This window comes from Schistocerca piceifrons, chromosome 1 (assembly GCF_021461385.2).
Source record: "Schistocerca piceifrons isolate TAMUIC-IGC-003096 chromosome 1, iqSchPice1.1, whole genome shotgun sequence".
Lineage (NCBI taxonomy): Eukaryota > Metazoa > Arthropoda > Insecta > Orthoptera > Acrididae > Schistocerca > Schistocerca piceifrons.
This window is the reverse complement of record NC_060138.1, coordinates 317,114,112-317,258,290: the sequence shown is the minus strand read 5'-3', so window position 1 is coordinate 317,258,290 and position 144,179 is coordinate 317,114,112. Positions and strand designations below refer to the sequence as shown.

At 42.0% G+C, this 144,179-nt stretch overlaps 1 protein-coding gene across 1 annotated transcript; it reads right to left on the bottom strand.

Moving 5' to 3' along the window:
- Positions 1-44,368: 44,368 nt before the first annotated feature.
- On the bottom strand, positions 44,369-141,621 carry LOC124715283 (acetylcholinesterase-like). Its single transcript, XM_047243091.1, has 12 exons — positions 141,568-141,621; positions 138,012-138,149; positions 126,250-126,384; positions 124,777-124,927; positions 101,099-101,284; positions 94,911-95,110; positions 92,357-92,407; positions 82,933-83,098; positions 78,521-78,705; positions 72,489-72,621; positions 50,170-50,302; positions 44,369-44,513 (listed from the first exon to the last, which is right to left on the bottom strand). The coding sequence occupies exons 1-12, from the start codon at positions 141,619-141,621 to the stop codon at positions 44,369-44,371; spliced, it is 1,677 nt and encodes a 558-aa protein (XP_047099047.1).
- Positions 141,622-144,179: the final 2,558 nt, after the last annotated feature.

Genomic DNA, 144,179 nt, shown 5'->3' with positions numbered 1-144,179 from the left:
ATCTATCTTTCTGTGTATTCGCAGCACATTACACTTGTCTACATTGAGATTCAATTGCCATTCCCTGCACCATGCGTCAATTCGCTGCAGATCCTCCTGCATTTCAGTACAATTTTCCATTGTTACAACCTCTCGATACACCACAGCATAATCTGCAAAAAGCCTCAGTGAACTTCCGATGTCATCCACAAGGTCATTTATGTATATTGTGAATAGCAACGGTCCTATGACACTCCCCTGCGGCACACCTGAAATCACTCTTACTTCGGAAGACTTCTCTCCATTGAGAATGACATGCTGCGTCCTGTTATCTAGGAACTCCTCAATCCAATCACACAGTTGGTCTGATAGTCCATATGCTCTTACTTTGTTCATTAAACGACTGTGGGGAACTGTATCGAACGCCTTGCGGAAGTCAAGAAACACGGCATTTACCTGTGATCCCGTGTCTATGGCCCTCTGAGTCTCGTGGACGAATAGCGCGAGCTGGGTTTCACATGACCGTCTTTTTCGAAACCCATGCTGATTCCTACAGAGTAGATTTCTAGTCTCCAGAAAAGTCATTATACTCGAACACAATACGTGTTCCAAAATTCTGCAACTGATCGACGTTAGAGATATAGGTCTATAGTTCTGCACATCTGCTCGACGTCCCTTCTTGAAAACGGGGATGACCTGTGCCCTTTTCCAATCCTTTGGAACGCTACGCTCTTCTAGAGACCTACGGTACACCGCTGCAAGAAGGGGGGCAAGTTCCTTCGCGTACTCTGTGTAACATTGAACTGGTATCCCATCAGGTCCAGAGGCCTTTACTCTTTTGAGCGATTTTAATTGTTTCTCTATCCCTCTGTCGTCTATTTCGATATGTACCATTTTGTCATCTGTGCGACAATCTAGAGGAGGAACTACAGTGCAATCTTCCTCTGTGAAACAACTTTGGAAAAAGACATTTAGTATTTCGGCCTTTAGTCTGTCATCCTCTGTTTCAGTACCATTTTGGTCACAGAGTGTCTGGACATTTTGTTTTGATTCACCTACCGCTTTGACATAAGACTAAAATGTCTTAGGATTTTCAGCCAAGTCAGTACATAGAACTTTACTTTCGAATTCATTGAACGCCTCTCGCATAGCCCTCCTCACACTACATTTCGCTTCGCGTAATTTTTGTTTGTCTGCAAGGCTTTGGCTATGTTTATGTTTGCTGTGAAGTTCCCTTTGCTTCCGCAGCAGTTTTCTAACTCGGTTGTTGTACCACGGTGGCTCTTTTCCATCTCCTACGATCTTGCTTGGCACATACTCATCTAACGCATTACGTACGACGGTTTTGAACTTTGTCCACTGATCCTCAACACTATCTGTACTTGAGACAAAACTTTTGTGTTGAGCCAATAGGTACTCTGAAATCTGCTTTTTGTCACTTTTTCTAAACAGAAAAATCTTCCTACCCTTTTTTATTTTCCTATTTACGGCTGAAATCATCGATGCCGTAACCGCTTTATGATCGCTGATTCCCTGTTCTGCGTTAACTTTTTCAAATAGTTCGGGTCTGTTTGTCACCAGAAGGTCTAATATGTTATCGCCACGAGTCGGTTCTCTGTTTAACTGCTCAAGGTAGTTTTCAGATAAAGCACTTAAAAAATTTCACTGGATTCTTTGTCCCTGCCACCCGTTATGAACGTCTGAGTCTCCCAGTCTATATCCGGCAAATTAAAATTTCCACCCAGAACTGTAACATGGTGGGGAAATCTACTCGAAATATTTTCCAAATGATCCTTCAGGTGCTCAGCCACAACAGCTGCTGAGCCAGGAGGCCTATAGAGACATCCAATTACCATGTCTGAGCCTGCTTTAACCGTGACCTTCACCCAAATCATTTCACATTTCAGATCTCCATCAATTTCCATCGGTACTATTGCACTTCTTATCGCTATAAACACGCCTCCCCCTTCACTGTCCAGCCTGTCTCTGCGGTACACATTCCAATCTGAGTTTAGGATTTCATTACTATTTACGTCTGGTTTCTGCCAACTTTCTGTCCCTATGAGCGTTGTGACCGTATATTAATGAGAGCAGTTCTGGGATCTTTCTGTAGACGCTCCTGCAGTTTACTATTAGCACATTAATATTGTTATTCCCTGTTGCATTTTGCCTACTCCTACCTTGCTGCGTCTCAGGAGGCGTCTTGTCGGGCCTAGGGAGGGGATTCTCTAACCTAAAAAACCCCCATGTGCACTCCACACGTACTCCGCTACCCTTGTAGCCGCTTCCGGCGTGTAGTGCACGCCTGACCTATTCAGGGGGACCCTACATTTCTCCACCCTATAGCGGAGGTCGAGAAATTCGCAGCCCAGATCTCCGCAGAATCCTCTGAGCCTCTGGTTTAAGCCTTCCACTCGGCTCCAAACCAGAGGACCGCGATCGGTTCTGGGAACGATACTACAAATAGTTAGCTCTGATTTCACCCCGCGAGCGAGGCTTTCCGCCTTCACCAATTCCGCCAACCGCCTGTACGAACTGAGGATGACCTCTGAACCCAGATGGCAGGAGTCATTGGTGCCGACATGAGCAACAATTTGCAGTCGGATGCACCCAGTGCTCTCTATCGCCGCCGGTAGGGCCTCCTCCACATCTCGGATGAGACCCCAGGGCAAGCGGACAGAGAGAACACTGGCCTTCTTCCCCGACCTTCCCGCTATTTCCCTAAGGGGCTCCATCACCCGCCTAACGTTGAAGCTCCCAATAACTAATAAACCCCTCACCCCGTGTGCCTGCTCGGACCTAGCTGAAGGAGCAGCCACATGTCCACTCACAGGCAGAGCGGGCAATGCCATACGGCCAGCCTCCACATTGACTTTCCGCCTCGTGCGCCGCGAACGCCGCTGAACCCGCCACTCCCCTTGGGGAGAGGGTGGCCCAACCGCGCCCAGTACACGCGAAGATGTCTCGACAGCAGGGACAGTGGGTGAAGCATGTAACACCTGGGGTGTACCTTGCGACGCACCAGACTCCCCACTGCCGCTACACTCCGAGGCAGCAGCCTGAAGACGGCTGACCGCGGCCATCAACACGCTCAGCTGTTCGCGAACGGTGGCCAGCTCCTCCTGCGTCCGTACACAGCAGTCACACATCCTATCCATCCTAAGGAATCAATTTACTGAAGAGAGTTAATCAACCTTTAACTAGACTGCTAATTCACTAAAGGCGGCTGTTTATTCACTAAACTGTGGTTGCTAGGCACTTCTTGTAGAAAACAATGAAAATAGCACTACCTGTCTCTGGACTGTATTGCAAACAAACACTAGCACTACTGGCACTATGGTTGACTAAAGGGACTCTCTCTGACTGTATTCAAAACAAACACGAAATCTATGGAACTATTAATAGCACTTGACAATTAAAGCTTCCTAAAAGCAAATACACACGGAAGAAGAAGTGACAAGTAAGAAAAATACAGTTAATACTTAAATTAAGGTAGCTCGCTGCACAGCAGACGTGAAGCAGACGGCAGTTACGACGACACTCTGCTGCTATGGCCCATTGATGCCAAATTTCGTGCGCTGTCCTAACGGACATATTCGTTGTACGCCCCGGTAGATTTCTGCGGTTATTTCACGCAGTGTTGCTAGTATGTTAGCGCTGACAATTCTATGTAAACGCCACTGCTCTTGGTCTCTAAGTAACGGCCGTCGACGACTGCATTGTCCTTGGTGAGTGGTAATGCCTGAAATTTGGTATTCTCGACACACTCTTCACACTGTCAAGAATGTTGAAGTCCCTAACGATTTTCGAAATGCAGTGTCGTATGCGTTTAGCTTCAACTACCGTTCCGCCTTCAAAGTCTGTTACTTCCCGTTTGTCAGGAACCTTTTCACATGTATCACCGGTGTACAAATGACAGTACTGCCATAACAATGCGCTTTTATATGTTATATAGGCTGTACTACCGGTACAACTGTTAATGTGCTTTTCTGTGGCTTTTGTCACTTTAGTGCATATTGTCAGTATTCTTTAAACCATAGAACTCCCATATATAAAACAACTTCAATCACCTAATTACTTTACATATGAGGCAATTTGAGTATTCGCATTTAAGCAAGTAAGTGAGAAAAAGTTTAGGAAAAGTATCAAACTATGTTTAAAGCTTGCTGGAAATCGCTAAGTAAGCGGATTAAGCAACGCTGATGAATATAGCCTGGGTAATTTGAGCTCCATTTTAAATAAAACTTAGAATCTCAATGTTCATATCGTCATACCTCCTAAACTATCTGTCGTACAATGATACAGTTTTTCAGGTACGTTCAGTGGTGTACCTGGATATTGTCTGCACAGTGTGTTGCGAAAGGGCTAATAGAAAGAAAGTAATAAATTAAAGTATTGTGTCAGGTGTTGAAGTTTTGCTGCCCACCATTTCAAGCAAAAACTAATTTCCACGATGTGAATGTTAATGACATCATGTCTTTTGAACTATAAGTCGTACAGTGATATAATGTTGCAGGTACATTCAATGATATATGTGGATACTCTCTACGAACTGTGGTTGCCAGTAGAGTCGGCAGTCAAGAAGTTTCTAACTGAAATATTTGCCTTACTGTGTTAATCCTTTAACATAAGGTTATACCCCCTAACGACTAGGCTGTGGCAGAAATTTAAATTTTTAAACGTGAAACACTGAAAATAAAGTCTTTGTTCTCAGAAAGCCGTTAGTAAGACAATCGGCAAACTGATATTGATTCCAGGGTAGCGGTTTAGTAATATACAGGTCTGGAAAGCTTGTAAGGGTATTGAGAGTGCGGTTGTACTAAGAAACAATTGTTAAGGAAAAACATCTTCACGTTGCGTCGTTTCCCAGTTAGCTAGCGTTGTAGGTAGCCAATTACGTCGTTGCGCTCGCAAATTAAAGTACTTGCACGCCCTAAAATGCTGTAATTCACAGACGTCTGTGGGGCTACGAGTTACCACTTGTTCAAAAGTTCGTTAGCAGCTAAAATGTGGCTTTTCCGGAAGTGATGAATTTAAGCTAGGTGAGCAGAATCTACGATTGTTTGGTTTGACGAAACCAAGCGTAGAACAAGTTTGGCAATACTGTTTCTGGTAGGCTCCTTGAATTTCATCGCGCGACAACCTGACTGGCTGACTTCAATGCTACATAACAATCTTTTTTCCTCAACAATTACTTCTCAACACACCCTCCCCCGCAACAGTCCTACAAGCTTTCCAGACCGTTTCTGGCCAGCATGCTGATGGTATTCCTTTGTAGTTATACTCTGATATCCTTATTTTGACTCCATTAAAATTGTAACTGCTGCTTCTACCTTATCTTCATTCAGGAATCAGTTAGGCTGAGCACTTGTCATGAATCTTAAATGTAACACTGTTTCTATGTGTGTCTGACACAACACGACTTAAGAGCAGCAGGTTCTCAATTCAAGATGCATACTGAGCGCCCGTTTCCTCCTCCTTGAAAATTAGAAATTTACATTTACCAAGCCAAAACCACCTCATAAAATCCTTGACGAACAAATGGAATCAATGCAGAACTTTTTCTTCCAGTATTTCCTGGACATCCTGCCACCAAAACACCAAAAAAACCAATAATGAGATATATTTATCCTCCTGCATGAATTATATTCTCTCAGTCTTGTAACAACTATGACATTTTCTAACTCATTCATTCTTTAGTTACATAGTAAATATCTCACTTTCTTAGTCTCCATTGCTAGCAGTTATAGGTAACTATTTGTTTAGCTTTGCGTAACTTTCTAATCTATACTTGCGTATTTTAAATATAAGAAAACACCTTTACCTAGCAAGATTCACTTAAATATATTATTTATTTTGTAATAAAATGCATCTCAGGCCAAAGATCATGATGGATCGACGTGTTATATCTATTGTATATATATTCTTTCTATTTACATCCCGTGTTCACATTCTGTACGTAAGTGTGAAACCAAGTGCAACTATATACTGTGTATATTTGTGCATAAACCCCTTGGCAGTTCCATCTCAGAGGGAGGAACTGATGCAAAGTCAGATCAATAGCTTATGGAAACGCCCATTTTCAGTATAAAAATAAACTGTAATTTCTTCACATGTGTTGTTCCAAACACACAAGAATTCTCGTTTAAATATTACATCATTTCACTGAAAATTCTGTAGTCTCTTAAACATTGCAGTAGATATGGAAGTTTCACACATAATCGCATGGCGAAATGGTTTCCTTTCTGAGTACTATCATTTGCCACAATCTTCTTTCGGTATCTGGAAGAATTTACGAGATACGAGGAATTTTGTAAATTTTTCATTCTGGCTCCGCTGGCGCACGAGTTTAGGACGAAGCACTTTACATACGATTCATTTTCTCAAGATTGGTGATAGATCGCAGTATCGTTCAAAGTTTAAAGAAAAATTCAGTATTTTAGCTAGATTTCATATGCAACGACATGTGACCCAACATACACCAGATACAAAATCATAACGACCTTTTTTTTCACTGTAAAATTTCCGAAATTCTTGCAGTAGTTAACTTAATCCTGAAGTGTCACAGTAAATGCGAAGATTGACGAAATGATAGCCAGTTCATGATGAAGCTGTCGCTTGAAGCTATAAAATATGCGAGAATCAAATTTTTTACCGAATCGATCTTTTACAATAGTTTGAGGAAGATCACAGGTTGGCCAGCGTTGTCAAAGACTTCCAGCCCAGTACTGTCACGTCAGTCGCCAAACAGGGCTTCTGTGTGGCTAATGCAGGTAGCATTCAGATAACCCCACTAGGCCTCACTAGAAAAATTGCAGTGGACTCATCCCGGAAAACATGCTCACCTCTCTGCACATCAGCCGGCTAGCAGATAGTAGAGCCCTCAAGGCGTCGTTGTGTACCAGCTAATAAGCTTGCAGCGAATCTTACATTTTGTGAGACAAGCTGAAGGCTGATAACCCAATTCAGTCTGTCTGAGGTGTCTCCAGACCCAGGCAGGATGATAATGATAACGTCAAAGCAGGGTGAGAGACGTCGAACAGATATGAACGGACCTTGGGTTGAGGATGCATCGTTGATGAAATGGGGAAGAGGGTTCTGGTCGGATGATTATATGGTGAAAACAGCAGCTCTAATGAATGGTGTACTATGAGAAAAAAATGGTTAAAATGGCTCTGAGCACTATGGGACTTAACAGCCGTGGTCATCAGTCCTCTAGAACATAGAACTACTTAAACCTAACTAACCTAAGGACATCACACACATCCATTCCTGATACTATGAACAAGCCAGTGACCAATCTGTAGTATTGAGAAACCAAAACAAGCCAACACCATCCACCACTGTGCGCGTTTACTTGCGCATAACACATATCGAAGGTGAGAAATTGTGTAGAATGTGTTAGGAAACAGAGCTATTAAAAACCTGTTAGAGGAGGTGGAAATTTTACAGTCCCAGGTGATTGAAACGCTATTATGGGAAATGAAAGGAAGATAACGCTACTGGAGAATATAGGGTGGGGTATAGGAATGAGAGGGGAGAGGCTTCTAGAGTTCTGTCAAGGTTTGCTACTGGCGGTTCTGAATACTGAGATCGAGAATAGTGAGGGCAGAAGGTATACTTCTAAGAAACCAGGAGAGACATACAGGTTCAAATGGTTCAAATGGCTCTGAGCACTATGGGACTCAACTGCTGAGGTCATTAGTCCCCTAGAACTTAGAACTAGTTAAACCTAACTAACCTAAGGACATCACAAACATCCATGCCCTAGGCAGGATTCGAACCTGCGACCGTAGCGGTCTTGCGGTTCCAGACTGCAGCGCCTTTAACCGCACGGCCACTTCGGCCGGTTAGACATACAGGGATCAGCTCGATTGCATCATGGTTGAACAAATATTTAATAATGAAATTCGGTACTACGAAGCATATCCAGGTGCTGACCTTAATATACACTCCTGGAAATTGAAATAAGAACACCGTGAATTCATTGTCCCAGGAAGGGGAAACTTTATTGACACATTCCTGGGGTCAGATACATCACATGATCACACTGACAGAATCACAGGCACATAGACACAGGAAACAGAGCATGCACAATGTCGGCACTAGTACAGTCTATATCCACCTTTCGCAGCAATGCAGGCTGCTATTCTCCCATGGAGACGATCGTAGAGATGCTGGATGTAGTCCTGTGGAACGGCTTGCCATGCCATTTCCACCTGGCGCCTCAGTTGGACCAGCGTTCGTGCTGGACGTGCAGACCGCGCGAGACGACGCTTCATCCAGTCCCAAACATGCTCAATGGGGGACAGATCCGGAGATCTTGCTGGCCAGGGTAGTTGACTTACACCTTCTAGAGCATGTTGGGTGGCACGGGATACATGCGGACGTGCATGTCCTGTTGGAACAGCAAGTTCCCTTGCCGGTCTAGGAATTGTAGAACGATGGGTTCGATGACGGTTTGGATGTACCGTGCACTATTCAGTGTCCCCTCGACGATCACCAGTGGTGTACGGGCAGTGTAGGAGATCGCTCCCCACACCATGATGCCGGGTGTTGGCCCTGTGTGCCTCGGTCGTATGCAGTCCTGATTGTGGCGCTCACCTGCACGGCGCCAAACACGCATACGACCATCATTGGCACCAAGGCAGAAGCGACTCTCATCGCTGAAGACGACACGTCTCCATTCGTCCCTCCATTCACGCCTGTCGCGACACCACTGGAGGCGGGCTGCACGATGTTGGGGCGTGAGCGGAAGACGGCCTAACGGTGTGCGGGACCGTAGCCCAGCTTCATGGAGACGGTTGCGAATGGTCCTCGCCGATACCCCAGGAGCAACAGTGTCCCTAATTTGCTGGGAAGTGGCGGTGCGGTCCCCTACGACACTGCGTAGGATCCTACGGTCTTGGCGTGCATCCGTGTGTCGCTGCGGTCCGGTCCCAGGTCGACGGGCACGTGCACCTTCCGCCGACCACTGGCGACAACATCGATGTACTGTGGAGACCTCACCTCCCACGTGTTGACCAATTCGGCGGTACGTCCACCCGGCCTCCCGCATGCCCACTATACGCCCTCGCTCAAAGTCCGTCAACTGCACATACGGTTCACGTCCACGCTGTCGCGGCATGCTACCAGTGTTAAAGACTGCGATGGAGCTCCGTATGCCACGGCAAACTGGCTGACACTGACGGCGGCGGTGCACAAATGCTGCGCAGCTAGCGCCATTCGACGGCCAACACCGCGGTTCCTGGTGTGTCCGCTGTGCCGTGCGTGTGATCATTGCTTGTACAGCCCTCTCGCAGTGTCCGGAGCAAGTATGGTGGGTCTGACACACCGGTGTCAATGTGTTCTTTTTTCCATTTCCAGGAGTGTAGTAGTGAGGAGGAGCAGCTTTAAATTCGAGAGGATAAAGAAAAAAAGAGTATACATTTAAACTGAATACTGACAATTTAGGACAGCGAGAAAAAGTGAAGTGGCCTCTGGCCTAAGAAGGGCTCTCAACAAGGGAAGTGTTCAGGAGTCCCGGAGTGAACCAAAGCGATGTTGTTCGGACATGAAGGAGATACAGAGAGACAGGAACTGTCAGAGACATGCCTCGCTCAGGCCGCCCAAGGGTTACTACTGTAGTGGATGACCGCTTCCTAGGGCTTGTGGCTCAGAGGAACCCTGACAGCAACGCCATCATGTTCAATATCGCTTTCCGTGCAGCCACAGGACATAGTGTTACGATTCAAACTGTGCGGAATAGGCTGCACAATGCGTAACTTCACTCCCGACGTCCATGCCGAGGTCCTTCTTTGCAACCATGACACCATGGAGCGCGGTGCAGACGAGCCCAACAACATGCCGAATGGATCGCTCGGGATTAGCATAACGTACTCTTCACCGATGAGTGTCGCATATGCCTTCAACTATACACTCTTCGGAGGCGTGTTTGGAGGCGACCCACTCAGGATAAACGCCTTAGACACACTGTCCAACGAGTGCAGCAAGGTGGAGGTTCCCTGCTGTTTTAGGGTGGCATTATGTCGGACCGACGTACGCCGCTGGTGGTCATGGAATGCGCTGTAACGGCTGTACGATACGTGAATGCCATCCTCCAACCGATAGTGCGCACCATATCGGCAGCATATTAGCGAGGAAATCGTCTTCATCGATGACGATGCGCGCCCCCATCGTACACATGTTGTGAATGACTTCCTTCAGGATAATGATATCGTTCGCGTAGAGTGGACATTATATTCTCCAGACATGAACCCTATCGAACATGCCTGGGATAGATTGAAAAGGGCTGTTTATGGACGACGCGACCCACCAACCACTCTGAGGGATCTACGGCGAATCGCCGTTGAGGAGTGGGAGAATCCGGACCAACAGTGTCTTGATAAACTTTTGGATAGTATACCACGACGAATACGGGTATGCATCAATGCAAGAGGACGTGATACTGGGTATTAGAGGTACCGGTGTGTACTGTAATCTGGACCACCAACTCTGAAGGTCTCTCTGTTTGGTGGTACAACAGGCAATGCGTGGTTTTCATGAGCAATATAGAGGGCGGAAATGATGTTTATGTTGCTCTCTATTCCAATTTTGTGTACAGGTTCCGGAACTCTCGGAACGGAGGTGATGCAAAACTTTTTTGATGTGTTTATAAGAGCGCATGGTCCTGGAATAGTCAAGCAATATATTGCTTCCTGCAATGTATAACTCGCGGAAAGGCATGAAGGTAAAAACAGAGACATTCGAGCCCACACAGAGGTTAATCAGCAATCGTTCTGCCCCCGAACAGTACGCTACTAGAACAGAAAAAGTAGAAGGCGAGGGAGAGAGGCTCAGAAAGTACCCTCTGCCACACACCGTAAGGTGGAATGTGGAGTGTAGATGCAGACATAGATCCTACTGCACTGCATATGCGCAATAAAAAAAACTGGATTATTTATTTTAATGTCCAGAAGTGTCCGCCTTCTGGCCACGAGTGGCCTACCGGGACCATCCGACCGCCGTGTCATCCTCCGAGGAGGATGCGAATAGGAGGGTCGTGGGGTCATTAAGCCACTCTCCCGGTCGTTATGGTGGAATTCTTGACCGAAGCCGCTACTATTCGGTCGAGTATCTCCTCAGTTGACATCACGAGGCTGAGTGCACCCCGAAAAACGGCAACAGCGCATGGCGGCTGGATGGTCACCCATCCAAGTGCCGGCCACGCCCAACAGCGCTTACTTTCGTTGACCTCACGGGAACTGGTGTATCCACTGCGGAAAGGCCGTTGCCACAAGAGCAAAGGAAATAACATAATTGTTTGTGAGGATATGAGCAGTGGCCTGATTGACAGAGGGTTCCCCCGTCACTTGAGGTGTGTGTCAGTGGCGGCGCGATGGCAGGGCGCCTGCAGATGGACGGCAGCCCTGTACTGCGGTGGCCGCCCGGACCCGGTCCCGGTCTGGGTTTTACGGCGGCCATAAAGTGCGGCCAGGTGGCGCGACGCGACGCCCCGGGGAGCGACCGGCCGGCCTGATTATGTGGGATTGCGGCCGCCGATTTATTTGTTTACCTGTCGGCGCCGCACGGCCCCCCGGGGACTGCATTAGCCGCGATTACTGGCCGGTCGGCGCCTCCTCACGCCGATGATGGCTCGGCGCGCCTAACTACCTGCCGCCACGGGGGCCGTCACACCCTAACGAGCAGCCGGAATTTTGGTCGTATGACATTCTGAAGTGCACTCTCTCACACGTTAATTACTGCTCTATGGAATATCTAGCCGTTAGGTAGGAAAATATACGAGGACGATGTGATGGAACTAGAAGTGACCCGTGCGGCTTGTCAGCCAACAGCTCCCATAGAACTACTGAACAGTTCGAGTAAGCGTGGAATAACATATCCCATGACGGTATTCGCCATCAGTGCAATAGAATGAATGCCAAAGTTAGTGCATGCATTGTCGCCTATGGAGGCTGCACCAAATGCCAATATAGGTTTTTCAGCATGGGTCACCAGGCGCTGTGTCCGAGCGGTTCTAGGCGCTTCAGTCTGGAACCGCGCGATCGCTACGGTCGCAGGTTCGAATCCTGCCTCGGGCATGGATGTGTGTGATGTCCTTAGATTAGTTAGGTTTAAGTAGTTCTAAGTTCTAGGGGGCTGATGACCTCAGAAGTTACGTCCCCTAGTGCTCAGAGTCATTTGAACCATTTTTTTTGAAATGACGCATGTGAATAGCAGGCTAGAAAAAGTAATAACTTTCTCTGCTGTAGTAGTAACTGAACTGTTAGATTCCACCTCATGTAAAATACGGTAGCGGGAAAGCATCTAAAGATTCACGATCAAACCATATAGGCTGGAAACGACTGACGTTTAAATTGTTATTCTAATGGAGAAGCTGTCGGGAATATAGCAGTAGCTACCAGTTTTTACAATTCTTTCTTCTATAGTTTAGCTTATTTTCTGAGAATTGCACACATCTAGTTAGTACCTCATCGGAAATCTACCTTCCCGGCAGTGACTGTGTCGCAAATTCTTCCTGCTTCTATAGGAATGTGACAGGAAGATCCCTCCATTAAATGAATCTGGTTTTTAGGCTCTGTTTTAAAAATATAGAAATGGGCCCTTCGAGTTTGATCCTCACTAAATGCTAGGAGGGAATACCACACATGACAGCACTGTACTTTAATAGAACTGACACACGTTTGGGGCTTAAGTTACGCGCATCTCATTCAATAGCACCGCTGGGATACTGGATACTTCCTGTTTCTTCTTAAGAAAACTGCGTTTCGTATCCATTTTTATCGCATGTAAGACGGTAGTTTCAATGACACAGTTACTAATGGTGGGAGGTAGTACCACACACAGCATGATTTTACTTAAACAGTCCTGATGACGTTTGGTAACTAACTATGTTACAGATATCTGAGTCCACTGCTAAGGTGGATGGGCTGTACTTGCATCAAATACAGATTACAATCCTAATTCAGGATGGAGTCTACATGCACATATATGGCATGGAAGCCTCTAGTTTTAATGGACATTTGTTAGTGGTTGGATGGGGTTCCACACATAGCATCATTGTACCTTAATAACACTGATTGTTGTTTGGAAACTATCCGACACTGTTTCACCAATAACTTTCTTGTATGCTTTGAATTGCACATTTATTGCACGCCACACCTGTTGGAGTACGTACATTACCTTGCAAAGAACTTTCATTGATCTAGAATAATTGAGTGACCGAAATCACAAAAAGCACATCTCCATTTCAGTGTTCCCACTGTTTTAAGCAAAATGGTACCGCAGATATACTCTCTCTCCAATGCAGTGCGTACCACTTCCTGCACACTAAGTGTGTTCACAGTATTTTCTTGCTTTAGACATACATCCTGTGATGGTTCTCAAGCTGTTACTCCAAGCACAGTGAGTGATTAATGCACTAACAGTGCTGCGGTCGAAGATGGGAATGCTGAAATAGAATGTGATGTACTTACCCTTTAACTGTTATCAGTATATATGTCAGTTTGCTGCACAGATTCCCCCACTCTATTTGAACAAGCCCAACCTTCATACCACATTATACGTTCTCAATTTGCACTATAACTTTGAGGTCAATATCAGTTGCTATCCTGATATTAACACGGATAGACCCATTTGTCGTTAAATAATACATAATGGTGAAAAGTAACATCGATACAAGAGCTCAGCACTGGATAATCGCTGTCTACGACTCCAGTGGGCCAACATCTGTTCTTGTTACTTGACTCATCTGTGAAGCAAAAGCGTAATAAGGATGCTGCTAGGATCGTTTAGGTTGGTATACTCCATTCGAATTTGCGACAGAAAAGAAAGGTAACATGGGGGTGGATTAGGGTATGTATTGATGTATACAGGCAGTCGTTTACTCGATCGGCGTGTGAGATTGGGATGAAAGGCTAATCGATAATGCTGATGTGATGTACCCCCCACAGTGCGCAGAGTATTTGTTTAAATGTGTGATGTTCGTAGGTGATGGAGCTGTCTGCAGGTACGTGGTGGAGTTGGATGTCGACCTGATGTACCTAAACCTGCTGCACATCAATAGGACTAGAAATCCCCTACACTGTCATGGGAAACGTTGACTGCCGTAAAATGCCTAGCAGTAAGGATCTGGAGCGTGGGGAAGTAGGTTGGGAATGTCTGGTTGGGATTCTTTTGCTGGAAACTTTAGGAAAGCAAACAAGCACTATCAACTGACAAGCAGGTGATTTAACGCAGAAGAGTATATCAGGGTCACATGTATTTGCTTATGTCTTTAATGGGGGTGTAATCAACCTACTAAGAAGTGACTGTCTAGGAGATGAATGACTGCCAATCCCATTGGTACGTCAACTAGAGACTGTGATGCTACAATTCGGATCGAAGCGCAAGAGGTGGTAAGATGACCGCTGTTGCTGGAGAAGACACTGACATTGATTTGTTCCAGTTTGTACTTTTTTGTTAATTGGCAGTCGATGGACGATAGTTGTATAAGCATCTAGGTACTGGGTTTGTTTCTAAACAAAAAATTACCACTATGCATATGCATACTACGCATGTGGATATGCTCAGCTGTAGAGGCAATACAGTATCACGAGCAGTTCACTGTCGATCTGTCCGTGGGCTTAAAAAAAGAGCAACGCTGTAATTAGTTCGCAAATCTCTCCCTATTGTTGCAGTAGCTCCGAATTACGCATGGGTGTGTGGGGCTGTTGTATTACGTAAATGATTCAATGGATAGTGTATTGGCAACTCTGTGATACCGTCCGATTCGTATTAACGAGGTTCGCTCCATTTCAAAAGAAAGCGATATATTTCTCACGAAAATGTATGCTGTCAACGAAGACTCTGACACCATTACACTGCCGTATTTCTAGCGTAGTTATCATAGAAATAATATGTAGTCTGTGACATGATGCTTTAGCGACGTGAAAATGCGTGTTTTCTCAGTCGCTACAAATACGAGGCAGGGATATATATTTAGCAAGGGGTGGTCAGCGGACAGGTATTTTGCTATTGTTCGCTTGTCAGGTATGTTTTGATTTGCAGAAAGCATTCCCCCTCAGTGCTCTACAGCGTCCTCGAAGCTAGAACGCTTAACGGTTCGTGAGATGTTCTAGACAGGAATTTTGATTATGATGAACTGTTTGGTTTTGTCAGGTATTACCTCTCTCTCTCTCTCTCTCTCTGCTGAGAAAGCTTTTAACATTAATCGCAGAATGCTCTGGATATAGCTGTATTATTGGAGGCAGCTGCTGAAAGTTTTGTCAACGGGCAGTTTACAGAGCTGTATCTGAGGATGTAATTTGTCTGTGAAAATGATCTACAGAGACCGTTATTTATGAATGAAGAGTACCGCTAGCTCCATCACACACACACACACACACTCGCACACACACACACACACACACACACACACACACACACACACACACACACACGTACGTACACACACGGGTGTTGCGAAAGTACGCTATTGTTGTAGACTAGCAACAGTTTCTGTTTGCTATAGTCCAACTACGTGTACACGTGAGGTTGAGTGCATAGTTGTGTTTGGATCCTGTAAAATGAGTCACGTCACCCTTTTGAAATCGTAACAGGACTCCGTGTGCCATTTCAAGAGGCAATTGAAGCCACGCTCGCTGGCTGCCACCGTAAACTCAGGCCGGGCAGCTGCACATACGTTTGCTGTGCATATTCTACACATTTCCCATCTTTATTTGGTTGAGAGAATATTGACTGTGAAGTGTTGTTTGCATCGAGATGGTGAAACACTGGTGGAAGAAACGTTTGCTAATTCTCTAGATATGAGAAATATATATGATTATCAGTATTAAAACCTTACTTGTTTTTATGTGGAAGGGCGAGGATGAGCTGCAATCTGTTATATCACTGACATCGGTATTCGTTAAAAAAAATTACGAGTGCGTTTACCAACTCACTGAAAAGTAAAAGCTCTTACGGAATTGATGGCATTTCCAGCAAGGTACTTAAAGCCTGTTCACCACAGATAAGTAGGCTTCTCAGCCACGTATGTAACAGCTCTTTGGAGCAGGGTGTTTTCCCCAATAGACTGAAATATGCCATTGTAAAACCATTGCATAAATAGGGGGATATGTCGGATGTCAACAACTACCGCCCAATCTCTCTTCTGACAGCTCTATCAAAAATTTGAGAAAGTAATGTGCTCAAGAGAAGCCTCCCATATTTGTAAAAATAAAGTACTAACAAATGTCAGTTTGGTTTTCAGAAAGGCTTTTCAACAGAAAATGCCATATACTCTTTCACTGATCAAATATCAAATGTTCTGAATAACCGGTCATCAGCCATTGGTATTTTTTGTGATCTCTCAAAGGACTTCGATTGTGTAAATCATGGAATTCTTTTAGATAAGCTAAATCATTATGGTTTGAGGGGGGCAGTGCACAAATGGTTTAATTCATACTTGACTGGAAGAATGCAGAAAGTTGAAATAAGTGGTTCATGTAATGTTAAAACAACAGCTGATTCCTCAAACTGGGGGGCTATCAAGTACAGGGTCCCACAGGGTTCGGTCTTAGGTCCTTTACTGTTCTTGACATACATTAATGACTTACCAATCCACATTGATGAAGATGCAAAGTTAGTTCTTTTTGATGATGATACAAGTATAGTAATAACATCCAAAAACCAAGAACTAAGTGATGTAATGGTAAATGATGTTTTTCACAAAATTATTAAGTGGTTCTCAGCAAACGGACTCTCTTTAAATTTTGATAAAACACAGTATATACAGTTCAGTACAGTAAATGGCACAACTCCAGTAATAAATATAGACTTTGAACAGAAGTCTGTAGCTAAGGTAGAATTTTAAAAATTTTTAGGTGTGTCCATTGATGAGAAGTTGAACTGGAAGCAACACATTGATGGTCTGCTGAAACGTCTGAGTTCAGCTACGTATGCTATTAGGTTTACTGCAAATTTTGGTGATAAGAATCTTAGTAAATTAGCTTACTATGCCTACTTTTATTCACTGCTTTCGTATGGCATCATATTCTGCGGTAATTCATCGTTGACTAGAAAAGTATTCATTGCTCAAAAACGTGTAATCAGAATAATTGCTAGAGCCCACCCACGGTCATCCTGCAGACATCTATTTAAGGATCTAGGGATCCTCACAGTAACCTCACAGTATATATATTCACTTATGAACTTTGTTGTTAATAATCCAACCCTGTTCAAAAGCAAAAGCAGTGTGCATAGCTATAACACCTGGAGAAAGGATAATCTTCACTATGCAGGGTTAAATCTGACTTTGGCAAAGAAAGGGGTAAATTATGCTGCCACAAAAGTCTTTGGTCACCTACCAAACAGCATCAAAAGCCTGACAGATAGCCAACTAACATTTAAAAATAAATTAAAAGAATTTCTAGATGACAACTCCTTCTACCCATTAGCTGAATTTTTAGATATAAATTAAGGGAAAAAACCCAACAACAACTTAAACATTAGTGTCATGCAATATTTTGTGTAATGTAATATCTTGTACAGACATCTTTTATTAACCTGACGCGTTCCACATCATTACGAAGTGTCGTATTCATGATCTATGGAACAAGTATTAATCTAATCTAATCTAATCTAATCCATTCCCGAGTCAGGATTCGAACCTGCGATCGTAGCGGTCTGGCGGCTCCAGACTGTAGCGCCTAGGACCGCTCGGCCACTCCGACCGGCAGATTTTCGTATCCTACTCGATAATTTCAGCATAAAAGTGTCGCAAATATCACCGTTTTTTCGAGTGTAAAATTGGATATTGCAGCTCATATCGCTATATTAATTTGCGAATGGCGAAGCATTTATCATCGGCAGAGCTCAGGATGAAAATATTCTTGTAATCCCAGAGTGTGGAGATGGTTGTATCTCGTTGTAGAAACCACAGCACCAAGCAGGCCTGGCCAGACACACTACTGTTACCAGATGCCTTCATCCCTTAGGAACCAGCCCAGCCTTTTTGCACCAGCAACAGACAGTGGCCGCTGTCCTCTAAGGGAGCCCCGGTCTAGCGACAGACGAGCGCGTGTGTGCGGCAGTTGCCTCGTGACCGTTGGCCACGGTGGATGATAAACAGACCTCTTGGGAGCCATCTAGAACTGTGACGATAGACAGCGAATGTGCTTCTGTTTTTGGTTTCGTGTATCTTCGCGTTATATGTGGAAGTGCCTGATGGTCGATAGCTATGTGCAGTAAGCAGAAGTCGTGATTTTGTACGGTGTAGTATATTAAATGTGTATACTACAGCGACGTAGTGATATGGCATGGTGTTACAGTCGTTTGTGGTGATATAGCCTGGCTGTTTCAAGCCAAAAAATGCAAACTTTCCACAACAGCAGCAGAGCAGCGTAATTTACTTAATGTCTTTGGCCAAATTTTCGTAGTTCATTATCTGCAGACCGCTCTTGCAGGGTTGAACTGTTAGTGAAATATGGCTGTTGTCCGTTTATCAAACTACACAAAATATTTTTCTGGTCAATTTCTCGTAATTTGTCGTCTGTATAAAGTGATGGACTGTGCTCTCACATTAGCAGCAGCATTTTGTGGGTTAATTCGATAAGAACCAATTAGGATGCTCTATTCACAAAATGTTTGACGACGTCAGAGAGACAGAAGACAGTCTCGGGTGAAGCCAAAAGATTCTCTGGAAATTGGTTGGAACAAGACAGGGGCAGAACAAGGCATCTACCGAAAGTTACGTAACGTCAGACAGTCACGAGATGTCTTCTGTGTTCAAGTGTTTAGAGACAAGTCCAGGTAGACCAGCCTCCTCTCGTTTGGGCAGGTGAGATGTTGTCCTCCACCTGCCATTGTGACTTTAGAGCGGCTCCTGACCTGCAGGTTAGGACATCCAAAATTCAATTCCAGCCATTTTTCTCGTCTGTAGATACACTACTGGCCATTAAAATTCCTACACCAAGAAGAAATGCAGATGATTAACGGGTATTCACTGGACAAATATATTATACTAGAACTGATATGTGATTACATTTTCACGCTATTTGGGTGCATGGATCCTGAGAAATCAGTGTCCAGAACAACCACCTCTGACCGTAATAACGGCCTTGATACGCCTGGGCATCGAGTCACACCGAGCTTGGATGGCTATACAGGTACAGCTGCCCATGCAGCTTCAACACGACACCACAGTTCATTGGCGTATCGTGACGAGGCAGTTGCTCGGCCTCCATTGACCAGAGGTTTTCAACCGGTGAGAGATCTGGAGAATGTGCTGGCCAGGACAGCAGTCGAACATTTTCTGTATCCAGAAAGGCCCGTACACGACCTGCAACATGCGGTGTGCATTATCCTGCTAAAACGTAGGGTTTCGCAGGGATCGAATGAAGGGTAGAGCCACGGGTCACAACACATCTGAAATGTAACGTCCAATGTTCAAAGTGCCGTCAATGCGAACAAGAGGTGACCGAGACGTGTAACCAATGGCACCCATATCATCACGCCGGGTTATATGCAAGTATGGCGACGACGTATACACGCTTCCAATGTGCGTTCACCGCGATGTCGCCAAACACGGATGCTACCAGCATGATACTGTAAACAGAACCTGGATTCATCCGAAAAAATAACGTTCTGCCATTCGTGGACCCAGGTTCGTCGTTGAGTACAACATCGCAGGCACTCCTGTCTGTGATGCAGCGTCAAGGGTAACCGCAGCCATGGTCTTCGAGCTGATAGTAGTCCATGCTGCTGCAAACGTCGTCGAACTGTTCGTGCAGATGATTGTTGTCCTGCAAACGTACCCATCTGTTGACTCAGGGATCGAGATGTGACTGCACGATGCGTTACAGCCATGCGGATAAGATGCCTGTCATCTCGGCTGCTAGTGATACGAGGCCGTTAGGATCCAGCACGGCGTTCCGTATTACACTCCTGAACCCACCGATTCCATATTCTGCTAACAGTCATTGGATCTCGACCAACACGAGCATCAGTGTCGCGATACGATAAACCGCAATCGCGGTAGGCTACAATCCGATCTTTATCAAAGTCGGAAACGTGATGGTTCGCATTTCTCCTCCTTATACGAGGCATCACAACAACTTTTCACCAGGCAACGCTTTCAACTCCTGTTTGTGTATGAGAAATCCATTGTAAACTTTCCTCATGTCAGCACGATGTAGATGTCGCCACCGTCGCCAGCCTTGTGTGAATGCTCTGAAATGCTAATCATTTGCATATCACAGCATGTTCTTCCAGTCGGCTAAATTTCGCATTTGTAGCACGCCATCTTCGTGGTGTAGCAATTTTAATTACCAGTAGTGTAATTCTTCGAATTCTAGGGGATTCTTTTAAACATCCGATCTGCAGTGCGTCCTTTTTTTCGCCATCGGTTGTGGGTTTCGAATTATATCATGAACTGTTAGATATGATTTTTCCATGTATGTTTAAGACGCCAGTGTGTGTTTTCCATTGTTGAACTGTGTTTCGAAAAGTGAGGAAAATAAAAATAAGTGCCTTAACATCCGTGACTCCAACAGCAAATATTCTAACCCCACCAGCAATTCAGAAAATTGACGAACACCACAGTAGAAAGTATGTGTGTGTGTGTGTGGGGGGGGGGGGGGGAGGTCCGAATTTTTAACCTCACAACAGTTCTCGTTTCTCCGTAATTTCTGTGCATATATCAGTTTACGGGATTGTGTCAGTTATTGGCTGGCTCTGAGCACTATGGGACTTAACATCTATGGTCATCAGCCCCCCAGAACTTACAAGGGAACCTCCCCATCGCACCCCCCTCAGATTTAGTTATAAGTTGGCACAGTGGATAGGCCTTGAAAAACTGAACACAGATCAATCGAGAAAACAGGAAGAAGTTGTGTGGAACTATGAAAAAAATTAATAAAATATGCAAAGTGAGTAGTTCGTGTGCAAGATACGCAATATCAAGGACAATAGGAGCTGAAGAGTGTCGTGGTGCCGTGGTTAGCGTGAATAGCTGCGAAAAGAGAGGTACTTGGTTCAACCCTTCCCTCGGCTGAAAATTTTGCTTTCTTTATTTTCGCAAGGTTATGATCTGTCCGTTCGTTCATTCACGTCTCTGTTCACTGTAATAAGTTTAGTGTCTGTGTTTTGCGACCGCACCGCAAAACCGTGCGATTAGTAGACGAAAGGACGTGCCTCTCCAATGGGAACCGAAAACGTTTGATCGCAACGTCATAGGTCAACCGATTCCTCCACAGGAAAACACATCTGATATATTCTATACGACACTGGTAATGGCATGTGCGTCACATGACAGGAATATGTTGTCGACCCACCTAACTTGTACACTTAGCGAATGGGTAAAAAGATTTTCCACCTTGCCCGATTTAGGTTTTCTTGTGGATTTGATAATCACTCCTAAAAAAGTGATGAAAACATAAGAGTTTGTAACATAAACTGAAAACAAAAATTTTAAGTTTTCAGTCGAGGGAAGGTTTGAACCCAGGACCTCTCGCTCCGTAACTGCTCTCACTAACCACGGGACCACGGCGCTCCTTGACTCCCATTGTCCATGATGTTGCATATCATTGACATGGACTACTCAGTTTGTATATTTTACTAATTTTTTTCATAGTTCCACACAACTTCTTCCTGTTTTCTCGATTGATCTGTATTCAGTTTTTCAAGACCTATCCACTGTGCCAACTTATAACTAAATCTGAGGGGGGTGCGATGGGGAGGTTCCCTTGTTAGAACTACTTAAACCTAACTAACCTAGGGACAGCACACCACACCCAGTCATCACGAGGCAGAGAAAATCCCTGACACCGTCGGGAATCGAACCCGGGAACCCGGGCGCGGGAAGCGAGAACGCTACCGCACCACCACGAGCTGCAGACATGTGTCAGTTATTGTTTTACAACGAATCTTTTTGTGTCAATTCACAAGTGGAGCAGAAAGATTTATTTCTTGTTGTAGGTGGAGGGAATGCTCTTCGTGTGGTTACTATTTTTTACTTTAAGTTCAGCTGCTACTAGTTTCGAGTGCAGTTGTGGAATTTTTTCCAGCAGGACAGCACCAGTTGCGATACATAGTCAATTTTTAGCCATATTGGACCTTAGGCATATTGATATGTAATTAGGAACGATCTTCACTTTAATTCACTAACCTAACCTTCCAGTCCTGCAGCACAGCACAGACTGATTGAAAGATTTATTTCGTGTTGTAGGTGGAGGCAATGCTCTTCGTGTGGTTACTATTTGTTACTTTAAGTTCAGCTGCTACTAGTTTCGAGTGCAGTTGTGGAATTTTTTCCAGCAGGACAGCACCAGTTGCGATACATAGTCAATTTTTAGCCATATTGGACCTTAGGCATATTGATATGTAATTAGGAACGATCTTCACTTTAATTCACTAACCTAACCTTCTTGTCATGCAGCACAGCACAGACTGTCTTTTTTCCGCTATTAACGGGGAAGGGGTGGTGGTGGTGGGATGAGCGTCGTCTTAGGAGTGAGAGGAGGCGTGGGGAAGCAGGCGAAGGCCAATAGTGCCTCTGGCGAATGTAGTGCGAACTAGTTCACTTGACTCCTGCATGTCGAAGCGAACACAAATGACTCTGAATAGGTTGCTGGAGGTTGCTATATTGAGCTACAAATAAATAAATAAATTACCCTTTCTTCCTCTCCAGCACAGAATTACCGTTTCCATGAAAAGTAAATAAAGTTCATTAACTCAACCGTCCTCTCTGGCAGCTGGACTGAGACTGACCGTTTCCAGTGATATCCAGGGGTGATGTCATATGAAAGGGGGAATTAGGTTAGTGGACATAGCCCAGTTTTCCTATTTCCTGCTAATATTTAAATTTCCCGCCATGAAATCGGTGCGATGTTGCCTTGTCTATGATCGCTATCTTGGATAAATTTGGCAACAATGCAGAATGGGCCAGGACGTAGTATATCTACTGGCGCTACAGTTGCAATTGGTAAAACATTCCAAACTTCGTCGAAAGCTGATATTCTGCATAACCAGTATACCTGAATCATTTGTAATAAAACCAACAGTTGTCAATCAATATCATCGATGATATTTTTCTGGCATATAACATGATGCATAATCTTGCTCCCCCACAATGGTGTCGAGAACAATTTATATTTGGATGTATTTAACATGAGCATGTATTGAGCTCTACACAAGAGCAGGCAAATTAATTATATACATCCAGTAATTTAGGTTGCCTCTTTATTTGAGTGCTTGCCTCCTAGTGAAATCTTTTAGTTGGCATTTATTTTCTGCCGTTGTAAGTCTAGTCACGTCAATTTTAAGACATAAATCTTTCACGCCTGGCATGTAACGTCAATTCTTACTTTAGCGCTTTATTTGTAAATATTTACGCACAGAAGTAGCATTGGTGTACTTCCTTAGGAGTCCCACATATGTTATTGCCATCACTTTGTGGGATATTTTTGTATGTGTAAAACAAGATTGAGATAAAAACATAAACACATTTTTTGCGTTGCTGACGTATTTTTGCAGCAATTTTAGACTATTGCTAAGCATAACAGAGGTGTAAAATAAATAATTAGACGCTCTGTTGTGTCTTTAACCAAAGAACAGGGACTAAAAGCAGCAGTTGAGTTTATTATGTGCTTTTTAAGTTTTTAGGAATAGTATTTAAAGTATAACTCATCTCTGAGAGCTACATATTACTAACCCATTATTACATTGCGTAAGCGAGCGTTGGTTTTCAGTATTTTTGAAGACTATGTTCTATCCTAGCTCTCCTTTTCAGCAAGAAGTTTGCCTGCCGTTCAGCAGATCACATGTGTTTCCGCACGAAAGTAGCATAGGGGTACTTAGTTTAGAGCTCACAGACGAGATGTAAACAGAAGTTTGACAAAAATATTACAACTTTTGTGTGTTGCTGATATATTTTTGCAGATATTTTAGACATTAAAACAAGATTACGCTACTTGGGACGAATCATAGATGTGGAAAATAATTAATTGGAGGGAACACTAGAATGATTGACTGACTTCCATATCAGATGAGTTTCTGACATGATACTAACTGTGTTTACTCCCACTGACAAGTGTACTAAATGCTGTAGTGCCAGTTTGTGTTTTGCAGTGTGGAAGACGTCATATTACAATGATTAGATGTGGTATTTGTCGGAACAGGGAAAAGTACTTAGTCAGTGAATCAATACTTTCACAATCTCCAAGTAAGTTGTGTATTACTGATTCGATAAAAATCCAGGTATGCTTTCCTCAGACGAGGTGAGGCTTTCAAAATGCATAGTCAGCGAGTCTAGTCTTGCCACAGCTGCTTGCCTACCTTGTGACACTTTACAACAATAAATTTCGATGTGGAAAGTAATTAATTAGAGGCTGCGTTTAGATTTTGCATCTGCGTAAGTGTTGCTTCACATAATACTTAGGGTAAATACTGTTGAGCATGGTGCTAAAAAATAGCGTTGGAATGCATTTAACCACCCTGTAAAGTGCTATAGAACACTGCGAGTTACGCCCTTTATGAAATTATTTGATAAGTGCGTGTGTGTGTCTGTGTGTGTGTGCGTGTGTGTGTGTGTGTGTGTGTGTGTGTGTGTGTGTGCGCGTGTGTCTGCAAAAGGTAACTGTTGTATCAAAGGCATCTTTGTTGACCACAACAGTGTGCCATATACCAGTCACTGCTATGTTAAAGCTTTTGAACATCCCACCAGTGTACCGCCAGAAAGGTTACTCGTCCAGTGCTCACTGATCTCTAAGTGGTGGCGCCACGCATACCCGCCACCAGAGGATGCAAAAACGACATGACCTCACTGTTGGCGATTCTGATTCGGCGGCAAGTCCTTCTAGGTAACTGAAGTTTAGAATATTTCTCCAACCCCAGTGCGTTTGTAGAGTTTTTCATTATTAGTACAGAAGACTGAAGTGACGACTATTAAACTTTACTAACATTCAGTAACTTATCTAAGTGTAACATTCAAGACTCTTTGTTCCTACCAAGAACATTGCTCTCACTGTGTATAACTCAGCACTACAGAAGGACCTAAAGCGCTTCAAAGATACGATTACTTCAGTTAGAAAGTGTATATAGTGGAAATAAACTCAAAAATGCATTATCTTCTGTAGATCTCTGATTGTCTTGATTAGACGCCTCTGTTGCCGATGCATGGACACTAATGCTTTCCCCACACAAGTACTGGATTACTTTTTGAGAAAGATATTATATGCAAAGAACATTTCTTTATATTATTTATTTATTGAAACTACATTCTGATTAGGCTGTCATATTTTAATACTAAACTGTAACTGGATGGAAAGCAGTGGAAGGCCCTAAGGGGCGCAAAACCCCGTTGGCTAGCTATGCCAAGTTTTATAATTAATTTAATTTATTTACTTATGCATCGAAATAACAGTGTGACTGGGCTACCTCAGTTTTTATACTGTGCTATGATTGGTTAGAAGGATGTGGGAGGGGGAGGGTGGGGGTTAAGGGGTGGGAAGATTGACTAGGGAAGGTCGACACTAATGGTTTCCACACACAAGTACTGGATTACTTTTTGAGAAAGGTGTTATATGCAAAGAACATTTCCTTACATTATTTATTTATTGAAACTACAATCTGATTAGGCTGCCATATTTCAATACTAAACTGTAACTGCCTGGAAAACAGAGGAAGACCCTAAGGGGCGCAAAACCCAATTGGGCTAGCCATGCCAAGTTTTATAATTAATTTAATTTATTTACTTATGCATCGAAATCACAGTGCGATTGGGCTGCCTCAGTTTAATACAGTGCTGTGTTTGGCTAGAAGGAAGGGGTGGGAAGGAAGGGGTGGGAAGATTGACTAGGGAAGGGGATGGGGAGCAGCTTGTGAAAGTAAAGAGGGCATGGCTTGTGACATCATGCATTCAAAGTGAATTTTATTTTTGGGTGAACTGTGTTAGTTTCACTGAACGGAACAGAACTATTTCACTTTAAAGAACGAGTTCTGTCTAAAAAAAATATGGCCTACCAATGGGTTCATCCATCAGTAGTCTACTTGCAAACATATTTCTAAACTACATTGAAAACAAAATACCCAGTAAAATCATACATCCAAAACAGTACAAGATTATATATTAGTACCTATATGTGAATGACATCATTTGCTTTATTGATGAAACAGACACCCAAATAAAATCAATACACAGTGACATTAACACAGTTCACCCAAAAATAAAATTTGCGAGGTGCCTGGGTGGAGAACTCTTTAATTCAGACGAATTTTGCATGAGAATGAGACATGCACTCTACCACCTCCTTATATACCAGCTAATTAATTATGAGCACAACGGTAATGGAAGGAAATGATGGTGGACCCTGCTAGTTGGTAAAATATGGAGTGCACACTCACAATAATCGAATAAAAATTGTAATCTACTTAACAAAGGAGAACTTTATCATAATAAACAACAGGAAATGGATTCCGCCTATGTCTACGCAATGATATGCGGATTAAATATTTCAATGAGATTTATTATACAACACGACATAAATGCACATGACTGGCGACACACACAGTAAGTTAAAGGATAGGGTATACTGAAATATTATGAGAATAAGAGTTGGCTCAAGAACAGGGGCTCCTACTCTCTGTGATGCAATAGACTGACGATAATGACTGGAGGTCCTAATGAATCAAATATTAAACTCCTGACTATATAGCAGTATTGCAATTAGTAGTGAGAGCTCAAATGGAATCACATGGAGAAACAAGCAAGGTGGACTTGTAGCAAAGCGAACGCGAGTGCTGCTGAGGGATTCAGTGTAAAATTGATGAGGTCCTACAATGTTGGAGCCGCAAAATACTGTAGCAGTACGGAAATCTGCAGCACATCGTTGGTAGGCAGCGTCCTGATGATGCAGGCGCCGACTTCTGCCGTGCAGCAACTCTATGTCAACCCCTGGCCACGAAGGCTGTCTGAGAATTCTGCCAAAAACAAGCGACCGAATCGCAAGGCCGTCTGACTCCGAAGAAGATCAGATCCCGAATCCCACTGCCCGAGCCGGCCGCGGTGGTCTAGCGGTTCTAGGCGCTCAGTCCGGAACCGCGGGCCTGCTACGGTCGCAGGTTTGAATCCTGCCTCTGGCATGGATGTGTGTGATGTCCTTACGTTAGTTAGGTTTAACTAGTTCTAAGTTCTAGGGGACTGATGACCACATATGTTAAGTCCCATAGTGCTCAGAGCCATTTGAACCCACTGCCCGCTCAACGCAAGAGCGAAGCCAGCATTGCTCTACTCCCTACTCTCCTCAAAATACCGGGAATCAGCATTCAGTTATGATTCCAAAATTGCCCCCCCCCCCTTTCGAGCAGGGCTTTATGACGTCAACTAGCCTCAGTTTAAATTGACCAATCATGCCTCTGCCATTCAGCTGAGGGTATTGAATTTGCCGTTTCACCGGCTACGAAAACAACCTGCCTAGGCCACCGGCCATCCGGCGCCAGACAGTCGCTCCCAGTAGGGCACAGTCCACAAGTATTCTGAAAATCAAGAGGACAATGCAGTCAGTCGGTGCCAGGAATCTTCGTTCCGGAAGCGCCGGAATGGTAAACACATAAACTGCGGCGACACTCAGAAGTCTTGCAGGTCGTTTCCGCCTGCATACAATAGGCGAAACTCGAATGACGTCAGTCGTTCCGCCAGGCGCTTAAGCCTATTGTACGAACCCCTCAGAATTCAGGGAATAGCAGCTCCCAATCGGAAATGCCGTGTGTCGCGTCCTAAGATGCTTGTTTCGTACAGGCCACCCAAGGTAGTGACCCAATATGTTTAGCAAATCAAGTGAAAAGTATTTTTTGAGCTCTTAGTACAAATACTCTCATTACAATAACCATATTCGGTCTGTTACTACCGTGCAATGACGTAGAACATTAATGAAATTGATGAGAATTAGAGGAGACTTGCAAAAGAGGTCATGGAACCTCTCAAATTCACTGTAGAGACAGAAGAGGAAATGAAACTTAATTTCTTGGACATCACCATCCACAGGATCAACAACAAACATAAATTTGGAACTTTCAGGAAACCTACAGCCGCAAGTACAACCATTCATATCAACTCCAGTCATCTCCAAGCACGCTAACTCTCAAGTTTCAAACCATGCTACACAGTCTCACCAGAACTCTATAGGAAAAATACAACTACACACAGGAACTAAACACAGTACATCAAATAGCGAAAGAGAATGGGTATAACACACAAATGATAAGCAAACTGAACAACAAAATTAAAAAACCAATTGAAAGAGAACTGACCATGAACAAATCACCAGCCATGTCAGAGAACCAAGAACACAAACTCCAGACAAACACAGGCTACCTGGAACACTTGTAAGTAGGCTGTTTAGGTTTTTTTATTGGTAACGCCACCTCTGTATAAAAATCACTGGCTGTGCTGTGTGCAGTCTGTGGCTAGTTTGCATTGTTGTAATACTCGCCATTGTAGTGTTAGGCAGCTGGCTGTGAACAGCGCGTAGCGTTGCGCAGTTGAAGGTGAGCCGCCAGCAGTGGTGGATGTGGGGAGAGAGATGGCGGAGTTTTGAAATTTGTCATGAACTGCTATATTTATATATGATGATATTAAGGTAAATACATTGTTTGTTCTCTATTAATATCTTTCATTTGCTAACTATCCCTATCAGTAGTTAGTGCCTTCCATAGTTTGAATCTTTTATTTAGCTGGCAGTAGTGGCGCTCGCTGTATTGCAGTAGCTTGAGCAGCGAAGATTTTTGTGAGGTAAGTGATTTGTGAAAGGTATAGTTTAATGTTAGTCAGGGCCATTCTTTTGTAGGGAATTTTGAAAGTCAGATTGCGTTGCGCTAACAAAATATTGTGTGTCAGTTTAAGGACAGTCGTGTATAATTGTTCAAAGGGGACGTTTCATATGTCGACCCTTAGCCTAGGATACCTCACTGGAATCTTCTGATTTTTTGTTCTTGTAGTTTGTGTAATTAGTGTAGCTATTGTTTATTGCTAGCGCGTAATTGTAGAGAGAATCTCCTTTGTAGTTGCAGTCTTTCATTGTTGTACAGTAAAACAGTTGTGGCATGCATGTAGATTTGCACCAAGTATTTCGCAGCTGCGCTGGCAATTAAGTAGACATTATTTCCATTGCTATGTTATTTTATTTTGCTCTTCAAATTGTGCTTTTCTGTGTTATCGTGTGAAATATTGTGACAATTATGGCGTGTGAAAAACGTAATACTAGGCTCCAAAGTAAACTGAGAAATGACAGCGAAGACGAAGGCAGTGTGTTAGCGCCGCAGAGTAATAAATTAACTAATGTTCAAAGTAGTAATTTGGTAACTGTGCATAGGGAAATGGAGCGGGCTGCAAACAATGGTGTAGAGAGTGAAACAGGTAGTGAACAGGGAAGCATTATCGATCGATCGGTCGGCAACAGCTCGCCTCAGGAGTCCGAAATGACAGGACACAATCTTGCAAATACTGTAGATTCAGGTTTTGCGTCCTCACCCTTTTCTCAAATAAGTCAAGACACATTTTCTGCTATTCAAACTGCGAATATTGCCGGTTCAAATGTGTTGCGGAATAGCACTGAGGAACATGTTTCAGACACCAGTGCATTGTTATTACAATTAATGCAACAAATGGGACAAAAGCTTGAAAAGTTAGACACAATGGAACAACACCAGAGACAAACACAGCAACAGTTAGACACAGTGGAACAAAATCTTAAAAAGTTAGACACAATGGAACAAAATCAGAGACAAACACAGCAACAGCTTCAAAAGTTAGACTCATTGGAACAAACTCTTGAACAAACGCGTGAAGATTTAACTACTGACTTACATAACATTGAATCGAAATGTCAAAAAGTCTGTAATGACGTAAAAACTCAAATTTGTGAGCATTTTCAACCTATTTTTTCGCGGCATGAAAATGCATTACAGAATCACGAAGCAGCCATAAAAGAACTGCAAATTATTATTCATGAAAATCATGAGACCTTGCAAGCTAAATTTGACTCAGTTGCATCTACCGATTCGGTTACGCAACTTGCAAAAACTCAGGAAAACTTTAAGGACACAGCAGATACTCTGAAACTTGGTTCAGAAAAACACACTGAAGAAGTAAATTCATTATCAGAGAAAGTAGTTGAACTTTCGGATCAGCTAAATAATTTATCTACGAAGGTAGATGATAATCTGAATGACACAAAACCGGTAGTCTTTAATAACACGGAAGAGAACGAACAAATTAGGAAATTCAAACAAAATCAGAATCAAATTAATACACAACACCAAAGAGAAATCCGGGAAGTACAAGATCAGCTGACACAGGTAAAACAAGAATTACGTATTTCAGAGGACACTCGCGCTCCAACACGGGAAGAGGGACTTAGAAACACGGAAAAGCCGCAAAATAATAACACAGTGCATTTCGGAAGTTATGAAAGAAATTGGCAATGTGCACCGAATTTTGAGATGGAACAGCCGACACGACCTAACAATGACTGATATGCGACTCGCCGACATGATGATTTTGACTACAAGCTGTTCATTACTACACGTAAATTCAAAACATTTAAGAATTCTGGCAACGACATTCATCCACAAGCGTGGCTCCATCAATTCTCTCATTGTTTTCCTCCCAACTGGTCATTAGAACACAGATTAGAATTTATGTGTGGCTACTTGGAGAATGAACCAGCTGTAAGAATGCGATCGGTCATTCACGATTGCCACAGTGAAGGAGAATTTTATCATGCCTTCCTCTCAGCATATTGGTCGCAAGCCACACAAGACCGAGTAAAACATAGCATCATGATGATGAAACACTTTGAACAATCTGAATTTTCCAGTTTTGTCAAATATTTTGAAGACATGTTGCACAAGAATCAGTACCTGACAAACCCATACAGCCCCTCAGAACTCATCCGCATTTGCTTACTCAAATTGCATGAACATTTACGACATATTATTTTAGCAGGACGTTGCAAAGAAGACATTGAAGCATTTCAGGGACTGTTACAAGAACTGGAAATTGACACATACCGTCGCGGGATGCGAAAACAGGAAAACAATCACTACAGGTCACATCCGTCACAATTCCGTGACGACAGAAATGATAACTGGACGCGACAAGGCTATTATCACAACACAAATCGTGACCAAAACAGACACCACCCGTATGACAACCGTTGGCAGAGTAGTAATAACTACAGGGAAAGATCACCTCTCCGTGGTAATGACTATCACAGAGACAATAAGAGAAACAAACAATATGGGAACCAAAATAAATACTATCAAGGGAGACAGAATAACTTTAGACGCAACGGACCAGCTCACAGTTACGATTCAGGGAGAAATTCTCCACCATGTGACCGACAAGAAAGAAACTATGGAATCTACCGACATGACGACAGACGATATGATCGTAACGACAGACCTGAATTGCATCAGAACTGGCGGGATTCAAACAGGGCAGGGCCCTCTCGTCACGGTGAATTTGTAGAAGTTAGGTCTCCTAATCCCAATAACGACGCGCACCAACAAAGGGACAGACAATGACTCGCACCGCAGGCAGCCGCTTGCGCCGGCTGGCTCAGAGAAAAATAACATAGACGCTAACCTTGAGAAAAATTTTAGCATTCCTTACCGACGTATAAAACTTGACAATTGCTTTTCAGTTGAAAGTCTGCGTACTAGGAAGAGTAAAGGTTTACACCACATTTCACATGTAAAACCGTTTATTGAGAGATAATCTGCTTTTTAACTTAGTCTTTGGTATAAAACTTTTCACTTCACATTTCTAGTATGCTTTGTCAGCTTTGAATCTGTTAACATACAACAATGTTTGAAGTTAAATATCCAATCAAGAACCAAGAGAACTTATTTAAACAGAAATGACGAATGCATTGTTATAGTGAACAGACGCCGCAGTGTTATTGTGTGTGTACATTCTTGCTTGTTAGTTGCACGATTATGGAACGACTATAAGGCTTACATACTTAGAACATTTACCAGTACTGCTAATGAGATTTTAATGCAACATTTTGGTTTACTTGCAAATACATTACGGATTCAAGGTGCTTTCTGAGAGATACCAGGTGACACAGTGGTTAGTTTATTTGACAGCTACACGACTATATCACGATGCTACTAATGTGTGACACAATTTACCTTGTTGCTTTTGCGGTGTATCTGTTTTATATCTGCACAGTTTTTCTGAATTCTTCTGGAAAGTAAAACATGTTTTAGTAGTAACTTTTGTGGTATAGCTACAAGGAGACAGCCTTTTCCGTAGCACAACAATACGTTACAGCACAGTTCTTTCATCATCACGGCAATAAGCGTAATAACTAAGATATCCATACGCAAAGCATTTCACTTTTGTTTATCATGAGGTAAGTACATTGACTTCTGCAGAACTTAGCTTTCGGAGGACGATAAGTACGACACTTCCACAGAATTATCTTACAGCAAGACGCACATTTAGCGCTACAGGACACGCATTTAAGTGATTAATTTTGTACTTAAAACATTTATTTTTAAAGATATTTGAAGTACAATGATAAAAAGGTTTTCAGTGATACATTTCATTTCATTGCTGTAATCTGTAACACCTGAGGGTATAATTACATTAATCCTCAGGGGGGTACACGCTTACTTTGTGTACCATGTGTGTGGCAACCACAAGGAACCCTAGCTAATATGGTATTTGCTTATACAACTTTACACATCGGTACCATATTTCTCTAACACACAAATTACACAGCTATCTAAACTTTTTTTTATTACATCAGTGACAGATGTTTACGCAATTACACAGTTGGATAACTTCACACTTATGAAATTGTATTTTGTCTGTACTGTGTGAACTGTTCATATTTTTTTTGGAACCATTGTGATACTATGAGAGCTTTGAATGATGTATTTGGTATGAATTCATGATTTTTAAAGTACGTTTGAGGCAGATGACACTTTTGACATGAGCAGAGAATTTTTTTTAATTATTGGAGGAAGCTACGACGATTTTGAGATTTGACTGAGGTGTTATGATGTTATTTTTACGACGACGATGTGTATTATGCTGCTGAGGTATGTTTATGATTAATAGGCTGAGGCTACATGAGTTATTTGATTATGCTTCATATTTATAATGACGAAATATTGACGAGTGTCGATGGATACGTATATGTGTAATAAGGTAAGGAGTAATGAATAGTGGGTAGGGACTCTTGACTTGTGAAACAGGATGTTGGAAACCAAGAATCGTACTTTAAGAGTTATGAAAGGTGTGTAAATGCGTGAATGTATCACAATGCCGGCGAAAATTTATTTGGACACTTATATTTATAGGATTTTCTTTCTACAGATTTGCAACGCTAATTCTTGACCTGTGAAATATTTTTATGTGAGACTGTCACTGTAGCGGAAACTGCTGTCGTAAATATTTCCGTAAGAAAGTTAAGTGACCACCTGCACGTAATGCGTCGCGGGCACCCACCTGGGCGATGGCCGCCCGAAAAAAGAAAAAAGGCCATTAGCCTTCCAGAGGCGCAGGTGGAAAAAAAAAAAGAAAGGAGAGACCATTAACCTCGTTATTGACATTCCTTTGTGGAAAGCATCGCAAATAAGACACGCTCATTACTTGGAAACATATGATTATATTGTGGAGCGCCTACTTTCTGCTACTTACTGAAATGCTTATAAACTGATGGGAAATATTCTTACATCTGCAAACCTGATAATGACAAGTGTCTTTCTACGAGAGTTGAGAGCTACTGACTTATGAAATGTCACATGACTATTGAATGATATTTGTATGCTTTGGTTTGCGTAATTGCTTATTTCATTTGATACCTGTTTTCCAGCTGTGTTACAGCATTAGTTTTATAAAATAAACTTAGATGCATTTGCTAAAGTGAACACTTTCTGTCAACAGATCTATTAAATGATAATTTTGTAATCCACATTCTTTAAAAAAAAGGAGCACTTGGAAAGGAAAGAACAATAAGAAGGGACTAGTAACAGTAACTGGACACATAATTTTCTTTTCAAGTACATGGTAATATTTCTTTTACAACAAGTTGTTGTGGTGCACCACTTTAATTACATAGACATTGAGATGTGAATATACATTTCCCTTATCTGCATTGTTGTTTTTACTGTAATATTTTTTCTGCTTGGGCTATGTCATGTTTAGATATAAGCTGCTGTTTGCCAGGCATAGTGCTACTGAACTTTAATTTGTGTTAATCTGTTAAGCCAGTTTTACTAATGATTTATTTTTATTGTTTACTGCACATTGCCTTAGATTAGTTGTAATATTACAATTGCTTTGCTAATTTCTTAATGCTGCTTGCTTCGAAAATCTGCATTTTTTTTCATTGCTGTTTATATTAATTGTTTTGTGCTGCTGCATTGCCTCGTCCCTTAGTTAAGCATCTTAGCTCAGTAGATTTAAGTTAGCTTAAGAGGGGGTAGACTATATAAGAAACTGACTATGGAGAATAGGTAAAGAATGCATTGCGAAGTTATATGAAAAAGATTTGGGCCCAAATGAGTATTGTACAATCAGAAATAATTATTTTGAAAGAAATATGAACAGAATACAGAAAGCAGGCTTAGATAGGACTTTTTGGGAATAATGATGAACAAAGGGAGATCTCCATGCAAAATACTGCAGTAAAACAAACCCTGTCCTTTCCCTTTTGTGTTATCCCACTATATGTTTGTGTACCGTTGTGTATTTTTTTTCTTCCTGTCTCTGTGTACTGTTTCATAGAACTTTTTTCTCTTCTAATACTAAGTTACATTCACTATGATGAGGAATACTGTTATCCTCAAATACAATTGGCATTAATAATGTGTTATTTACTTTGTAAAGATGTTTAGACATTATTTATTCTGTTTTGTGTTAATGCTCATGTGTGAAGTTGATGTTTCGAAAGTTATTCTGATCTTTTATGTATGTACTCATGTCATAATTCCTGTAACACTGATGTATATGTCTATTTCTATTCTTTTGTAAAGCCTTTATTAGTACAAATGTTATCTGTATTATTATGTCTTTAATGATGTATTTTGTACCTTTGTTATTGTTTTCTTATGTTATAAAATCGTACTTGACACCAGTTCATCAAATTAAGTAACTTGTAAGTTACATTTCACTGCACACGTTTCTGTTGGTCATAGTATATGGACAATATGTGAGAAGTTGGGACTGTTAGTGTTTGCACGTGTGTTAATAATTCAGCAAGGGACTGGATAACAGCATTGCTGGTTCTAAGGACAATTCCAAAAAGCTTTGTGAGTGCACAAGTGGTGGTTATGGACTTGCTATATTATCCGCAAGACTCTTCAATGGTGATTGTGCACCTGCACAGTCGCAACAGATTGCAACAAATGGCTGCTGGCCATCTCTACAAGGACTACAGTGTGTCTGCACCTTCGATGGCTCACCAATACCATTATTTCTACAAGGACTACATTGGGGCTGCATGTTTGATGGCCCACCAATACCATATTCTCTACCAGGACTACAGTGGGTCTGCTCTGTGATGACCTACCTACCAATACTCTTCAAAATTTCGACTGACTCTGCTGTGGGTTTGCTCTGTTGTGGCCCATTACCTGTATGCATGTCAAGAGTCAGCACTGTCTTTCCGTTGGAAGGACAACACTACTTCTTCAAGACTGCATGGAAATCCACTACTTCTGTGCACATTTTCTTTTACTGCTCAGACTTTGAGAAAAATTCTGCATTTTTACTGTGATGAACAGTCTGGACTGTCTTTATGGACTGTGAGAAATTTTTAGCTTTTGACCAACATTGTATCAATAAGTGTGTGCATTTGATTTCTTTGTTATTGTAATTATGAAAAATTTTTTTCAAATCTGTATTGGCCACTGCCCAATCCAATTTGTAAAAATTTTTGTGGGGAGCATGGGGGCTATGTAAGTAGGCTGTTTAGGTTTTTTTATTGGTAACGCCACCTCTGTATGAAAATCACTGGCTGTGCTGTGTGCAGTCTGTGGCTAGTTTGCATTGTTGTAATACTCGCCATTGTAGTGTTAGGCAGCTGGCTGTGAACAGCGCGTAGCGTTGCGCAGTTGGAGGTGAGCCGCCAGCAGTGGTGGATGTGGGGAGAGAGATGGCGGAGTTTTGAAATTTGTCATGAACTGCTATATTTATATATGATGATATTAAGGTAAATACATTGTTTGTTCTCTATTAATATCTTTCATTTGCTAACTATCCCTATCAGTAGTTAGTGCCTTCCATAGTTTGAATCTTTTATTTAGCTGGCAGTAGTGGCGCTCGCTGTATTGCAGTAGCTTGAGCAGCGAAGATTTTTGTGAGGTAAGTGATTTGTGAAAGGTATAGTTTAATATTAGTCAGGGCCATTCTTTTGTAGGGAATTTTGAAAGTCAGATTGCGTTGCGCTAACAAAATATTGTGTGTCAGTTTAAGGACAGTCGTGTATAATTGTTCAAAGGGGACGTTTCACACTCTACAAAGAATACAGCATGACACATGATAACATACAGTAACAAAATCGTCTACAAGGTGGGAAACATACTGAAGAAAAAAGGCCTAGAAATATCATTTCACACAAGTAACACAATACAGCAAAATCTAAGCACTGAGAAGATCTCAGCAGAAAAATTGGCCATAGCTGGAATATGTCATTTAACCTGTAGTTCATGCCAGTCGATCTACATAGGCCAAACATGCAGAAATTTAAAAAAGGGGCACTCTGAACACTGAGAGTCCCAAAAAGTGATACTACATACACCTATTTTGCAGATCATCTAATACAAGAAAATCACCACCCTAATAACACGGAGACTGATCTTAAGATTCTCAGGGAAAGCAACAGTCTCTATCAACAACTCACAATAGAGGAGAACTACCATATATAAAAAGCAGTAATATAAGGTAAGAGAGTTCTGAATGCAAATTCAACACTGTGCAACAAAACACAGTTAGGAATACTCAATCAACTATACAAAGGCACCTCCCCACGTAAAACATAACACTGAAACAGCCTAAAATAAATAAATAAAGACCTTCTGTTTTCGGAGTTCCCTCCCCACCCCTCTTTGCCACTCTGTTTCTGTCTCTCTCTCTCTCTCTCTCTCTCTATTCCACACACACACACACACACACACACACACACACACAATTACATACATTGAGTCCTCTCCCAGCAATCACAGCACATCAGTTCTGACGAAACATTCAAAATTAGCGCCACAACAAACACAAGACCAAAGATGAACAAGTGAGCAGCGGCAATAACATAACACCTCTCACGGTGAATGGAGTCAGGAGCATCTGCTCACATCACGTTTCGCCACATTTTGCATAAGTGCATATGAATTGAGCTAGTGAGCGAAAATTGTGTGGAAACAGAGCACTGAATAACCATTGATCGAGACGCCAATCAGACAAGCAACAGAATGGAAAAATGTAACTACAGAACGTACATGCCCCTACCCACGAAACAGATGTTGATAAATACGCATTAATTTTCTTCGTAGCTAATTTGCAGATGACATGCTGTCATAAAACGACGAAAAATAGCACAAAAACTGGTGTATAATAATTTAGTTCATTTAGCTATGTGAGTTTAAGGTTAGCGTTAAACAATACAAAGCAAATTACACGTACTGCAATTCTTAGGCCTGCAACAGTTAAATTATTATAAATATCATATTGTAGTTTACAGAAATAAAAATTTGACCCACAGAAAATGACACATAGGTGTTGAAACATGTCTGGGTAAATACAAAAATAAACTAATTGTCTTTGCATAAGGCCGATTTTCAAAACACCTCAGTTTTAAATCACAAACATGGAAGAACATCAAGAGGAGCTTCACGCCTTAGTGAAATGAGAATTTACTGAATATTTGTACGTATTTGTAGTGCATTCCCTGCCTGACACCATCTTGATTACAAGAAGTTTGCTCTTGCCTATTCAGTAGTCACATTTAACACACATAATTAAATTACTTACTTCGTATACTGATTTCTCATATTAATAAATTTCCCAATCTCTGCTTGTATAAATGTGACATGTTGAGGGAAGGATTGACTCCGGTTGTAGAATAGGGAGATACAGTGGCGGATTTTTCCACGGTGTGTGTGTGTGTGTGTGTGTGTTTGTGCAGTCAAGTATCCACGAAACAGCTTGCACAGGGCATGCCACTGAGCCCCACACCACTTCGTATTAATGCATACAAATTCAATCTTTCGGGTCGCATCATTATTCAAATGATTTGGGGACTTTCTATTAACAGTTAGTCACCTTCATGTTAAAGCAATGTGACCACAATCAAGGGTCACAATCTCATTGCACTGTGTTATGCTGCAAGTTGATCACGTGTGTACTCTACAGGTTTGATTGGATATTACGAGTGACTTTCACACTATGTGATGTTCAGTTATGCAAGTTACGCCTGCTAATTACCCCGAAAGTGTGTGCTACTGTGATTTTTCCTTTTTCTTTTCTCGAAGTTACATTGCGCTACAGTACTAGTTACTGGAACATCAGTTTCCCAACAAGGCATAACTTCACTAAATCATGGTCTGAAGATACTGCTTGCTCTAGTAGTCCAGTTTCTGAAACAGTAACCAGCTTGCAACTGGTACAACATGTGTACTCTGTGCCAAGCACTTTGCAGTGGTTTTCAGGCTAAATACTGTAGATGTGGGTATATATACTACGTCGTATTTATGGATTGTTGCTGTTTCTAGTGATTGAACGCCAGTTGTGTAACCGAACAATAATGTGTCTTTCCACCAATGTATGTGCATTACGTTACCTGTTTCTGTCGCTCTTTACCACTATCTGCAGCAAGTGTTTGTTCTCTGCGTATCTTCCTGTGCTTCGATACAATCTGACTACTTTGTGACTTTTCTGCACATAAAAGTATCAACAACGAAAATAATTTCTAATTGTAGCCTACTCTTTGTTATCCGCTACAGTTAAATTTATAAATAAGTATACAATCACATGAAGTCAGTGACAGTAGTACTAGGAGCAGTTACTAATGACTGATAGAAAAATTGTGTTAATAAAACGTTATATTATCCTCTTTTTTATGAGTAGTAAATGATGAAAGAAATTACCTCAATGAAGATGAAAATATCAGTTACGTTTCTACGCACAGCATATAGCGCGTAGTTTCCGGGAATTTATTCCAATTTTTTTGTGTTACTTATACATAAAAATGATTTTCACGTATTTGGTAAATAGCATAGGTTCTAACCTTCTTTTCTTTCATTCATCAGGTTACAGTTTTTGCGTTGTGAATTACACACGAGACTTGTAAATAGCTCAAGAATACGACAGAAATTATTTGGAAACTATCTTTTCGTTGATATTAACACTGTTTTCTCACTGCACTGAGAATTTTAATGGCAAGTGCATTAAAATACCGAGCAGTGAACACAAAAAGGTCTATCTCATTCCATAAAGCACTTTAAAATGGAAATATATTCTCGAAATGCGTTGTACCACAAAGATGAAAGGTAACTTACATCGTTACTGTTGATTTTTTTGAATTAATTTTAATATTGTTGGTAGAACTTGGTGTCCCACTATGGCTATGATCATATTTTACAGTTTTTGAGTATAGTAACAGAGTTTTTTCTCTGTGTGCACTCCGCAAACAAAAGTTCGGTATGTGGCTGATGGTGCTTAGATTACTCGTAGAAGTAGGATATTTGCCTGAATTCCAGTCGCAGACCTTTTGCAGGACTAACGACTGCCTGTGCGTATCCGGATAACACGAAACGGAACGAATTATTCCAAAATGATTATTTTGCGAGGTGTTTGAGGGAAGAAGTGGTATACCTCCAAAGGTTTGGAAAGTAGGAGAAAGGTACTGCAAGGACTGAAACTGTGGGTGCGAGTCATGAGTTGGTAAGGTGACTTCCGCCAAAGGAAAGGCTACAGGTTGACAATAACTACATACCTGACATTATTTTCCGAAATTTTTGAGAAGGTGGCGTAATCCAGAATAGAATGCCACCTGGGCAACTACAATATCTTCAGTAAATCAGAATTCGGATTTTAGAAGTGTTGTTATACGGATAATGTCATTTATATTTTCACTCATCAACTTTTATAAGCATTAAATAACAAAATAGCTCTGGTTGATATGTTATGTCATCTGTCTGAGGTATTTGACAGTGAGAATCACAATATTTCCCCGGGTAAACTGAGGTCTTGTGGAACTGATGGTACAGCCAACCAATGGATAATGTCATATATAACCAAAAGAATGGAAAATGTTGAACTTAGTAATTGTAATTAGGTGAGATTCTTCTACGTGGAGTGAAATCACCTATGGAGTATCTTAAGGCTCAGTCTTAGATCCGCCATTGATCTCATGTATGCGAACGACCTACCTTGTAATATTCAACAAGCAGAATTATTCCTTTTGTTCTTGAAACTAGCACTGTAGTCAATCCAGGCATACATACGGTAAAGAGGCATTGTAAACAATGCCATTAAAAGTATCACTGGTTTCCAGCGAGCGGTCTCAGTCTCTATTTTAAAAAGAGACGGCGTATTGATTTCTGCTCATCTAGAAGTGCTACACCAATGATAAGAGTAACATTACGTAAGGATACAATAAGTAAGGTGGAAAAATAAAAAAAAATTAGGTGTCTTTACTTACGAGAATTAAGGTTGGAAAAGCAGGTTTTGGAACTTCCAAAACAACATAGTTCGCCACATTCGCACTTAGAATCACATTCGTACTAACAGATAAGTAAGCAGACATATTTTCATTCAGAAACGTCATCTGTAATGACTCATCTTTAAGAAAGAAAGTCTTCATTGCTCAAAAATGTGCCATTAGAATAATATGTGGTGTGCACCCATGTTCCTCTTGGAATAGACGTATTTAAAGAGAACATTTTGACTACTGTTTCGCAGTATATTTAGTACGTCATAAAATTGGTAAATAATCCACTGCAGCTCAAAAGGAATATTGGGATATACAATCACAACATGAGAAGAAAAAATCTCATTCTTTACTCCACATTAAGGTTGTCCTTCAGCATAAAAACTGGTGCAAAACTCTACATCCAAATGATTTGCTCATTGTGATATAAAATGTTTGACAGACAGCAAAGTAAAATTCGAAAACACACTGAAAATGTTTGTCCTTAAGAACTCCTTCTATTCTGTATAAAGATTTCTATTATTGTCTAGAAGGTGGTGAGTAGGAATTACTAACTCACATCTGCATATTAAAAAAAAGTATAAGTATAAAGTATGTTGAGCATGCATCCATATTTACCAATTAAATTGTGCTGTCAATGCAAAATGACTCTTTACGATCTATCGTGCTAATGATCCATGGACCATGGAACTAAGACATGCTCTGTCACACAGATTCTGAGGAATTTTAAAGTCATAAGTTTCTTCGTTCGCCTTGTTTACGAGTAAAGCATTACTAGTCGTGAAAGTGTCTCCCCTTAGGCGCTGTTCAGCATTTTTGAGGTTGGTGACTGATTATAGCCGAAACGAATCTCTTGCGTTACACCAACATGTAGGAGTGTCAGACAATACTGAAAAAGATGTAAAGTCCTCAGACGCTGCAGAAATCATTTTCAGATGGTGCATTTCCTTTCGGTAATTTTGTTGAAGTTGCGTCGTAATTAACTGTGAGACTTCTGGGCAAATAAAATAAGACGACAGCTTACGGAAAAGTAAGCCCGTATTACAGTTATTTTAATGGTAGCTGTTTGAATCATCACTCAAGAAAGTGTAATTGTTATTTGTCTTAATAAAGAACGTTCTTTGTCTTTGATTTGCTTTAATACTGTTAGAGATCAGAAGCACCAGAAGATATTTATTTGTGCTTTTCCCACTAACTAGCTTCCTACAGCCAGACTACAGGCAGACTATACCAGAAACTTTAATATATGTCCGATAATCTCCTGTTCTTGTTGGTAGTTTCATTTATGAAAACAAAATTCGCCACGGTTACCGTTTTTACAATTTTAATCAAACATACACGGCTTCTGACTATTAATTAAACACCAGCACTGAAATTTAATTATCTAACGTTATTAAAACGGCTTGTAATTAATGTTTGAACAGGACAAGAACAAAACGTGTTTAGCGACGAAGTTTTAACGTCTTTTTTTGATTAAGTACGCTATGCGCAGTGGTAATGAAGATGACCACTGAAACGTGTTATGGATCCTGTCAACAAGAACAGATCAACGTATATTGTAACACGTCCTCTTATACTATTATGTTTTGCTATTGTTATTGTTGGAAAAATCTTTATTCAGACGGTCGTCAAAATTTTGAAATAAAAGTTATTGTGGATGTCGCGTAATAAATATTTCGCGTGATGCGCTGTTGCGACACAGGCAAAGATCAGTTGTGGCAACTAAACCACTGAATATTACAAATAATGTTATCAAAGAATACGGTCGACTGACTACATCAAATAAAGGACACGTTCATTCGCGATTGAGTGGTCAAAAATAAATAAATAAATAAATAAATAAGCGTTAATACTGTGTAGGAAATGAGTCTTAAATATAGTTACGCTTGCGCACACTCAAATGTATGAAAACATACGAACGGGATAGAGGCACGTACATTTTGAGTGCAACCATCCCCCGTGGCCTGGATAAAAAGAATTACCGTTAAATGCATTTAGTCATCTTAGAATGTAAATGAGTGGACTTCGAAATTAATCGAAAAGAAAGACTGTAGGTTCTGAGTGTCGCGGCAAATATATTGAAGTTGACGGTAGCGGCCACGAAATGAAAAAGATGAACACATTCACGTACCTCTATTGTTGAGCAGCGTCGCCGTGAAGATCGTCGCCTCAATCCAAATTCTCTGCATAAAATTAAAATAATAGTAATAATTTTCCAGAAGTTCAGGAACTGGGGCCTATGGTATCACAAAAGACGAAATCACTCTGCTTCAAAATCACTTTCATTATTTAACCCAATTTTATCAGTAAGAGATGGCACAACACGTCTTAACACTAGGACAAGATAACAGCGATAGGTAACTTATTCTAAAGATAACATACGAAGAGCGTATAGCTTCTTTTGTTCAGCAGATGCTTTACGCATTAATCTCTGGTAGCTGAACTAGTGTCTATATATTCATAAAAAAATTTATATAATTCCTTTACAATATGCGAAACACTTAAAAATTATATTGAAAATGCCACAAATAATAATTTAATTAAATGTTGCTATTTTTGAACTACTGAATGTTCAAGACAAGCAACAATAATATAGGTAATTATCGAAAATTGGTTATTAAAGAAACAAGATAGCTGTTATCTCTAAGACAAGTCTTGCAGAGGCGCATAAGCCAGAACCGTTTCTGTCAGCTACAGCCTATGTTATGTCCTTTTCCCAAGACTGCATGAGTAGCCATAGTTATTTCTGTTGGCGTAACAAACCGATACCGACCAAGTTCGTGGACTTGGGCAAAGCCCGTCGAAGAAAAACTTGAAGGTAGGGAATCATACTGGGGAAGATCATCCAACGACAGTCAACAAAGTGTCGAACACTCACGGTAATAGGTTGCAAGCCACACCTTCAGTGGGGAACATCAGTTTGTACGCTGACAGATCGTTAGCGGGACTTCTCGCAGTTGGCCTGAAAACACTCATTTCGTTAGATGACGCTCAACACATTCACATCTACCACTACAACACTGCACACAATTCGTCAGCTAATAACGCCGTGTTTTCTGTTAAATGAGTGGCCTAAGGTAGGTGTTAGCGTATATGGTTCAGACACTCCCTAGTGTCAGTGGATGATCTTTCGTTCCACAAGAACCCCTCTATAGCCCATGGAAGTTTGTCGGTGTCGTTTTGTTACGCCCTGTACCTTTATCTATGGATAGCTACTGAAGAAAACAAACAATAGAAAATCGAGGATGGAATGTAACAATATAATAAAAAGGACAGTTGCTATTCACCATATAGCGGAGATTCTGAGTCGCCGAAAACCACAACAAAAAGACAGTCGGAAAGTTAGCCTTCGACCAACAAGTGCTTTATCAAAAATAGACAACATACACACACGCACACACTCACGCAAATGCAACTCGTACACAATTGACCACAGTCTCTGGCAGCTAGGACCTATTTTGGAGAAAGACCTTGTTGGCCGAAAGCTAACTGTCCAACTGTCTTTTTGTTGTGCCTTTATATGGTGAGTAGCAACTACCCTTTCCATTATGTTGTGGAAAAAACAGTAATACGACAAGATTATTATTTTTACTGGTGTTAAGGAAGTTATGTACAACAAAATTCGTAAGGTTCACTGCGTAGACGCGTCATGGCCAGTGTTCACGTTGCAGACTGTACAAATTTAGATGTCAGAGTGGCATGTTTTGCCGCCAGAACTGCATCCGCTGCTCGTCCTTGTTCTGGCCCAAGGAATCCGTCGTGTTGACTATCAGGTAATAACTCGATGTGCGCGTGAAGGGCTGCCACACGCCTGACGTGTTGGCCATTGGGTCCCTGTGCAAAGAGAATGTCTAATTGAGTAACTGGTCTAAGGCATTCAGCGCAATTTGTAATAGTCAAGGACATGTTTTATTGAAGCGAACAGTTTTCACTGAAAAGCACTTTCAGTAACATCTCTCATTTGCGAGGTACAACCATTCCGGCCCATTTGTTTTTTGATACGGCAAGATACAAACCAAGGGAGAGCTCCTTCGACACACTGCTATTAACCAGTCGGAATCTTCCTTGTTTACAAGCCAATATCGCCAAAAAACAAATGCAAACACACGCAGATCCATCGTAATCAGTAAAATCGTGATAGACTGAAACACATACGCTTGCAGTATTTTCGCTTTTAATATAGTGAGGTATAAGTTCTTTGTTCTCTACTGTTCTGAGCTATGTACTTGTCCACGCTGCACATGTCCTACTCAACGTGGCTACGGTTCATTGCAACATAACTTCATGTACAGTGGATGGTTGGAGGAAGAACGGCAAAACAAACAAGTTAACGTTATTTGTTCATATTTATAGTGTTAGTTGCAACTTCAACGTGAGGATTATGTGGCCACAACAATAACAACGAAATGTCACCGAAAACTGCTGGTAGGAAAGATCGGCATGCGAGCGGTGATATGGATCTGTGAAAATTAAGCTCAATCCACAAAGGGTCTCCAGGCAATGAGCTCTAGCCTTCTGAAGGAACAAGTACCAAGGTAAGTTATGACCTCTACAAAAAATGTCTGAAGGGCCTAAGTTGGTTCAACATTAATCATTTTACTTCAACAGAAGATTCACTAAACCCAGGACACGTCAGTAATTATGAGTTCTTCTCTCTCTTTTTGTTACTTAGCCGTTAGAATGTTAAATTGGATGCAGTGGATCTTTGTTGAATTTAAATTTTCTTTAGAAAATATTTGTTTTGTAAATGAAAACCGCTTTCTCTTGTTGCAATGTACTTTATTTCTCCCAGGTGCATTGCACCTTCTACTTCAAGGCATATTCTGTGGGATCTAACAAAATACAGTTGTGTCTTTATACATTTTTTGCTTTATTGCTGTGGAGCACAATTAGTCTTCTCTTATTAGTTGTAGATATTTGGTCGAAAACTGCGATTTAGAGACGTAACTACTGTGAGTTCACCATACGTCTCGTCATGTTTGGTTCTTTTACATACATGTTGCCAACGTAATGAAGTATATGCTAAAAACTAACGTGTACTCATTTCTGTTATGTTTGTATCTGTTTGTGAGTAAGAGTGTGTGTATATGTATGGGTCACTTTTTGTGTATGTGTGTGTGTGTGTGTGTGTGTGTGTGTGTGTGTGTGTGTGTGTGTGTGAGGAGAAACAATGTGTGTAGGAATGGATTGGTATTTTCTGTGCATGTGTCGGTGGTTATTCAGTGTGAGTTGGACGGAATATCTGTCAGAAAGTGGTTGCTGATTTGAGTTTTAAGTGTTTTGTGGAGGAGCTCACGAACAAGTCACCGGAAGGAGGTTGGATGGTATTATTATTATTATTATTATTATCTGTTCTTGGAATATTTCTCTATTACACGTGACATTTCCAGAATGAAGGCAAGGCAGAATACAATGTTTTTCCTCTTTTTGGACCATGTGGGGCAGTTTTCTCATTTTACAGAAAACTTCAAATGTTAATCACAAAAAACCTCAATATATTAAAAGTAATTCCAAAATGCTCTCAAAAAATCAATTTTTAATATGTTAAAAAAACATCAAATTTGGGTGAAGGGTGAAGGTGAATGGGAAAATCAAAAAGATTAGGAAGAAATGAGTAACACAACAAAATACAAATTGTTCAGATATTTTCATGAAACTGACCAAAATCTGAAAACTCATCCTGCACAAACATGAACGAGATCAAATGCACCCTGCAAAGCCCCGCACATATATTTTCGTAGCAAAATTATAGTGAAAATGAGTGAAAATATATGTTGCATGAAAAATACTACAAAATATAAAAAATATGAGTCGAATGAAAGGAATCAATATAGACAGCCTGTATTTCGTACATATCAGTGGCCTTTTTTTTCGCAATATTATATCTATTGAATTTTTGTGTACATATACGAAAACAGACAATTCAGCCGCGGTTGAAATTGGTTTCGAGCAACGTTTAAGCAAGATGTGTAAAAAGTGTGATGAGACGGAAACCGTAGATTATTTCCGTTGCTGTAATAAAGTAAAAGCTACTCATATCAATACAAATAAAGCACGTTAAAATTAATTACATGAAGTCACTGAAAGAAGAACAATGATAATGTAAAACAGTATCATCAGAAGTATGTGAATAGGCTTCAACGAAAACATGCAGCTAAGAATAACGAATGCAACGAAAGGTATCACGAAAGTAATAAGAAGATTTCTGTATGAGAATAATAAATATGTATGTAGGTCTTACCTCAAAAAATATGAGAAAATACGATAGTATTAGTAAAACAAGACGTGTTACTAGGTTGACCGACCACGAGCTTTCCCAAAGATGTACCCCGCCATTGTCCACTGGTTGACTATCTTGTGAATGCCGCTTACGTGCTTATATACTCCTACAGCAGCCAGTGATGTCACATGTGCTCAGTCCCGCACCATATGTGGCAGTGTTTTGGTGGAACCCCCTCCCCCCCGCCTCCCACTTTATCTTCCGAATCACAGGATCCCACAGAATCCCAGGCAGTGCTCAGCTGCAATTCACCGACAGTACTGAGCGTGTTGTCCGATAATTTGATCTGTATTGCTTCATTTGGTAAGCTATTTAAGAAGCCTTTGGTCTGTTTAATAACAGAACTATCGTCGAATGCAATTCGGCGTCCGTTTTCCGGTGCACGTTCCTCTACAGCTGATGTTTCGGGACAGCGTCGCCTTGAACATCTTTCACGCTCTATAAGGCGCTGTTCAATAGTGCGGACAGTCTGATCCACATAAAACTGCCCACACTTTCACAGTTTTTTTGTGTATTCTACGTGTTCTGAGGCTTCCATCGCCATTCGCAGGCTTCAAGGGTTGCCTGATCTTTGTCAGGGGTCTGAAGACGATACATTCGTCATATGGCCTTATGGATATGAGGAACTGCAATAGTTCCTGGAACACATCAGTAACATCCAAGGCCACATGAAGTTCATGATGTAAACAGAAAAGGACGGTTTCTTCCCGTTTCTAGAGGTCGTTGTCCTCCGTAAGCCGTATAGGTGTTTTTCAAAATGATGGAGCACAGTAATCAGTTGTCCAGATTTTGGCTAGTGTCTAGCCATTATCAATACACTATTCATAGTTTCAATACCAGTACGTATATCCACTGTCGGTCGGGCTTGTGTCACAGTTGATTCCATCTAAAGGTGTCATGGTTTACCATAAGCTTACCCATACGATTCGGTACCCAAGCGCCTGCAACTATTACCACCCAGCACAGAAACGGTCTGTTCTTGGAATCTTGGTGCATCGATCTGAAACCGCTTCAGATGCCGAAAACCTGCCGATGGAACTAAGCTATTTACGTAAAGTTTTCAAGGGAGTCGGTTACTACAACACACAAATTTCGCTAGCAGTTTCCTCTAACCGCGAAAGCAGGCGGTCTCCGAAGAAGACACGAATATTGCGACTTTATCGTTTTGCGGCTTAGCAGCAGGGAAGATTAGCCAACTCTTGAAGAAACATAGATTAGACACAGTCTTCAGGCATCCAGCAAAGATGCGCCAACTAACGAAGCCCGTGAAAGACGATGTAGGACTCTGAACATCTGGGCTATACCGTGTGCCCGTCGGTCAGACTATCTACACTATCTAACGCTATTTCGTAAAATCAACTGCAGCGGAGCATGCACTGTAAAACGGACACCGAATTGCGTTCGACGATACTTCTATTACTAAACGGACCAACAGTTTCTGGAATAGAGTAATCAATGAAGCAATACAGATCTGATGAAGTGTAACTATCTCCGATTTATCACTTTCAAACTTCATATGCGAGGTGGCAGTTTTGGCTAATTTCACAGTCACGCTACCGCGAGCACATAGGACATTCTATATTATTCTTTTGTTGTTGGTAGGCGTCCGCTCAGTTGGGCCAGCTAACAGACATGGACCTCGTCATATTCAAAGAGTTAAGGCGTTTTGGCTAGTGCACAAGATGGGAAGACTTTGACAGGCCTGCTCTGATGTAATAAAATGAGAACGTACACTGTAGTGCGAATTATGTTTTAGTTTAATTTCAGATGGACTCTAATTTATCAGATTATCAGGTTGCCTATTTCGTGTGCTAAATGTGGGTTGTTGTTTAATATTACACTTAATCTCTATCCGTGTGATCCAAAACCCATTTCAACATAGGAATTTTAGAGCGCAGTTTAACTCACTTTAAATTATATTGTGCAGAGAATACGCAAAGTTTGTTCATCCCTACGCGTCAGTCCAGTCAATAATTATCTACTTCACACTGTTTATCAGTTATAGCTTTTGACAATTTGCTTACAAGTAAGAAACTTCCTGGCAGATTAAAATTGTGTGTCGGACCGAGAGTCGCCGGTTCGCAGGAAAGCTTCTGTGAAGTTTGGAAGGTAGGAAACGAGGTACTGCGGAAGTAAAGCTGTGAGGATGGGTTCTGTGTAGTGCTTGGGTAGCTCTGTTGATAGAACACTCGCCCGCGAAAGGCAAAGGTCGCGAGTTCCTGTCGCGGCCCGGCACATAGTTTTAACCTACCAGGAAGTTTCGTTTCATCGCACACTCCAGTGCAGAGCGAAAATTTAATTTTAGATTGTTACAAATAGCAACATAAATTTTTTTCGCTCTTTACCGAGTAATACGCATACCATGTGGTTTGGAATTCTTGTTAGCATTTGAATGAAACCGCCCGTCGAGCTCAGATGATCCACACAATTGCTATTCTGAGAGTCACATTGCACTAGCATGGTCCCTTGGAACTTAGCTCTCGCAAGAGAATTTCCAGGTGGTAATGTACGTCTGACGGGAATGCTATTTCTTTCAATACCGCCCAGTTCGGGAGACGAATAAACTGCACTCATTAGTGCTCATCAAGAGGCAGAGATTTTTAGGTCAATACAATTTTAATGAACAATGGCCGTTAAAGGACATTTTCGGAGTTTACAGAATCAGCTTAGATGTTTTGTGTTACTCTTTGATATAATGTGAATCGGACCTTATAGTTCACAATCCTTGTTTAAAGTTGAGACATAAATACCGAATGGTTTTCCCTTGTTTGTTGGGCTCTTGCATAAGCTTTATTTTTTTATCACTATTCAAATGACATCGTGTTATTATTTTAAAAAAAAAATTCTTGTACTTGTAGCTGTACTCTAGGGCACGATCAATTATTCTAAACTTAAATATATATGGAGGTGATGGCTCATACGACAGGGCAGCTTAATAGCGATATTGGTTGTTTATGTGTCTCTTCTGTATAACTATGAAAGTAAATCAAAGCCAACTGTGGCATGTATGTAACAGTTGATACTGTTATAATCGGAATAAAGCTGTTGCTAACTGTACACCGCTTAATTTCTAGTTACAGTCGCTTAATGTACGTAGCTTGGTGACGAACGACGGTTATCGGGCCCCCGTAGCCGCAAATGACTCGAAAACTCTGTGTGATCAACTAGAATACTAGAAAAATAAGTAATATATCAGTATTACGAACTTACCCGTACTTCGCGAAATCCGTCAGCATGTTAACCCATCTGTCTCTGACGCGACCGTCTTCAGAGTCTGGGTCCAGATCAGCAGTACTGTTTTCTCTCATGAACTCCAGCTGCACTTCTGCTCCGTGAGCCACTCCTGCAAATTTGATCAGGCGTTAAGCCCGCAGTGTTTTGACATTTCGTTAATATCGATCTGTATGAGGGAAGGCGACCTTATCGACTATAGCTGCTTATCTACTGTGGCTGCGTGTGAATTCATACCTAGTTATGACTTCGCGAGGTCTACACTGTTGTTTGACATCGCTCGGCAAATACTGAAGCAACTGCTGGAATTTTATCAAATTTGACTTTTAGAGTTCATATTATAAGAAGGCCAGCAAGTCTGCTGATCTATCATACCCCACGACACACTGGCTTTTTATAAGTCGTCTTCGTATGTTGTTATTGTTCTCAGGTACACAAGTATTCCTGCTTTTTACTTAATGTGTCTCCACTATATGAGTTATAAGCTCGCAAAATCAGGGTTTGCCGTGCAACTTGGGCGATACGCAAAGCACTCAAAGGAAAGGGATGAGCGAGGTAGGGATTTCACAGAGTTTCCGAATTCTACCGACCACCCTCATGACGTTTGTCGAATCTTCTTTATGAAAGACGCCTACAATCCCAGCGTCAATTTGATACCAGTGCTGGCAAAATTTAGCAATTTCATCCTGTGTATTCGAATGCGACCGTTGTGGCAGTAAGTTTTGAGTGTGATGAATGCAGCATTGTACGCTTCAGAGGGGCAGCATCGTAGTATTAGACCAAGCTGGTTGATCAAATGGTTCAAATGGCTCTGAGCACTATGGGACTTAGCAGCTATGGTCATCAATCCCCTACAACTTAGAACTACTTAAACCTAACCAACCTAAGGACATCACACAACACCCAGTCATCACGAGGTAGAGAAAATCCCTGACCTCGCCGGGAATCGAAGCCGGGAACGCGGACGCGGAAAGCGAGAACGCTAACGCACGACCACGAGCTGCGGACCTGGTTGATCACATCGATGCCGACCGCAATGCGTGAACTGAGTAGACGTGCTAGACTATAGAATAAATAGGTTTACAGAAGGCTTAATCAACTGAAGTGGCCTAGGAGTCCCACAAAGATTATTACAAATGATTCAAATGGCTCTGAGCACTATAGGACTCAACTTCTGAAGTCATTAGTCCCCTAGAACTTAGAACTACTTAAACCTAACTAACCTAAGGACATCACACACATCCATACCAGAGGCAGGATTCGAACCTGCGACCGTAGCGGTCTCGCGGTTCCAGACTGCAGCGACTAGAACCGCACGGCCACTTCGGCCGGCAAAGATTATTACACATGATATCTGAGGACTTATCAACAACCTATGAAAGACCTCATACCTTCGCTATCACATATGTAGATATAACCATGGACAGAGGTGTGCAAAAGTTCATTTATCCTAGAGTTGGTGTCTGTCGTTCTGTTGCCCAAAAATATCTGGGAGCTTCTATGTGATGCCACGTGGTGGGGGCAGGAGACTCGGACTAACACCTTTCAGCTGTGGATCCCACTTCTGCGTTGCGGCGTGCGATCAGAGAGTCCCATTGAAGAATATTTCTGGCAAGAGCCATGTGACTCGCATTATTGCCTAGTGCCACGGCTCTTGATGTCACAGTTTGGAGGGATATTACGAACTGCGTCAAGCAGAGGTAATTCACAAAAACCCACCCACTTGTTTCTTTAAAACGGGTGGAACCAAAAGAATGAAATTACGTTCCGTCTAGGCTCAGAAGAATCATAAGCTGTCCTACTTGCAAGCATGAAACAATCAGTCAGTTGGTATGTGACTGCGTAGACTTTTCCAATATAATAACTCCAGGTAGTCTCTTCGAGCCTGCTTCTGGACTTTATTTGGAAATTTGTGGTAAGTTACTATGGGACCAAACTGCTGAGGTCATCGTCCCTAGGCTTACTCACTACTTAATCTAACTTATACTAACTTACGCTAAGGACAACACACACGCGCATGCCCAAGGGAGGACGCGAACCTCGAACGGGGTGAGCAGCGCGAACCGTGTCAAGGCGCTCAGGACCGCGCGGCTATTGCGCGTGGCCGGATCTTAAAATCGACATGAAAGTTAGGTGAACACGAAAAGCCATATCACAATCATATAACTGTAGACAGTAAAAATTTAACTCGCTAATATGTTGTAATGTTTTGTGCTACAAAGATTTACATTTACTTATAAAAAGAAACCTTTTGCGCTGAAAAAGTGTTCATTCCGTTTTACTGGTTAACAAGAAACTACATTTGTTAATACATTCTGGCAGCTCAACCCGCAACAGCTCTTAGCGCCCTGCAGGTGGGCTGTTCTCCTTCGGATCGCGTATACCACGAAGGTAACTTAAGCCTGACTAACCGTAATAGCCACAGTGTCACAGTATACATTTGTGTCAGAGTATGTTACTACGCCTCGCTGCGTGAGGTTTCGGTGTACGACTTTCGCCAAGAAAGCGTTTTTGGTACACTGACCGCAGGCCGTAGGCATTAGGCGCTTCTCAACAACCAGAAGCAGTGATAATGCGAGATCCTGTTTGGTGCTATTTTAAGAGTGAGTCCCAGAGAGAAAACAATAAACTATCGTGGTTATTTTCTATTATTGCCATATATTGGGCCCACTTTTATAGGGAAGTCTGAGAGTTCTACACGGATCTGCTGGATTGTCACAACATATCTGATTCTAACGGTCAGCTGCCACCAGCATAGACATCCTTTTGCTCATAGCTTTCTCTTTCAAACGAAAAAAATAAAAAAAATAAAAAAATGCGGTCGTCGCATCTCGCGAAACCCGATATTTATTGTACCGTTTTCTAACTTAATTACAATAATAAAACGTAGTAACGAATAATATTTTCCGATTTCCGTTTCTGTCTGCGCTCTGAAGCACACAGAGAACTGTATTTCACATTTTAGAAATGATTAATTAATATTTTACTCGCTAGGTTAAAATAAATTTTCAGTCTGAAGAACATCAGATGCAAGACAACTTTCAGGGCTCACTACTTCGTTGTTGTTGCCGACTTCAGAAAACTCATGATTAAGCTGAACGAGAATCGTTACTGATATTCCTGTGAGAGTTCGCAGAGGACGATCTTTACTACTAAACAGCTAAACCCTAACCTCAGCTGAGTTGTACGTCACCTATCTGACGGCTTCCAGGAGCGACAAGAATTTGGGTTCTAGATTTGCATATTGTTACTGACCAAATTTAAACACTTAAAATTCTACAATGCGCTCATTAAGAGGAATACTTTTACGTTAAACTTTTAACACAGTGAGACAGGTACTGAAATTAGAAAGCACATTTGTACACTGAAGCGGCGCAACTCACGACACGCAAATTATCCGGACTGTACTCATCAACTATTTAAGAATGACAGGACTTAGCGACTCGTAACAAACTTTACACATTACTTCAAACCTTCCAAAATTTGTCTCGCTTACAGCCTCCACTCCTCCCTCCTCCTCCCGCCCCCCTCCCATAAAAAGATAATTAAGTGAAGAAAGTTTATCGTTTACTACAATTCCGCAGTTCATGCAACAGAACATCAGCAACAGGCATAACGTTCTAATCTACTACTTCTTTAATACAATCTATCCGCAACAGATTTAGCAGCCTGTATCCAAATATACCACTGAATGTACCTCCAAAATTATATCATTGTACGACAGATAGGGCAGGAAATACAACATCACAAACATCGGGAAAAACTACAGTGTGTTCAATCAGAAATATTTTCCTTTTTAGTGTCAAATACTTAACACATTAACTTATTTATAAAGTATTCAGACGTTTGATTCTTTTTTGTACATGAAATTCTATGTTTTAAATAATCGTGGATGGGAAAAACACAGAAAAGGTAAAATTCAAGAAATAGATTTAAGAGTCCTTTGAAATAAAGCTGGACTCAGACAAGAAGATCTACTTTCTCAGCTCACTTTGAATTGTGTTTAACAGGAGATCAATGGAGAATAACGAAGGTCAGGTGCTGTTAGAACCGAAACTCAAGTAGTCGTATGTAGTCTGGCTGGCTTTGGGGATGACTTGATAATTTATCCAACAGCATCAGTTGACAATACAAGAAGATAGACAATTTTTTAAAAAAAGCAGAGAGAGAGAGAGAGAGAGAGAGAGAGAGAGAGAGAAAGAGAGAGAGAGAGAGAGGGAAAGAGAGAGAAGAGAGAGTAGGCTTACAAATCTCTTATGGGAAGAGCGTATACGAACTAGATAACATCGCCGGCCAGGGTGGGTGCTGAATGACTACGGAAAGACTGGAAGAGTTAAGAAATTTAACTACCCACATGAAGTAATCCAGTAATCCAATTAGTTCAAACAAGAAGAGAAAAGAAAAATAGTTCAGAGGAAGCGTAAATCAATCGTGGTAACACAGGGTGACAATTATTGAACTACATGAAGAGATAAACGTAAATTAGTTACAAACTACGGCGTGCACACACTTTGTTGAACATGTAGATGTCAATGCAGTTGTTCGGATCTAGGTTATGTCCTGTTCGATATTGGCGATGATGTGGCGCAGACGAATTACGAAATTCTGCGTGACCCGTTGAAGTGTCGGAACATCGATTCTGTTGATGACCTCCGAAATTGCTGTTTTCAGCTCAGAAATGATTTTGGCGTTATTGCTGTACACCTTGATTTTAATGCAGCCCCTCAAAAAGGGCTCGCATGTGTTAAGATCCGGAAAATATTGCAGCCAATCGAGGCCCATGCCGGCGGCCTCTGGGTACCTCAGAGGCAGAATGCGGTCACCAAAGTGTCTTCCAGGACATTTAACACTCTCCTGCTTCGATGGGGTTGAGCTCTGTCTTGCATGAAACACATCTTGTCGAAATCAGGATCACTTTGGGTAATGGGGATGAAATGATCTTCCTAAACTTTCACTTACCGTTCGCTAGTCACCCTGCCATCAAAGAATACCACACCGATTGTTCCTTTGCTGAACATTGCACAACACACAGTGAAGAGACTTCTCGATCGCGAAATGCGGGTTCTCAGCCTCCCAAATGAGGCAATTTTGCTTACTGACGAACCTCTCCAAATGAAAGCGGGCTTTGTCGTTAAGCCAAACCACGCAAGCGCTTACTAATTCCTATCACGTCTCGCGTTCAACTAAGCAGTATGATCTCCTAACGCAAATCGTTCAGAAGTTATGTCGATTTCATTTCATGAAGTTCAATAATTGGCACCGTGTACCTATATATAAAAAGGAGATAGGAAACACTATTAGAAATTTAGGGACATACCTTTATATCAAACTCGATGTACAATATATTAGAAGGTATTTACAAAAGGACTCGCAGTCCTTAGAAAACAATTTCTTGTTGGATTAAACTGGCTTCAGAAACGGTAGATGCTGCTCAGACAAACAATTTAATAAAGGAACACATCTGCTGTTTATTGACTAAGTACTGTAAAAGCCTTTGACAATGTAGATAAGAAAATGTTATTTGAAACAACAGACAGAAGAGGCGTGTCACACCCATTAGCAATGGTTACCCGAATAATCTTCGAAGACTGTGAAATCGCCATTGTCTGGAAAAGAGAATGTTAAAATAAAAACAAGTATGGAGTTTGTACCCGATAATTGTTAATATCTACTTATACAGTGAAGATATGTTGAGGCAACGGCTTAAAGAAACAGGGTTTTACACCTGTAACATTAAACAATAAATTACCTAATGAAAAACGTCCTTGCTGATGAGCGACATGTTATAGCTGACAGTAAGGACTCCCTTCAAAACGCAATTTACAAACTAAATACAACAACCAACAGCTACAACTTTAGAATCACGTACCAAAAACCAGTCATGACTTTTAAAAGTCAAGAACGAGTCCCAAAAAGTCATAGCAAACGACCCGAAAATAGACTGAACGAATTCAACTATTTGGTAAATACCATCTTCTCAACAAACGCAAAAGACATCCCGAAAAGGATAGAAAGATTCAACTGCATTAACGGTGCAATATAAAGAAGGCTGAATAAAAAGATGAGGTAAGAAACCTCAATGAAGGTCTAAAAGACAACGGTAGTGGTGTTGGGGATAGAATCTTCATAGTTGTTAGGCTGAGTCATATTCCTCTTCAGATTTCTTCACTGCTCAACTACTGTACACCTGCCGCACAGGAACACCAACGGAATCCCGAGGAAGATCCCAGCAGAGGTATCGAAACTTCGAACAGTGAAAGAATTTGAGTGAATTCTGTGAAAACAGAATTCTCAAAATATGAGGCAAATCCAGAAAGTACGTTTTGTTTATATTTTTTTCCGTCTCAGCGCTACATTCGCAGGTAGGTACATGCTGAGTAGTTGCTTTCACTCAAGAGGGAGGGGCCGGTACCATTTTGAGATCTCTGTGTGTTGTTTACGCAGTATAGTGCTTTTTTAGAATGATGAAACTGACCGAAAATCCCATCAATTCATTAGATCTACATCTACATCCACATTTATACTCCGCAAGCCACCCAACGGTGCGTGGTGGAGGGCACTTTACGTGCCACTGTCATTGCCTCCCTTTTCTGTTCCAGTCGCGTATGGTTCGCGGGAAGAACGACTGTCTGAAAGCCTCCGTGCGCGCTCGAATCTCTCTAAGTTTCCATTCGTGATCTCCTCGGGAGGTATAAGTAGGGGGAAGCAATATAATCGATACCTCATCCAGAAACGCACCCTCTCGGAACCTGGCGAGTCTGCCACTTGAGTTGCCTAACATCTCCGTAACGCTATCACGCTTACGAAATAACCCTGTGACGAAACGCGCCGCTCTTCTTTGGATCTTCTCTATCTCTTCCGTCAACACGATCTGGTACGGATCCCACACTGATGAGCAATACTCAAGTACAGGTCGAACGAGTGTTTTGTAAGCCACCTCCTTTGTTGATGGACTACATTTTCTTAGGACTCTCCCAATGAATCTCAACCTGGCACCCGCCTTACCAACAATTGATTTTATATGATCATTCCACTTCAAATCGTTCCGCACGCATACTCCCAGATATTTTACAGAAGTAACTGCTACCAGTGCTATCATATAACCATACAATAAAGGATCCCTCTTTCTATGTATTCGCAATACATTACATTTGTCTATGTTAAGGGTCAGTTGCCACTCCCTGCATCAAGTGCCTATCCGCTGCAGATCTTTCTGCATTTCGCTACAATTTTCTAATGCTGCAACTTCTCTCTATACTACAGCATCACCCGCGAAAAGCCGCATGGAACTTCCGACACTATCTACTAGGTCATTTATATATATTGTGAAAAGCAATGGTCCCACAACACTCCCCTGTGCACGCCAGAGGTTACTTTAACGTCTGGAGATGTCTCTCCATTGATAACAACATGCTGTGTTCTGTTTGCTAAAAACTCTTCAATCCAGCCACACAGCTGGTCTGATATTCCGCAGGCTCTTACTTTGTTTACCAGGCGACAGTGCGTAACTGTATCGAACGCCTTCCGGAAGTCAAGGAAAATAGCATCTACCTGGGAGCCTGTATCTAATATTTTCTGGGTCTCATGAACAAATAAAGCGAGTTGGGTCTCACACGATCGCTGTTTCCGGAATCCGTGTTGATTCCTACAGGGTAGATTCTGGGTTTCCAAAAACGACATGATACGCAAGCAAAAAACATGATCTAAAATTCTACAACAGATCGACGTCAGAGATATAGGTCTATAGTTTTGCGCATCTGGTCGAAGACCCTTCTTGAAAACTGGGACTACCTGTGCTCTTTTCCAATCATTTGGAACCTTCCGTTCCTCTAGAGACTTGCGGTACATGGCTGTTAAAAGGGGGGCAAGTTCTTTCGCGTACTCTGTGTAGAATCGAATTGGTATCCCGTCAGGTCCAGTGGACTTTCCTCTGTTGAGTGATTCCAGTTGCTTTTCTATCCCTTGGACACTTATTTCGATGTCAGCCATTTTTTCGTTTGTGCGAGGATTTAGAGATGGAACTGCAGTGCGGTCTTCCTCTGTGAAACAGCTTTGGAAAAAGGTGTTTAGTATTTCAGCTTTACGCGTATCATCCTCTGTTTCAATGCCTTCATCATCCCGGAGTGTCTGGATATGCTGTTTCGAGCCACTTACTGATTTAACGTAAGACCAGAACTTCCAAGAATTTTCTGCCAAGTCGGTACATAGGATTTTACTTTCGAATTCAGTGAACGCTTCACGCATAGCCCTCCTTACGCTAACTTTGACATCGTTTAGCTTCTGTTTGTCTGAGAGGTTTTGGCTGCGATTAAACTTGGAGTGAAGCTCTCTTTGCTTTCGCAGTAGTTTCCTAACTTTGTTGTTGAACCGCGGTGGGTTTTTCCCGTCCCTCACAGTTTTACTCGGCACGTACCTGTCTAAAACGCATTTTACGATTGCCTTAAACTTTTTCCATAAACACTCAACATTGTCAGTGTCGGAACAGAAATTTTCGTTTTGATCTGTTAGGTAGTCTGAAATCTGCCTTCTATTACTCTTGCTAAACAGATAAACCTTCCTCCCTTTTTTTTATATTCCTATTAACTTCCATATTGAGGGATGCTGCAATGGCCTTATTTATGATCACTGATTCCCTGTTCTGCACTTACAGAGTCGAAACGTTCGGGTCTGTTTGTTATCAGTAGGTCCAAGATGTTATCTCCACGAGTCGGTTCTCTGTTTAATTGCTCGAGGTAATTTTCGGATAGTGCACTCAGTATAATGTCACTCGATGCTCTGTCCCTACCACCCGTCCTAAACATCTGAGTGTCCCAGTCTATATCTGGTAAATTGAAATCTCCACCTATGACTATAACATGCTGAGAAAATTTATGTGAAATATACTCCAAATTTTCTCTCAGTTGTTCTGCCATTAATGCTGCTGAGTCAGGAGGTCGGTAAAAGGAGCCAATTATTAACCTAGCTCGGTTGTCGAGTGTAACCTCCACCCATAATAATTCACAGGAACTATCCACTTCTACTTCACTTCAGGATAAACTACTACTAACAGCGACAAACACGCCACCACCGGTTGCATGCAATTTATCCTTTCTAAACACCGTCTGTGCCTTTGTAAAAATTTCGGCAGAATTTATCTCTGGTTTCAGCCAGCTTTCTGTACCTATAACGATTTCAGCTTCGGTGCTTTCTGTCAGCGTTTGAAGTTCCGGTACTTTACCAATGCAGCTTCGACAGTTTACAATTACAATACCGATTGCTACTTGGTCCCCGCATGTCCTGACTTTGCCCCGCATCCTTTGAGGCTGTTGCCCTTTCTGTACTTGCCCGAGGCCATCTAACCTAAAAATCCGGCCAGTCCACGCCACACAACCCCTGCTAGCAGTGTAGCCGCTTGCTGCGTGTAGTGGACTCCTGACCTATCCAGCGGAACCCGAAACCCCACCACCCTATGGCGCAAGTCGAGGAATCTGCAGCCCACACAGTCGCAGAACCGTCTCAGCCTCTGATTCAGAACCTCCACTCGGCTCTGTACCAAAGGTCCGCAGTCAGTCCTGTCGACGATGCTGCAGATGGTGAGCTCTGCTTTCATCCCGCTAGCGAGACTGGCAGTCTTCACCAAATCAGATAGCCGCCGGAAGGCAGAGAGGATTTCCTCCGATCCATAGCGACACACATCATTGGTGCCGATATGAGCGACCACCTGCAGATGGGAGCACCCTGTACCCTTCATGGCATCCGGAAGGACCCTTTCCACATCTGGAATGACTCCCCCCGGTATGCACACGGAGTGCACATTGGTTTTCTTCCCCTCTCTTGCTGCCATATCCATAAGGGGCCCCATACGCGCCTGACGTTGGAACTCCCAACTACCAGTAATCCCACCCTCTGCGACCGCCCGGATCTTGCAGACTTAGGGGCAACCTTTGGAACAGGATAAGCAGCCATGTCCGGCTGAAGACCAGTATCAGCCTGAGACAGAGCCTGAAACCGGTTCGTCAGACAAACTAGAGAGGCCTTCCGTTCAGCCCTACGGAATGTCTTTCGCCCCCTGCCACACCTCGAGACGACCTCCCACTCTACCACAGGTGAGGGATCAGCCTCAATGTGGGCAGTATCCCGGGCAGCCACTGTCGTAGTCCGACAGGGGGATGCGTGGGACGAGCTGGCCGTCCCCGACAAACCCCCATCCGGACCCCCACAGTGATGCCCATTGGCAACAGCCTCAAGCTGTGTGACCGAAACCAACACTGCCTGAAGCTGGGAGCGAAGGGATGCCAACTCAGCCTGCATCCGAACACAGCAGTTGCAGTCACTATCCATGCTAAAAACTGTTGTGCAAAGAACGTCGGAACTAATCTACAGAGAGCACAAACAAATCGACACAAAATTTAAACGGTTATTAAAATACAGGATTGCCTAGTAAATGCAGTAATGCTGCTACTTGCGCACTGCTGAGACACTGCTCGGCGGCGGAAGGAGACTACGCGATTTTACACTATTCAGGTACTAAAACGCGATGCTACAACTCTCAAATACTATAATACGCCCGAAATTTATGAATTAAACAATGCAAGTACCAAAAACACGCAAAGAAATTAAGAACTAAACTACGTAACAAATAAGTGATCTAGGAGTATACGACTTTCTGCTGGCAGCTGCTTATCCAATGGCGGCAGGGAGCACACTGACAGATCTGTAATTAGTGAATGAGAAGAACAATACACCAGTCGTCACTCGTCGACAGATGTACGAGTTCTACGGAGAAGAGACGATGAGTGATTCGATGGCTAGGAGATGAGTCCGACGGTTTAACGAAGGACGTATAATGACGAACGAAGTAGGCATCCATGTCTAGTTAATGAACAACCGGTTCGTGCGTTTGAAGAGCTTGTAAAGAAAACCTTAACTTCACCGTATCGAATCTTTCTACGAACTTTTCGCAAGTATCAAGATCAGTTCATCAGGAAATTTTTGTAAGAAACTAAATTTTCGAATACTGGTTGCTCGTTGGGTGCTTAAAAACTCTTACAGAGAAACACAAGAAACATCATCTGGACAGACACTTGACTTTTTGAGAAGTTGCGACAAAGGTCGTGATGATTTTGTAAGTAAAACAGTGACGAGGGCCGAGAGTTGAGTCGCTTATGAAACTGCTAAATAGAAACGGTAATCGGTGGAATGGGATACACAGCATCAGTAGGAAAGACTAAAGAGGAACAAATCTTGTCACTTCGAGAAGATATGTGCACATCCTTTCGTGATATACACCGCATTCAACAGGGTCATTTCGTACCACCAGATGAAGAAAAGGAATGAAAATGTTTGCTGGGTAGCGGTAATAGTGTCGCTCGATACAGAATAAACGTTGGAGAAAGCTCACTAACGTTACAATTTTGATCCATTACAATGTACAGTCTCACAATGAGAACAAGAAAGAACAATTATTATCCGACTTTGGCTGGCGTTTGTTTGATCACCCCTATATAGTCCTGACCTTGCTTCTAGCGACTTCCATTTCTTTTTGCACATGGAAATCTTCCTTGGTGGTCATAACGTCATCAGTGATGAACTCAAAGAGCATATTGCCATATGGTTAACAATGTGAACCGCGGCGTCCTATGTGGACTTATACGCTTACGCTGCCGACCCAAAACATTATGACCAAATGCTTCTTGGTCCATCTTTGGAACTCAAAGCAGCACCGTTTCACCGTAGTATCGATTTAACAATTTGTTGGTAGGGTTTTGGAGGCATGTGGAAATACCTGTCCACGCACAAGTTATGTAATTCTCGTAAATAAACCGAGCGAGGTGGCGTAGTGGTTAACTCACTGGACTCTCATTCGGGAGGACTACGGTTAAAACCGGCGTCATGCCATCCTGATTTAGATTTTCCGTGATTTCCCTAAATAGCTTCAGGCAAATGCCGGGATGGTTCCTTTGAAAGGGCACTGCCGGCTTCCTTCTCCATCCTTTCATAATCTTATGGGACCGATGACCTCACTGTTTTGTCCCCTCCTCCAGACCAACCAACCAATCCGTAAATAAGGGGTCGGCGGTTTCTGTTCGTGGTGACAGCGCCCGATAGCGACGCATAAGGGTTCCATCGGTTTCACATCAGGCGAGTTTGGTCGCCAAGACATCAACGTGATTTCGCTATCAAACTGTTCAAATCACTGTAACACGATTATGGCTTTTAGACGTGGACAGTTTTACTGCTAAAGATGGCTTCGCCTTCAGGGAAGACATCAAGCATGAAGGGGTGCAGGTGGTCCGCAGGCGAAATGACGTTATAGATTACTACTACAGGTCGCCTGCAAGCGCAGGAGAAAGTTTCTCATAGCATAATACTGCTCCCACCAGCCTGCGTCCTTGGAGCCACCGTTCGTCTCGATGATGACGTTGTGGAGACAATCATCGATCTGGTGTAACAAGAAACATGATTTTTGCGAATAGACGACACGTTTCCAATAGTCGACTGTCGAATCCTGATGGTCCCATGCCCACTAAAATCATAATTGTCGATGTCATTTAGTCAACAAGGGACGAGTAGGAGTTGTCTGCTGCGGAGTTCCATGTTCTACAATGTATCACGGACAGTGTTCTCCGAAATACTTGTGCGCACTCCAACATGCTATTTCCACTGGGATACCACAGATCACCATCTATTCTACTTTACAGAGCAGATAAGCCTCCGAACCTCACGTTCTGTGAGGGTTCATAGACGTCTAACCACTTAGCGCCCAGTGTTAGTTTCACTGTTCTTTTACCACTTTCCATAGATGCTCACGCCAGTAGCATGTGAACATTCGACCAGCTTCGTAGTTTGAGATATTGATCAGTCTCAGCGTGTTAATAATCTTCCCTTTGTCAGAGTGGCTTATTCCAATGGATTTCCTCATTTACAGCCAATATCTTTGCTAGAGTGATTCCCCTTCTTTCTCTGCTCCGCCCTCATACTTTCCTTACTGCTTCACGTGCCGACAACGCCACCAGGCGGCATGCAACGTTGCGGTGAGTAGTGGTCATAATGTTTTGGCTGTTCAGTGTATGTCACGCTATGAAAGCCACGTACAAAATGGTACGAACTACGTAGACTGATAGATTAAGATTTGTAGTGTCTCTCCAATAAGGAATTTCTCCATACATGTACTCTTTTTGTTTTTATTACCAAGCAGAACTTACTTTCTGGACAGAGCTCATAACAATGAATTGTAGACCAATAGAGAAAAGATCAATAGGTAGACCAAGAAAGAGGTGGAGAGATCATATGGTAACTGAATAGAAAATATAAGCACTGAAGATTGTGTAATAGACAAAGACTTTTTCTTACAAGAAAAAAGAAGAAGAAGCAACTCTTATCTTGTTACCTAAGAACGTATGATTTGTATACATCGGAGACCTGCACATTAATCGAAAAGGATAAATCGTCTAATCGCTCAGTAATTTAAAAGAGTATGCAAGATATAAAAAAAGATATGAGGCAGTAGATGGCTTGATGAACACGTTGAGCTGAAATCCAGTAAATTAAATATAATGTAAGGTGTAAATAATAACCATGATAGTTAAAAGAAGAAGATTAATGTTCAACGGACAAGTGTTCCGTATGGATAAAGACAGTCTCTAAGACGTAAGTCATTTAAGTTAAAATAGTTCCAAAAGTGAGAGACAGATCTGCATGAGATGGACATTGCTCAACGTAAAATAAACGAGAATGGTGGTTCCAGAAGAACAGTAAAAAGTTGTGAGAGTTTTATTACTGAACCAGAGCCGAGAAGACGGAGAAAGCCTTTAACAAAAGTGAAAGAGGAAAGCGCTGATTGGTGGCCTCAAGAGTTACTGTCGGCGTGTCAAAGCTGGTCGAAACAAAGTTCTCGACACACAAATAAAATTGATTACTAATCTGCAGCCCACTGACATACAATTCGACACGAAAAAAATAAAATACAAACTACAAAAGAAAGTGTTATTCGTGAAACAAAATATCGCACTTAACACCCTTAATTTGGCACCATATAATCACATAAAATCTCCACAAATTAGGAAGTTATAATTCTAAGAGCAATTTGACGCCGTTTTCCAGTCAAATGACATGTCAACTGCCCACCATCTTCCCTGCAACATTACTATTGCACCCTACGTAATCAACGACAGATATTACATGCACACATTCAAGCTCGTGACAGTTTATTTCCTTCCATCATCGTTCGGTTTGTTGCACCTGTTTCTTTTTATAGAAAACCCTTCTGGCTTGTCCATTCCTCACAACTATCTACATTCTTCATTTTTCCTACTTTCTGTTTAACAAAATTAATTCGTTTCTGCAAGAGCCCTGTGTCTAATTTAATATTTAGCCGTCCAGCACGGCCACCAGCAGGTTAATCGTTCAACTGTTTCGATTTTTTTTTCTAATGACAACAGTCAGTAAGCACACCTGACGCGACTCTATTTCAGGTCATCTTCGACGGTCACGACAGATTCTCGAAACAATGTGCAATAAGTATTTGCCAAATCGTAAAATTTAAATCAGTCTCTTCCTGAATCCCGACTCTCACGCCTACTGCATCTGCCCTGCATAACTTCTTGTTAGCCCAGGAACGCGGTAGCAATAATCAATTCGTAGCCCGAAAAAATCACTCAATTTGCGGGAATTAGGTGCACTTCTCTGTGAACATCTCGGAATACAACTTTTAACAGTTGTGGCTGGTGGCGTGTTTACGTGTCTTTCATCATTCTTTATGTATTTTAAGCAGAAAAGAATGATTCTATATCTTATGACATAAATCAAAAGTAATAGCCATGTCTCCGCCTTTTGTGTGCAACAACTAGAAGTATGATTTTGTCATGTTCAAGCTCCATGACTGTCAGTTTACACATGGATAAACAGAAAGATAATCGTAACTACTCCCTTCTTTTTAAGTGTTCCATAAATCAATTTTCTCATAATCAGATGGTCGCGGCTATCACCAAACGTTGATGTAAAGCTTGCACTTCACTTGGCATTATTTCGAAAAACTTGATATAATTGAGATATACGATTTCAGGTGTTATGTGGCACCGCCATATAAAAATGATCCCAATCGCGTTGAATGGTTTAACGGTTAAGTAGTAAAGGACAATATTAATGCCTGGAGGCAATATTCATCCAGTTAATCTTTAGAAATTTGCTTAAAATACACCGAGAAAATCGGAAAATCATAATATTTGTCAACTTAAAATCGAAATCTTTATTGTGTTACAAAGATTTCTAAGTACAATTCTGGGTATAAGTATTTTGTTTTATGTTAATCAATAGTTACCTATTCATTAATCAGACAGTCTCTCACTAAAAAGGAGAAAAGAAATACCCACCGCATACACAAAAGAAAGACTCCACGAACATGTTACCGTGTCGTAATATGAAAAGAATGTACTCCTTTATGGTGAGTTGTAGAAGGTGGATGGGGAGCTCCACACCAGCTTTGCTGGCGGACTTGAGTGAAATAAAATGGCTCTCCGGGACCGAACACAAACCTCATCAGTCTCATTTTTCATTCTTACATATTTCGTCCATCAACTTTCCAGATTACATTTGGAATTGTAAAACCTGAAGTTGGTCAGACACTTGATCATTGATCAGTAAGTCATACAAATAAGCGGAGTCTTCTATTGAAAAATTCTAACGATTTTGAGAGTCACAAGATTAGGTAGCGAAGACACCATTTGGATATGACGGAGTGCTCTTGGAGGACTAAGACGATACGGAGCGCCTGGTGACGCACTGAATATACACACGTACACATGCAACATATTCCACGCAAGAATAGACTAAAATTTAAGAAACCAAACATGTTTTCGTATTTTGCCACAACAAATATCGATTCTGTAAGGAAGGTTGGTAAGATGAAACATCTAACAGATATCTTACATTAACACAAGATAGTTACCAAAACTCTTCAAGAGTTATGTCATGCCGATCGGGATCCGATCGAGTGAGTAGGATATCGGCTTTATAAAGGATCACCAAGAGAAAAGGGAATAGAAGATGTTCCCCAGTTCGGAGTGTATTTCTCGGTACAGAATAGAATATTTGATTCCACTGAGGATTTTTCATCTAATACGAAAGAATGGTATCGTTAATTATTAAGACAGAAAACAAAATCAACGCAATAATAAATGTTCGTGCTCCAACCAACGTTAAAAATAGAAGTGATAAGGAGGGAACTGCAAAAGTTTGGGATTAACTTCACTGATTGTTAACGTTCATACCGCATACAAATATTAAAATTCTACTTGGTGAATTTAATACGAACACAGGGCGGGCGAAAGAAGAAATTTCGAAGTGTACTGGGACGATAGCCAGCGCATAGACTTACAAACAGAAATGGAGAACGATTAATTGAGTTTTTTACTACATATCGGTAGGTTTTCATGACGAAAAGGTTGAAGAGAAAACCATATTAGTTAATGACTTGGAAATGTCTTAACCTCAAGCTAGGGGAATTTCAGATTGTTCATGTGGCCACGGATCGCAAATTTCATAATGAAATCTGTAATATTAAAGTCTTCCCTAGCATCGATATTGACTCAGACTACTTCATTCCAAGAACGAAAATCAATCTGACATCTGAAAGGAAAAACAAACCCCAGAAGATGGATACAAAAAGAACTTATGATACTAGTTATGTTGTTAATAATCCTACTTATTACGAATAATTTGGAACACCTTTAAGTAATTGGTTGTATGAGGAATGCGACATAGGAAACCTGTGCCGGCATAAAGCTTCGTTAGTGACCAGAAAAAGAAAACTGAAAGTTCCAGGGAGGAATTGATCAATTCACGGCTACAAAAATTAGAAGAGTTAAAAGGAAATTTCAACAGGACGCACTAAAGTCTATCGTCAGACATTTAAGTAGTACCAATCGAAATATACATCGTCTACACTTATGATGAAAGATATGAACGGAAAGGTAGGACATAACAATTATGACAACTCAATGATCTTGGCTAAACACTTCAAAAAGTTACTAAATGGGGTGTAACCCGAACATTATTTAGAATTTGACACTTATCTAAGAAATAAAACACATCCGGAAAAAGCTACACCCTCTCCCCCCAAATCCAGACGAAGCACAAACTGCGATTAATTTACTTCGGAGTTATAAGGCAGCAGGTCACAACCAGGTAGTGGCAGAACTTTGGAAGTGTGCAAATGCACAAACTATTCTGAATTCACACAAACATCTTTATATATTTGTGAGCTGAAAAATTTCCAGAGGAATGAAATGTAATAATCCATCCACTACACAAGAAAGGAGATAGATCGGATCCTAATAGTTACAGAGATACGTCTTTGCTCAATACTACTTAAATTTTTTTTCTACGGATCTGTAATCCAGAATTCATTAACAGCTTGATGGTGAATTAAGTGAATATCAGTTATTAATCTGTCATGGATAATGAAACACCAAAGGATCAGAAACTAGAAGCTAGTGATCACCTCCGCCAACTTTAAAAAAAGCCTATGACAGTAACCAACATGAATCTTTCCTGTCTATCCTTACAGAATTTGGTTTACATCAGAAACCGGTCAGTCTCACTGCGGTCACTTTTTGAAATATTATATCTAGAGTAAGATACAGAAATGAATTCTCTGAACTCTTTGGGATTCGAACTGGCCTTCGAAAAGGTGTTGTATTGTCTCCATTACTATTTAATTATGAGCCACAGAAAATTGTTCGTGAATTGAAAAAGATATGTGAACCTTCTGTGAAGAGACTCTTTCCAAATTCGGTGATTTACTAAGAAAGTGAATCCATTGCAGATACAATGCTATTAAATGGATTGCATTTTTAGGACGTATTTATCTATTACCATATACTAGACTCCTGAAACAACTTTTTGACTACTTTTGGAACAGCAAGACAAAAAGGCAACTGGTTTAAAGAGTACAAATCTGTCTAAATAAAATGAACATTAAGAAAGACCAAATTCAACAGAGAGAAGAGAAGCTGATGCTGAAAAACGAATACATACGACTCAGATATTTGCATAAAAACGAGCCACCACATGACTTCGAATGAAGTTTGGGAAAGGAAAGAATTGTTGACTGCTACGATCTAAAGTTATTCATTGTTAACTCTATTGCATAACGTTTGATTTTAGCGACCCAATGTGGGGGTAAACAGTGTAAATAAATAAACGAAAGACTTTCCACATTGCTTGGTGTATAGCGTCTTAAGTTATAATATCATCACAGCTAAGAACACGAGATGTTTTCGCGTTCCGACTTTAAGGTATTTTCATCGTGTTCGTTGTTTCTGTGATATATACGGTGAACACTAATAAAACCGACAGACTACAAGAACAGACTGCTGACTGGGAATGGAGGAAAAAACGTCCTATGAACATGTGTCCGGAAAAGCGTCGTTGCCATAGTAGATGGGTTGACCAATGGATGTTCCTCTGACCACGTGCTGTGTGTTCTACGTGTGTTTCAGGTTGTGTGATTGATAAAGTGTACTGCAAGCAGCCGAACAGTCCTGTGTTCACGTTGGGAACAGGCCTAGTTGGTGTTGCTGTACGGCCAAGCAGATGGAAACAGTCGAGAGGTAGCACGGCTATACCAAAACAAGTACGCTCACTGACAACCACATTACACAATATTTCAAGCGCTTTTTGGGTGTTTTATGTTATCATGGGTTCTTTCAGACAAACGAACATGCAGGGAGGGAGCGGACTTTGCGAACACCAGATTTGTAGGACAGCATTATACAGGAAATTGAAACGACCTCTTAGTGTAAGCTGCAGGTCAGTGTCCCGCCCACATGATGAAAGCCGAAGTACGATTATGTATATCCTGCATGACAACCGTTACTATTCCTACGAACTGCAACGAGTACAAGGATTATCAGCAGCAGATTTTTCTCTACGGGAAGGTTCTTGTCGATGGTTTTTGCAGCAGACCATGACAATTATAGGATTTCTGTCATCAGTCCTCTATACAGACGAAGCAGCCTTTACCAGAACTGGCATTATTAGTCTGCATAATCGTCATCTGTAGGCACTTGGTCTGTGGAACTTTTATTTGTCAGCACCGCCTACCGCCGCAACGATGCATTTCGGGACACATGTTCATAGTACATTTTTTCCTCCATTTCCCTTCAGTAGTCCGTTCCTCGAGTTTGTCAGTTTTATTAACGTTCACCACTGGGGATCCTGTTTGCTCTAAAAAAGATAGCCCAGGGTTTTACTGTCAGTCACAGAACCAAACACAACTCAAATATTGCACATTTCCTTCTTCTTAAGACTCAATAAGCCATGAGCCGCGCGCTCGTCAGAAATGAAGCCCCATTTCCTTCACTGCTGCTTGAGGAACTATTTCCTTGCTCCTCTGAGGGGTTTTGGAAATGAATATAACCTGCTGGAAATAAGAAACTGAGTCGCATAATTACGATTAAGTGCATGACAGTATTTCATCTCGCATGGTATACTGGTAGGATATAGTACAACAGTTTAGCACACATATGGAGAAAGTGCCTGGAATGAAAATCAAATGGTGCACGATTCTTAACCCCTCATTCCACCAAAATGTCCCCCTTGATGGGCGTCTTAGTATATAATTACAATTCGTTTTTTATGTGTGGGTCCTCAGCCGGTACAAATTTCTCAAAAGAAGTAATTTTCCAGAATAACAAGTATCTTTTAATTTGAAACAAACACTGTGTTTTCAGCATGTTGTGGTCGTCATAGCAGCATGGAATAAACAACACACACTAATGGAAAAGAATCCCACCTCCAAGGCAGAATTAATATACAATAATTTTGGGAATACGTATGTCTAGGTAACATATCTAAGTGTTTAACGTTGCAAGGTCACATCGCAAATGTGCAATTCTGGTTCATTACAAACTAATCTATCCCCCGGAATGTTGAATGGAAGAATGGTGTCGTGGATGCAATGTGTCGCGTAGGTGCCAGTTGTCAGTTTGTGGGACTGAGTGCCATGCCTGTTGCGCTTTTTCGGTTATGCGGATGACGCTGGAGTTGTCGTCCGATGATATCCGGTACATGCGGGATTGGAGACAGGCCTGGTTATCAAGCAGGCCAAGGGAACCTGACGACACTCTGTAGAGCATATTGGCTTCCAACGACGGTATGTGGTCTAACATTATACTAGTGGAATACAAACCCTGGAATGATGTTAATGAATGGCAGCACAACGGGTCGAAGCGCCAGACTGACATACAGATATGGAGTTAGGGTGCGTGGGATAACCACGAGAATGCTCCCGCTGTCCTACGAAATCGCACACCAGACCCCAACTGCAGGTGAAGGCCCAGTATGTCTAGGCCATACACAGGTTGTTGCATGTGTTCATCTAAACTCTTTCTAATTAACACACAGTCATCACCGGCACCGAGATAGAAAGGGCTTTCATCAAAAATACAATAGGCCTTCACTCCGCTCTCCAATGAGCTCTCCCTTGACACGACACACGTTGCAAACCTGGGTGGTTTGTTGTCAGTGGAGTGCACGCTACAGGGCGTCTGTCTCGGAGCTGACATTGCGGTAACAGATCTGTGACAGTTCACTGTGTCACTGTGGTGCCAACTGCTGTAGATTTGCTGCTGTAGATGCAGTACGAGGCACCAGAGCCACACGCCGAACATGATGGTCTTCCCTCTCGGTAGTGCTACTTGGTCATACTGAGCCCGGCTTTCTTGCGACAGTGCATTCCCCTGACCACCGCTCCCAGCAATTATGCACAGGGGCTACATTCCTACCCAATCTTTCTACAATATCGCAGAAGGAACAACAAGCTTCTCATAGCTCTATTACACGGCCTCGTTCAAAGTCATTGAGGTGTTGATAGTGGCGTCTTTGTTGCCTTAAAGGCGATCTTACTTAACATTAACTCACAACGTCCAATCTCAAGGGTAACTAACGCTCACGACCGTTACAGCTCGTATTTGAAGCAAACCCGATCTGCATCCTCATAGTGGCGCCTCTGGCACCAAATTTAATCGACTGGCGTGAAATCTTAGTAGACGTCATCTTTAAGACGTACAAACACGCTTAACAACTTTCGTTCATCTCGTACAACTCCTTCATGGTGTTGGGATTTTTTTCCCGTCAGGATATGATGAACACCACCATTGCGGGTACCAGCATAACTATCACAGAAGAGAAGTTAACGTCTCACCTACTTTGGTTTATTTAACATTTTACGGACGTCATCACTTCTTGTTTTTTCCGTATAGCTTTGAGAATCAAAACACGCTGTTAGCATATATTTTCGTGTGATGTAGAGTGATAAGACCCAGGAGACTGTGAGATGACTTCTTCTTTTCTTTAAAAACGAAAACAGTTATAAGCAACCGGCGTTATTAATGAACATAATTATATTAGTTATCTATCGCTTACTGTGATGAAACAGTCACGACTTGGTGCAGTGCTCGCTTGAGAGCTTCCTTTGAGATAAAAGAGATAAGGCGATCATTAATCGTGCTGAGTACAGCGGTAATTGCTTTGGTCAAGATAAGTCTGGCCGTATACCGAGGGCCACATTGTGATAGCCATTAGTTTGTAGAAGACACATCTTGTGAGACACTGGAGTCGCTTTCGGAAAGACATGTCATCTGTCCCCGTCCAGCCATCCAGATTTAGGTTTACCGTGGCTTCCTTTAAAAACTTAAGGTAAATCCTTCGATGGTCTCTCTGAAAAGGACGCCGTCGATATTTTTCCCTCCCCTTCCCTAATCCGAGCTTCTGCTCCATTCCTAATGACTTCACTGTCGGCAGGACGTTAAACACAATTTTTTAAATCCTCCTCCGTCGCTTGTAATACAATGATAATGTTACTGAATTGAAATGTATCCATGAAATGACAAGAGTGCGAAAAGTTTGGAAATAGATTATTCCCGGTCATTCTGTGTTTACTGTTGCAGCCAAATGAGTTCTCTGTGGTTAATAGTAAGCTTCAAGCAACTTGTACCACACTATTCAACGATGCTTTTGGAATCGTGTTCCTTCTTGGTATGCCCTTCTCAAAATTAGCTTGACATAACTGTGCTGTTACAGAAACTGAATTCTTACGTTTTCTAAGAAAATATTCGTACAACGAAAACAGCTTCGAAATGTACACTGAAGCAATGTAATTTACAATTCAGGCAAAAACAGCAAAGAGTGACATAAATAAGACTATCAAAAGTATTTTCTCAACGATTCATTTAAAGATTTGTAATTATCTGAACTTTCATCTTGATAATCGGTGCCGATTTTGGAAAAGTGTTATAAAGTAAGTGAGCTTTACCTACCTGGATACTGCGGCAAGGGCGTATTTGGACCTCTGTAGGCAAATTGATAGTAGTAAAAAGTCTGTGACGATGCGTTGGCCATGAGATGCAGTATGGAATCCGTCGGCTCGGCGAATTTGATGTCCGTGAACATCTAAAAAGATATGTGAGTAGATTTTCAGTATATGTTACATGAGGCATAGAAGTTACATTCTCAGTTTACAGTGCGCCTTTAATGCAAGACTGTCTCCGAGAATAATGCATCGAACCAGTAAATGCTGAATACTAAGGTCAGGATAATTGTACGTGTTTCTTAAGTTTTGTTCTTAGTCGTGAGTGTCTGTTTTCCAACATTCTTAAAGATCTCCAATGTGTTTCGAATCACGGAACACCACGCGAGCACCAACTTCTAGAGCACTGAGTGCTGCCAATGAGCGGAGCTAGCCAAAATACTAGCAGCTTCTCTTCTGTCATTTGTTCGTCAGTGACGCATTGCTATCAGTTATTGTATAAATCAACGTTATATTGAGATTATAAACTTAAATATATTTCATGTTCCACCAGGGGAAGTGTGCCTGCTAATCTGCCAATTACGTGACTCGCTTCTATATGCCGCACACAGTATCTGTTCATATGATTTCTTTTTTTCACTTGGCTTCGACCCTTTCTGGAGATACGGCTCAGATTATTCGACTTTTCTCAAACTGTGTCGATGGTGATTTATTTTCATATTTTAAATTCACTGCATAACATAAACAAAAAAAAAGAGAAAAACCTAAAGCGCACAGAAGGTTGATTGAATGTCAATGTACTAGTATGTAGGTACATGTACCCTTCAGTAACATGTGTTTAAATGCTTACAGCTGCAATTCTCCGTGACAGGTGGACCGGCCACCAGAGTGCATAATGTTATTGGTGTTTAGTGTTCCTATAAGGCCTGTTAGGATACAGAAGGGGGCGAGAAAAACATCAGATGATGACAGTTCATCGTCAAGGGCGCAATGACCGTGAGTACTAGTCTGACGAAGTGCGACAGAATTAGAAGGAGCCTCATTAGGGGTCTCCATTTAACGGATGGTCGAATCGTGCTATGCCCTTATTTGTGAGGCATCTAGATGTGACAGTGGCCTCATGTTGGACTGAATGGAAACGTGAGTGCAGGCATATTCATCGCCAAGTCTCCAGTCGGCCACGTCTGACCACCACAAGTAAGGATCACCGTACTCTGCACCAAGTACATCATAACGCCTTTGTCTGTACGCCCGCCATCCGAGAACGTGTAATGGACTCCGTGTCGCTCTGTGTCATCCCGCATCATTTGTCGGAGACTTACGCTGCCACGTTAGGGAATTAGCATCCCACGCGTAGACTGCCGTTAACGCCACAACGGAAACAGCTCCGGTTTGAGTGGTGCCGTAACCGGAATGCACGGACTGCTTATGAATGGCACCGTTTTATGCTCAGCGATAAATGGCGTTTCTGAACCATAGCGGATGATCATTGTCGACAAGCAAAGCGGTGGCGTGAGGAGAGGTCCTATTATTTCATTGTTTTGGAGACTCAGAACGGGGCTATTCCCAAGCCGTACTGTGGCGAGCCAGGTCACGGCTGGTGGGGACTGAGGGAACTCTGACGGCTCAGCCGTACGTCACCAACAGCCTCGGTCCTCGTATGTTACCTCTTATGCGGCAGTATCGTGTTACCATTTTTCAACACATTAGTTCTTGTTCACACTTGACAGATGATTCTATGAAATGTCTGCGTGATGCTGAGTTAGTACTATCGCCAACAAGCTCCGCAGATCTGTCTCCGATAGAACATGTGTGGCATCAGATCCGACGCATTCCTCGTCCCAGCACCAGTACTCAGGGTGTGAAGGACCAGTTAGAACAGTTGAGGAGCAGCTCGTCTCAGGAGGCGATACGGCGAATTTGTGACGCACATCGCAACTTAATGAGTGCATACGCGAAGGACGTAGAAGGCGCAACGTCCTACTGGTTAGAGGGCTCATTGCGGCGCATTGTTTTATGTTTGACACAATTTTGCAGTCACCAAAATAATATTGCATACTTCCTCAACCCATAAAGTTTCAACTCGTTTCTTCTTGCCCTCCTGGGTGTTCCGCCAGGTGCTGACTCATGATATTAGCAATGGATTAGACGGCTTTTTTGCTGTTCAGTGACGTATAGAAATACATTTGTCCTCACTATGACATATCATTTGTACGCTGCAGGGTCACCAGCCATCTTACGTAACAGGCTTTGCCCCTTAGCGATCACAGGGCAGCTGTCTCCTGAACATTCTCAAATTTTCGTTTTTATTGCCAAACCCAGATTTATAGCACTGTGGGGTATGTTCAAAGTACCACTTACAGTAATTCCAACTTTATTTGCCTTTGCACATCGGAAATGCAGGTATATTTGGCTTGACTGTACAATTTTAGACTATGAGTCTTGTCAGAGATGTACAATTTTACTGCGAGCGAGAGAGAAGCAAAACGGAGAAAAGTGAGCTTGAATGGGGCAAATATTTAATGTTACAGAACTTTACAAATTCCGCCAGAGAAACTTCGAGAGAGTTCCATATCGCTGACTCGTGATACTATTCTGATGTGGAAAGTGTGAGGACAACGTACCGGTTACCACTCACATATTAAATAAGCAGCTTTGAACTCGCAAGAGCATCCTCAGCAACAACCACATAAAACTACCACTTAGGATTAGATACAGAGTTCAGTTTGTAACGCCGGAAATGCATATCCTCGTATTTCCATCTATTGTACTATAATTTGTTTTCCTTATTTTTGTTACCTGAATATATGACATTTCTGTGTCTTTACATATTGTAATTGTTTTACTATTTGTATATATATATATATATATATATATATATATATATATATATATATATTATGCATTTATGTCGATGTATAATTGGTTTGTTTCGTAAATATTATTTGTATTTTTACGCTGGGTCTTGCCTAGGGAAAACTGCTATCGAACGATTACATCGATAGGTCGTGTGAAGAATCAAAGTGTGTAGGATCTTTGGGAGTGTTAACTCTGCCGCGTGGAGCGCGGGCAGAGAGAGTCTGGCTGGAGTAGCGAGTGGAGCAGGTGTGTTGTGTGAAGCTCCCGCAAGTTGCCGCGCTTTCGGGGTTTGGCAGCATGTAATTGCGCTCGACTTGCGATGATAGTTTCTGACATGGTGTCGCGGACAGGAAGCATTAGCTGGCGCACATCAAGAGCCCGTTTCGTCTGGTGACCGTGTCGAGAAGAAGGCGCGCCAACATCCAGCTTCTGCAGCAGCGACGGCCGACAATGAGTGACTGTCGCCACCTCCTCGATCGACGGCTTCAAACCTTCAATCAACCAACAAGGAAGACTGGAAGCACGTAAAGTTTCAGAACTGTATGGCAGACCTCAGCTTTTCAAACTGTTCAAATCACAAAATTACAGCAACGTAGCATGAACCTTAGTTGCTCATTGTCCCAATTGCATTACCAAGCAGGGTCCCTTTCTTTTCCGAAATGAACCCGAGTGTCGTTGAAATTCAAACGCCAGCATAATTCCATTTCACTGCTTTAATTTCAAAGTTCACTTTAAGTACTCATAGCTGGCTACAATATTTAGATTACACAAGCACAAATTAAGAGTGCGAGTTTTGTTACCGTATTTTAGCTTACCTGTGACTGCAGCTCAGCTTGGTATGTACTAAATTTTACCATTGTTAATTGTTCAGAATCATTTAATTCTAGCTCAAAGTAAAATCTCTTATTTCTAAATTGCGTAGATTCAAGTTGCTTTTGAAATGATTGTTGAGGTAGTCCAAGACTAACCGTATTTTACTGAATTTCGATGTGCTTCAGAAAGAAAGCTCACTATTAACTTCAGTCACTAAATTAACTTTCGATTTTCCGGTTTTGTTAATTCTTTTGCTAAATTAAGTCAGAATGTAGCGAAATTTATTACTTCTGACAAACTTTCAGTTTTCACACTACACGTGTCAACCTCCAGTTGCCACGCTTCTAGTGCTAATTATATGTGTAATAACCTTTCTTTTTCAGTTACTATAGTAATTGTCCTTAGGACTGGCGACCGTAATTTCCCCAAATCTCAAATATCTAATTACCGCTAGTTAATTGTTAACGTAACGGCCGCACATTTACTTTCTTCATTAACTTTACCCCTTTTCAAAATTAATTTCCACCAGTTTCATTTGCATTTTTCCTTTCATTTAGATGTAACCCTTTCCTCCCTCTTTACCGACAGATTAAGTTCGGTGACGATTGCTTTTCCCAAATTTTCATTAGGTACACGCGGTTTAATTTTTCACTGTCATTAAGGTCGATAAGTGAGGGGGAGGTTACAAGTTACAGAGCAACTGACGGAAACGCAAAATGACAATTATTTCACGCTTAAGCGCAGAAAAAGGCTGACATTTTTCTGTGGAATATAGGAGAAACTGTTTTTGGTGTGCTGAGTCACGACACATAATATGGTACGCTGATAGCTGTGTATGGTGCTGGCATACGGTTGGTGATAAGTATTTGCACTGTAATACAGTGAAATTCTGGGCCGTTCGTTTTATTTGACCTTTGGATATTTTAATTGCTTTGAGTAAAATAGACACTAGTTTTTACAATAACTTTTAAGCAATTATCATTGCATTCTAGTTCGAAGAAATTGAAACGGGGTAGGGGGAACAGGTAACTCAAAGCGCCGACCAGAGCCCCCTTGCAACCCTGAGACGAATTGCAACTTCAACTGCGTGTCAATTTCACATAGAAACATCGAAACATCTACATATCTTGCAGCACTGATAATGTAAATACATCCATCATTAATTGTACCAGATCTTAATTGATGATTTCACCTACAATTAAATGCTGAAACACAGACCGTGAATGAAAGGGTGCAGTGGTTGAGACAGTAGACGAGCCTGAGGGAAGGCGACCGCTCAAGCACCGTCAGACCGTTCAGGTCCAGGTGGCCCGTGGTTTCCCAAAACCACTTAACGCAAATTTCAGGATGGTTCCTCTGGGAAGGACATTGCCAGTTTACCCAATCCTAGTCCGTGCTCCATCTGTAATGACTTCACAGAATACATGATGTCAGCCCGAATCTACCTTTCTCCCTGAGTAATAGCAACAAGCGAAGGTCCAGCATGATGCTAGTGGTGGCATGACTGTAGTAGCCTTTGGTAACAACAGTAGTAAGCGAGTGGATATGTATAGCAGTTTACTGTAACTGTTCTTTGCGCTCTACAAGATGCACTACAAGTTTACTTATATTCGTTTTAAGGTCTCGCACACTTCAATGGAAAATTAGTTGAAACTTCAAACGTCCCCTTAAAAAATTATAAATGACTGTGCTTAAACTGACACACAATATTTTTTAGCGCAACGCAATCTGACTTTCAAAAATCCCTACAAAAGAATGGCCCTGACTAACAATAACCTATACCTTTCATGAATCACTTACCTCACAAAAATTTTCGCTACTCAAACTACTGCAATACAGCGTGCGCCAGTACTGCCAGCTGAATAAAAGATTCTAACTACTGAAGGCACTAACTACTGATAGGCATAGTTAGAAAATGAAAGATTTTGTTAGGGAACAAACAATGTATTTTCCTTAATAGTGTTCAAAAGTCATTATATATATATATATATATATATATATATATATATATATATATATATATGACATCCAGTCATACAAATTTACTCTCTCTGATGGACACACGTCCTGATCATCCGCTCTCAAAACTCCGCCATCTCACTTCCCACATCCACCACTGCTGGCGGCACACCTCCAACTGCGCAACGCTATGCGCTGTTAACAACCAATTGCCCAACACTACAATAGCAAATTCCAACAGTGCAAACCAGCCACAGACTGCACACAGCACAGTCAGTGATTTTCACACAGAGCGCTACGTGACGTTACTAAAACCTAAAGAGCCTACTTACAAACTTTCCTGCATTCTGTTGTCTTACGAAGAGGTTTCGGTATTGACTGCTAACGTGTAGAAATATTGTTAGTACGTACCATAGACGCATTGAGGAGACCCTCAGGTGTGTCTGTGATGTTATTGCCGGCTCCAAAGTAGAAGTCCTTGACCTTGGCGGCGAGGTCCTGCTGCTCCTCAGGTGTGTCCACGTCCCGGAAGTCACCGCTGAGGACGGCCGACAGGTTTGTGTTGAGCGTTTCCAGCCATTGTGGGTCTTCCAGCACTACAAATAAACGCACAAATCAAGATGAGGGCACCGTAATAGACAAATACTAGTTCGCACTGACGTGCAGTACTTCTGTCCTTGTCAGCTTAGTTGAATCGGTTCGTCCAATTACATTGTCAGCTGTAGTACGACTTTTCTCAGAGTTGCTCTCATAAGAGACCGAACACTTTGTGCGTTTTAAACATTTTATTGAAAATAATGTTACATTTGGACATGAGTTATACAGATTTAAAGAGTTCAAGACGCAAGAAGGGCTGCAATTGGAAGGACGAATGGGGGTCGTCCCCGCAGATACACACGCATAGGCTTCATCTGATGCAACGTATGTTCCAGAAATGGAGCGTAGTGGCATTGTGAACAGTGATCCTTGATATTTTCGTGCTGAAAGTTACCACTGTAAGAAGTCAGTCTTAGCTCAGGTCGGCTGTAATGCATTCCACGTCGGGTTTATGATGAACTTATATTTGTGTGATTCGTGTTCATAGACGGAACAGTCAGGGTGTTTAGCTATATATCATTAATATTCATTAATATCCTTAACTGGATATTCCATTCAGTTATTTTATTGGTGGTATTGTCTGCCTGCGCAGCTGATTGGTAACATGTTTGCCTAACATGCTTCGGACCCGGGTTCAATTCACTGCCGGGCTGGACTGGATATTGTGTTGGCCTATTCATCATCTCATCATCACCAACACGCAAGTCACCCAATGTGGCGTCAACTGGAATAAGTCTTGCAAGCCGGCGGCCGAACTTCCCCAGGTGGACCCTCCCCGCCAACAGTGCTACGTGGTCATTTCATTTCACTGATGATATTTAACTTACGTATTCGATTTCCAAACTATACAGTTTACTCTTCGGACGAGTTTGCGGCAGTGTAACTTAACGGCAATTTTTAAGTATATATATCTAAAACGTGACGACATCGGAAATCAGTGCTGCTCTTGAGTTTATCCAATACGTTTGGGGTTCATATTGGGCGGTTTATAGCCAACGGAAACTGACTGAGGGCTGACAAAGATTTCCAAGGAATCTGTCCGTTGCACACAGTTGAAAGACGACGACTGAATGCAAACATGCGCGTACACGATGATTACTGATGTGAAGGTTGTTCCAGAACGGCAGTCACAAATGAAGGAACAATAGAGTGCAGTGAGTGACATTGGAGGATCAGCGGTCAGAGGTGTTACAAATAGCTGACACTATTGGCAAATCACAAAAAAAAAAAAACATAATACATTGCATTAGAACGCTAACTACGAAATAGCTCTGTCCAACATGCATGCCTCATTTGCTGAATTCCGATGACAAGAAATTGCAAAACCATTTTTTCAGTAACATATTTTCTTTAATGTTGTTAGCACCGTTTCTGCTTGTGTTTCAATAACATTTTGATCGTTCTTCTCTTTTAAGTTAACCAATTTTATGTTCCGAATAACCTATGTGTCTGATGTGTTGCAGACCGCTTACTCCAGAAACGAAGCGGTATATTAAGGCAGTGGGTTAAACCAAGAGACCCTGGACGAAAAAGGCAATCTTAACACAAGTATTCTTTGGATATAGGACTCTTAACTTCGGCTGCGGAAGCCTATGCGTTTACATAAGAATTCATCTCAGTTAATATCTTTCAGAAGTTGATATAGGGGACAACATTGGATGACAGAATATGAGAAGAGGATTGGTTAACAAAAGGAACAAACCAAATCAGAGTTACGTAACGACAATGAACTTGCTCAGAAAACTATTTTGGGAAAGGCAGAGTTGTGAGATTTTAAATACCAGTAGTTTGAACAGTGACGGCGTTTGGAGCTTTTTGGCTACAAAATTTTCTCGCAGCAAAAGAAATTTGTGGACGGCGAGGTTTGGAGTTTCATGAATAGATCATGACAGCCGCAGGTGAATGTGTTGTAGACTAGACCTTGCAAATGGCACTTCGAGCGTGGAGCTTGTTCGCTGGGAAAGCTTTCGTACAACAGTATAAAAGAGCACTAACTAGGAGAACATGGCAAGTACCATAAAGCGATATCCCAAGAAATTTGCCCAGAGGAAGACGATTCAAAATGAGAGTCCCCGTGCCTCGGCTTATCCGTAGATACTCGACCGTTTGTGAGAAAACGACGGTCAAAGTTTTTTATGTACATTAGATGCCTTTAAGCAAGCGATAATTTCAGCCAAAATGGAGGCGGAGTGGCTAGCGTCACGGATTTTTCAATTTTGCACCCCTTCTTCGAAACCTGATTGTTGTTTCTACTTATTTCATTTCGTTTATTTTTCATTTATCTACTAGTGTCCATAGAAGTTTACTACACGAATGTATCTTTTGAAGTTAACCGTTACAAGGGCGTTTGTTAATTGAAAGCTACAGCTGGGTTTCACACTATCATGCTTTAAGTATATAATTTATTTTGTATGGTATTTTCAGGGGTGAAAGGCTTTTAAAATTCTTTACTATTAGATTTTATTTATATACCAATTTTTATATTAATTCTCATATTTTATTTTATTCTTCAGGAAGATTTGGAGAAATCCCTTGGATGATACCGACCGTAGACCATTCGAAACAAAGAAATTCTGAACACCACGAGCATCGAGGGAAGGCTGGTTTGCCACAGAAGCATTTCTTCATAGGAAACTCACTTGAGAAAGAAAAGTCGTTGACATTTCTTAAGGTTTCACTCTATGGCAACTATTCCGCGGCAAACCTCAGGTAACGAATAACGTTACCGAAAACTGGTGCTTCCAGTTGATTATGAATGAAGATACAGTACATGAATTTCACTGAGGACTATTTCCATTCAGTTGACTTTATTTATCTCATTCACAGAACTACAATTGTCAAACTAAACACCTTTCAGCCGACAAATTTCCAAAATATGGCTCTGAGCACTATGGGACTTAACTGCTACGGTCATCAGTCCCCTAGAACTTAGAACTACTTAAACCTAACTAACCTAAGGACAGCACACAACACCCAGCCATCACGAGGCAGAGAAAATCCCTGACCCCGCCGGGAATCGAACCCGGGAACCCGGGACAAATTTCCAACCTTATTTTATTTGGCAACCAGGTCCAGCGTTTTACTACGCCATCTACAGGTCCCTGACCGACGCGTAGGAAGAATCTACCTTCGTCTTGATCATTACAGGGACCAGAAATACTGGTATTAGTAAATATCTGCTACAGTGATCACTTCAACGATCACCTGCTGACTGTTAGATAAACCAAACAGGAACTAGACGTACAATTAGCAGACGAACAAAGACAATTTTATTTCATTATACGCTGAGTAACATTCACGTAGTTTACTCCTACGGACAGCGGTAGATAAAAGCAAACAAAAAGAAATGTACTGATCGAGTTTCGAACACGGAGTGCAAAATTGTACAAACCAAAGCTAGTCACAGCACCACTAGTCTGGTGAGCAGTTTACCTGCAAAGAGATTTGATCCTCTTTTTGTCAGAAACGGTCGAGTATCTGCAGATAAGCTGAAACACGTGTCAGTTTATTTTGACTCCTGGTCCACTAAGCAACGTTTCTGGGAAATGGGATTACGACGCTAGTCGTGTTCACCTCTTAAGTCGAAGAGCAGGTGCACTGATACCTTAAAACTGCCGTCTTTTACTGTAATGTCGAGAGCTTGTCACTTACACTTCTACTTCCACGCCATCAGAAGGTGAATTCGTTAGAAAAACAATAATACTACTAATAATAATAATAATAACGTCCGTTGCAACCTTTGTAGCCGGCCGCGGTGGCCGAGTGGTTCTACGCGCTTCAGTCAGGAACCGCCAGATTGCTACGGTCGCAGGTTCGAATCCTGCCCCGGGCATGGATGTGTGAGATGGAATAATAATAAATGGCTCTGAGCACTATGGGACTCAACTGCTGTGGTCATAAGTCCCCTAGAACTTAGAACTACTTAAACCTAACTAACCTAAGGACATCACACACATCCATGCCCGAGGCAGGATTCGAACCTGCGACCGTAGCGGTCGTGCGGTTCCAGACTGTAGCGCCTTTAACCGCTCGGCCACTCCGGGCGGCTGTGTGAGATGTCCTTAGGTTAGTTTGGTTTAAGTAGTTCTAAGTCTAGGGGACTGATGACCTCAGATGTTAAGTCCCATAGTGCTCAGAGCCATTAGAACCATTTGCAACCTGGATAAACGTTGTGAAACGCTATGAATGCGTAGGAGGAGAGGAAGAAAGGCGCAGCTGTGACGTACTGGGCAGCAGCATGTTGCCGTCGGCCGTGGTGACGCCGGTGATGAAGGGCACCTGGTTGAAGCGGCCCTCCCTGGCCAGCGTCTGCGGGGGTTCCGGCAGGAAGGCACCCGCCAGCGCCGGCTCCACAATGGGCACGAACGCGAACTGGATGTAGCGCATCTTCTCCTGAAACGCGAAGAGATTGTCCCCTAGAGAGTGGTGGGCTGCAACACATCTACACGTCACACACTATTAAAAAGAGAATAGATTAGGGTTTAACGCCCCGCGCCCCGCCATCATCTACATCTACATCTACGCCCATACTCCGCAAGCCACCCGACGGTGTGTGGCGGAGGGTACCTTGAGTACCTCTATCGGTTCTTCCTTCTATTCCAGTCTCGTATTGTTCGTGGAAAGAAGGATTGTCGGTATGCCTCTGTGTGGGCTCTAATCTCTCTGATTTTATCCTCATGGTCTTTTCGCGAGATATACGTAGGAGGGAGCAATATACTGCTTGACTCTTCGGTGAAGGTATGTTCTCGAAACTTCAACAAAAGCCCGTACCGAGCTGCTGAGCGTCTCTCCTGCAGAGTCTTCCTCTGGAGTTAATCTATCATCTCCGTAACGCTTTCGCGATTACTAAATGATACTGTAACGAAGCGCGCTGCTCTCCGTTGGATCTTCTCTATCTCTTCTATCAACCGTATCTGGTACGGGTCCCACACTGCTGAGCAGCATTCAAGCAGCGGGCGAACAAGCGTACTTTAATCCACTTCCTTTGTTTTCGGATTGCATTTCCTTAGGATTCTTCCAATGAACGTCAGTCTGGCATCTGCTTTACCGACGATCAACTTTATATGATCATTCCATTTTAAATCACTCCTAATGCGTACTCCCAGATAATTTATGGAATTAACTGCTTCCAGTTGCTGACCTGCTATATTGTAGCTAAATGATAAGGGATCTTTCTTTCTATGTATTCGCAGCACGTTACACTTCTCTACATTGAGATTCAATGCTAATAAATCGACGAGATTTATACTGCACTGGTTGATAATGAAAATTAACAACATGACGGAAAGAGTCCGCGTAACATTAACCTTTATTCATATATTATGCTGCTTGTAACATGTATACGACCACAATCCGATGGGCGTACACACGGAAGTGGATGTGCTACAATATTTACAGTGTCTTGTGTAGCCCCATCTAGCAACAGACCTGCAATCGTGCATAGAGGCGGTCATATATGTGCCGGATGACAGTCTGGCAGGTATATTCCACGCTACTACCACCCGATGTTGCCCCCAATGAAGCGGCATTTAAAGTGGCGCACACCGAAGCCGGATACTGTCCCATCAATTTAGACGCAAGCCCAAGAGGGCAAGGAAGAGACCTGGTGATCGGCTGGACCGCATAAAACAGAGAACACGAGGTGTAATTCGTGATCTGATGGTGTCATCTTCCGGTCCAGCCAGATGGTGAACTTTTCACTTTTCTCTCAACATATACCAGAGGTTACGATCCCTGTTGACTGGGGTTCACCACACCATTACACCCGAATTTGGTAGCCTACGTTGTCGCTTCATTTACTGTTGTAGCACCCTTCCCCCCCCCCCCCCCTACCCCCCACCCTCCACTCCTATTTCGTATCTTCAGTATCCCTCTTCGATGGAAGCGTGGCATCTAATACCGCTGATGTCACTGCCAAATGTAGGCTCAAACCAACGTTGCACAACTTGTTTTTATCCGTATCATCTGAAGTGGGCTGATCGTTGATATGTGCTGGAGGACACTCCGCGAATGTCACCGTTCCTCTTATCAAGTTTCCAGCCCGTCTAAAGTAAAAAAGGCAAAATTTTGTTTCACTGTAATCATTTGTTTTCCCGCACACAGTCTGTAGCGGAGCTTATAACACGAACTTAATCGTACAGCATCATGGGCAAACGTGTCTTCATACAAGATACTGGATTCAGAATTATGATTCGTGTAGCGTGCGGCATGGTCCATCAGAAGAACAAGTACAACTTCCTTGACGTTCAATTATTTATTAGCATGAAATTTGCTCATAGACGCGGTTGTGCAGGGCACTAAGCGTAATGACGCATAACGATGGTAAATGGGCTATTCATTCGAGAAGTCAGATGCCGCTGACGTAGATTTTTATTCCAAGCACATGGTACCTATTCCATTCACAGCGTGGCGTTTTGAACCATTCCCCTTGCAGCAAATAATTAGTGCTCCAAGAAATTATCTTTCCAGTGATGAAGGGCACCTGGTTGAAACGGCTCTCCCTGGCCACTACATCTTCATCTACTTCAGTACTCTGTCGACGACCGTAGGGTGTATGGTGGAGGGTAAGTAACGTAGTTTCATCCCCACACATCCCTCTTGTTCCACCCGCGGATGGTTCACAGGATGAAAGACTGAGTAGCCCTCTGTATTATCCCGAATTTTTAGCATCACTTCCCTTATGCGAGATGTATCTTAGAAAAATATTACGTTTTTGGCACGTTTTCGAACGTGGTCTCTCACAGTTTGACGAGTATGACTGTTAGCGATGCTCAGCGTCCTTCTTATAACACCCCCCACTGCACTTTTCTGAGCGTTTCTGCGACACTGCAACATTTCCGGATAATGCGAGATGTGGAATTTTCGCTGGGTCCGGGAAGCATGCACGAGTACCCGAAGTGATTAAGGCGACCACTCGCGATTCGCTCGAAATCCAAATTCAAGTCCTAGTCGCCCACAAATTTTCGTATGTCACTCTTGTGTAGTAGATTTGTACCTAATATAGTTCAAATCAAGCAATTCCCACTCAGGAACTAATTTCGAAATACAGTATTTGTACAAATTGTCGTATTTGTTGTGTTACTTATTCTACACACATTAGCTAATATGGCCTTGATGTATTCGTACTGCAGACAGCAAGGATAAGCTGAAAGCCGTTATTTTTTCCCATAATTGTAGCCTAAATAGACACGAAGCCAACATCCGCCACAGTGTTAGAAGCTATACGTCTCCCACGTCCGCATACGATGAAGAGACTGAAATAATATGTGACGAGATAAAACAAGACATTTAGATAGTTAAGAGATAGGAAAATTTAATTGTAAAGGGGAAGAGGAATTCGATAGTAGGAAAAGGAAGAGAAGCAAAAGTAGGGGGAGAGCAGTGGCTAGAGTAGAGGAATGGAACGTGAAGCATCTTGTAGAGCAATACGTAGAGCATAAGGGAATCACTCCCAGCACTTGCGTTAAGAACCGTAGTACACGGTTGTATAACTGGAAGAGACCTGGACACACCCGAAGTTTTCGGATAGGTTGTATAACAATAAGACACAGATTTAGAAAACAGGTTATAAACTGCAAAATATTTACAGGGACATACCTGGAATTTGTCCGTAATTTATTTGTCATGAACATCAGATTAGAAACAAAGAAACTGCACAGACGTAGAAAATTAAATAGGTAGAACCTGGATAAACTGACAGAGGCAGAGATGAGAGTTTCAGGGGCGTATCAGGAATGCCAGATTATACCTATAGGGTAGTTAAAGAGGCCGTTGGAATAAAGGGAAGCAGCTAAACATAAAGCGATGCAAAGGGAATATTATGCAATGGTAAAAGGAAGTAAATGAAAATGAGATGGGAGATATGGATACGGAAGAATATGAAGGAGCACTCGGAGATCTATCTCGACGCAACTCATTTCCAGTAGACGATACTCTCCAGTGTCCTGTGACTGGATCAGGAGGGAGCTGATGATGTCTCTAGTTGTAAACTGGCTCGTCCTGCCCGTAGACGTCGTGCCTGAGAATACAAGCTGGAATATTTTCAGATAAGGAAACTCGGTGGGAAAAGGACGAGGAACTCTGAATATTAACTGAGACTGAGAAACGAAATAGGATTGGAAACTACTATCGAATCCTACGAGACATCAACTCACTGACTATGTTGTGCAGTCGTGCATGTAGTCTGTGCAGCTAAGTGACGCGAGAAGCAAAGTACAGTCCTGGGGGCAGAGTGTCGCAGGTTCAGCGTCTGAGGCAGGCTGAATCCTGAATCCTCAGCAGCGCCGACGGCGCCGCTTATATAGACTCACATGACAAGCCTCCCACGCGATCACGCGCTGCCCTCCTGACCTCGGCTCCTTCCACAATCTTCTGTTCAGCTGGTCACGTAGCCCACACTGCTCATATGACAAAAAAATAGTTCCTCCGGCTTCCTGGCGTCCATGCTGACGTCAGGTTACTTCTTTACTGGCCCACCTTGTGCAGCATTTCACCCTTGGCTATACACTCACAATAATTCACGCTATTCATTCGAGACATATAAGCGACAATTTCTCCAGAATCATTGAAGCCTCTGAGAGAGCCATACGTAACAAAACTCTTTCACCTAGTGTGAAAGACGTATGAGACAGGCGATATACCATGAGGCTTCAAGAATAACGTAATAATTCCATTTCCAAAGAAGGCTGGTATTGACAGGTATAAATACTGCGGACTGCAAAATACTGAATGGAAATATGTACCGAAGAATGGAAAAACTTATAGAAGCAGACCTCGAGGGAGTAGGAACAGGCGAAGTAATATTGCCCACTGGTTATTTCCGAACACAAACATAGGTTAAGGAAATGCTAAACGCCCTTATAGTATTTGTAGGTTTAGAGAGAGCTTTAGACAATGTTGACTGAAACACACTTTAGAATTCCCAGGATGGCAAGCATATAAAGCAGGAAGCGAAAGGTTATTTACAAAATCCATACAGCAGTTAGAACGGTCCAAGGGCGAAAAAGGGAATGAGTAGTTGAAAAGAGAGTGAGACAGAGCTGCAGCCTGTCACCTATGTTATTCAATCTGTACGTTGAGCAAGAAGTAAATGAAACCTAGGAGATATTTTGAAAGGGAATTAAAGTTGAGAGAGAAGAAACAAAAGAAAATTGAGGTTCACTGACGACATTGACGCCATTTTAATTCAGCCAAAAAAGGGAAAAGAGCAGGTAAAAAATGTAAATGTCGTGTGACTAGGGCCTCCGGTCGGGTAGACCGTTCGCCGGGAGCAAGTCTTTCGATATGAAGCCACTTAGGCGACTTGCGCGTCGATAGGGATGAAATGATGAAGATTAGGACAACAAAACACCCAGTTCCGGAGCGGAGAAAATCTCCGACCGAGCCGGGAATCGAACCCGGGCCCTTAGGACTGACCTTTTTTTTTTTTTTTTTCGTAGTTGATCGTTGGGTTTGGTCGTTGTGGACGTCACATGACATCCGTTAAAGTTCGTCTGTTGATCCTTTAACTAAGTTTTTTTATTACAGAGGCCAACCAGGTCTCTGACTGAACACGCTCAGCTACCGTGCCGGCGCCACTCAGCTACCGGGGGTGGACAAAAGAGGAGATAAACGGAATGGATACAGGCTTGAAAAAAGATTAACCTCAATGAAAGTGAAACAAAGACAATGGAATGTAGTAAAAAGTACATCAGATGATGCAGCGGAGATTAGATTATGATCTGAAACTCTAAAATTATGGGTGAGATCGACTATTTGGGCACCATAACTCACTGATGTGTGTCGAAATAGAGAAGACCATAAAATGCAGACTGGCGAGAGCAACTAAAGCGTTTCTGAAAAAGGAAAATATTTTAACATCAAATATAAATGTAGGTGCTATGAAGTCTTCTACTGATCGGGAGTGATCTGAAGTGAAACGTGGATGATGAGCAGGTCACATAAGATGAATTTGAAAACTAGTTGTACCGTAGAATGCTGAGGATTAGATGGGTAGAACGGATAATTAGTAAGAAGGTACTGAATGAAACTGGGAAAGTCTAATTTGTGGCGCAACCAGACGAAACGAAGGAACTGGTTGGTAGGACAGATCTCGAGGCCTCAAGGAGTCTACAGTTTGGTAATGGAGGGAAGTGTGGAGAGTAAAATTTGTAGAGGGAAATCAAGGCTTGGACGTGAAGAGGCGTGCACGAAGTAGACTTAGGTGCAGAGTTGTATCAAAGCAGATTATGGTCTTTAGACCACAACAACAACACTTTATAGATATGCATGTGTGGAGTCAGCAACTATTCTTTGTACCTCGCGGTGTTCATTTGCTTGTCTGTCAGCATTTTGTAGCACGTTTTTACCGACTTAATCTCCCTGATGATCAGCGCGTCGTCAGCGGACAGCCTCGTAGTGCTACAGCGGCCCTACCACTGAGCCTTTGCAAAGCCTCACCATTATAAACAACGTACTGGCTCCTACTCGCTCGGAAGTCTTCAGTACAGTCCTATATCTGTTTGAATACTTCGTATAAGCGTATTCTGTTAACATGTTGATGGTTCGAAACTCCGCCGTCATGAATGTGAGTTAATCTACTGACCCATATTCATGAGTTGTTCTCTCCCAAAAAAATTCATCATACGGCTAACATATATTTAATAATTCTTCAGAAATTTTCAGCAACGCTTCGACGCAATTATCACTTGTGTAACGTTTCACAGAATCTAAACACACATATATTTTGGTCATTTCGTAAATATATTGTTCAGCACAAGTAAAACACAGATAATTATTCTACTGCTAGTAAACCGAAAGAAGGGTAACTAAATGACTGACTTGGCTAAGCACCGGCGTACCACTTTTGCAAATAATGTTCAGTGCCTAGATGGTTAGGAGTGCAAATGGCAAAACGTGAACTTCTTCTTTAACACTGGAATATAAAACTGAAAAAGTTAGGTATGACAGAAATTTTGATTCTTCGTTATACGGTCATCACATAATTGTCTCCCTAACACAGATCGGAAAAATTCTTTGTTCCTAATTGAAAGTACCTAATGAAGCTATAGTTTAAGGTAAGCTTTGTTGCTCCTAGTTGAAACTGCAGGACATAAAGGTGTACAGAATATACTGCTGTGACTGAAACAGCAGCACTAGGAAGGATGGAGAGTGATCAAATTTTAGTTATTGTAGATGTACAGTATAGTAGGCAGAACACGTGATTAAATTTGTAGATGCTTTGGGGGTATACAGAGTGCGATATTTATTTCATACAAGTATGGTTCGAGTTTAACTGAGCTTGGATGACAGATACTCGTTCGTCATTCCTTTCAGCTACAGGATGGGGGAAATAAAAGTGGTCTGGACGAGGGATACGATTGGATGTGAATTTGTGGCAGCATTATCGGAAGAGGATAATACCTAAATTACTTCCAACAGGGTGAAGCAACTGCCCATACAGCGGGCCGAACCTTGGAGCACATTTGCACAATCTTCATGTCTGATAGAGTTCTTAGCAGTCAGTCTTGTCGCGGACCTAGTTTGCACCCAAATCACCCGATCTGTCAGTGTGCAATTACTTTCTGTGGGGAGCCCTCAAGTCTAAGGTGTACAGCAAAAACCCTCGTGGTCTTATAGAGTTGCAGCAGAACATTTCGGATGAGACTGCATCAATTCCAGCTGTGCAGCTTCTATCCGCCTTAAGAAACTTGCTGACCAGGGTCGAAAAGTGCCAAGAGATACATGGCGGCCACTGTTAATATCTCCTATAATCAGGTTAGTACTGTATTTTCTTTCCCCTGTTGTGTTTCTTTGTATACTGGAATTTGGAATTCTGTTCTCCGGGTCATACTTATTTGCCCCACCGTGTACATACTAGGATTTTTCAGTGGTAATGGCTGGTGAGTAGTGGCATGCCAGACTCTCGGCAACCCATGACCAGATGTTTTCAGTGGGTGAGGGATCTGGACAGTTTTCTGGCCAGGGAAAAAGTCGAACATACTGTGTGAAGGTAGGTCAGGACAGCAAGGAAACCATGGAGTCTTGCGTTACTTTGTTGAATAGTAACATATGAGCACTCCGAAGTTCAGCGGCCGTAATATGTCAGAAACGTAAAGCATGCTGTCCAAAATACCGGCTGTGTGAGCCATTAGTGACCATATAGTGAACCCAATGGTACCTCCATGATCTCATGGCGGTGCTGGGCGTGCATTACGATGACGATTGCAATCTGGCCTTCGGAGCTTCCACACAAGGATACGGAGAGCCTTGGAATGGTCTGGAAAGACGACATGGTTCAACTCCTGTGCGTCTAGTTGTAGTTGGGTGTACCATGTCCGCATGTCTATCTCTTCAGCCGCGTCAAGGGAAGCCGCCACAACGGTCGCTGTGCTGACAGTCTGTCGTTCTGTTCGATACCTCCAAGATAACGTTATATGTGTCCTAGAGGGTCCAAACCTCGTGGGACCTTTGGTATCCTACATGGCTCCTTCCTGAAATAACTGATTCCATATTCGCAATATATTTGTGGGAATCCGAGCAACACATACAGCAGTATCGCGGAACCATAAACCATAGTCTCAGTAGGTCGAATTCTGAGCAGCGCTAATAGACTTTTCTCCATCTTACCTAAGGCATCATACAACTTTCTCATGAAAAACCAATATTAAAATGCCATTTCTGAATCTGAAATCTGCTGAGTGGTGTTTCCTTACGTGTAGAACGCCGATGCGATTACCCTTACCTTGTATCTGAGATTGCACTGAAATGCTAATGAATTGCATATCCAAGAATGTAGTACAGTTCATTATTATTTCACTGCACGCCGCCTTAATGGATATGTAATTTTAATAATCTGCAGAGTATTTTACATTATTTTTATAATTTAGAATAACACTAAACAGTAATTTGTATATGTGGTTATGTTTTTAGAAATTCAAAAAATCTGTATCTGTTAACTAGTTAGACAAAGAAATTGTTGACGACCAGTTAAGGACAGTAACTCATTTTAGATCATCTTGAGTTCGGGTACACCGTACTGGGAGAAACTGAAAGATAGCTGGAATAGCACCTGTAAAACACTTCTGTAAATCATAAACTATTCAGTTGTTAGTTAGGTGGAACAGTTACTGGGAAGAAGTGAGATTTGCCGCTAACTCGGAGATATGGAAGTGAAAACGTCTGGCTTCACCGAAGTTTTAAACCCGCGCTAAAATGCAGGTTGTCACGTAATTGTTGCTGTAAAAACTCAAAGATCGGACGGAGGAAAAGGTATCTTGTAGTTAACACAATGTGCATGTTATAGCTATTGTTCAACACGACAACAATTTTACCCATCTGTAGGTGCCGTAACCACAAAATACTCGTACATTGGCAACTGGAAGCTGCTTTCAATTTTTGCAGGATGTTTTGAACTGTGTCAAAAATGGTTCAAATGGCTCTGAGCACTATGGGACTTAACTTCTGAGGTCATCAGTCCCCTAGAACTTAGAACTACTTAAACCTAACTAACCTAAGGTCATCACACACATCCATGCCCGAGGCAGGATTCGAACCTGCGACCGCGCGGTTCGAGACTAAAGCGCCTAGAACCGCTCGGCCACCCCGGCTGGCTTGAACTGAGTCCTCCTTCAAAGATTGTTATGTTTCCTCTGTCTTCACCATTACACTTACCATATCGTGCACATGGTAACAATGATGGGGGATCTCGAGTCGCTGCAGTACCTGGGGGAGAGAGGTCAATTAATAACTAATTAAATGTATAAGTAAAACTCGTATCGCTTAGCTTGGTACTAATCTTCCGACTTAGCCGGCCGAGGTGACCGAGCGGTTCTAGGCGCTTCAGTCCAGAACCGCGCTGCTGCTAGGGTCGCAGGTTCGAATCCTGCCCCGGGTATGGATGTGTGTGATGTCCTTAGGTTAGTTAGGTTTAAGTAGTTCTAAGTTCTAGGGGACTGATGACCTCAGATGTTAAGTCCCATAGTGCTCACATCCATTTGAACTATGTTCCGACTTGACACTGTTTCAGCGGCCTGCATATCTATGTCCCTGCTTCTTTACTTAACATTTAACTTACAATGTTGCTCTGATCTACTGCACAAGCGCTAAGAGTTCTAATGTATTTTAAAGAACGGTGTCGTCATGGTCATCTACACTCCTGGAAATTGAAATAAGAACACCATGAATTCATTGTCCCAGGAAGGGGAAACTTTATTGACACATTCCTGGGGTCAGATACATCACATGATCACACAGACAGAACCACAGGCACATAGACACAGGCAACAGAGCATGCACAATGTCGGCACTAGTTCAGTGTATATCCACCTTTCGCAGCAATGCAGGCTGCTATTCTCCCATGGAGACGATCGTAGAGATGCTGGATGTAGTCCTGTGGAACGGCTTGGCATGCCATTTCCACCTGGCGCCTCAGTTGGACCAGCGTTCGTGCTGGACGTGCAGACCGCGTGAGACGACGCTTCATCCAGTCCCAAACATGCTCAATGGGGGACAGATCCGGAGATCTTGCTGGCCAGGGTAGTTGACTTACACCTTCTAGAGCACGTTGGGTGGCACGGGATACATGTGGACGTGCATTGTCCTGTTGGAACAGCAAGTTCCCTTGCCGGTCTAGGAATGGTAGAACGATGGGTTCGATGACGGTTTGGATGTACCGTGCACTATTCAGTGTCCCCTCGACGATCACCTGTGGTGTACGGCCAGTGTAGGAGATCGCTCCCCACACCATGATGCCGGGTGTTGGCCCTGTGTGCCTCGGTCGTATGCAGTCCTGATTGTGGCGCTCACCTGCACGGCGCCAAACACGCATACGACCATCATTGGCACCAAGGCAGAAGCGACTCTCATCGCTGAAGACGACACGTCTACATTCGTCCCTCCATTCACGCCTGTCGCGACACCATCGGAGGCGGGCTGCACGATGTTGGGGCGTGAGCGGAAGACGGCCTAACGGTGTGCGGGACCGTAGCCCAGCTTCATGGAGACGGTTGCGAATGGTCCTCGCCGATACCCCAGGAGCAACAGTGTCCCTAATTTGCTGGGAAGTGGCGGTGCGGTCCCCTACGGCACTGCGTAGGATCCTACGGTCTTGGCGTGCATCCGTGCGTCGCTGCGGTCCGGTTCCAGGTCGACGGGCACTTGCACCTTCCGCCGACTACTGGCGACAACATCGATGTACTGTGGAGACCTCACGCCCCACATGTTGAGCAATTCGGCGGTACGTCCACCCGGCCTCCCGCATGCCCACTATACGCCCTCGCTCAAAGTCCGTCAACTGCACATACGGTTCACGTCCACGCTGTCGCGGCATGCTACCAGTGTTAAAGACTGCAATGGAGCTCCGTATGCCACGGCAAACTGGCTGACACTGACGGCGGCGGTGCACAAATGCTGCGCAGCTAGCGCCATTCGACGGCCAACACCGCGGTTCCTGGTGTGTCCGCTGTGCCGTGCGTGTGATCATTGCTTGTACAGCCCTCTCGCAGTGTCCGGAGCAAGTATGGTGGGTCTGACACACCGGTGTCAATGTGTTCTTTTTTCCATTTCCAGGAGTGTATTAGTTATGTAGAATTAGCTGTGCCTTTCGTTGAAGTGATATTTCACGGAAGCTCTGCCAGATGACTTACGAAAAATGTACAGACACGTAGACATTACTTCGCGTGAAAATGAAGTAGTACTTTAAGGATTGGAAGGACTTAGTTGCTTTCGAACAACATTCTATATTGTTTAAATAAATTTTCATAAATAGTTCATTACCCTAGCGAAGCCCATTTACTCGAGAGAGAAAGCCAAAATTTATACATTTTCAAAATTTAAAGACAGGGCCCAGAGAAATAATTTTCGTCTGAAGGGGCTAAGTAGACCTCATTTCTCCCTAAGAGTATGGGAGGTAGCCTGCAATCATCGAACGCTGTTCTCTGCTGGTAGCCAACGACGCTAAACACTAGACCATAGAGGGAATAACTAGGTAGGGAATATGATTGCATGGTACAATACATTCAGTTGCCTTCCAACAGGAACACTCAGATCTCTTCTTGGGAGCAATCTGTTATGTCATGTGTACAAGAGTGTGTAGTAGGGACGCTGTTATGATGGAATGACATAGCGTAGAGAAGCCTACCTGTTTCAGCACTGTGTCTCCACAGTATAAAATGATTACGCATATCGAAGAACAAAGTCTCCGCCGGCCAAATACGGGAAGTGTTACCTGTTCTGTAAGAATGCGATCATCCACGTCGACCAAGTCTTTCGCGTCGGCAGCACGGAGCAGATCGAGGAACTGCTGGGAGTCGTTTCCCTGGTAACCGAGGAGCCTGGCAAGGCGGAATGCCTTGTCGCGGGCGCCGGTCGTCAAGGTCACCGATCCCACGGGCGGGCCGCTTTGCGCGATGGCGCGTGAGAACAGCCCTGCAACGCGAGAGAAAGGCGGTGCCTCAATCCGAAGCAGGGGACGGGACGCACTGCATGCACCAGTGCCTGTGTGTCTAGGAACAGCAAACATTCTGGATTTTAATTAATGTTGACAAGCTTCTAGAAATTTACGATTAAGGTGGTCCAACTAGAAAATTTGTTCACCTCACATCACCAAATTTATTTCCCCTCACCCCCAATATCTCCATTAACAAATTTTCCGAAGCAATATTTTCAGAATAAATTAATAATTATCACCTCATGGTGCTTAACCATCGTGGATAAAAATAAATATAATAAACTTTGATCAGAGAATGCAGGCCCTTTTAATTAAATTAACGTCTGAAACTTAATAGTGTATATACACAGCCAGAAAAAGAATTAATGCACCCTTTTATAGTTTACAATTCACTCAAGGTTTATTGATTCAACGATGCATATGGAATACATGAAATAGTTGCATTTACTGATCAACAGTTCAAGTGATTCTGCAGAACCAGTGAAGGGCCAATGTTGCAACACCTATATTGGCAGGCGGTCTAGCCTCCGCTGACGGCAATGCAGACGCTGGCTCAGGGATCCAGTCGATCGTACAGACAGCGAATACATCACGTCACGCCTGCTCAACCCGCTCAGGTAGTTATGTAAGAGTTGTTGGTTGACGAGTCGCAGAATTTGCTTCTTCTCCCAAGCCATCCCACTCTTGCTTGATTGAAGACAAGTTCGGAGATCGTGCTGGCCAGGAAAGTTGCTGCATGTCTTACAGAGCACGTTGAGTTTCACGGGCAGTGTGAGAGTAAGCATCATCCTATTGGGAGAACACATCACCTTCCTGTTGCAGTAAAGGCAAAAGATCAGGTCCAACAATATTCTGCTTCTGGTTAAAGTCCACTCCAGAAACACCAAAGAAGAACGAGAGTTGTAGCTTATTGGACTCCAGACCATTGTGTCTGCTGTGGGGCCAGTGTGTGTTGGACAAATGGACTCCACGAGACAGCGCTTATCGAGTCTACATGACAAGATTACATGGCACGCACAAACCACCATCAATTTCGTGCCTGCAGAGTCTTCTTTCATCGCTGGTGGCCACGGGGCGCCAACCTCGGGGCGGCACCTGTAGGGCCGTGGACGTCCATCCTGTGGTGTGAGAGGAAAACTGGTTTGAAGTGTGTGTGCCCGTAGTTCCAGTGCTAATAATCGGTTCGCGAGGGTTCATGCTGATGTGTCTGGGCTCACAAGCTGTACTATCTGCCACTGCTGCTCTCACGATAAGAGGATCCTGGATTGCATCTGTTCCGCGTAGATGTCCAGAAACTCGCGTACGGCTGTGAGAAACTTCGAGTCACCACTAATAGCAGCACCGTTGCCCAACTGACGCAGCACGTCCAACTTTTGCAGCAAATCTCCGAAAGGATCGTCCCGCCACCCCTTCCAAACTCGATCACTTGACCGTAGGAAGCAAAAATGCATCTCCGTAGCTTGGTTGCCTGCTTGCTTCACACGTTTGTACCATAATGAACATTCTGGTTGTCAACATTTCCTGTTGAAAGGCAAACACAGATGCCGCTGTCGGTCTGGTAGCTGTTCCACTACTCTTTCTTTTGGTGGATGACGTTGAAACCATTACCAGTATATCTACTATATATGCCCCAGCTGACTTATGCCATCATCGGATAAAAATCGACATCGTCTTTTCAATATAATAATTTTTCTCGGGCAGTTTATAAATTAAAATAGATCCTGTAAATTCTTGGCATATAGACATATTTTTAGGCGGAAGATGCACCATACTCTTCAAGCTCTTGAAATGTTTCTTACGACAAAGAACTGTCACGAAAACGTTCCACACAGAATCAGTGGAGAAACACAACTACTCCTCTACGTAGATCGCAATCGCCATCGTTCTGGTATCAATTTTTCAAGAGCGCGTCAGGAAACAAGTTTAATTGAGGAACAAACTCCTGCGTTACCGCTTTCTATGAGAGAACAGCTAAAGCATGTGGTGTCAAACTAAAAGAATAAGAGAGATTGAGAGTAAGATTTTGCAGCTACAGCGCAGTCTCTGTACCCCTGGGAGGAAGGCATCATTCATCCGTCTTCTAAGCGAACGCTGCTGTAGCACCGGTGAAATATATAGTGGTTTCTGTTGTCGTACACGCCGACCCCAGTGGCACTTATCGTTGTACGTCTTGTGCCAAAAACTTCCGTCTAGACTTCGCAAAACGTTGAAAAGTGAGCAAGCGAGTTGCCAAGCACAGCACAACAATACTTCTGCCAAAGCACAGTGCGAAGCTGCAGCCGGCCACAGCAGTGGCCTGTTTCCGCATGCTGTGGCACAACGGTGCGCTGTCATCGTCACGTAAATGACCGAAGACGGGGCCCTGTCACGGCATAGCTGAGCAAAGGGACTGTAAATACTCGTTGATTAGGCGCTAGCAGCACTTGCATTCTTATAACAAGTTCCTGGACTTAAGACGTCTTCAATCCAACCAACAGTCCTGCGAGGAGCCAAACACCTTCATCTACTCACAGCAGCAGCATAATTAGGTAGCAGCTGACCTAGAAGCTGCCGCTGGAACTGATGGTTCCAGGTCTTCAGCCGGTGCTATCAAGGGAGTACTTTCTCCAAATTGTCTTCGTCCCCCACTCAGGGCGTCTCCAAAACACCTGCGACACGGGGCATCCGCGTGCTGGGCTGCTATTCATGGCTACTGCTGCATTAGCCTGCTGGTCACAGATGCGACTATCTTACGTGGGCAAAGTCGGACACGGCCTTCTACTAAGATAGCACCATCGCCCTTCGTACTCCGACTGTCGCTAACAAAGCACGCCACCGAGTGTTACGCTGAGGTAGCAGCCACTGCCTGGTCACCACGCACACTACCGAGTCTCTGGCACTAACCTATCTACGGAGGCCTGACGTCTTGCAGGGTAGAGAATCTTGTGTAAACTCCTCTGAATCCGCACTCTTCGTAGTACTAGTAGAATACAATCCATTCTCCTGCACCAGCCGACCTGGGCCAAAAACGACTGTCTTGCCATTTTACGGTCTTTCCAAGCCAATCACCATTACATATAATGTAATGAAACTGAAACTAACTCTCTTACAATACACTGCAATTTAAGAATCTCTTATCTCCCAGACCTAATTGTCATATCCCTGTTAGATGCAAGATGTTTTACGTCCTACACAAATCCTGTTTCTGACGTTGGGCGGGAACCAGTAATCCCTTGAGTAGGGTGGAACCAACGCATGATGCTCCGGACCAGGCGAAGTATTGAGTGTACGTAAATGATCCTCGATTACTGTGCGATGTGGCATAAATTTTTGTCCCTTCTTGTTGTGCACGGTTTCCATTAAGTATGGTATTGAAGGGGTGTCAGATTTTCTGACGGAGGTGGGTGGGCAGATTAAAGACATTTGAAACCGTTATCTGTTTTTCAGCAGTTTATAACTGTAGACTTGTGCCGATGTCATGCAGGCGCAGCGCAGGGACCATTGAGCGCACGGTCCTAGGTACACAATGGGCATGTGAGACGTAGCCAATTCGAACAATAGCCAGCTCAGGGCGATGTCAGAGAGACCTTGCGAATCCAACATTTCTGGATGGAGCTGGCGTGGGGCAGTGGTATGGTCATGCCGAGAGCAGGTCCTACTGGTAGCCGGCTCCGGCTATGGGGACTGGTGATGTCTCTTGACTCTTCTCTTCCTTCCCCAGATTTAAGGAAATGAATTTTTTTTGTTTAGTGGATATTAAAAGACAATATACAAGATAACGAACGCAATACTCTTTAAGAGTTATAAGTCTGCTTGTACCGTCAATAATTCCGTCAGGCGAAATTCGACTTGTTTCTGACACTTATTTGAGAAGGTACTAGGATACTCCTCCCGCAGAGGGACGTAATTTCGACCATCTGCTGTAAGTAAAGATAGCCACAGTTTATGTTGATGGAAGACCTGCCAAATCATCTTGCAGGAGCTGCAGATGGAACTAATGATTGCACATCCCGGCACCAGACTGCACCATAAGTGAAACACACTGTACTTTATTTCTTACAATTACTGTGATTATCATAAAGCAACCGATGAACCTAAAAACCTTTTCTGCCACTATATGTATTCTCCTCTTCGTACGTGCACAACAAAATGGTTAATACCGTTTAAGAGTTGTCATCGCGGCATTCATCACAACTGAAAGGTGGTCACTAACAGATAGAAACAAAGTTTAGCAAGGCAACATGCTGAGGCGAAGATATATTTGAACTGCATGTATGATACGAAGGGCGATTATTTGAGTTGGGGATGAATCATATTTTAAGTTCCATATAAGTAGTGAAGTTCTCTCAAACGAGCAAAGTAATTCTCATTAGCATAACACTTTGTTTGTGAATTGGTAAATCAATTTTTGAATTGCTTCGCACTAGATATTTTGTCAGTCAGCTCACAGTCACTTTGAAACATAATTTATGATCATAAATGTTGCAGAGTGCGGTTTTATTAGTCTTACCTCTTACAGAAACGTATCCCCACAAATAGCAATATTTCTGTTACGTATTTATTGTTGAAACCTACATGGAACTACAAGCAAAACTAAATGCAAAATTTCTCCACATCGCTTTCAAACACTATGTAATATCTGTCTAATACACGAGCACAGGACTGCAGTCAGGACATACACCAGCCTTATAGCTTTATACGTGTTAAGTCGTGCACGGTGCAACGGTGCAACAGACTGCGCAGTAGTACGTCTCTGCACTCAGCATTTCACTTCTGATGACTGCTAGTGAAGGAAAGTATGCATTTCTGTCAAGAGTTATACCTTTCTGGGTTGCAGCTATCACTGAGTTACGGCTCCTTCACAGAACGGCTGCGAAGGAACATTCCAAACGAGTGAAAACGCCGTAGGTGCGTGAATTACACCACACAAGGGTGCAAGCTATTGATGGCTCTCAGCCCCAACTTTGGAAGCCTGTGGTGAACCGATCAGAAGGAATAAAGACGCTGCAGAAGCATAAATAAGAACCAGCCGAGGTGAATCTATTAACGAGTCACGGCTGATGTGGAAAACAGCTGTGATGCAACGCCCCAATGGGAATGAAGACGCTGCAGGATAGTGAATAACACTTAGGACAGTGAATAACACTTAGGCAGAGAAGAGCTGTTAACGAATCACGGCTGCAACGTGGAACTGCTGTAGTCAAGCCACGGCGGAGCTATTAAGTTGTCACGGCATTAGTGCAAAAAGCTCTGATGGAACGTTTTGAATGAAGGAAAACGTTGCAGGTGTGTAAGTAATTCGGGGCTGATTTAATAGCGATTACTGGCGTCAGCACAGAACGGCTGTGATGGAACATTCCAAAGAACTGAACAGACTCCATGTACATGAATAACACCTAATCTGGTGGAGACATCATTCGAAGTGCGTATATCTGCGATGGAATGTTCCAAAGGCGCATGAATAAAGCCTACCCAGGGCAAAGCTATAGATGTTACGAGGTTATAAAGCCGCTGCTACCGTGAACATGACACCCACTTAACGTGTCTAGGCTGCTATGTTGAACAGCTGAGAGAGAAAGTTTTGAAGGATTGACTTTGCTGCCAGAAGACCTTAATGAGTCTCGCCTGCATCTTGAAGTAACTGTCGTGAGAAGCTCTGTAGCAACAAGCGAGTAGTCGTGAACTATACGTGCATAACTCTGAGGTAGCCCATTGCAATGACAAGGCAAGAGAGCCCCTGACTGTTGTAATTATTTTAAATGTTGACAGAAAGACCGAAAGCATAGTATTAATAACTGTGACGGATTCTCATTGTCATCTAAAACTGAAATGAATGACAGAAACTCGCTTGTCTCTTGGTGACCTTTCCCCCTATTGGAAGCGTGGTACGATCTAGCCGGAGACGTATTATTTGCATAAAATTTATGACTCAGTGACGATGTTTATTTAATACTCGTGTTATGTACCGCCAGTGAGGTGTGACGTACCGGCGGACAGTGGCGACAGCACGTGCAGAGCAACCGAAGCGGAGCCCGCGCTGTGGCCGAAGAGCGTGATGGCAGCGGGGTCGCCGCCGAAGGCTGCGACGTTGTCTCGCAGCCACCGTAGCGCCGCCGTCTGGTCCTTGAGGCCCAGGTTACCCGGCAGCACCTCGTCCTCCAGGCTCAGGAAGCCTGCAAGGTTTGCAAATGCTAGTACTGCCATTTCAAGTGCACGTTTTCTATCTAGGCCGAAGTTGTACGGCACTCACGAAACAGGTATACCTCTTACCGTTACCATCTGTTCTGAGAGTCTACTTAATTTCCAAGGCCAACAGCACTGACTTAACCTTTTCATCTTCCTGTACTGAACATGAACTCTAAGTACAACATAGCTTTTGAAAGGAGAAAAATTAGAGTGCCCAACGTATACAATAAGTCTCTTAAGAGAACAACTTTTTTGTGAAAGTTAGTAACTGAAGTTCTATAGCACACTCTTACAGTTAAATGTTTGCTCAGTGCTATGAAGTTATAGATCTTAAATCTAAATTTGAACGGACGGTGTACGTCACCCCGTAGTAGCTAAATATGAGCAATAGAAGAAATATGCACGCTAATAAATGTTGCTGATGGTACAGAAATATTAACTACACCACTAAGGAATCCGGATCCTAGTTGATTAGTAATTTCCACAGAAAATTAAATGCGTATATTCAGAAATCTGAAATTGCATTCCAAAATTTATCGAAACAGTATCAGGAAGACGACTTGTGGCGCAAAAGCTGAAAAACGTTTAGAATAATAATGTTCTAATTTGACAATTTTCCTTGAAATATGTGTAATATTTTCTTCCAAGAAGAATCCACATAAGGCAAATATGACATATTTTGTTAGAAAGCGGAAAAATACAATTCATCCCTGAAGAGCTATTTTTCATGAGGCGTACGAGAAATAAATATTCTGTGTAGTTACAGCGTCTACTTTCCTTTTGCATTGAAAATAAGAGCTTGCAAAATTAAATAATATGAAATTGAAAGGTTACAGTTTCTGTGTAAATAACTGATGTATTCAGTGCATAAATGAAATATTTTCAGCACTGAAGCGCAAACAAATATGAAACATAGAGATATCAAGCCACTAAGCAACCAAAAAACAGGCAATGAGATTATTAATTTGACGAGACTTCAAGAAGTATTATCCTATAGGCTGAAGTAGGAGGTGTTAATTCCAAAGCTGTTTTGCTGATAGGCAGTATGTTCACTGCATACTGCATTCTTCTTGTACGTATTCAGAATCACACAAGTTACATTCGAAAAAGAAAAAAACGTCTGATAAGCTGATAACTGTTAGGTATAACATTGGTCATGTCTGCGAATATGAGCCTGTCTTTGAAATTTGTGTGCCGGGCGGCTCTAAGAAAGGGCTTGAAGTGACTAAGAAATCTCCAGAGGTATCTAAAATGTTTCCTCTCAAAGAAAGGAGGTGAAGTGGACAACTGATTTCATAGGTACTTAGTTTATTATAACCCAGTGTATTTGATGAGTTTACTTTGTTCGTTCTACTTTCTAGAAATTCTAGTGTATGTTTACCTACATTTTACGTTACATAAAATTCACTGGATAATTATCTGTAGCGTTTGTTTGCCAGGACGTATAAATATATATGGTGTAGCAGCTAAAGCGCAGATATTTTTATTGGTGACTCAGCACGGTGTACTGAATATTACATCAGTATTTGCATGCAGACCTTTAATTAGAGCTATTATAAGTCATCTGTTTCTAGGTTGTTTGGTAGAGCAAGCCATTGATGCTTACTTTACCCTGGGCAGCAGGTCATGTGATGAGGTACGGATGCGTGGTCGCGAAACGGTTAGTTTACACCGAGAAGCATAATGCACTTAGTGGTGCAGTTACGATCGTGCAGAAAACATCTGGTCGTAAAATTTGTGACGTGTTTGTGGGAACACGTTTCGATGTAGAGAAAAAACAACCAACAACACTAATGTGCGTACTTGTTACCACACCACTTATAAAAATATCGGCACTTATACCAGTTACTCCTTATATATTCAAAGACACGTTACCGATATTATTCAGTTACAAGTAAGTGGTGAACATATTGAGCACATTAACTAGTATGAGCACTTTGGGAAAACTGACGAACGTCATGACATGTGATGATCAAGTAAAACCAATACTAGCGAAGGCCAATGGGAGATACAAATTTGTAGGAAGAGACTAGGAAAATGCAACGCATCTGTAAAGGAAATAACACACGAGAATATGATCAACTATCTAGTGTTGTTTGAGCATTTGTACTCTTCATCAAGCAGGCATGACAACAGACACCGAACACATTCGAGGGTGAGATACTGTGATCGTGAGAGGTTGGTTTAGCTTATAGTGTAACATAAACGCTGGAGATACTTTCCATAGAGATGACATAGTTCTCACAAAACTTTGTTGGATGAGTTTAAAGGAACTGTTGTCGAAGAAGACTTCTACAATCACTATGCTACTACCATCGTTGTGCTATTCATGAATGAATCATTAAAGGAATAATAATATTAATAATAATAATAACAGTTATAATCCATTTTATAAATAAGGCTAATCCAGGTCTGGCCACTTATTTTCACTATCATCTTCATTTAACTAAGTTATTTGTGCATCCCTGCAGAAAATGAGAGATGTCAAAGTATAATCATCATTGTCTACTTCGGGTAGTGTTAAAAATCTGATCAAATGGTTTTGAAGGGTCTCTAGTATTTCCACTCTGTGTACCAGACCAAAGTTGCAGGCACACTACACTCCAAACGTTGAGTGGGGGATGCAAAACTACAATGTCCTTAGAGAAGCACTGAAGCGTCCAGGGGGTGTCATCAGTGTCAAATGTTGTAAAGAACGTCGTCCTGTTTCACATAGCAGCTCAGTCTGTTGTTTTGGACTGTGAAATGTGTGGAAATAAATGTCCCGAGGGAAGAGGTGGTTTCATTTACCCACCTTGTGACCTCTCCTGGGGCCTTTTCGTCTCGGTTCTGAGCAGCGGTGTTTTCCCCGGCCACCCGTAGGAAAACCGCCTGGTTTCGAAGCTAGGCGTCGCGTTTCAGACCTCTGTCACCGAAGTGCCAAGAGACGGGATGTGATGTGAGTAACGGGAGGTGTGATGACCTTCCCAGGGTGTGTCACGTCCACGTTGGTAGTGGACAGAGTTGTAAAGTGTGGTATTGATGTGACATCGTTAAACCAACTTACACCTTACATGAACTTCTAGTGTATGGCTTTAATTTGATCATGTCAACAGGTTGTTGTTTCAAGTATAGCCGAGCCCGAGGGAGACGTTGGAGAGTGCGTCGTTTTGACAATATTACAGAGGGTGGTTGTAGGCACCTTTGAGCCAGATTTAGAACTTCAGCGTTGTAATGTGGGAAAATGAGGGGGTTTCAAAGAAGTGACTCCTCAATTTTGTTGCACAGTTTAACACAGGCAGACTAGTTTCCTATGTTTCCCCCTATAGATGTCACCTTCACGGTTTCAACTAACGCACGCCCTCGCTTTCCACTACTTCGAAAAATTTCTGCAGCACATTTCCCCTTCTCAAATTATTTGGACGACGTCATAGCTACTAGAGCTAATAAAATAGACCATTTACGCAACTTTCAGTAGTTGTCATACTCTAGAACAAAGAAACTTCTGTTGCAGACACTTAAAATACTGATTTTTTCAGCCATAGTTAGAATATTTAGAACATATTATGTGATACAACAGAGTGAGACCGACGAAATTGCCTCTAAATATCGTACAGAAACCACCCGGTCGAAGAAATAAGAAAGATATTCAATCAGTATTTGGTAATATATTCTTTCATTCCACATGCCTCAACAGTACTTGCACTACTGAACAGACTCTGGAAAACTGGAGTCCCTTTTGAGTGGACTTCTGAATGCGAGAGAGCAGTCTCTCCTCCGCCATTTAACGTAAACTGCACGCTTTGCCTATTTTTGCCATGAGTTGCCTGTCATCTTGGGAATGGGTGCCTCTCACAATGGGTTGGAGCAGTATTGTCACCTTGCATGACTGAGGAACCTGAATGTCCAATCACATGAAGAGATACACCCTGTCACAAGCCCAGCTAAACGACTCCCAGACAAAGAAAAGATGCTCTATCCATCATCTACAGCATTCAAAATTTCTATGAGTATTTAGGTGGTCACTGCAGGCAATATTTGTACGTGACAACCATAATATAGATCACGCAGCCTACAGTATTGGTCCCCATTTCCCAGTCATCTGTATAAGATCACATATAGATCCAGAGCTCGCCATACCAATAGAAACAATTTGTGTCGGTTAACACTGGGTCCAGGGGAGATAATATATGCCACCTCAGATGTTGGCAGACAGACAATCTACCACCAGCATATCTAACAGCTTCTTGACTGACAGACACACAAACAGCAGTTGTAGCAGCTAAAGAAGGTCCTTTATAATGTTTTCAGAATTCATAATGCAATGGGTGACCACTTGGGTGCAGAACAAGAAAGCATGCAGCAAAAATCCTGTTGCCACTCTGCCACCAACTTCAATTGTTCCAAGGAGTTCTCATTCTATTGGTGCCTATAAAAGGTGACCGGTTGGTTATTGCAGAAGCTCTAAACTCAGAGGTACTAATATTCCTCCAATAAGGGCATTTGGGAGTCTACAGTACACATACACCAGTAAGTATATGAGTATGAAATAAATCAAGAGATCACTCAAAGAGTCATGCACGTGCCATGTGAGTACCACGTCGCAGTCATACCATGTCAGCATTCCTGTTCTTGATTACCACTACAGGCGCCCTGGGATCGCCTTCACAAAGATTATGCGGGTTATTTCTATGATGTATGTGATTGGTAGAAATGAATATCTATTCATATATGTGGTACAAATGACCTCAACAGAATTCACCACTTGGATGATGGCAGATATATTTACAATAGAAGGTTATGAAGCTATCTACATTGTACCACCAACGGTATACAGCATCTTCAATCTGCTATTTTTCATCGTCCTACCAGTCTTCAGGAAAGAGTCAGTGCAACTGTTCAAAACACATCTAGCCCAGACAGCAAAGTAGAAAAATCAGAGGACAAAACTGACCATCTTTTTAAGTACTGCAAAACGGGCATGTTTGACACTGACGTATTATTTGTGACAACTACACACTACAGCTTTTTGTTCTTCGGTATTGTAACTCTGGTCAACATTCAACATATAGCTCTCTTTCAGTGTGTTCTTCCGTAGTTCTACCATTAGATATGCTAACTACAAGCATTTGTATTATAATTGAACTGGTGAAAAGCAATTTTGTATGCAGATGGAAAAACGAATTTATAGACTCCTAGAAACCTTCCTACTACTGCTGATAACTTTAAAGAGCTTAATAACTGCAGGTAAAGTTATTTCTGTAGATTATGGGGGTAACTATGAGACAGCAGCCGGTCGTTGTGGCCGAGTGGTTCTAGGCGCTTCAGTCTGGAACCGCGCGACCGCTACGGTCGCAGGTTCGAATCCTGCCTCGGGCATGGATGTGTGTGATGTCCTTAGGTTAGTTAGGTTTAAGTAGTTCTAGGTTCTATGGGACTCATGACCTGAGATGTTAAGTCCCATAGCGCTCAGAGCCATTTGAACCAGCCATGAGACAGCACATATACTTTCATAGACAATTGTAACAACTGAAATCTTAGAAAATGAAACTCATTAATGAAGTTAGGGACATTAGCGAACAGTGTAGTATAAGGGCAAGGTCTCATTTTGCATTATAGCTTTGTTTGTAAATACAACACATAGTTTTCCAGCTTATTGTATTAAATGTGACACAACTGTTTTTCCTCGTACTACTGAACTTGTAAGTAAGGTCTCTGTCTGTCCATGTTTTCAGAGATGGTTGCTGTACTCTGCTGTTTGCTACAGGATCTCAAAGAAAACATTTTCCAGCTGTCTAACTTTCTAAATTTATTTTATTTGGCTACCATTTACGGCGATTTACTATACCATCTTCAGACTTTCCGTAACACATCGTTAGCCTTTCGCTGTCTAATAGCTTGTACCGCTGCATATGGTAGCTGTAATGCAGTCGAAATTGTGGATACGTAACATCTAAGCAGTGATATTTCTTGCTGAGTAATATTCGTTAAAATGTAGTCAATGTTTTTCATAATTTTGACAGGTTCATTTGACAGCAAAATATCAAACTGAAATATAATATCTTTAATTTTGCTGTCAAGTGAAGCTATCAAAATTAAGAAAAATGTTAAATACAATTTAAGAATATTGCTGAACAATAAGTTTCACTGCTGAGACGTCAGGTATCCACAATTTCGTCTGCACTACACCTACCACATGCAGCGGCACAAGGTATTACAAGGCGAAAGCGTTCATGACGTCTTGTGGAGGGCTTGAAGTTGACGTAGTAAATCTCCAAAACTGGCCGCCAAATCAAATAAGTTGAAAAATTAGAGGGCTGAAAAGTGTTTGATTTGACAACTTTAAATAAGGGTTGAACACTTTGAACTATTACCTTATTTAGAGGATATTGTGTTAAAGATAAGTTTTGCGATCTGTTTTTTTTTCTCATATTGTTCCACTGCTCAGTTGTATAAATAAGTGCATAAAGTTTTGTTTGATTACCTTGCTTAATACAACTGAGTTTTTTTCACTCTGATTTTGCTTGAGTGATGAAAAGCCTATAAGGATTTTAAGAAAAGTATAACAATAAATGTCACCAAACTGGTAGACTTGGTGACAAATATGAAGAATTTCCAGTTTGTGAACAGCTGTACACATTTATTGTTTATTTTAAATTTCAGTTATTCAAGATATATAATAAACTCGTTGGGCGTGTGGCAAACACACAGTTCCTCAAATTCCTGACAGCTGTATTGAGTCATCTCATTAAACCCCGTGACAAATGTTTTTCTGTATATTGTAGCATATAAGTGTATTCGGTCAAAAATTACACCAGAGTTTCAACAGAGCCAGCTGCTTGAGGGAAGAGTGCGGTGTTTTGCGTAGCAAAACACAACCGGCAGGCATTGCGAAGAAGAGCTAGCTGGGTGTAGTATATTAACAGCTGACGCTGCTGTACGCCAACAGAAGGACGAAGCCTTTCCTGTGTTGCCACCTGTGAAGTGTTTAGAGCACGTGCCTAAAGTCCTAAACTAACATAGTGTGGAGCGTATACGTACTCAGCCATTAATGTACTAAAATGCTCTCGTATAATTACCATAGCCTACACCGTGAGCCTGTAACGATTGGAGCGACATCCTGGAATGCAGCATGGGGTCCACTGTTCGACCAAGGGCAGGTCCCTTTGCCCTGAGTAAGGGAAGCAGCCGCTACCACAGCAGACAGCGACCCACTTGTTGGAGGGAGGTCACGACCGCCTCTGCGGAATATGTCAGCTGCACTAACACGCTGTCATGAGGGCCACAGTCGGAGACATCTGTTACAATAGCATTCGAGTGACATCGTGCTTGACCCCGCTCGTTGCACTGTCAGCGAAGCTGGACGTCTGTTGTTTTGCATTGTAGGCGATTGGATGCCTCCACTAAGCTGTTACTGTTGTACAGTGGCTGAGAACCGGAATAAAGAAGTTAAATGAACAAACGTACTGTCGTCCTGACGTCTCATTTCACTCTTCAAGGGCGGAAATCTATGGATCATCTAAGAATGTGGATAAAACAAATCTCAAAAATCTGAGGAAAATTTTAACTAAGTTTTAATGTGTGTCATGAAGAAACACTAGGTCAATCCACATTAGTGACCAATGAATTTAACTCCTTTTTTCTTGTCTTAGGCTTCATGTCTCAATATTGTTCCGACCTGGTGGGTGACTTTTGACAATTAATATTAGATATTTCAGATACCTCATCCACATAAAAAATTCATTTATTTCCTGCCTCCCCCCCGTACCTTTTTAAGCAATGTTTTAACACTAGATATTTCAGCCTGTCTGGAAAAAACGCTCAGTTTCAGTGAGATACTGCATACATGGATGAGAATGCGATTTATCTGTAATATGTTGGGAAGAAACTTTTAGTACTCCTTTGGCAACGCCATCAGTGCCATCTGAGCTTTTACCTTTGACTGAATTTATAATTTTTCCTAATTTCAGTAGGAGAGTTGAGTTGAATTTCAGTTTAATCAAATTGCGTAAGTTTTGCTCTTCCATATACAGGCTTTCATTTCCTAATGAATAGCTGGATGCTATTTTCTCTACAACGCATAAAAAATGATTAGTAACAGAATTTTTTTAAATTTTGACTTTATGTTAGCAAACTTTCATTGAGTCTGATGGAAATACAGTTTTCCTGTGGTCTCGATTTCCCTGTTTCCTTTTTAACAATATTCCAAACTGTTTTAATTTTGTCATCAGGAGTGCTAATCTCAAGCATAATGCAATTACTTCTGACAAATTTGTACAGAGTTCACTGAAGTGGATTGCTGTCGGTGAGGAAATGGTGTCTTAGTTTATGATCTGTTTGTGGTGGCTGTCTGAAAAGAGCTGACTTCCGTTCACTCAACGACTGCTTATATTCAGTTAATCTTGGTGTCCCAGGCGGCTGACTCGCCTGACCGGCAGCCACTGTAGTTATAGCAGCTTGTAGTGGTGCCGGCAATTAAACGTTGCCCGTGGATTGTACCATCTCTGTGTCCTCGTTCACCAATAGTCAGGTGCAGCTACGACATCCTTTGTCATTCTGTTTTTGGTTGCTGTGGCATGGGGTCTGATGGTACCCGTATTGGCATGGCTGCTTGTAACTGCTGAGTACTGCTGGTTTCCCGTGGTGCTGGTGTTGATTATCTGCTGATGGGCGCAATGGATCTGATGTGCCTGCTTCTACCTCTTGCACATCTTGGTGCCTGAAAAGGTCCCATCATGATTTAGTTCATGCGTTGACTTCTCAATCCCGTCGTGGTGGCGCTAGTGGTGGTAGAAGGTGTGTGCTGTTACTGGCAGTGACAATGACTTCCCAGTCGTGGAAACCATTCAACGGTACATCTGATTGTAGCGTTGGTGAATCATTCCCACATGGGTTTATACAGCTAGCATTGCAGTGCTCTGGAGCTTAACGATTTTGCCCAGGCACCAACAAGTTTGATATTCATACCCTCGAATGAGAACTTAATTTTGTTCTCTGAAGGTGCCTGAAGGTGCGCTGGGCATGTGGTGATGGCCGGTTTTCTTCTGCCCTTGGGGAGGGAGCCACCACAAACAGATCATCATTAGCTAAACTAAGACACCATTTCCTCACCGACAGCAATCCACTTCAGTGAACTCTGTACAAATTTGTCAGAAGTAATTGCATTATGCTTGAGATTAGCACTCCTGATGACAAAATTAAAACAGTTTGGAATATTGTTAAAAAGGAAACAGGGAAATCGAGACCACAGGAAAACTGTATTTCCGTCAGACTCAATGAAAGTTTGTTAACATAAAGTCAAAATTTAAAAAAAATTCTGTTACTAATCATTTTTTATGCGTTGTAGAGAAAATAGCATCCAGCTATTCATTAGAAAATGAAAACCTGTATATGAAAGAGCAAAACTTACGCAGTTTGATTAAACTGAAATTCATCTCAACTCTCCTACTGAAATTAGGAAAAATTATAAATTCACTCAAAGGTAAAAGCTCAGATGGCACTGATGGCGTTACCAAAGGAGTACTAAAAGTTTCTTCCCAACAGATTACGGATAAATCGCATTCTCATCCATGTATGCAGTATCTCACTGAAACTGAGCGTTTTTTCCAGACAGGCTGAAGTATCTAGTGTTAAAACATTGTTTAAAAAGGTACGTGGGGGGGGGGGGGGGAGGCAGGAGGGAAGTATGTCTGATGCTAACAACTACTGACCAATCTCATTTCTGACAGCTTTATCCAAAATTCTTGAAAAAGTAATGTATTCAAGAGCAGTTTTTCATCTTTCTAAAAACGAAGTACTAACAAAATATCAATTTGGTTTTCAGAAAGGCTTTTCAACAGAAAATGCTTTATATACCTTCACGGACCAAATATTAAATGCTCAGAATAATTGAATCACGAAAATCTTCTAGATAAGCTTAAGTATTGTATTATGAGTGGGACAGCACACAAAAATGGTTTCATTCATATTTAACTAAAAGAATGCAGAAGGCCGAAATTAAGATTATTACTAGTCTGCAAAAATCAAGAGAGGCCCCTGAATGGGGAGGTACCAAGGACTGTGTCCCACAGGGTTCGGTCTGGATCCCTTCTTGCTCTTAATATATAGTAATGACTTGCCATTCTATATTCATGAAAGTGCTAAAGTAGTTCTTTTTGATAGTGATACAAGTATAGTAATCACACAATACAAACAAGAAATAGCTGAGGAAATTGTAAATGATGTCTTTCAGAAAATTATTAAGTGGTTCTCTGCAAATGGACTCGCAAAAAATTTTGAGAAGACACTCTATATAACGTTCGGTACAGTAAGTGGCATAACGCCATTGATAAATAAGACTTTGAATAGATGTCTGTTGCTAAAGCTGAATATTCAAAATTTATGGGTGTGTACAGTCATGCTCAAAAGTATCCGAGCGACCTGAATTGCTTTTCGCCAGATTCTCATGCAATCCACATAACGCAGCTGTCTAGCAGGTCATCTAATCGCTCCTTGGTACAGTCGTTTGACTATTGAAAATGGTTCCAACAAGTCACCACTAGAAAACACTGCTCTGTATCGCAATAACTCAAGATCTAAAGTAATACTACGATACTACAAATATCAGGGAACACCTTATCACAGGTAAGACTGTCCTTAAGGCTTGTAAGTTCACATTTATTACAATAAATGACCTACCTGAAATGTTACCACTCTCATTATTACGTCAGATAGGTAATGCACGTAGTAAGTTCGTCGTATTCATGATTTCCTCTTCAAAGTAACATACCGTACTTATTATTTAACACAAAATAACATTAAAAATTTAAGTTATTCACGAGCAACCAGTTGAGAATATGTATGATCTTCAAATGACACGACGAGCCGTCTCGTTCTGCGTATGAATTCAAACCCAGGTCATGCAGACTAAGCAAAGATTTCGTGACTGACGGAAACTAACAGTCATTCCTGATTAGGCATGCAGAGAGTGATATACCTCGATTTTAGACAGTATCAGTTAGCAAATACCAACTTTAAATTACATAACGCAAACATTTTTAACGGACGCGAATTCCTACCCAGCACCTATTGACCCTGTTAACGAACTACGAGAGATGTTAAATATTGGTTTTTAACAAGTAACTTATTTGAAATGCCGTGAGGTAAAGCTATGTGTTGGACAGGAATTCGAACCCAGAAACTAATAAGATCAGCTACCGAATTTTTCTCCACCAGCAGCTCGGAATAACATCTTGAACTTACAGTGATCTCGCAAATAGTTCTGTGTCTCACTGGGAGTCAAAAAAGTCAAATATCGTTAGTGTTGACAACGAATGAAAATACATTAAAAATCGAAATTATCATCCAGCAGCAGATAGGTCTTCTCATGCTAGAGCTTGATAATACATAATGAAATCCTTAGTGCCGGGCCAGGATTCAACCCATTCACGCGCAATATGCCGAGATTTTGAGGAATCTGCAGTTTCGAACAAACAACAAATTGTCGCCGAGCTGTATTATCACGAAGGGATCAAATTTCGCGTTAAGGGCGGTCTGAGTTGCATTCCCAGTTCAGAACAAATTTTATCGACATACAGAATCTCAGATAAAAGATGGAATAAGTGTCCTGTGAACCTACATAGCGTTTGTTTCGTCACTAGAAATAAATAACTAGTATAAGAAAGGTTACTGGTGATAGAGTTTCTACATGTCGCCACTCCTAACTTTATTGTGGCTCAACCTAACGTCTACTTGGTAGAGGAGGAATATTATTTTTAATGTGAATTTCAGACCAAAATGCCATCATATCTTCTTCACTTGGTGTAGCCAGAAGAGAATGGAATTTGTCTCTACCTATCTAAAACCATCGACCGAAGTTGGAATCAAACCCGGACCATTGATATATGTAGGTAGTGTTCCTTTCTACTAGAGCTACTCCATTGCGCTATCGGTTTGTTGAAAACATCGAGTAGTGCAAAAGAAAAGGTGTAACTGTTTGTCTCTCATAAGTATTGACCTGGCGATATGCATTATCCCACAGCACTGTGGAATGCAGAAGTTTTGGAGGAATTGTTGTTGTCTTCTGGAGCTGTTATAGCTACGTGTCAGCTAGTGGCGTAATGGTAAGTATCCTGTATGGTAGATAAGATGTCGCGAGTTCGAGTACACCACTGCTGTATTTTATAAAATGCAATTCTGCTGTATGCTGAAATTATCAATGTTATGGAACTTGTAACATAATTTCCTTCACTTCTCAACCCAAACTAGTCGTATGTGGAAAAAGGGCTAACTTCTGCGACATTTTGTTGATTTCAGGTTTAATAGACAGCCAGACAGTAGATGCATCTCGAAACTTCCGTATTATGTATGGGTAGAGAGCATCGTGCCAAAATACGTCGGAAAAGTATTTTCTACATTAGCTGTTGTCTGGTAGTGGCATTTTATTCTTCTTCAATAATTGTTTGACAGCTTTAACTCAGAACAAGTTTTCCACATGCGTGTAATCAATAAACTTCATCTGCATTTTCAGACTATTGTAGATGACATCAGAGAATTCGCATATATCGTTGATGATTAATTTATCTCTCAAGGTTACTGTTGTTTTAACAACATTAAGGGAAACCTTACGAAAATTGTGAACTGTATTATAAAAAATAAAATAAAACTACCCACGATAAACTTAAATCGACAGTCTGTTTTAATAAAACTGAGTATCTGTACACAAGTGTGCCTCTATCGTCACGAATTGGTAAAATATTACTCACTTAGATTTTGATTGGGTCTGTGTTTTTAATTGCTATGCTGTGTCATACTCAAGATGTATGCAAATGTGGCATTTCATAAAGAGAGTTATGTATTCCTAGAAACCCAAAATTTGTTTGTGAGCAGCGGAAAGAGGCGTTACCTGTTGTGCAGCATTGTATGTTTTTCACCATTTCCCTATGAGCCGAAAGTATTTTCTTGCGATTTCCTTATCGATGTTTGATCGGACTGCTTGTAGCTCTTTCACAGAAGGGATAAAAACGCTACGCTCAGTGATACTGGAACTGCAAACCATATCACACGCCTTTTTACAGGTTAGCACGTTACCACAGAGCTGGCGAAGAAGTATGTGTCTTAACTTCCTCTTACGAGACCAATAGTGGCTAGAACTGGTAAACCGCAATTTGAAGGACGAGATTAGTTGCGATTTCCACGTGGAACGACTTCCCTGGGCTGAAAACCGTAAATTTACAATCTTTTGTTACCCTTCAAGCGATAATTACTCAGATTATTCAATGGAAATGACAGGTAAAATCAAGTGAACTTTGAGGCTTAATTCCGTGCACACCAGGAAGTAACTCGTCGATCACAGAGTTGCCAAACATACATTGCCTTGTTGTCAAATCTCAGTTACAATAGCAGCAGGAAGGAGACGAACCGATGTGATCTTACAGCAAGCTGGGAAGTGACCATAGCTGGTGTCTCCAAGTCGCGGCTGCTACGGCCTGGAATACGTAATGCGTCTGATTCGCATTTCTGTAACTATGTTTAGGGATTGGAGCGTAGTTACTAATAATACTCAGAACTGACTGCAAACTAAGAATCATAAATCAGTAACTCTCATGGATGTTTTTATATTTCCTTTGTAAGTGTACTCAAAACTAAGAAATTCATTCACAGATGTTTTCGTGCCTCGCCGATAGGCGAGCACAACAAACAAATAAAAATAAAATGTGTGTGTGTGTGTGTGTGTGTGTGTGTGTGAGAGAGAGAGAGAGAGAGAGAGAGAGAGAGAGAGAGAGAAATCAAAAGAATGTGTGTGTGTGTGTGAGAGAGAGAGAGAGAGAGAGAGAGAGAGAGTAAAAAATTGAATCATGGTATCTAAAGAAATCTTCCATTAAAATGACACGTTCCACATCATTACGAAATATCGTATTCATAATCTATGAAACAAGAATTAATCTAATGTAATCTAATCTAATCATATCATATTGATGACTATCCATGAAGAGTCATGAATTACTGTAGTTTTTGCCAATACCAGTAACCAAATCTAAACTTGAAAATAAAAGACGACAGTTTTGTAATAAAGCGGGACTTCTATCAAGACCCTTTCGTCCCTGTAAACTAACTACGAAAGATGTCTGATATACCTCTATACTGAAGTAACAAAGTGTGCATGCATTTAAAGATGAAGTGCATGATGTGAAGTTCTGTGACAGAGATATGGACCCAACACGTAATCGGATTGTTAACTAACTAAAATCAAATGTTACCTATCTGGTTTTCTTACCGGCTGCTAGGTGCTTGACTCTAAAATAAGGATACAAACTCGTGTGCCCAAGCGACAATCGAACTGCTCACCTACCGTGCATCCACGAATATAGCTTAAGTATCAGTTGGTTACTCACCAATAGTAAGATATGTGCGTGTCTGACCAGAAATAACGACACCTATTGCGATTGTTGGCAACACATGAACAGACATTAAAAATGCACGTTAATTTTCACTAACAGACCACTGTGCACGTGATAGGGCTTGAAATGAAATTATGAATAATTTTGTACTGGATCAGGATTAGGACACATATACTTACCTTTTGGAGGAGACCTAGAGAAGACTGCAGTCTTGAGAAAAGGAACAAAATGATTGAACTATACTGTTCCGAGAGATTCAGAGCCTCGAAAGAGGAGATACGAATTCGAATCACAGTCCAGCACCAAATTTTTCAACGTCTCTAGTTCAATCAAGTACAAGTAAAGTAAGAGCCCTGTTCCTTTGAATGGCTATCGGTTCATCAAATAAAATAAAATTTCTAATGTAAGTAAGTTTACTGTGACTGTATTTATGTTTACCATGACTTCCGCTATGTCATTTCCCAACGTAAACCGGCTCTGCCCAGTTGGTAATGAAGGAACGTGATGTTTAATTCGGATTCAGGATTATAACGTCTTTCTCTTGATGTTACCGGGGGTAAAGTAAATCTGTTTGTGCCTCTTAAAAGTAAATGCCTGAACCCATACATTGCACCTGTGATAGTTCGTTCCGCCAGACCATTGTGGCCACATTTCCCAGTCCCAGGAGTGTGTTGTAATAGGTGATGTGCTTAGCTTACAAAATTAGTCACGGTAAAAAAACGCGAGTCTATTAAATGGTTAAGTAGAAGCAAGCTTCTGAAGCGGAGATTATTCTATTCTCATGTTAGCAGGATGTAAAGACTCTTCTGGGCATCATAGGCTCGATGTGAAGCCATTTTGAAATTTTCACAAATTCAGCAAATTTCAGGGAAGTGTGAAGTTACCGGATAATTCGGTTTTTAGCGTCATTATTACTATCAATTTCTTCATACCGCTGCTGGAACACTGTACTTGAAGATCATTTGATGTCTTTTGGTCATTATAGAAGAAGTTTCCCAAGAATAGGCTCTTTCCCTGTCTATGGAATCCTTTTCATGTTAATATCAAACATCAGTAATAACTCGTAGATTACTTTAAAACTAAAGTAATTGATGAAGACGTTGCTTGATAACAAAAACGCGCTGCCTTTCTTCATTTACTTGCGCCTAGAAATGGCTATCGAGTACTGCCAAACCAAAAAACAAGAGATCTTACTGCCTTCCGATATACGTCGCTGTCAGTTTTTCCATATGATTTGGTCGACATCAACTGTTTCAAGTTGTATATATGACAGACAACGTTTTAGAATATCAATTGTTTTCCTTTGCAATAAACAGAAAGATTTTCATTCTAAGCTATACAAGCACAAAATCTTCGCAATATTAATTCAAATTTAATATTCGCTTCTCTAATGTAGGAAAGTATTTCACAGTTGCAAAACTCGCATCCGACTCATTGACCTTACACTTAGTCGCTGACCATAAATTATAGCTCAGAGTGACATCAGATTAAGTAACCTAATGTAGCGAAGACTGTTTGCCAGTACTCTTTCTCACCGGAAAATACGCAATTCACTCACTGGGCTCCATAAGTACACTGTAACAGTAATTTCTGTGTGTATGCAATGCATACGGATTAGAATTTAGTGGTGCTCTCTCTTCCACTTCTGTATACAATATGCCTGACCTAAACGGGCCTTTTATCATTACAGGCCCTGGGCAGTGCAACATCATACTGACAACAGTAATGTGCTTATACTGACAACCTGACTGTTCTTTTTACCTGATTTTGTAATAATTTAAGTAAAACAACATGACATTCCAGTGGGAGACATTTCGTCCCCCTTTTCCTTCTGTGAAATTTGTCAGGAGGCTTTTTGCGTTCCAACCATTGAAATGCGGCAGAGTACGGCCGGTTAATGATTCACAAACCACGATTCAGTGCCGTTAAGACGATATATTTAAACGTCACAAGACTGCACATAGTTGCAATCGATTTCGAGGTGCAAAGTGTTTGTTATCTTACTTTTGTGACAGGTGGGAATAAGTGATTTCCAAAGACTTTTCATTGTACTGAAATAATCTTTTGTTACAAAGTAACAATGTAAGTGTTTTATTCGTATCTATTTTGTAGGAAACTATAATCGTTATGGAGGATTATACACTTCAATGTTTGACACAACTGGTAGGAGAAAACGCTGCATATTAACCAAACCCCGCGCCTCCTCTCCGTATCCTCCTATGACACGAGCACGGGATTCTCCTCGCATACCGCTACAGAGCTGTTCCTAGCACAGATAAGAATTGGCAACATCGTCACAAACATGAGGCAACACTGCGACAGGGCAATTACTTCCGCGTATGGTACTGAATTGACTCGCTAAATTCACTTGATATTCCCTTTCCATTTGAATGACTCGTGCTATATAATCCTCACGTAAACTAAGACACTGAGACAGAAAATTCAGTTTTTTGCCTAAAGAAATGCTATTCTTCACATAAGTGACAACTATTCTTATCTTTCACGATGCGTTATGCGGCTGAGCGACCAATACCATTACAGAAATGCCAATCAACGCTTTACATATTCCAGGCCGTAGCAGCTGCGACTTGGAGACACCAGCTATGGTTACTTCCAAGTCCGCTGTAAGATCACATCGGTTGGTCTTCTTCCTGCTGGTACTGAAACTGAGATTTGGCAACAAGGCAATGTATGTTTGGCAGCTCTGTGATCGACGAGTTACTACCTGGTGTGCACGGAATTAAGCTTCAAAGTTCACTTGATTTTACCTGTCATTTCCATTGAATAATCTAAGTTATTATCGCTTGAGGTGCAACAAAAGATTGCAAATTTACGGTTTTCAGCCCAGGGAAGTCGTTCCAGGTGGAAATCGCAACTAATCTCGTCCTTAAAATAGCGGTTTACCAGTTCTAGCCACTATTAGTCTCGTAAGAGGAAATTAAGACACATACTTCTTCGCCAGCTCTGTGGTAACGTGCTAACCTGTAAAAAGGCGTGTGATATGGTTTGCAGTTCCAGTATCACTGAGTGTAGCGTTTTTATCCCTTCTGTGAAAGAGCTACAAGCAGTGAGATCAGACATCGATAAGGAAATCGCAAGAAAATACTTTCGGCTCATAGGGAAATGGTGAAAAACATACAATGCTGCACAACAGGTAACGCCTCTTTCCGCTGCTCACAAACAAATTTTGGGTTTCTAGGAATACATAACTCTATTTATGAAATGCCACATTTGCATACATCTTGAGTATGACACAGCATAGCAATTAAAAACACAGACCCAATCAAAATCTAAGTGAGTAATATTTTACCAATTCGTGACGATAGAGGCACGCTTGTGTACAGATACTCAGTTTTATTAAAACAGACAGTCGTCGTAAGTTTATCGTGGGTAGTTTTATTTCATTTTTTATAATACAGTTCACAATTTTCGTAAGGTTTCCTTTAATGTTGTTAAAACAACAGTAAACTTGAGAGAGAAATTAATCATCAACGATATATGCGAATTCTCTGATGTCATCTATAATAGTCTGAAAATGCAGATGAAGTTTATTGATTACACGCATGTAGAAAACTTGGTCTGAGTTAAAGCTGTCAAACAATGATTGAAGAAGAATAAAATGCCACTACCAGACAACAGCTAATGTAGAAAATACTTTTCCGACGTATTTTGGCACGATGCTCTCTACCCATACACAATACGAAAGTTTCGAGAAGCATCTACTGTCTGGCTGTCTATTAAACCTGAAATGAACAAAATGTCGCAGAAGTTAGCCCTTTTTCCACATACGACTATTTTGGGTTGAGAAGTGAAGGAAATTATGTTACAAGTTCCATAACGTTGATAATTTCAGCAGACAGCAGAACTGCATTTTATAAAATACAGCAGTGGTGTACTCGAACTCGCGACATCTTATCTACCATACAGGATACTTACCATTACGCCACTAGCTGACACGTAGCTATAACAGCTCCAGAAGACAACAACAATTCCTCCAAAACTTCTGCATTCCACAGTGCTGTGGGATAATGCATATCGCCAGGTCAATACTTACGAGAGACAAACAGTTACACCTTTTCTTTTGCACTGCACGACGTTTTCAACAAACAGATAGCGCAGTATAGTAGCTCAAGTGGAAAGGAACACTTCCTACTTTAATTTCTGCATCCTACACAGTTGGCAGTTCTGTGTTGGTGGCATTTACGTGATTTTATTTTGGTGATTATAAAATAAAGATGAATGCATGCACTGGGCAGCCGAGGCAGCTAGTTCATGGTGATTCGGTCAACCAAGTAAAAGAATTTACTGAACATGCTGCAAATTGATACAGGGAGCCTGTGTGTCAGAACTCTCAGCCAGTGTGGTACAACGGCGTTATGATAGAAAAGTGAGCCACTGAGAAGAGGATTTGGTGGTCTATTGGGCTGATGATAGGTTCATACATCTATGGTCTGGGTTCGATTCCAACTTCAGTCAATGGTTTTACATAGGGAGAGACAGATTCCATTCTCTTCTGGCTACACCAAGTGAAGAAGATATGATGGCATTTTGGTCTGAAATTCATATTAAGTAATGACATTCCTTCTCTACCAAGTAGACGTTAGGTTGAGCCACATTAAAGTTTGGAGTGGCGACATGTAGAAACTTTATCACCGGTAACTTTTCTTATACTAGTTATTTATTTCTAGTGACGAAACAAAAGCTATGTAGGCTCACAGCACACTTTTTCCATCTTTTACCTGAGATTCTGTATGTCGATAAAATTGGTTCTGAACTGGGAATGCAACTCATACCGCCCTTAACGCGAAATTTGACCCTTCGTGACAATACAGCTCGGCTACAATTTGTTGTTTGTTCGAAACAGAAGATTCCTCAACATCTCCATATATTGCGCGTGAATGGGTTCGAATCCTGGCCCGGCACTAAGGATTTCATTACGTATTATCAAGCTCTAGCATGAGAAGACCTATCTGCTGCTGGATAATAATTTCGATTTTTAATGTATTTTCATTCGTTGTCAACACTAACGATATTTGACGTTTTTGATTCCCAGTGAGACACAGAACTATTTGCGAGATCACTGTAAGTTCAAGATGTTATTCCAAGCTGCTGGTCGAGAAAAATTCGGTAGCTGACGTCTCTTTGTGTGTAGTCAATAACGATATGTGTGGAGCTCTATTCCCAGTCAGCACTGAACTCTTCGTCTTATTATTTCTAGTTCAAACAAGCTCACATGTCGCTGCTGGTGCAACAAACCCATATTTAACGTTCGTTTTCTCTACAATATAACAGCGATAGGTGCCGGGTTGGAGTCCTGGGAAGGAAAAAATTAATGTTTCGTCTCGTCATTTCAGTTAAAACATCTAGCTACTGGCGAGAAAATCCGATATGTCACAGTTGATTGTGTTTCGATATCTATCTTATTAGTTTCTGGGTTCGAATTCCTGTCCAACACATAGCTTTACCTCACGGCATTTCAAATAAGTTACTTGTTAAAAACCAATATTTAACATCTCTCGTAGTTCGTTAACAGGGTCAATAGGTGCTGGGTAGGAATTCGCGTCCGTTAAAAATGTTTGCGTTATGTAATTTAAAGTTGGTATTTGCTAACTGATACTGTCTAAAATCGAGGTACATCACTCTCTGCATGCCTAATCAGGAATGACTGTTAGTTTCCGTCAGTCACGAAATCTTTGCTTAGTCTGCATGACCTGGGTTTGAATTCATACGCAGAACGAGACGGCTCGTCGTGTCATTTGAAGATCATACATATTCTCAACTGGTTGCTCGTGAATAACTTAAATTTTTAATGTTATTTTGTGTTAAATAATAAGTACGGTATGTTACTTTGAAGAGGAAATCATGAATACGACGAACTTACTACGTGCATTACCTATCTGACGTAATAATGAGAGTGGTAACATTTCAGGTAGGTCATTTATTGTAATAAATGTGAACTTACAAGCCTTAAGGACAGTCTTACCTGTGATAAGGTGTTCCCTGATATTTGTAGTATCGTAGTATTACTTTAGATCTTGAGTTATTGCGATACAGAGCAGTGTTTTCTAGTGGTGACTTGTTGGAACCATTTTCAATAGTCAAACGACTGTACCAAGGAGCGATTAGAGGACCTGCTAGACAGCTGCGTTATGTGGATTGCATGCAAATCAGGCGAAATGCAATTCAGGTCGTTCGGATACATTTGAGCACGACTGTACAATGATGAGAAATCGAAATGGATGTAACATATTGACGATCTTCTGAAACGTTTGATTTTAGCTTCTTATTCTACTAGGGTTATTGCAAATCTCGGTGATCAAGTGTCAGGAAATTAGGCCAGTATGCCTGTTTTCATTCGCTGCTTTCATATGGCCTCATACGTCGGGTAATTCAGTTAAGAAATAAAAGCAAAGTACATAGCTATAACACCAGAGTAAAGGATGGTGTAGACTATTCTGGGTTAAATCTGACTTTGGAACAGAGAGATGAGAATCAGGCTGCCACAAAAGCCTTCAGTCATTTATCAAATAGCATTAAATGTTTGACAGCTAGCCAACAAGCATTTTTAAACGAATTAAAAGTATTCCTGAATGGGAACTCCTTCTACCCAGCAGATTAATTTTTTAGAAAGAAAGTAGCAATTTAAAAAAAAGCAAGGATAAATTATAACGAGTAGAGAAACTTTATTTTATACTGACATGTTCCACATCATTACGAATTGAAGTATTCATGATGTGGAACAAGTATTCATGTAATGTAATGAAGTACGTCTCCCTTTTGTACAGTCACGAGACATTCACTCTGCTAGCAGAGTCGACTACAGGTTACATAGACATATGCTGAGGGTATTGGTCTATGTGGTGTAGAACAGCCAGACGTCTGTCATTTTCTTATCTAGCTTCATTGGCTGCATTCTGTAGTTGACAATGTCTTATAAATCTACAAGTGTCAATTCCTTCTCACCCATTCATTTTCTATTGAACTTCACTTTCTTTAGATACAAGCGACTTAAGTTGTGTTAACGTTTGATGACCATTAAATGCTCTACGTGTAAAAATGTTTATTTATTTCTGTATGTTAATGAACTATGAAAGTACATAAATTTTAAAAACACTGGTGTATTTGAAATGATTCTTCTTGCAATATTTCAGTTTGTTGAGAGTTGCAGCTCTCATTACTTTGTTTCGATACCACTCATTTCCCATCCTGTTATTTCTTTTCCTTTGCATTCTAGTTACTTCGGACGTTCTTGTTTCAGTCGCCTATGGAACAACTCACAGTTTTTGAACAGTTTGTGACACTACACACTATATAAAGACTTCTCGCTGGTAGTTTGCTCACCAATATGGAGTTTAGTTTCCTAAACGAGTTGTCAGTGTTATATCCCTGTTTATTTCTGTGAGTGTCAATACACTCGGATTTTTATTTGTTCGAAGTAGACGCTTTCGTGTACTGGATCACATCAGTGTCACTTTCTTCAGTTGTTCTATCAGCGTGTAAGTTAAGCAGCAATTGGTATTACTGACTGAATTCGTCCATCGTTTATTCAAACTTTTCTGCTGTCAAATGAAACAAAATCAATTTCATCAGCAAATTGTACGTATTTGAAATACAATTGGCACTTTATTTTCCCTTTTCATGTGACTTCAGTTACTGAAAAGCTGCTTTCAGTCCTGTAGAAGGATAACTTCGGTGGACGGAAGTTACCTTTCCGCATTACTTTAGATATTATAGCTATGCATTCATTTGATGTAATATAATTAAAGCTATAGCCTTATATACACGTTATATGATAAAATGAGGAAGTTAAATTCAATTCCCCTTTGCCAAGTACTGTCAGGATATGTTATATCGACATAAAGGTCACATTTCCTGAGCGATAGATGTAAAACATTTTAAGAGACAATAACTGAGACTTTGCAAAATTTTTAATTTTGGCTGCTACGTTTGATGAACATCAATCAGTTATGTGACAAGCCGTATAGACATTTTTCACTCATGTTTATGGTGACTTATAGCGACACTCGATGTATTTCTTATGATATTAGTTTCTTAGGCAAATGAACTTTATCTGTAAGCTATAAAACTGCAGCTCATATTCCTAAATGCTCGTGACTGACATGTAAGCTTAATTAGTAACAGGAAGAATTACCAGATAGCTTCAGAAACACGCATCTATCAGGAAACGTGACTCGGGGCATAATTCACATTGTTCACGGTCGCAGTACGCATTAATGTCCTGACTCCCTAATTCTGCCTTCGTTGCCTGGTTTAGATGTTTGATAATGAGGTGGAGTGGCAGTAGTACAAAGAGTACTCGTCACGAAAACTGGTTCATCATTATGGAATACATGATTACTAGGATAAAATTTGAGCTACCACTTCTTTCGTTCGTGTCATACAGAATATATCACGTATCGTTGGCGAGAAAATAACAAAACATTCACATTGAACCGTTCGGGTATTACTTCTTCAACTATTGGAGTATTCTCTTCCGTTATAAACGTTTCGGCGTTATTGAATAGGAATTACTATCAGAAGGCCTTAACTATTATTTCAACGTGAAGTAACACAGGAAACATTACTGATTCAGTGTTTTAAGGAACAATTCCACAATTACTACTGTGATTCACATACATTAGGGCTCGATAAAATCTACGTCACATAGCTGTAGGTTACTTCTGAAATGGTGAGTGCGGACGGGCTTAGATTTAGGTATGAGATATTCTTTGTGTGCTTAGCTACAATAACTTACTCTGAGCTTCCTCTTCAAAACAATGATAATAATGGAAAATCGGTAGAAATTTTGGCTGCTGACGATTTAACACCCATGTACAAATGGTTCAAATGGCTCTGAGCACTATGGGACTTAACATCTGAGATCATCAGTCCCCTAGAACTTAGAACTACTTAAACCTAACTAACCTAAGGACATCACGCACATCCATGCCCGAGGCAGGATTCGAACCTGCGACCGTAGCAGTCGCGCGGTTCCGGACTGAGGTGCCTAGAACCGCTCGGCCACCGTGGCCGGCGCCCATGTACAGTAATCCATATTATCGAGCAAGTGAGACCAACCCTCTTCCGTATATTACTTCTTGAGATCGATATTTAGCACTTACCCAATGTACCTAATCGGTAGGAGATACTGGCGACGACCACGTCCCGATCCATGAAGAAGTCTGGCCCGTACTCTGATTTGGAAGGTGAACCTCCCACGAAACCTCCTCCGTGAATCCACACCATCACCGTTCTTGGTACATCAGCGTTCAACTAAATAACACAAATACCACACAAGAACGTCAGGATTGAAGTCAATACACAGGTAATCAATACGTCGGTTCATTAATAGTGAAATTAAAATATTTTTCTTCGTTCTCTTACACTACAAGTGATGTTCTCAAATACTTTCAACCGTCATTATTAGGAAACTGTACTTTGGGACTTTCAGAAATTACAGCGTCATCCCACATTGATAACTTCCTCTGTATACCGCCACCCAAACGCATCTAATAAAATCAGCGCGTGTGAGACCTAATAATAAAAGCAACGCACAACTAGAACTTTCTTATACTCCATTTCTATTCGCGCAACTACATCCTGGAAGCGTAGTCATGTAACACGTGGAGACAAGGGGGCAGGACGCTTCCATTACTGAATTCCCAACGTGCTTCATCCGAAAGATCGTAGTTTACGAGTTGAGGTCGGGCGCTTCTCCGTCACGAGACAATTCAAATCGCTTATTTCTACCGTATGAGCGGTGTAGCGATCAGCATTTTAATTTATGCATTTTGGAACGTAAATTTCCGACTACCATCAGCACTATCTTCCACCAGAAAATACAACTTACAGAATCGTCAAGGACTGTTGAATAGTTTGCAACTTACTCATGTAGCTGAGTGTATTCTCGTGAAGAGCTTCTGAAGTGTGATCTCGACCCACAGGTGATAAAACTGTTGTATGTATTGTTTAATCTTACCTCATAGAAATTATTGTCACTTTAGCACTTCAGAACAAATTTTTGTGTGAGCAGGTTACTTTGTTCACTTCGTTATCATTGGTTCCATGATAAGATGTTATCATGTCCTTACACAGAACTTTTAACCACAAGGAGCCTCATTATTTTGTGGGAAGGTGTGGACTGCACCAGGTTCAAGCATGTACGCTGTTTTTCTTATATCGTTCTTATATGTGAGATGTTTGAACTACCTGTTGGGCTCGGATTCTGAGCTGGAAACCGTCGTGGAAAGCAAATTACTTTTGGACCACCAGACCACGCGCTGTGGGACGTTCAGACTTCTACAACCACAAGTCCCTTTTTGTTCCTTTCATTTCCATCAGAGGCTCTCTCGAGAATTTTATCAATAATAGACCCAGATCTGTGACTGGTAACGCTATGGAAAGGAGTCAGTGCCAATTTCAAGCTTCAGGTCGTTCCATAAAACAGCTCGGATAGTTCAGTCGCTAGAAAACTCCCCATGAACGACACGTGTATGTTTTAAAATCCCTGATCGTCAAGTATTTTCAGTTGTGATTGATATTTACTTCTGTTGCACCAGTTGTCTTTTGCTGCAACGAAACAAAGTATGGATTACCTCTGGCGTGTACACGTTGAGATAGAGGCAGTCTTCATCGCCGACAACGTCACCAGCGTCGCCCACCTGCAGACACGGTGGCGCTTCCTCCGTGGCGTTCCTGACGTCATCCCAGCTGGCAGCCGGCTGCGGCTCCTGAGGTGACAGACACGGTCTGTTGACACTACGCTGCGCTCATTCTAGCCTAGGAATGCTTTCTGGTGTAAAACATGTCAATAATAAAGTTAGAGACGCATTAATATATCAACATCGTATACGTACCTGTGTAAGTACGATCTCAGCAATGGAACTGTACCGATATGATAATGCGTCTCCAGCAGAGCTGTCAAAGCCGCCCCCGCAAACCCATCGTTAACTACGTTGTGTAATTTTAAACAGATTTTATTATGTTATAAGTAGGTTCAATAAACGTGATATACAGCGAAAGCGATTGTCCCGTGAGATTTGATTCATGAACTACATGGGTTACACTTTTAACGCAGTGATTAGCGAAGAAACTTAAGACTTTCTAGGATTTGTTTTAGGGACTTTCATTTGTAGTAATATAATAAAGGAATACTTAGTATTTAAATAAGACCTAGCTGCAGCGGTCTTACGGCACCTGATGCTTGACCAGTGCACGAGATGACCGCTGGTTTAGTCACAGACAATACCTGACTTATCCCAGATGAGACTAACATAAGTGACTTTACGGATAATAAACGAAAAATATTGGTGCTATCTTGTTTATTCCAAAGAGATATCGTTCAGTAAGCAATAACTCATAAACTTGCATCATCAAATTATAGACGCGAAAGTCGCTGTTTATAAGGCCTCCTAATATATTGTTGGATTCGTATGTGTTTACTGCGCTGCAGTCTATAAGCCTATCCGTACATTTGTCACATTAACTCTAAGATAACTTGTCACAAGGTTCAACAAATGCAAACATGATTTTTCCGTGAAAAATAACGTTCAGACCCCAAAATAATTGCACGGGTCAGACTCGTTCGCCTAACGAGAAATAAAGTCCCCAAGTTTGAAATTATTTCAGAGTATTCGCCAGAAACACACGCAAATATCACATGTTCACATCTCACTCAACACAGAATAATTTCGATACACTCGAGAGGCAACTTACTGCTGCACATACGTACTATCTGTCCCACGCCTCAGTCCCGACTGCCGAACGAAAGCGAAGTATTTGTACGTCCTGCACCAAGATCGCTGGAGCTATTTGACCACTCGCATTCATGTGAATAAAGCATACTTAAAAACTGTAAATTTAAAATTATATATTTTTAGTATACATCAGTTAACAAGTAAATTTTCTCAACTTTCTAGTGATGAAAGAGTTTGCTCTAATTTAAATAGTTTGCTCGTAAATAATGATTTTGAGCAGGTAAACACTACTTTGCACTGATCTATTACTAATAAATGTAAACAATTAAAGCAACGTATTCTAGTACATCCCTAACCATGTCTACTTAGCTACTTTCTAACTTTCATATCTTATTTATGTGAAATTTCAGATTTTTGAGCACGAAGTGCATATTCCAGCCTGTAAGTCAAATAGATAATTTATGAAAAATGCAACATCACTGTAAACAAGGCTCAGTGAGTCCTATCTATAGATTCTTCGTTTGTGAAAATAGTTTATACTTTGTATCAAGCGCACGTTTTAAGCCATGCAGTCCTCTTAATTTTTTCTTTATACTCATATTTGTGTTTGGCTTTTATTGCATTTAGTCTTATTTGATATTTGTTCTCTACGCTCCATTAGCCATGGCGGCTTACTTTATTTTTATTTTGTTTGCACGTCAAGTTCCGTAGGACCAAATTGTAGAGCAAATCTCCAAGAACATGGAATATGTCAGTACATGAAATTACAACACAAAAGTAATAACAGATAAAAATAAAATCTCTATGAACCCAAAGAAAGTCAGTCCAGAAGTTTAAGTAAACGAAATCAACAATACGACAAGAATCAGCTTAATCTTTCAAGGAACTCCTCGACAGAATAGAATGAGTGGTTCATGAGGAAACTCTTCAGTTTCGATTTCAAAGCACTTGGATTACTCTCCGTGTTTCGCACCAACAGCTGGGTTTTCCTGACCACGCGCCAGAGCCTGCATTCACCTGAGCTGCTCACACTCAAGAGTGTTCGCCAATCACTTAGGGTCAAAGTGTGCTGCCATCTGCAGATGACACCACAAAGCACGTCCATCTCTGGCCCCTGCCCAGCTCGGCCTACACGCTCCATTAGCTGCAAAAACAAGCCGGTCTCTCTTCACAGACCGAATACGTGCACATGACTGGGTCGTTTTAAGAATTTCTAATCTCAATTACTAGTGCGTGCCGTCTAAACACGAGGTTTAAATTTGGATACAACTACCTGTAAGTACAACGATTAACTACTCTCTTAGTAATAATGATCAACCACCGAAGATTTATTCTTGAAATCTTTTTTGTTTGAGCAGATTTTGTTATAATGGCGAATTTCCCACCGCACAACCATCAGAGCCCTCGGGATAAAGTTTTCTGCATTTTTAATGCTAATGGCCTTAAAGGTATGAAGACTGAACTGAACACTTCCCTCTACGACGACCATGTGCACAGTTTAGTTGTATCAGGAACCCACTTGAAACCCACCGACGATTTTCGTCTCTGCAACATGGTTTGCTATCGCACTGACGCACTCAATAGCCCAGGTGGGGGCACAACAAAGTTTCTACATAAGATACTCGTCCATAATCATGAAGTTATCCAACCACTAGAACATATAGAGGCTACGGCGGTCACTGTTTGTACCCGCCTTGGTGCTATAGCTTTTGCTTCGGCGTATTTGAGCCATAATCTACCGCTTCTTGAAGTGGACGTCTGTACCTTGACATCATTTGATGAAATCATTGATGGAGCAGATCTCAACGCCAATCATACAGCTTGGCATTCTTGCATTTGATAATCCCAGGGGCAGACTCCTCCTTCATCAGGAAGATACTCTGGCGCTGTCGGTCTATGGCCCACACGTTCCCACACGCTGACTGCCAGCCGGACGTTCTGGATGTGTCCATTTTCAAGAATATTGCAGTGCAGTTTTCGTTGGAAACACTCCATGAGTTGGCCTCTGATCACAACCCTGTGCTACTGCACCTTACTGCCGTCACTCTGTATTTAGACATCCGTTCTACCTTGACCATCACGGATTGGAACAAATTTTCCACGATCCTCAACAACATCACTAGCAACATCTCGACCTACAACGCCTGCCACTCTAGCTAGTGCTGTTGATTACCTAACCACAAAAACCCAGAAGGCGACGATGGCATGTACATCCATTGTCCCAAAGACTTAAACCCCTGCAGATAACTTTTCTCCCCTACTGCGAGAACTCAAAATCCAGAAGAACTGCTACTACAGGCGGTGGAAGTAGTTTCGTAATCTTCAGGATAAGAATTGCATGAAGCACCTCCAGCGTGAATTCTGCCACTGCCCTGCCGATTGGAAAACAGAACATTGGGAAGACAAGATATCTGCCTTCCACCTCCAACATAAATCCGAATAGGCCTTTGTCCGAGCCCAATGGTGCATTGCAGTAAAGACCAACCACCCCATCCACATAGTGGATGGCTTAACTTATGATGCTCTCTTTGTGGTAGAAACTCTGGCCAATGAATTTGAGGCCCAGAACCAATTGCTCATCCAGGACCTCACGCCTGATGAATTCCAAGATGAACTCAATATTCTGGCAGCCGTTGCCACTATCAGACAAAGACCATCTTTGACTGCCCCTCACCTCCTGGGCGGAAACCCAACAGATCCTCCGTCGGAAGCGAGGGCATTTGTCTCCAGGCATCTTAAACAAACACCACCACCAACTCCCACGCAAGCCACTGGTCTTATATGTCAGCATCTTGAATCGCTTTCTCACAACTGGCTTTCTTTCCCCCACAGTGAAAGCAGGCCAAATTGATTGCCCTCTCCAAGCCCTCAAAGGAGCCTACGACCCAACAGCTCCATTTGCCTTTGAATATCATGGCAAAGGTTCTAGAATCTTTGATCCTCCACTGCATTACCCATCCTCTGGTTCCAGCTGGGATACTCTGTCTGGAACAGTTTGGATTCGCTTCCCACCTGTTGGCCGAGCTGTAAGTCCTTAGGATCACAGAACATGTCACCAAGAGCTTTAAGTCCACCATGTCGACGCCAACGGTTTTCCTGAACCTGCAAAACGCATATGACAAGATTTGGCAGGACAATCTTGCTGACACAGACGACCATACCCGCCATCTATGTGAAGATCGTCGATGATTTCCTCCACAATAGGACTTTCTTGAATGCTCAGCAAGGTCAACACTCTGTGTTGTCTTCCATCCCCCTTAATGTTTTTGTTAACGATATGCCAGTTCACCCACATCGCCAACTGGCGCAATACACCGATGATACGGCTTTCTATACCACCAGTCTCAACATGGTCCAGCTTACTGCTTGTCTCCAGAGGCAGGTGGACGCGACAGTGAGCTGGTGTCGTTCAAACTAGATTGCCCTCAATGCCGCCAAAACTTCAGCGTTCTGCTCCTCTAAACGGCTTCCCATCCTCCTCCACAATATCATTATTGCAGGCGTCCAGGTCCCATGGTCCCCTGATACCAAATATCTAGGAGTCCAGATGTATAAAGAACTGCTCTTCCTTCGACATGCAGAATACGTCACCCAAAAATGACACAAGCTGATAAAAACATTGTACCCAGTGTTCACCAGCAGGTAACTGAACCTTGACACCGAGCTCCAGCCATATTAGATGGTTGTCCACCCTTCTCTCACCTATTGCTCCACTGCGTGGGCTGCAATTCGTGCCTCCCAAATACAGACACCCTAGCGACTACAGAATAAGGTGCTTCAGTGGAGTCTACATGCACCTCCCCTCACGAGAGTAGTTACCCTCCGTGAGAAACGTGCATGGTCACTTTGAAGGAGTCCATTCGAGAGAAGCCTAAGTGTCTATGACATAGTGGAAGCCGTATGCGATACGGTAGCTGGCTCACAAAACATTGACACCACAACTCCCCAGCACAGGCACCGCCACCCTGTTCCTCTTACCATCCTTGGGGAATCCGATTCCGACCATGGTTAACGATAGACCTGTTACGACCACTAATGAATCGTCAGTGTTGAATTGACCACTCGAGGAGTGTCGACTGTCGTGAACCACCACTGTGGGTAACTAATATAGTTATGGTACCGATTGCCTGCCACTTGGACTTCCAATGTCGCAGGGTGGTATGGGACTTCTGATGTCCCGCTGCCACACCTTCGGCACGCATTCCAGTGATGTGTATGGAATGATATCATTGTAGAATAGAACACTTTACGATCCACGAAGGCAGTTAGACCGGGATCCACCAGTGACGCTGTATCTCAACCTCCCACCCTCCCACAAAAAAAAGAGTAATTGAACAGCGGATCGTACCAACTGAAACATCATAGCAGCAAAAGAACTGTCTGGTTTTCTCTGCCTCGTGGTAACTGGGTGTTGTGTGCTGTCCTTAGGTTAGTTAGGTTTAAGTAGTTCTAAGTTCCAGGGGACTGACGACCATATACGTTAAGTCCCATAGTGCTCAGAGCCATTTGACCCATTTTTGAACTGTCTGGAGGGGCAAGTAAATTAGTAAATTAGATACTGCATCCGCTCCACCTGCATCGCGTCTCGTCCCAGTCAGCAGAAACCGTCAAAAATCACCGAAACTCAGAACCCTTTGGTCTAATAGTAGATTAGTGCAAGCATCCGCTTGTTGATCTTTCAGATCGCACAATACTGTACCGAAGGAGTAGCGTCATGAATTCCATCGCTGAGCGAGCTGTGAAGGCAGCTACTGAGTGAATTATGTTCACTATTGCCACATAAACCATGTCTCGATAGTCGTCTGTAATAGTTTCTTTACGATGCTACTTGGACGAAATGACACTCTACGAATGAAAATGTGACAACGTTACGCGTTTGTAAGGTCACGGATAGAGGGAAAGGCTTCTTTTCATAGGCAGAAGATACATAAGGTGTAGGAGACCTGAAACACTTCTCCGAGGCAACGAAAAACATTCATGTCTGGATGGAGCGTTTGAGAGTACCGTGGCAGCATATGCACGAGCAGCAACACTAGCTTGGCTATCGGATTCATCCAGCACCAAAACCATATCGACTTACTCATCGAGTGTGTGCACCATCGGGAAGCCGCACTAAATGAACCTGACAGGGCCAATTACGGTTGTCCACAGCGCAATTAGTAGACAAATGCATGCATTTTAATGAATACCACTATCATGTGATAGGGTACTGTCATGTGCCGAAATGATGACCTGCATATAAAGGACGGGAAATAGGGGAGAGACGTCGAAAGAATTAGAAAGGGTTCCTGAACTGGATTCCAATCACAGATCCATGGCGGACATGGGTTTGATGCCTCCGCAGTCTACTCAGTGAGCTAAGATTGCTGGTATGGCAGTGCTGGGTGATACACGTTCCCGTGTTGATTCCGATGCAGAGCGCAATCTTACAGTGTTCACAGCTCCTCGTTTTCTTACTTGGTTTTCATAATGCACCCGATGTGATTTTGCTAGACAAACTTCTGTCTCTAATCGGGGTGAGGAATCGCTTGCCGTCCTCGAAGTGCTGCAATTTTTCCTCACTCTGTATAATTCATCCCTTAGCTCAAACAATTGAGATATCTCTGCCTGCTTGCAGGATGGGTCCGTGTGCTGTAATTTCCTGATAGTGGATTCCCCATTTACTGTCTTGAAAGGGGTGAAAGGGGTAAGCTATCTCCTTCCTGCCACCGTTATTCAAAACATTAGAAAATCATATTTATAAGATAAAAACAAATGAAGTTATTTTTTTGGCGCCTTTAGCAATGAGAACCTTTTAGAAGTTACCTCATGGGAAACCTGATTACAAGATGGTACGGGGGCATCGATTGAGGCGGACTGAGTGCGACTGGGACTTAATAGCTTTGCTAATCAAATTTTTGCTTTGAGCGGCTCTTCCAGCATCTGCTCTGGACACTAACTCAAGTGGGGGTGACTTGCATGAACAACCCCCCGCAATTAGCTTTCACACAAGTACTCTCAACCGTTGGCAAGCCGTGGCCGTAGAGTGGTGAAAGCAGCGAACGCCCTCATATGCCAGGCTGATGGCATAGCGGCCAAAATTTATTCGGCGTATCTGCAGAAATAAATGTGCCATCGATGTTGAACTTAATAGTAGGGAAGTAGAAATGGGGACAGTATTGTTAATTTACAATTACTACGTTGAATTTGTTTAGTACAGTTTGGTACTACAAGGATAAGGGATCTTTAATTAATTATTTCTCATGAAAGGATTCGCTATGCGCCATTCATTTACCCAGTTGCCAGTTGACACGATTTTGTGTATCTGCGTTATGTCTATTTTAAGAGAGGATAGCAGGTGTAGTGTTTCACACCAATTTTTAAAACCTAGTGCTTCGGCACCAATCTTCCGTGTTTACAAAAGAAAAGTTAGTGGGCGCACCGCCCGGTCGTTGTGTCGCAGATGCACAGTGCTTCGACAACGGAACAAGTTGGTAACATGACGAATGCTGATAGACTTTTGTCCCAGTACCGTAACATTACCCCGCCTATCTCGTTTCACTTCTGTATTTCCATGTTCGTGCTCACGCCTAGGTTTCCTCTGCTTCTTAAGCAGATCAATAGTAGGATCCCAGGCTTTATTGAATCGATTGTCCGAGTTACGATTGATAAGGTTTCCCTCGATTTTAATTTCAGAGGTTTTTAATATCGTGGAATCACAATATTCGGAGGTTTGATTGTAATCGAAGAAGTGCCGTGAACAGAGTATGGGATGCCTGACCTGCCGACGGTGCTCAGAGATATAAGTAGAAGCCTCTACATTCTCGTGACACCACTGGAGCAGTCAGCCTGGAAGTGGCGCTCTGCTCTCGAATGACAATCTGTCTACTCGAATGGTGTTTTTCCTTAAAACAATTACAGTTCGAAAAGTGACAGTTGCCAAGAAAGAATTGATGCCCATTATTCTCCTACAAGGTTTTTCTCCTATACGCAGCGTTATACCGCCAAAATTTGGAGAATAGAGTTGTCTGAGGAGAGCTAAGGTTTCAGCCTCAAAAAGTTGCCTGATGTAGAGATTTCCTTTTAGATTTCCAAGGAGTACGACAAATTTGGGTGTTCAGTTCATATTTACCACAATATGTAGCGCTACACAATGGTGTCCCAGTTCATCATAGATGGCGCTTATCATTTTGGCGTAGGGTCTCAGAGTTTGTCATCGAGGTAGCGTCTGTAATAGATGAAACAGGACTCATCTGGAAACATTACATTGAGCCACTGAGCGATACGTTGGTACCATTCAGCTATTTGTGGTTTCTGTTTCAGTCTCTGAGGGTGTGTTCATGCTGACGTCTCACTACTTGCTCCAAGCCAGCATGGCTCCACACTGATGAGACAAGCTCACTGTTTCCGGTCTATTTAATCTCCTCACTCTGCTTCTAATTACGATCCTCGCTATGCGATGATACGTAGACAACTTGTGTTTTGCACCGTGACCATCGCCACATGTTCTGAAAGTTGACCCACGACTGGGTTCTTCAAGGTCAGTCCACAAGTTCTGTATTTGACTCTAGCACTCTGCTAGGTTAATTACTTTGCGTTATTTGCCGCCAGTAGGCAGCAAGCAACAAAGTGGTGGCATAAATGTATCATGACTTCCGGCGAGCAGCGACGTGTGATATGCGAGCAGCGAAGTGTCAGCATCGAGGCTCCCTCATAAACGTACCCTTATACAAGTGGTGTCGAACCAGCTCAACAAACAGTTCAATAACCGTTGCAGCACCCACTTAACACTGTGGGAATAGCTGTAGAGTCCACAATGAGCTCGCGAACAAGGGGATGCTTATTGTATGCAGTGGGAACATTGTATGGTCAAGTGCACTGTTGTCAGCCCCTAAGTCACGTGCATTCACTTATTCCACATTTGAACTGATGTTACAGTAGGACGATATACACAATATAAAATGTCAGTGATTGACATATTTATTTCCTGGAGACTGATAATTTTTCTCGACTTGGAAAGGCCCACACGTGAAACTGCACCTTCAGGCGTCAGTGTCTGAAACAAGAAACTGCTTTAACATTTGACAGGTTTTTTGCTGAGTGATTCTGGTGTAACACTGACCTTACTGTTTATACAAAGGTAATCGTTAAGTTCATAAGGGTCGATCTTTCTGGAACTTGCAGTTTGCCCAAAGACTAGTGTACAGCTGCTAGGTGTGTTGTTTCTCTAATTCTGTGGAGGTAGTTACAGCAACAGTGAACAACAATAACGCAACGCGAGCGTCGTCAGTGAATACTAGTGATCAATGGATACATGGAGGACAAGTACGATTCTGGGTGGTTACTGGAAGTGACTGCCACTGGTAGACTGCGGTCCTCCATTATGTTGCAAAAAAAAAAAAAAAAAAAAAAAAAAATCTATTTCGGCAGTTTTTCTTTGGAGTACATACTAGAGATCACATACATGTATCTCTAGTTATCAACGCAATTTAATTTGTTAACTTTCATCTAAAAATAGCATTTTTACCACACTTAGAAAGCCCCTGGTGAGGCAAATTTCTACCGGTTTTTGAATTAATATCAGTGACTGCATAATTACACTCTTACTTCATTTCGTGCTCTATCTTAATAATAACATTAGTCTTTTATCTACTTGATGATCAAGTGTCTCAATATTTACCCTCCCCCCCCCCCCCCTCCTCAACATAATATCGTCACTTCTGCAATCAGTGCTTTGAGAGAAGTGGTTCAAATGGCTCTGAGCACTATGGGATCTAACTTCTGTGGTCATCAGTCCCCTAGAATGTAGAACTACTTAAACCTAACTAACCTAAGGACATCACACACATCCATGCCCGTGGCAGGATTCAAACCTGCGACCGTAGCGATCGCGTGGTTCCAGACTGTAGCGCCTAAAACCGCTCGGCCACCCCGGCCGGCACACCCTTAATTGTCTCACATTACGAGGCAAAAGTGTGAAATTTGACTCAAGATGCCTATAATCGTTGTTTGTAACTATGCAAAAGTTTGGTGTCCTGCGACGTCACCGTCGGGCCTTGCTACGCTTCAAACTGCAAGGTGTCGACACATGCGAAAAAGAAGGCCAGAAGTGAGAAGTTCATGTGAGGTGTTAAGTGGTTTAATGCTATCACATTGACACCAGACTTCACCACAATTCTGCCTAACGCCACCGTGTTCATGTCACACGATGGGATAGTCGTCACACTCGTTCATAGCCACTTTCACCAGTTCTTTTGACGTCTCTGCGATGGAGGTCAGATTTGCGACACCCAGAGTAGAAATCACGATGTTTTGTTATGGGTGGCTGCAAAAAAATATTTAAGGCACATCACCGCTGAGAACCGACATGAAAAGGCCTCAGGAGGTGGCATAAATGGCTTCTATGCAACGACCCCGTTCCTTGGATCGTCCTCACCCATTTCCGGTCGACAACTAAAGTTTGTAGTCCGATTAGTAACAGGACAGATAAAATGTGGGTAAGAGTGTGTATGACGACCTTTCTATCGCGTGACGTGACGCTGGGCCGAATTGCGGTGAAATTTGTTGTCAATGTAATGTCATTACCCATCCTCGCCTGTGTTTTGACTCTTACAGGGTAAGGTTGTAGGCACCTTGAATCAAATTTCAAATTTTTACTTTGCAGTGGGAGACAGTTACGGGTTTCCAGAGAGTGACACTTTAATAGTATTGCGCAGTGTACACAGATCTGAAGACTTTAAATCCAACCATCTCTCCACCACCCTTAAGCGTTTATCTAATAGGGATCACTAAAATCTAAACCTCACTATTGGAACGACTCAACCGCCATCCGTGTTAAATACTCTATAGGACTTTCATTGCTGTTCTGACACACAGGTCGGTGACAGAAGGCTGTGAATTGGTTTTCTCGACCCACTGTCGCTTATAGGCTATTGTTCGAAAGCAGGAATGCATGCCGAAATTTGGAACTAAAGACGAAATGTCACTGGCCCGTACGGCAACGGAAGAAGGTTTAGGGAGCGTTTAGTCGCTGAACATATCTTCATCAAATGGATACTGGTAGAATTAGCGATAATTAGGCGACGGTATTTACATAAATGTATTACGGTGATTCGATCGATGGAGATGTTGTGACGATCCGATTTTCCTATTTTATTCATAGCCCCTACATTTTGTAGATGGCAATGTGAATCTAGATATTACACCTTGACACTTTGGCAGCATCTCACGCTGTGACAACAAACTGGTCTTCAATCTTCTTGTTATAAGAGCGATAACGTTCTTGTTCGTGAATCGAAGTTCGTTACATTGTCGTGCTAAGAAAATCATATAGCTGTGTACTACATATCGGCCCTATGCTCCAACGCCCAATCGAACGATCGTATTTGGAATTAACTAGAGTATCGATTGCGGGTCGGTTCTGTTCATCTAAAGGAAAACAGCAATTATACACCAGAAATCCGGATGAAGAAGTTATTGGAAATGCGTGCTTTGGGTTTTTAGAAACGGGTAGATTAGTTATTTCATAATACCTGGTTTTTACCACCAGAGGACGAAGAAAGCAAGACGGAAAATCAAAAATAAAAGTTAAACAGCATGAATGTGCATTTACACTGGAACAAAACATGACAACTGGGGGAGACAGCGAAAGGAAGGCGTTTCCTTCAGGTTCAGGAACTCACCGCAAATCGCAAGGGCCCCACTGGAGGCGCAGCGTAGGGCAGGCCCTGGAAGTTCCAGTAGGGCGTGCCGCGGACGCTGGTCGTCCTGTAGCCCCGCACCAGACCTCCAGACACCCGCACAGTCGCGTAGTCGGCCTCCTGCAGAGACACAGTGAAAGGTGTGTGAGGGGTCTCACTCTTGTGGCAAACCAGATCAGTTATTTATTTTGTAGGTTAGATGCAGATTACTGTGCCTCTTATGCTTCGTCTGAGCTGTGAAATAGGTAACATCTATTCATATCCAGTACAATAACTGTTCTAAACTTTAATACGAAAATGTTATCATCTGTGCTGCTGTCTCTGTTTGAAACTCTCTGCGCCTCAATAGCTGACAATGGGTCACATTAGTGCAGCAGCATTCTACGCGCGGCATCAAAATAATAACACGCACTGCTCTTCTCACAGACGAATAGTGAGTCAACGTAGTTGCATTCTATCTGATAAGTAAAACCGGGCCAATGAAATGATGAAACGAATCTATAGTACATCAACGAGTTGGAACGTTTCGTTGCCAACTTAGGAACGTTTGCTTCAGCTTTGTGGGCTAGAGTAGTTAATTAACATTGATCACTCCATTGGGGCTGAGTTTGGGCTGTTTGGAAGGGTATCTTGTTAGCGAAACAGTGGCCCAGATTTCCCATTTTTGGCGATGGATGTTAGAGTATAATGATTTTTCGTTGTTCGGCTCTTATTTACTTACCTTACACCAGGAATTCACCTTTGACATTAGATATTGAATATACTCATTAACGTCTCTCATAAATTTATAATCTTACTAGATGTTACAACAGTTCTTTATTCAAAAAGAACTTCTTACCCTCTTTTCACGAACGGTTGCCGTATTGAGAGATTTTATAGGGCGGTAGGGGGGGGGGGGGGGGGGAAGTGTGTAACAGAAAAAGTGAAGAGGAATTACATGAGCTGTTAAATATAATCAACAGCTTATTGTTCTCATAATTTGGATTATACATATAACCAAACAAGTAGTAGAGTGTTGGGGCACAGCAAAAGTCAAATTATCTGTTAATTTGATATCAAAATTGCGAACGACGTATTTAATGATGTATACTAATTCTGTTACCGTGGAAGCAAAATAACGCGAGATCGATGATTACTTAAGACGCAATGTAGTACAGGGAACGAGGGCATTCCTGTCCAAGAGAGAAGTACGAGAATATAACAAAAACTTTAATTTGAAAAATAGTTTTCTTTGACTAGACTGCTGAAGAAGATCACTTCATGGAAATCAGTTATGGTGCGTGGGAAACCGAAAGAAACCGTTCGAGATGTGAAGCTACGAGACGATGGTGAAAACAAAGAGCTCACATCAGAATCGAGAGGACACTTATAAGTGGAAAACGCCAGAGGAAGAGACAGGATGATTTGATATGCGTCAAGACTTCAAGGAATACTAGAGGGAGTCGTAGAGAGAAAAAATTGGAAGCTGAGACACAGACTGGAATATATACAGCCAATAAGTGAGGACAACGGCTGTAAAAGCTTCTGTGAGACAAAGAGATTAGCATAGGAGAAGAAATAGTGGCCGCCCGCATCAAGTCAGTCAGATGAGTAATGATTCTGATTTCGCAACAATGCAGTGGACGTAGTCACTGCTGGCGGAGCTCAATGAATTCACCCTTTCCCTAAATTCTTTTGGAACTGAACAAATATGGAAAAAAAAACATGGCATGTTTCGTTTGTCAAACGGAGAAACATTCTGCACAGCTGTCCAAAGTGGCTCTTCTGTATAAACGTGTGCGTTGTAACACACCCTTATGTTTCAGAATATGGATATAATTTAAAGTACAAATACATAGAACTAATGTTCCTACAGTGATCTGTACAACAATATCTTGTTTATCGTCCGGATTGTTATTATTTTTTTTTTTTTATGGGTTACCAATTTCGATCTTGTTAGCGCATCGTCTTCGGTTCTCAATGCAGGGAACAACTGCACTTTGGTCGTGTTAACATTTATTTATTTATTAAATTTTTGGTGAAAGAAGACAAAAAAGGAGTACATGAAATATATTTGCAGTTGCGAACATGGACAAACATTAGCTGCATAACAGAATGAAGAGAATGAAAATTTGTACCGAACCGGGACTCGAATCCGGGTGTCCCGTTTATTGCGAGCGGTCGCCTTCCCGTGCGATTATCCCAGCACAAATCATGGCTAGACCCAAACTTCCATATCTCGTCAACCGAATGTCTACTATCTGTACTGGTACATCCACTAAGTATATACCCGTACACAAAAGACATTCTACTTGAAAGTCGCTTGCCCGGTGCCTGTGTATAATGACGATAGTGCAGTGCCTGCGTTATTCAGAATTACGTTATAATGTTCCTTCAGCCATGGGTGCACTGCCTGTGTTATTCCGAATTTCGATAGCTACATTTTATCGTAATTCGGAATAACACAGATATGTGGAAGGCGGTTCAAGTCCCGGTTCAGCACAGATTTACATTGTCGTAATTCTATTACACAGCATATTCGCAAGTGCGAATGCATTCCATATATTTCATAACGGCTGTAATGGTCGCAGTGCCTGTACCTACGGACATACATGCTTGTCCGAAGGGACATTGCATCGTAATTCGCAATAAACCAGGCACTGCATTATCGTAAAAACGAAGTAATGCGACCGATGAGCAGTTGTTCTCTCAATTGTGATCTGAAGGTGATATACTAGCAAGACAGAATCCGGGCATTATTAATAAAACAGTAATTCAGACTCTGTTTTCCATCATTATATCAAGGAAGATTACGGTTTCCTGGGACATGTCCTCAATTTGATATTTCTTCTTTAGATGGACCGCACGATAAGTAACCAAATTGTTTAGTTGCATATCGTAAAACTAAAAGGTTCAGTTGGAATACACTCATCCGGTGCCATATTAAGTATATTTATCCTCCCTGAATAAAATGCACCCATTGTAGCCTCTTTCAACCCGTTGTAAAGTCTGCATCTGTCGACTGATGGATGGTAGATTTAGGATGCAAAATTTGGAGCGGCTGAAAATTACTTACAAACTGGTCACGTGACACCGAATCGCCTGGAAGTACCTGCCTCTTACGACCATACACACTATAGTAATGTACTAGGAAACACTCACTATAAGTTATTTGCTCAAAGTTTGCAACTGCAAATGGCGGAACACTAATTTTAATGAGAGTCAACAGATGGCACTCAACATTCATACTTCTTTTCATACAGTGGTCGAGAGGTAGCTCTTTTGTTAATTGACAAAGACATGTTGTAATTCAAGTACGCGACAAAGAAGGTTGCTGTGTAGTGGTGGAGGAAGGCGGCCTGTACGATTATAGTTTATTTACTTGCTTGTCGATCGCTACTGCTTTAACGAACTCAGTCGCAGGTGCGAGTCTTAAGAGACTGCATATTCACATAGTTTATACGTATTTAAGTAAGTTGGTTCCACCCACTGATGAGATGCTTATCCAGAGTCAATGTGACACAGTAAATTATTGTTCTCAACTACAGTAATGACTTACCTGTGCAGTACATAGGACGAGGCCTATAGCTACTACGTAGGCAGCCCACCACATTACGTAACGGTAGTGCTCTCTTAGACGACAGAATGTCGACTGAGTGTTTGTGGACGATATCTGCATTATCATTGTCAGAAAGCAGTGCTTCAAAATTTAGTCAAGTGTTAATGCCAGTGGAGATAACCAGTCACTCGAGCTCGACCTTATCGTCAAATCAGGAGATAAGAGAGAGTTATCAGCATTCTGACGCCTTCCAACAGTACTTAATTGCACAGTTATGAACTCAAATCGCAGAAACGTTACGTGACATTTTTTCCGGTAGGAAGGAGTCATGACCTACATTTTATATAATGAGTAAATTTCAGTGGCGGTATGCCCCCACATGACTATGACATCGTATCCCCTCTGGCCTTGCTCCGCCCGGAAATTGTTTCATAAAGCCATTGTAGCTCCACCTGACTAAGTTAGCCCACAACTGTTGTAACTGCGTCTTGATGTGATGGATGCTGTGACTGAGAAGGGGTTGACGCCCGGGCTGGTCTCATACATTTTCAATGAGAGACATGTTTTGAGATCTTGTTCACCAAAGGGAGTACCTCTACAGTACGCACACATTTCATGTAGAAGCGTGCCACGTGTGGACGAGCATTGTAGTGTTGAAAAATGGCACCACAATACTGTTGCATAGGAGGTAACACATGAGGCCCGCCACCCACCGTTGTGTCGTCTATCACTACCAGTCGTGTGCTGAAGTCATAGCTAATGCCTCCTCACACCGTAAGTACAGGAGCAAAATCACGGTGCCTCTTTAAAACACTGGAAGAATGGACCACTCTGCCAGTCGCCGCCACACTCGCCAACGACCGTCATTTGGTGTGGTGCAGAACCACGATGCATCGCTGAGTAGAATGCACTACCATTCATTTGCAGTCTATGCTTCTCCGTTGTGGCACCACCCCACACGAAGCCATTTGTGTTGTGATGTTAACGGCCAGCTACGCTTGGGACGCTAAATCCCTAGTCCAAAAATGGTTCAAATGGCTCTGAGCACTATGGGACTTAACATCTGAGGTCATCAGTCCCCTAGAACTGAGAACTACTTCAACCTAAATAACCTAAGGACATCACACACATCCATGCCTGAGGCAGGACTGAAGTGGCTAGAACTGCTCGCCCACCGCTGCCGACTAAATCCCTACTCCGATGGTTACTAGTTTCGCACTGATTCAGTGGGATGACACAAAATGTTATGTGGAGGCCACTACTTGTTCTAGGATGGCAGGTGCGGACATCAGGGGTTACAGTGTTGTTGTTGCACAATACAACGATCTTCTCTCGTAATAGTCAGACGTTGTCGAACGAATCTTGACGACAGCTGCTTCACGTTGCACGATTCGATCTTCTGACCAAATGGAGACACCACAATGAGCCCCATACGATCTTTCACGTCCTGATAAAGCTGTCCGACACGAGTGCGTGGTATCTCTGTGTATTTCACAGCGATCACTCAACACGTGTCGCTGTTCACCCCTGTTACATCCCGTACGAGGTCTGGTAAAAACACTAAATACTGACATGATTATGCACTTTGATGGCCGTTCTACCTGTCGCAGAGAATTGCAGCTATAATAATCTACATACCCCTGGGGGTACTTATGTGCACGAAGCCACACTGACATCCGAGGATATCTTCTGAGTGCTTCCCTATTTGCCACGTAGCGTGTTAATGTTTATTTATGATTATATTACGTGTATTAAACATTTCTGTATACGTAATCTGCGAAAATATTAAGGTATTGTACGTTTTACTGGTCCATGCACAGGGTCCACAGCCAAAATAGTAACGATAGGGTAGGAAAAGGTCGAGGGAAGTGTCTCTACGATGTGAAAGCAAAAGCGCGACAATGGAAAACGAGGTGGCGTGAGGGAGCGTGCCAACGGAGGACAAAGTCAGAACTAGCAGATGTTGGGATAAGAAATTATTGAGCCGAACGAGCGCTGGATCCACTGGTAAAGACGTGCAGTGCTTAAACATTTCTCCATGGCATTTGTTCAATACCAGAGGAGCCATTTATAAGCCATGAATACATTGCGCTTAAAACCACATAATATTCGACTACGACACGCAGCTCGTCCCCTCTAGGGAATTTGCTGTTGGTCTCTGCATTTTAAAACACATTGGCCAGAATTTAGCTTTATTTACGTGTGCATAGAGACTGTTGTTGACCCAAATCATAACAACCACGACAGATTCCTAGACCGAGTCCTAAAATTGTGTCATAATTAGAACGAAAATCTGTCATATTTCCTTAAAGAAGACCGTAAGAGGTTTGAGATATCTGAAAAAATTATTTACAATTTGAGTCTGGCTAGAAAAGTTTCCAGATTTAACTACTGTATTACGCTGTAATTGAAATTGTATATACTGAAAATCTAACCATTAATGTAAATGTAATTTTATGAAGGCAGTTATGTTCAGCAAATATATACGGTAAATGATCAAACTGTTTTTAGCACTCCATTGTTTGTTAAGTGTAGTATGTGTATATTAATTTCCCTGACTTTGGGACACCTATGTAAGGAAAGTAGGGCTCCAGATTAAGTTCCATGGTTTC

What these genes read in the sequence shown, in the direction of transcription:
- LOC124715283 (XM_047243091.1), bottom strand. Translation starts at nt 141,621, where the DNA reads ATGTGGTGGGCTGCCTACGTAGTAGCTATAGGCCTCGTCCTATGTACT. An exon ending in CTACCGATTAGGTACATTGG is followed by an intron (nt 101,285 to 124,776) that starts GTAAGTGCTAAA and finishes CAAACCTTGCAG; the next exon opens with GCTTCCTGAGCCTGGAGGAC. An exon ending in GTTACCATGTGCACGATATG is followed by an intron (nt 83,099 to 92,356) that starts GTAAGTGTAATG and finishes TTCGCGTTTCAG; the next exon opens with GAGAAGATGCGCTACATCCA.